Source organism: Manis javanica, chromosome 3 (assembly GCF_040802235.1).
Source record: "Manis javanica isolate MJ-LG chromosome 3, MJ_LKY, whole genome shotgun sequence".
Taxonomy (NCBI): Eukaryota; Metazoa; Chordata; class Mammalia; order Pholidota; family Manidae; genus Manis; species Manis javanica.
This window is the reverse complement of record NC_133158.1, coordinates 20,382,277-20,526,455: the sequence shown is the minus strand read 5'-3', so window position 1 is coordinate 20,526,455 and position 144,179 is coordinate 20,382,277.

The window sequence follows — 144,179 nt, the reverse complement described above, 5'->3', positions numbered from 1 at the left end:
TCACATATGCATATAATGGAAAAATGTGTATGCATGTACACATATACATGTGTATACATGTATAACTTATGCATCTATTCTCATATTTTTCTGGTTGAAACTTCTGACTGTTGTGTGGATTTGGTATTTATAATTCTCCTCTAGGAACTGGTAAAATTGTATCCAGGATAGCTAATGAAAAATACTGTAGCTGTGCCTGAGACCTTTATTATTTTCCCATACTGATCCTCTACCTTAACAATTATACCATGATGTCATCTGGAACTAGTGTTAGAATGACAGTTACCATATAATTTGTAAGAAACTTACCTCTGTTCAAACTTTAACTTGGCCCCTTGCATCTTAGAAATTCACCTGCTTTCTCCATACCTCAAGCTCCTCAGAGGTATTAATCGAGTACATATTTATCCCTACTCAAATTCAAAAGTTAAAGAATTTAGCAACATTTTGGGCTTTATAAATACATTCATTTCTATTTAATAACATTTTAGAAATTTGAGGTATGGGTCTGTTTTAATGCAAAATATTTTCTTGTTCTGTCTCTTTTACAAAATGGCCTTTTTTCCAGAGAAGGGAGAGGTTTATGTTTGACTTTACTTTCCAGTCTGCATTATTCTCATTCCATTTTTATTATTCTTGTCATATCTAATATCATCTATTTAAAGTATTATTAATTGTTCTTTTCTTCTAAATTGACAGTATTTTATGTAATTAAAAAGGGAACTTTATGATTTCTGTAAACTCACTGGGTAGTTTTATATATATATATATATTTTCTTTACCACATTGAGAAATAAAGTACAATATAAAAGCATTTTACAAAAATGGCCTCTAAACTCATATCATCCCACATACCAGTGGTGGTGCATGTACTTCCTTTTGGAAAACACTGGCATAGGGCTGTCACCTGAAAGAGCTGTCTGTGTGTATCCCCTAACTCTGTGCCTGGTGGGAAAGGGTTCTTCTGTTCTCTTGCTGGAATTGACTGTTGACTTCTTCAGTTGCACATGCAGCTTTGACCCCTGACATTGTATATGCAGCCTTGCTCATAGTCAGGAGCTAAGGGCAAAGCAGGCTCTTGGCAAAAGTGCACAATAAAAAATATGTATTCACCTTTAGCATCAGTCTATCTCTTCCTTATCGTTTTTTCTTAACCTCTGGAAGAATTCTAGCTGCTCCTGTCCTTCACATACCCACCCCTCACTGAAAGCAGATTTATGGCTTGTCCTTTAGAAGCAGAAGCCCCATCTGGAAGAGAGCATATTCTTCCATGTATATTCATGACCTCTATTCTGCCTCAAAACTATAGACCATAGCTTTCCTGGGTAACATTCTCAGTTTATGGTTGGTGACTCTCTGACCTAATGTGCTCATTCTCATTGAGTTTTCTGATTGATAATTGGCCAAATTTCTTAGTCTCTGCTAAAGAGGTATTTGAATTTTAAAGTGGGAGTGGCCTTGAATTTCTTTTTATTCTAAAATGATGAGTGCCTGAGAGAGAAGTGTAATACTATCAGTGGATTTTTTTTTGACTCTAATGTCATCCTTCAAATCATGCCAAATAGCTGTAAGTTCTAAATCTTTTGGAGCTGAAGTCTCATTAGTCTTTCTGTGAAAGAATCTGGAGTATTCAAATAAATAAACAAGAATAATTTTCTCTTAAAGAATTTAAATTTATTATAAATTTAAGTTATTAATTTTATCATATTAATATAATAAATTTATTGTAACTTTAACTTTCTCTTAAATAACAGAGAAAGTATCTGTTAGTGTTCTCATTTTGTAAGTTTTACAAGTGTAAAGTAGAAGCAGAAGAGTTAGGGTTAATTAGATTGCAACTTCCTAATCATTTTTATGAAAATTTAGCATCTGGCTCTTCTACATCAGTCTCAGTCTACCAGTAGTGATGGCTATAGGCTAGGAATGTCTGAAACACTTAACTGGGTCCTTACTACTTGTGATGAGTCCCCACAGACTTTATCTGACTGACTGGAGCCACTGTTGTAGCTCAACTGACCTAAGGGTTCTTACTCTGATTGCAGGATGCATGTGGGCAGCAGGCATCACGGAACTTTGAGGAACAAGATTACTACTCACAGGCCCTGTACATACCCAGCATGCATAAAGGCCATATAGTGAGTTGTGGAGAGAGAGGGAGTGCAGACTTAGGGTTTTGCAACTATTGTGAATCAAAGGTGGGGTGCCTAGGATTCATGAGTTCACAAGTTCACTCTTTATTGGTGAATTTGAAATGTAAGAGAGAGAATTAGGGTGTGACACAGGAAAATTAGGGTCACACCCATGGTCAGTTAGCTAGGTTACCTAGGGCTTTCTAAAACAGCAATTTCACAGTTTGGGTAGTCTTGTTCTGTGTCTATTTTTATTTTTGTTTTTAACTAATCTAATAGTCATTTCATACAGATGGCAGTACATTTGGCATAGATGCCTGGGCCTTACGTTATCATCAAACAGCTTACTGGCAGACAGTTACACCACACTGGTCCACACTTTTTGCATCTTACCCAACGCAGCCTGAGTCTAGTTGAGAAACACGAGTGCCATGTACAGAGGCCAACTTCCCGTGAAGCTGAGTAAGCTGCTTGCATGAATCCCTCACAAGGTTCTGGAAGGAGTTCCCTGAAGTGTTTAGGATGTGTTCATGACAATGTGTTTTGAAAAATTGGCAAAAATAAGACATTTGACTTCAGTGTCAAGTGACCACTGTTGCCCACCTCTGAAGACTTTTACCACATCTGCTTTCCTGTTGAGTGATGCCGTCTGTGATTGTATGTGGGATCTGCTAAAGGAGATTAAGTTGAGGGTGCACTTAGCTTGGGTATATGCAGCTTAAAGTTACTTCAGTGTATCTATGTTATGAAATTATGGGTAGCCATTCTGGCTTGGCAATGGCCCCATGGTATTTTTACTTAGAGTTTCCTGACATTTTGACTAAAAAGTGCAGGGTCAAATTTATACCAAATATTAATTAAATATTATGGGGCTTTATTTGGACTTTGTGCTTGTCAGCTTTTTAACATTTATAATTGGTTATGATTTCATTCCAAATAAGCATCACTCGAATACCAAATTTTGTATTAGTAATTTTTTTTTTGATTTACTGAGGAGCCCCAAATTGCATGTTCCTCAAACCTTACAATTCTGCCTTTGGCACTAGCTATAGCTTTTCCCACAATTGGGACTGGTGAGACCACATCAGCAGACTCTGTTCCTCATGAGATGTTTTATAACTGTATTTGGTTTCAGAAATCTCATTTCTGAAATACAAGTGGCATACTTATGATGTTGGTAATTAATGAGTGAAAATGCCCCATCTTATTCCCAGTTTCTACCACCACCTACTTCAGCAAGAATGTGTCTCATAATGATGACTATTTGTTTTCCAGTTTTTCTCCCCAAGAAGTTTTCATTTTGGTTTATTTTCTTCATCCGTAGGGCACTCTTCTTAAAGTAGTCCCCTTGATATTTGTTCTCTATCTTGCATGCCTTGGAACAATTTCCCAAAGATTTTATTAGCTCTTGCATCAATGAAGCAGTTCTTTGCTATGGTGCCTCTGTTTACAGAAAAGTCTTTTATATTTGGCTGCCTAGAGAATTTGCTGCTCCAAACCCGTTTCCTGATGCAGTTTATTATTTCTCAAGGTCAGAATGATGCATACCTATATTTTTGCTCCAAGCTGCCTTACCTCAAAATCTAAGACTCAGTGATGTATTTGGCTTATTCCACTTTTGTATTGGATTCATTATTGGAAAAACTACCCAAAAGACTCCACTTCATATTCAGCTTCCACTACTTTGTGGATTCTGCAGCTAAAGTATCCTTAAAGGAGTGAGGAATTCCTTCAAACTTTTTAGATTGTCCAAATGCAGTTATATAATATGCATTATACCAATTACTAATCAAAGTTTGTTCACATTTCACATTGCCAAAGTGTTATACTATTATTTTTTATAAAAAGTGCTTTATTCCATTATGTTGACTCACTTGTCTTTTTTCATGTCTCTTAAAATGTTTCTCTCATTTAATCACTCCAGTGATTATAAACAAATGCTAAGGAGGGCATAATCCAAATATGTTTTATATTTGCCTCTGAAAGAAATCTCAATAAATACTTATTTAACGATAATAGATTATTTAACTTGATTAATCTGAAATTTCTTTTAGTTTTAAGATTTACTGTTGAAAAAATATTTAAAAATATTTTTTCTATTTTCTTGATTTATCATAATATATTTGACATGATTTAATTAAATCTTAATTAGTGTTTGAGGATTTTATTGTGCTTGGGGTCATTATCCTGATCAATTCTAATTGTATAGCATTTACAGAGACTTTAAATGTCAATGAGACAGGGCTGAGGTTGATTGACTCCAGAATTGACTTGGAAAGTTAAAAGAAAGTAATAAGAAAATAAGTTCCTTATCTCAGGTTTTTTTTCCTAGTAAATTATATAGGTTTAACAAACAATACTTTACTCTAAATTATTTAAAGTGTAAGTCCCAGTTGGAACTTTTATTTTTATATACCAGTTTTCAGCATGCCATATTTTCTGTCTAAATTATTTGAGCCTGCTATAGATTTGAAATTGGCTTCTATTTGAACACACAGATGATAAATAGAGAAGGTGACTGAAAATGTTCTGGTTAATGTTCAACAGTCTGGCTGATACCTGGGCTTCTAGCTCTAAGTTGTCCTGTTTGCCCAAAAGCAACAGATATAAAATAGTGAAAATAGCACTGAACATTTAGGTGGCACTTCAGATTTATAAGAAGCAAATTTACATCTAGTGTTTGATTTTATTTTTACAGTGGCCCAGTAGAAGAAAGAGAGATGTTATACCCTCATGCCCAGAAGATAAAAAAAGATGCTTTGGAAATCTGATTGCTGCATAGGAATAATTATTTCCAAAGATAAATTCATTGTTTAAATGCGGTACATTGTACAGAATTCAAGATTCTAAAAAAGGTGTATGATGGAAAGTGAATTTCTTTCTCCTTTTCTTCACCCATGCAGTTTCTTTCTCCTAGAGGCAAGAGTTGGTGCGAAGTTCTTGTGCAGCCTTCCAGAGAAATGGAAGATGCCTTCCATGGGCTGCCTATCCCAAGGGTTGGCAAGCTGTGGCTGCCAGACCAAACTTGGCCTGCCTCCCATTTTGTAATAAAGTTTTTTTGGAACATAGCCACTCTCATCCATTTATGTGGCTACTTTTGTGCTACAATGTCAGAGTTGCAACAAAAACCACATCTGCCCCACAATGAGTAAAATATTGGTCATCTGCCCCTTTACAGAAAAACTTTACCTAAGCTAACTTGCAGATAGTAAATGTAAGGCACCCTTACTCCAAGGCTTTCCCACTAGTAGTGGGTAATCTATATGCTGTTTGATGGCATTGACAAAAATCAAAGAATGATGTTCACTTTGATTTAGAGCCCCTGTCCATGTCTAGGTGAATGTGTCCTGTGAGCAGGTTATTGACTTGCTTTGCTAGGCAGGTGGCTGAATATTTAAACATGCTCGATCAGTTGATTTTGGCCTTCTCAACATTAGACTCTGGATTTGTGATTCTCACACTGTTGGTCATTATCCTCTGGAGAGAGCCTCAAGAGTTCTGCAAGGGTCCATAGACCCTTTTGCCCACCAAGAGGGAAATCTGGTGTGGATATGGATCCTGTTGTGATAATTACATGGTATCAGTTGAAACTTCTCAGATGTTCAAGTTCTTAAAGTGAAAATTATGAATTGTGAATTGTTAAATTACTTCCGAAAATCTATTAAATTTCCCATAAAGTATACTGTACAGGTATATTGTTCCTCAGTATGCCCCAAACACTGAGTTTTTCCTCCAGCACTGTTTTGTTGGTGGCAGAATAGAAGATGTCTGTCGGTATGTAGCACATCTTGTACATAACTACTTAACCTTCTTCACTTAGAAGTTCAGGGTGATAAGATGCTTGCTCACACTATGAGAGGCCTGTGAGAACTGACACCAGGGAAAGAGCATCTTCATTTCTTCAATCTCATGTCACCAATTCTAACAGTTATTTTTCTCCTCTACTTTCTCATACTTTTAATTATTTAATTTGCATAAATAAACTGTGTATGATTCAACTTTACCGACAATTTTTATAATTTTTTCATATTTGAAAAATGTGCCATTATATGTTTCTGTAGTAAGTGCCAAAAGTTCACCTATTAATATTTAAGACTTCAACAAGAGAGGGTTTTCCACGCTGATAGTTACCTGTCATGAACTGTTTTGAAGGGCCTTTTTCAAATTATTCTCAGTGGAATTCTGCTTGTTTTCCAGCTTTCCCAAACCAGACAGGCAGAGTACTCTTTTAGGCATAAATAAAACACAGCACAGCATATCAAAATTCCCCATATCTCTAGTTTCTAAAGAATACAGATTTCAAATAATACATGAATGGAAGTAATTTTGAGGTCATTATATGACTGTAAATAATATTATCTTGAATTTGGTATTCAGCTTTTTTTTCCAGTTTCAGGTACTAGTCATTTTTTAAAACTTATTATTTTGTACTGAGTTACATACACGAATCTTAGTGTGCAGCTCGATGAATTTTGATATGTGTATACACTCATATAATCATCACTGAGATCAAGATATCAAACACTCTAATTTTTATTTTCCCCTTCACTTAATATCATCTGGTATTTGAAAATGAATATTTTTCAAAGGAAAACAATAGCTCTGGTGGTGCAGTTGGTTAGCATGTGGTGTTTATAAGGGCAAACAAGGATTGGTTATAGGGCACAATGTAATATTCTAGTGAAATTTCTGATAAAATTATTTCACAGTCATGAATCCTTGCAATAAGTTGGTTTAAGTGAATGATTACAATATCTTCTCCAGAGCCCATGATTGAGGTGTAGGTTATAATAAGCTCTCTTGTCCCCTAGTACGTATACGTAATAGGCTGTATTTCATCATAATGAGAAGGGGTTAACATATGAGAGCATTTGGAAGGATTTCAAAACTCCCTAGGCACTTATTTATTCATCAATATGAGCAGAGTGTGAGGAAATTTGTTTGCTTTACAAAAATAGTAATTTCCTTATAAAGTACTTGAGATATCAGTGATGAATAATAAGTCCAAATTACTACAAAATATGATGCCATCAGAATTAGTAACAGAACTAGAAAATATCATTCTACTTTGCATGGCATTAATTTTTAAAACTTTTAAAGCTGAAAACTTTTCCATTTTATATTTTATTATAATGTATTCTGCATGATCTATATTATCAAAGAAAAAAAGAAAATTTGATGGCCATGTTATTACTTTTATGCTATATTGTTAGTGTTTTAAAGAAACCTGCATTGTATACATGGAGAAAGCTTTTGGTGCAAGCTATTTCTTGTAGAACCTCAGAACAGAATTCATACTCAAGGAGAAAAAAATCACCTATGAGTATAACATACATACTCCTGCTAAACATACATACTCCTACTACTATGCATGTCTACTAAATCATGAAGTTTCAGGTAACCCAATTTCAGCTCTGAATTATTTGAAGTCTCTAAAATTAATTTCCTAGGTCAGTGTCAAGAAATTCAAACTCAGAATCTCAAGATTGAGAATGTTCTGATAATATCTGCCACCATGATTTTGTCAGAACACAGTTGAAAAAAGCCATAGCTAATTGTCTTGAACACAGTAAGTACACTTTGCAGGAGTAGTATGATCTGTGGAAAAATCTCTAGGCTAGTGCTCAGGAAATTGTTTGCCTGTTTTTGCTGTAATGTAGCAGAAGCAATGCTCATCAAACAGTCCTGGGCTCCCCTACATATTTCCCAGTCCTCCTTGTAGTTAGGCTGGAGTCACATGACTAATTCTGGCTGACAGACTACGGTCAGAAGAGTCAAGTGGCAAATGGGGGCCAAGACAGTTAAGAGGATTGCATCCTGCCTATCTTCCTTTCTCTATCTTTGCAGCCTCAGAAGCCACAGACAGGATAGCTACAAGATGGAAGAGGGCACCTATGTTGTATATGAAGTTGTTGCTAACAGGCTGATGTACAGCCTGGAATTCCATATCCTAGCTTCCTTTGCACCTTTCTCTATGACTAGTTCTTGTCAAAGGAAAGTCAGAGAAGGTATGACTTGTGGTATGATCCTTTAAGAAAGCAAATATACTTTCTTCAGTGTTTCTTTCTTGCTCATTGTCTAATTGCAGAGGAATCCTAAGCTGTAGGAATGGGTAGAACCAGAGATGAACAAAATCTGGATCTTTGAAGAAGGACAAGGACAAAGCTCATACTGAACTATTACTTAACAAATATTTACTCTTTTAAGGCATTGAAATTTTGAGATTAATGTATTACAGTAGGTAGTAATAACTCCCAATTAACATAATCAGAACTTTGCCCTAAAAAACTTAAAGCCTGTGAGAAAATAGCTAATGAAGCATGTTGCTTTATTATGGTTAGCTGGTGGGTGCACCTGACCAGGTCAAGCCCTTTGGGAATTTGATAATTCATGGCTATAATAGGGCAGCTTTTATTTCCTTTTTCCCACTCTATACCTTTATTTTCCTCTTGAGTAGAGAGAGATGAAAGTATAGATGCTTGTGTTACACTTTTGTTTCTGCTCCTACTACTCACCCACCTGTTGGTGAAACTCCAGGCCAATTTGAGAATTTGTCACCACACTGTAACAGAACTTTTTACCACTCTTTTTTGTTTATGTTCACTCTGCCATGCTGGTATGTTGTACACTGAAATTGGTTCAAGATTTAAATAAAAATTTAAATAGAGTGTAAACAGGGAGTCAAGATTTCTCTAGACTGTGAATATAAAAGGAAATCAAATGAACTTTCAATGACCAATTTAGAGTGACTCAATCCTGTCTTAAAATGACCCTTGGAAAATGTTTATGTTTTGGTTTTAACTGATAGAAAAAAAAATCCTCTAAAAATGTAAATGCCGTTTCTAAGAATGCCTGCCATGTGCCTCCAGTGAGCTAGAAATGCTTAGTATTGTTACAAATTCTCCTTATTGTAGCTTGGCAAAACATATCCTATAATTTGCCTCTGTAACTTTTATTAACAATCAGGTGGCTTATAAAACTAAGCATTTATTTCTAATGTGTCAGTGCAGTTAAGTTGATCCAAGCCAGGCTCAGCTGGGTGTATCTGCTAATGTTGGCTCACTCAGACTTGAGGGAGTTGGCAGAGGGTCAGGTGCTCCAGACTGGGCTTGAATGGGGACATTCACCTCTGCTCCACCTGTCTCTCATCCTTCCCCTGGGAGCACTGGGCCAGCCCAGGCACATCCTTCTCTTGGCAATAAAAGAATCATAAGAGTATAAACCCACTCTTGGAAATAATTTTCAACCTTCTGCTTATATCATGACTGATGACATCCTGTTCACCAAAGCAAATCATATGGTCAAATCCAAGTTCAAGATGTGGAACAATATACTTATCCTCTTGTTGGGAAGACCTGCACAGTTACAAAGCAAAGACATGTCCTGCTAAAATTTCCTTTTCCATTTTCCCCTTAGAAAAAATCAAGTATTGGTACCATTAAGGCAATTTACCATAATCATCCATCTTCCCATCAGAAGACAATAATTTCTCAGTTCAAGCTCTTTTAATAATTACATACATTTTCCATTTGAAGGTAAGATTAATTTTTATTAATTAAGAAAAAAACTTTATCCTTATCCAAAACAAGTTACAAAGGGGGCAGCAAAGCAGTATTTTAAAGGAATTTTGAGCATTAAAATTATAGCCAGTAGCAAAATTTATCTTTCAAAGAGCATGTGTTAAATATGTGTTCATAAATGTATTCATTCAACAAATATTTGTGGCACTAATAATTCACAGGAAGCCCAGATTCTTCAAGGGGCAAATATTAATCAGACAATGTCTCTGCCTTTTAAAATGAGTTGAAATTGGAAAAGAAGACCCCTACCAGGGCTACCACCAAAATAACTCATAACAGTGTCCAAGTCCAGTAAAGAAATGGACTTTTTCTATTTGTTTTGTGCCAACTAACACAGTTTTCATGATGAATTAAAATGAACCCTGTGTAGAAAACAATAACAACTATTCTGAGTCCACTGTCCTTAGAAGAGGCTACTTGCAATCCACTATGCTTAGAGGGGGCCACTGACCCTTGGCTGGCTGGCATCTGGGAAATGGGATTTTGAAAGGGTCCCCCCTACCATGCCTAGAACTGACAAGAATGTCTCACTGTGCCTAAGCTGTTATGCAAACAGTATGATGTAGCTGAATGCCTGCTTTCCTTGAAGGAGTCTGAAATGATGGTATATGCTAGGCAGGGGTATCTATGTGACCAGCCCCTAGTAAAAACCTTCAGGTGTGAGTCTGATGACCTTCTTTGATAGACAGAATGTCATATACGTTGTCACAACTTGCTGCTAGGGAATCACGCACATCCTGTGTGACTCTGCTAGGAGACAATTCTTGGAAGCTTGTGCCCATTTTCCTAAGGACTCCACCCCATCATTTCCCTTTGCTGATTGTGCTCTGTAACCTTTCACTATAATAAGTCATAACTGTAAGTACCAGTGTATACTGAGTCCCAACTCCTCCTAGAGAGTCAGTGATCCTGAGGGTAGTCTTGGGGACCAAGTATAGTTGACCCAACTATATATACCAAGTATGTATACCCAAAGTACATGTACTTGACCCAGGTGTAGTCTTTTGTTTCTTTGCTCCCAGCTTTCAAAGGTATCCCTGTCTGGCAAACTCATTCATTCTTTCACTGAAAATTTAGAGCACCTACTATGCAACAGACACTGTGTTAGAATCTGGGAATCAGTTTGTGACAAAGACCTACCTGGCATCTGACTTTACGGAGCTTAGATTCAACTGCAGTTGAAATAAGAGACTAAGAGAAAGACAAACTTACTTTTGAAATAAAGTGGAAAACATGCCAACCAATTATACAACAGTAAATAAAGCACCCTAAAGGACCCAACCTTTGAAAGAAAATTTCCACAATATTTAGTGCGTGGCTTTTCTGTTTACGCTGAACAAAAATTAATTATATTGAAAAGGGTAGCATATCATTTAAAAATTCAATGAGTATATAAAAGCAGCTGTTAAGTGTTGTCCAGCATGTCAGATGAGGCTATAATGTTTACTATATACTTTCTTAACCAAGTTTGCAAAGTACTCCAAGGATTCCACTTAGAAGAGAAAATAATAGATGTCATAAGTGTATTATAACTGGAAACTCTCCTGCTATAAATGCTGACAGCAAGTTCTAATAATGAATTTGTAAGTGGAAACAAAACATACTGGTTATTGTAATTGATATTTAAAGCGACTTCAATATCCTTGAAATAATTAGGTCATATTTAGGAATGAATTAGGAAATATTTGAAATAATTAGGAAATATTTGAAATGTGTGGTTTCAAAAGGAACCAAATGATGAAGTGAAAATGGTAGCATTATTGTGCCTTTGGAATTTAAAAAAATTGCAGTGATATATTGGAAATTTAAATTGCTTATCTACTTCTGTAGCTTTGTGAACAGTTTTTCTGGGTGCAAAGCAGCCTCCAGTTTTTATTTTAATATGATGTGCTTAGAACACATGAACCAGATTGTTAGCTCCCATCTGCACAAAAGTGGGAAAGTTTCATTGCCTTGAGTATTGACCAGCAAATATTTTCTCTTCTTAAATCAATTTCTGTTGGGAGACTGAAAAAAACTATAGGGAATAGGGGATTCAAGATGGCGGTATGAGAGGTGAGATGGAGAACTCCTCCCAAAACCACACATAGTATGCAAATATAGTTAATACAACTAACCCTAAAACAGCAACAAGAAAGAAGGGCTAAAACAGCAACAAGAAAGAAGGCTGAACCAGACTGCACACAGACCTCACAAACAGAGCAGACCTCACGAAACAGGGCAATGTATGAAAGCCTTAATCCGGTGGAACCCAAGTCCTTCCCCCACCCCAGCTCACCAGTGGGAGGAAGAGAAGTGGAGTGGGAAGGGGGTGGAATCTTGGGAATGCTGAACACCCAGCCCTGGAGATCTGCTTTGTGAACAGAAACCTATATTGTGTGGTGCTCTGGATGTTGGGGAGCTCGGACAGGGGGAGTGCTTGAGAGACTGAAATTCCAGGTGTTTGTGGAGAAGGGAATTCACATCCGACCACTCTGTGTCAGAGGAAAGGCAGGCAGTCTGAGAGGCTTCCTAGTAGCAAGAGGGCTGCTGAAGGGGTGGGGTTTGTGCAGAGCTTGCTGCACAGGAGAAGGGAGAGCTGCACAAGGATGACTGGGTGCGCTCTGCCCAACTGGTTGGGAACTTTGGGGAGCTTCATGCACTCCATCCCCCTAGCTGCCTACCCAGCCTTGAGGCTCCCCACTGTAATATGCAGCCTGCTGCACCTTCCTCCTAGCCTGCTGGCACCAGTTCGCAAACCGGCAGTCACTGTGCTGGAATCAGGGCAGCCAGAGGGAGGCCATGCCGACAATGACTAGAGATGCAAAGCACAGAGGCTTACACCTGTGTGCTTGGCCCACTGGCTCTGACTTGAGACAGTCACTGCAGATGGGAATCAGGAAACAGATTTTTCCTACCCCCAGGCACCAGCTCCACTCCCCTACGACCCCCAGCCTCACTCTAGTAGCTGAGCAGCCCCAGAGACTGGAGCTTCTGGGCACTAGTGAGCACCACACAGAAATATGACATGTCAGAAGAACATGGTTCACACCAAAATTTCACAAACCCCAGAAAAAGGGCCAAATTAAACAACTCACCAATCTTCCTGAGAGTTCAAAATAAAAATTATAAACATTCTTATGGAGGTACAGAAAAATATTCAAGAACTCAGGAATGAATTTAAGTCAGAGATTCAATCATTAAGAAATTCCATATCTGAAATGAAACATATAACGGAGGGATTTAAAAGCTGATTAGAAGCAGATTAGATGTAGTAGAAGAGACAGTAGAAATTAGAGAAGAGGAATACAAAGAAGCTGAGGCACAGAGAAAAAAAAATCTCTAAGAATGAAAGAATATTGAAGTGAACTGTGTGACCAATCTAAATGGAAAAATATTCACATTATAGGGGTACCAGAAGAAGAAGAGAGATAAAAAGGGATAGAAAGTGTCATTGAGGATGTAATTGCTGAAAACTTCCCCAATCTGGGGAAGGAGATAGTCTCTCAAGCCATGGAGGTACACAGATCTCCCAACACAAGAGACCCAAGGAAGACAACATCAAGACATATAATAACTAAAATGACAAAGATCAAGGATAAAGACAGACTTTAAAAAGCAGCTAGAGAGAGAAAAAAGATCACATACAAAGGAAAACCCATCAGTCTATCATCACACTTCTCAAAAGAAACCTTACAGGCCAGAAGGGAGTGACATGATCTACCCAGCAAGGTTATCATTTAAATTTGAAGGAGGGATTAAACAATTTTCAGATAAGCAAAACCTGAGAGAATTTACCTCCCACAAACCACCTCTACAGTGCATTTTGGAGGGACTTATATAGATGGAAGTATTCCTAAGGGTAAATAGATGTCACCCAAGGGATAGACAAAGAGTACAGAATATGATTCATAACATACAAAGAATGGAGGAAGAAGAAAAAACGAACCTTTAGGTTGTGTTAGATAGTGAGGGAATTACCCTTGAAACTTTGGTAACAACGAATCTAAAGCCTGCATGGCAATAAGTACATACCTATTGATAATCATCCAAAATGTAAATGGTCTGAATGCACCAATCAAAAGATATAGAGTTACTGAATGGATAAAAACAAGACTCATCTATATGCTGCCTACAAGAGACTCACTTCAAACCCAAAGACATACACAGACTGAAAGTAAAGGGATAGAAAAACATGTTTCATATAAACAGTAGGGAGAAAAAAGCAGGAGTTGCAGTACTTGTATCAGACAAAGTAGACTTCCAAACACAGAAAGTAACAAGAGACAAAGAAGGTCAGTCCATCAAGAGGATATAACTATTATAAATATTTATGCACCAAACACAGGATCACCTACATATATGAAACAAATACTAACAGAATTAAAGTGGGAAATAGAATGCAAAGCATTCATTTTAGGAGACTTCAACACACCACTCACTCCAAAGGACAGATCAACCAGACAGAAAATAAGTAAAGAGACAGAGGCACTGAACAACATACTAGAATAGATGGACCTAATGGACATCTACAGAACACTCAATCCAAAAACAACAGGACACACATTCTTCTCAAGTGCACATGGAACATTTTGAAGAATAGATCATATACTAGGCCACAAAAAGAGCCACTGTAAATTTAAAAAGATTGAAATTTTACCAACCAGCTTCTCAGATCACAAAGGTATGAAACTAGCAATAAATTACACAATGAAAATGAAAAAGCCCACAAACACATGGAGGTTTAACAACATGCTCCTACATAATTAATGGATCAATAATCAAATAAAAAAAAGAGAACAAGCAATATATGGAGACAAATAACAACAATAATTCAACAACACAAAATCTGTCGGGCGCCACGAAGGCCATGCTAAGAGGGAAATATATTGCAATACAGGCCTACCTCAGGAAAGAAGAACAATCGCAAATGAACAGTCTAAACTCACAATTAATGAAACTAGAAAAGGAAGTACAAATGAGGCCCAAAGTCAGTAGAAGGAGGGACATAATAAAGATTAAAGCAGAAATAAATAAAATTGAGAAGAATAAAATAGTAGAATCGATGAAAGCAGTAGCTGGTTCCTCAAGAAAGCAAAAAAAAAATAGATGAGCCTCTAGCCAGACTTATCAAGAATAAAAGAGAGTCTACACACATAAACAGAATCATAAAAGAGAAAGTAAAAATCACTATGGACACCACAGAAACACAAAGAATTATGAGAGAATACTATGAAAAATTATATGGTAACAAACTGGATAACCTAGAAGAAATGGACAACTTTCTAGAAAAATACAACCTTCGAAGGCTGACCCAAGAAGAAACAGAAAATCTGGATAAACCAATTACCAACAAAGAAATTGAACTGGTAATCAAAAACCTACCTGAGAACAAAACTCCTGGACCAGAAGGGTTCACTGCTGAAATTTATCAAACATTTAGTGAAGACCTAATACCCATCCTCCTTAAAGTTTTCCAAAAAGTAGAAGAGGAGGGAATACTCCCAAACTCATTCTACAAGGCTAACATCACTCCAATAACAAAACCAGGCAAAGCCACCACAATAAAAGAAAATTACAGACCAATATCCTTGATGAATATACATGCAAAAATACTCAACAAAATATTAGTAAACCAAATTTAAAAATACAACAGAAAAATCATACAACATGATCAAGTGGGATTCATCCCAGGGATGCAAGGATGGTACAACATTCGAAAACCATCAACATCATCCACTACATCAACAAAAAGGAGGACAAAAACCACTGACCATCTCCATAGATGCTGAAAAAGCACTCAACAAAATTCAACATCCATTCATGATAAAAACTCTCAACAAAATGGGTACAGAGGACAAGTACCTCAACATAATAAAGGCCATATATTACAAACCCACAGTCAACATCATACTTAACAGTGAGATGCTGAAAGCTTTTCCTTTAAGATCTGGAACAAGACAAGGATGCCCACTCTCCCCACTTTTATTCAACATAGTTCTGGAGGTCCTAGCCATGGCAATCAGACAACACAAAGAAATAAAAGGCATCCAGATTGGCAAGGAAGCCAAACTGTCCCTGTTTGCAGATGACATGATATTGTACATAAAAATTCCTAAATAATCCACTCAAAAACTGCTAGATCTAATATCTGAAATCAGCAAAGTTGTGGGAATACAAAGCTAATACACAGAAGTCTGTGGCATTCCTATACACTAACGATGAAGTAGCAGAAAGAGAAATCAGGAAAACAATTCCATTCACAATTGCATCAAAATGAATAAAATACCTAGGAATAAACCTAACCAAGGAAGTGAAAGACCTATACCCTGAAAACTACAGGACACTCTTAAGAGAAATTAAAGAGGACACTAATAAATGGAAATTCATCCCATGCTCTTGGCTTGTAAGAACTAAGATTGTCAAAATGGCCATCCTGCCTAAACCAATCTACAGATTCAATGCAATCTTTCTCAAAATACCTACAGCATTCTTCAATGAACCAGAATAGTTCTAAAATTCACATGGAATGACAAAAGACCCCAAATAGCCAAAGCCATCCTGAGAAGGAAGAATAAAGCAGGGGGAATTATGCTCCCTGACTTCAAGTTCCACTACAGAGCCACAGTAATCAAGACAATTTGGTACTGGCACAAGAACAGACCCATAGACCAGTGGAACAGAATAGAGAGCCCATATATAAACCAAACATATATGGTCAATTAATATATGACAAAGGAGCCATGGATATACAATGGGGAAATGACAGCCTCTTCAACAGCTGGTGTTGGCAAAACTGGAGAGCTACATGTAAGAGAATGAAATTGGATTATTGTCTAACCCCATACACAAAAGTAAACTCAAAATTGATCAAAGACCTGAATGTAAGTCATAAAACTATAAAAGTCTTAGAAAAAAATATAGGCAAAAATCTCTTGGACATAAACATGAACAGCTTCTTCATGAACATATCTCCCTGGGCAAGGGAAACAAAAGCAAAAATGAACAAGTGGGACTATATCAAACTGAAAACTTCTGTACAGCATAGGACACCATCAGTAGAACAAAAAGACATCCTACAGCATGGGAGAATATATTCATAAATGATATATCCAATTAGGGGTTGACATCTGTCTTATATAAAGAGCTCATGCACCTCAACAAACAAAAAACAATAAGCCAATTAAAAAATGGGCCGAGGAGCTGAACAGACACTTCTCCAAAGAAAAAGTTCAGATGGCAAACAAGCACATGAAAAGATGTTTCACATCACTAATCATCAGACAAACACAAATTAAAACCACAATGAGATATCACCTCACACCAGTCAAGATGGCCAACATCCAAAAGACAAACAACAACAAATGTTGGTGAGGATGCGGAGAAAGGGGAACCCTCCTACACTGCTGGTGGGAATGTTAACTATTTTAACCATTATGGAAAGCAGTATGGAGGCTCCTCAAAAAACTAAAAATAGAAATACCATTTGACCCAGGAATTCTACTCCAAGGAATTTACCCTAAGAATGCAGCAGCCCAGTTTGAAAAAGACATATGCACCCCTATGTTTATTGCAGCACTATTTACAATAGCCAAGAAATTGAAGCAACCTAAGTGTCCATCAGTAGATGAATGGATAAAGAAGATGTGGTACAAATACACAATGGAATATTATTCAGCCATTAGAAGAAAACAAATCCTACCATTTGCAGCAACATGGATGGAGCTAGAGGGTATTATGCTCAGTGAAATAAGCCAGGTGAAGAAAGACAAATACCAAATGATTTCACTCATTTGTTGAGTATAAGAACAAATCCAAAACTGAAGGGACAAAACAGCAGCAGACTCACAGAACCCAAGAATGGACTAACAGTTATGAGAGGGAAAGGGACTGGGGAGGATGGGTGGGAAGGGAGGGATAAGGTTGAAAAGGGCACATTACGATTAGCACACATAATGTAGCGGGAGGAGGGCACACAGGAAAGGCAGGATATACAGAGAAGACAAGTAATGATTCTATAGCATTTTACTATGCTGATGGCGGTGACTTTAATGGGGTATGTGGGGGGGACTTGATCATAGGGAGAGTCTAGTAGCCATAATGTTGTTCAAGTAATTGTACATTAACAATATCAAAATAAAAAAAAATAACCAGAGGCAATAGAAAGATACACCACCCTAATTTCTTTCAATTGCTTTGGATCTTACTAGAGCATATGCCGTGTATTTTATGGGCACCCATTCATCTCCTGTGCTTTGCTGCCTCTGTAATCTGATCATTAATAATACATGGGAAGAGTACTTCTTCAGATTTAGTCATGACCATGATTTTTTCATGCCTGCCAGCACACGGGGGTGGGCTGGCTTTCATTATGAATCATTTGTGTGCATGATTTAATATATGTTTGGGTCATAAGTCTGGCTTTGATTTTTGAACACTTGATAGGTTGTGTCAATCTCTCATGAATGTGAAGTAAAATGCAGTGTGCTCTCAATATTATCTCCCTAAGCATGGATTTTTCTGGCATGTAATCCTTTGAGGCCATGGGCTTTTATGAATTCACAATCATTTTGAATTAGAGTTTAACCTGTGCTTATTGCTCAAAATCTTGAACAATAAGAACTGTCAAGAGATTTTGAGAAAACATTGAATTAAGAAGCCTTAAAAACATTATATTTAGTGATGAAGAAATGAGTTTGGTATCAGAAGGATCTGGGTTCAAACTTATGGATTCTCTATGTTGTATATAGTGGGACAGGTTAATCCACCATCAGGAACTTATTTCTTTATTTGTAAAATGAGGCTAAAAATAGGGAACTGATTTCCAGAATATATGGCAAAAATCATTGAAAGGTGACAATTTCAAAGACTCAATAAATATTACCTATAACATAGAATATACATTTTTGTAGTTTAACATGTATAAAGAAAAGTGCATGAAACCTAGTTGTGGATAGCTCAGTAAAAATTTAAAGAGTGTAGATAGCACTGAGATCAAAAAGTAGTACATTATTACATGTTCCTTCCAGAACACCTAGGAGTCTTGATTAACCTCACCTCTTTAATAGACGAGTCTTGCTTATTTTTAAATTTCATTCATATTTTCTACAGATACTCTCACACTGTGAATAAATGTGTATTCTTCTTTTCTAACTCTGTCTTTTCTTTCCTCTATCATTTTTGCACTGGATAGGAGTTCCAATACAATGTTGCCTAGAAATGGTAACAGTTACTGTCTCATTTGCAAGCAGAAAACATTGAACAATTTGTCATTATGTATGATCTTTGCTGTGTTTTTAAAAAGTATTGTTGTATTAAGAAAATTCATAGCTATTCCACTTTGGCTAAAGGTATTTTTTAATTTTGTTTATTTCTAATAAGGAGTATAGAATTTCATCATGAGCTTTATCTGCAACCATATGATTGCCTCTCTTTTTCTGGTTAATGTGTTAACATTTTTTCCCTAAGGTTAATGAACTTTGCATTCACAGACCTCACTTAATGGTGGCATATTATTCCTACATATCCCTGGATTTGGTGTAATGTTTTATGAAGATTTCAGATCTATGTTGATGACAAAGATTTGCCTGCATTTTTCCTTTATGTAATGTCCTTACCAGGTTTATGTTGGTGTTATGCTGGTCTACTTAAACAAGGGAGAAGTGTTCCTTTTTTTCTGAAATTCCATTTTCTCCCTTAAATGGTTGGAAATGCTCACTGCTGAAACCATTTGGACTTTGAGTCTCTTGTCTCAGGTGTTGTAATCAGCGGTTTTCAAGAAATATATATTTTCATCTAAATTGTTAAATTTATCTTTTGTTCTTTATTATTTCCTTTCTTTACTCTCCTGGGATTAATCTGCACTTTTTATCCTATTCTCTTAAGATACCTATTTAGTTCATTGATTCCCAAGGCTTATTTTCTAATATATGTATTTTAAAGCTACAGCTATGCCACTAAATACTGTACCAGATTGTATCTAGAAGATGTGATAGATTGTACCCTCATTATCATTGAGTTCCAGAAATTTCTTGGTTTTCTTAATTCATTTCTTGACCCACAATTTATTTTAAAATGTATTGCTTAATTTCCAGGAAGCTGGGGGATATTCTAGTTGTTTTTTATTAGATCACTTAATAAATTACCATATGTTGCAGAAACATAATTTCAATGAATTAAATTTTATGCTATTTATTTAGGTTTATTTGATCACTTGTCATATACTCTGTTTTGTTGAATACTTTATTTTGTCAAATGTTCTCTGTTGATCACAAACAATGTATGCTCTTTAACTCTTTGGTGCAGAGTTGTATGAATGTCAGTTAGGTCTGTGAATGTCCAGTTAGGTTAGAAGTGTTCAGATGTTCTACCACCATTACTGATACTAATTGTTTGAGATGTGAATTCTGGTGTCCTGCCAATGATTGCACCCCTCTTTTTAGTGGAAGTCACTAATCTGTAGTGTATCTTATTAAATCTCCTAAATTTTGACAAAATCAAGATTTTAATTTTGACAAAAATTAAGTCTTCGTATGCAAATTGGTGGTTAAATCTTGACTCTTAGATCCATTAATGTTATTTAGAATTCATGTTTAGAACATTGCTTTATTAAGTTGAAAAACCATCTGAATTCTTATTTATTTCTCATTAATTTACTTGTTCTAGAAGACATAGTTGTCTTAAGTCATGACATATTTCCTTCTTGGATACCTAAAGGTTGTTGGAAATGAAATGCCAAATCTCATTTTATAGTTCAGTGAGTCAGGGGTAATATTAATGATGCCTAATTGTCCTGAAGTTGGCAAAGTTAAGCAGACCAGCTTATGCCATAATAATTAGGGCTTATTAACTCCAGGTAATGAGGCATCCAGCTTTCCCAAGTGGAACTCTCAGAGGATTTTGAAATGGTAAATGAGTGAGCTGTCAGCCCATGATCTCCAATTAATAATGGGTTTTCACATAAATAAGCTAAATATTTCAGGCCAAAATATTGAAACATGTATTGTTAATCAGGGAGCTATATTAGTAATAATCTAATAAGGCCAATATTCTAACCGTAAGGCTCTAGTTCAACTTCAAAATAAGTGATCGGATCTGTAGGTATCATTTATGAATGAGCCAATGGGACAAGTTTTCAATATCAGACCCTCAGTTATCATCTAAAAAATTGCTTTGCTGGTAAATTTGCTTTATCCATTCATATCTATGAGCAAATATAGGGGAGTAATACAATTGGCTTAGGGCTAGGAATTCATTTTTAACTTTGTAACACATGTACTTAAGTTTGGGCATTTAAAATTTGTTACTGTGTATTCTAAGACTCTCCATCTACTAAAAGATACAGGGTATGACAAATATTGCAATAGTTCTTTGCCAATCTCTTATTTTTTTTTCTAATTGCCTTGTCTTTGAAAGCTGAGTTAGAATGAATGCAATGTGTTTTTATCAGAGCATTCTAAATAATCCCTGATAAATATTGATTGTACCCAAAGCCAGTGGTTCAACACTTCAAAAAATAAGTGATTCATGTTTTTCTCTAATCCAAAAAGCAGCTATATTTTCACATTCTCAAAATGGTAAAATGAAAAATTTCACTTTTACTTTTAACTCATCTTCTGAGAGGTGAAAGTGATGCTATATAAGAACAGTTGGCTGTTGAACACAGCAATTATAATAAGGCAATGTGGGCAAGGACCTTTGTATACATATTCTAGTGAGTTGGTTTTTAATATTTGGAAACTTTATGTTAAGATTGGTGAACTCATATTGATTAGAGAGAATATTTAGAAATACCTAGAAATAAACCTTTTATGGAGGTGAAAGATCTATACTCTGAAAACTATGATACTCATGATAGAAATTAAAGAAGGCACAAATAAATGAAAATCTATTCCATGCTCATGGATAGGAAGAATTAATGTCATCAAAATGGCCATCCTTCCAAAAGCAATTTACACATTCAGTGCAATCCCTATCAAATACCAACAGCACTTTTCAGTGAACCAGAACAAATAGTTCTAAAATTCATATGGAACCATAAAAGACCCTGGAAAGCCAAAGCAATCCTAAGAAAGTACAAAACTGAGGGGATTATGCTCCCTAACTTCAAGCTCCACTACAAAGATACAATAATCAGAACAGTTTGGTACTGTCACAAAGGCAGACCCATAGATCAATGGAACAGAATGTATATCCCAGATATAAACCCATGCCAATTAATATATGATAAAGGAACCATGAATATAATGGAGAAAAGATAGCCTCTTCAACAACTGTTGTTGGCAATACTTAACAGCTACATGTAAGAGAATGAAACTGATTACTGGCTAACTCCATACACAAAAGTAAACCTGAAATAGATAAAAGACCTGAATGTAAGTCATGAAACCATAAAACTCTTAAAATATAGCAAAAATTTCTTGAATATAAGCGTGAGTAACTATGCCTTGGACACATCTTGGGCAAGAGAAACAAAATAAAAAATGAACAAGTGGGACTACGTCAAACTAAAAAGCTCTGTGCAGCAAAGGATATCATTGGAAGAACAAAAATGCATCCCTACAGTATGGGAGAATATATTCATAAATGACTCATCCGATAAGGAGTTAACATCCAAAATATATAAAGAACTTATATGCCTCAAAACCCAATAAACAAATAACCCAGTACCAAATTAAAAAATGGGCAGAGGACCTGAGCAGATAGTTCTCCAATGAAGAAATGCAAATGGTCAATAGGCACATGAAAAGATGTTGCCCATCACCAATCATCAGGGAAATGCAAATCACATGGTATATCACCTCACACCAGTTAGAATGGCCACTATCCAAAAGATAAAAAATAACAAATGTTGGCAAGTATGCAGAGAAAGGGGACCTCTCTTATACTGTTGATGGGAATGTAAATTCGTGTAACCACTGTGGAAAGCATTATGGAGGTTCATCAAAAAACTAAAAATAGAAATACAATTTGATCCAGTAAATCCAGTTTAGGAATTTATCCAAATAAAACAAAGTCCCTGATCCAAAAAGACACATGCACCACTGTTTTTCGCCACACTATTTGCAGCAGGCAAGATATGGAAGCAACCTAAGTGTCCATGAATACTGAATGGATAAAAAAGATAATGCTACATATACACAATGGAATTACTCAGCCATAAAAAAAAAAGAAACCCTGCCATTTGCAACAACATGGATGGATCTAGAGGGTATTATGCTCAGTGAAATAAGCCAGGCGGAGAAAGACAAGTACCATATGATTTCACTTATTTGTGGAGTATAAAAACAAAGCAAAACAGGAGGGACAAAACAGCAGACTCATAGACACTAAGAAGTGACTAGTGGTTACCAAGGGGGAGGAGTTGGGATGGGTTCTGGGCAAGGGTGAGGGAGATAGAGGGCACAATAATTTACAGTCACAATATATGTTGGTCTTGGGGACAGTAGTATCACATGGAGAATATAGTTAATGATTCTGTAACACCTTTCTACATTAATAGGTAGCCACACTAGAGGGGGTGAGAATTTAATAATATGGGTAACTGTTGAAACACTGTGTTGTACTTTTGAAAACAACATAAAATTGTGTATCAATGATACTTCAATTAAAAGCAAAAGGTATTTAGACTATTGGGAAAGTAGTATTTTGGGGATAGTCTTATTTTCGTTTTTCTGCATTTTGTATGAAACATCTTAGTTCATTTTTCTGTCCACTTTGAAAACATCCCACCCGTTTTCTCCTAAGACAAGGTGTGCTTTGATGTTCAGAGATAAACTACAACATTTAAAGGCACCAGATTTCAGTGACCATTTTCCTGATCTTAAAAGAAGTACTTTGAATACACATCATAGAACTGGCCACACTGTGCATTTTTAGTCTCTTTATTCTGGAAATCCTGACTGATACTCCACCTATGTATATTATGAAAAGTAAATTAAATAGAATGCTCTTTAGAATTCTTTATAATGTGATTCAAGCTTGTGTTTCAAGCATTAAACCACTTTGCTTTTCCTCATAAGGTAGAACTCATAAAGAAAAGAAAAACAGGCAAATCTTCTAAAAGTGGGAAAATCCAATATAGGTTATTTAATTTTATTTTCAAAAAAATTTTATATTAGATAAAAATTTTGATATTAAACATAATAATTGCTGTGTGGACTTCTTATCTAAGATTTTCATCTTACACATCATATACTCTAAATTGTGGCAGATGACAAGGACTATTGCAAAAAAAAATTATTTTAGATTGGAATACCTCAGTAGTAGTAGTAGTAGTAGATTTGTCCATTAGTTTTAACTATAGAATCTCTGACTTTTGATTCTTCATATTAAAAAATGCACAAAAATAGATACTATAATAATAAAATTAAACTGATACTCTTTTATAACAATCTTTTTAAAGAGTTCTAGATAACAAATTAATATATAATATTTAATTACATTTTGAATTGTTTTCATATTAATATATGATTATGTATTTAAATTATTAGCATTACTTAAAACTTATTTTAAATGAATTTTACAGTGAAGTAATGTATGGAATCCTTGTACTACATTTTTTTTTAAATTGTGATAAAATATATGTGATACAAATCTCTCCCATTTTAACCATTTTTTAAGTGCACAATTTAGTGGTCTTAATATATTCACAATGTTGTGCAGCCATCACTACTATCCATCTCCAGAACTTCTTCATCATACCGTATATTAACTTGACGTGTTAAACAGTAGCTCCACTTTTTCTCTTGCCTCAGTCCCCAGTGACTTCTATTCTACTTTCTGTCTCAATGAATTTGCCTTTTCTGGATACCTCATAGAAAGAAATCATACAATATTTTTCCTTTTATGTCTGACTTATTTCACTTAGCATATTTCTAAGACATATCCATGTTGCAGGATGTCTTCAAATTGCCTTCTTATTGAAGGCTGGTTAATATTCTATCTGTTGTGTGTATATATGGCTTTTTGTGTATCCATTCCTCTATTGATAGATATCTAGGTTACTTCCACCTTTTTGCTATTTGAACAATGCTGCTGTGGGGCATTGATAGAGACATAACTGAATCTCTGCTTTCAATTTTGGAGGGTAAATACCTAAAAGTGGAATTTTTGAATCATACAGTAATTCTGTTTAACTATTTGAAGAACCACAAAGCTGTTTTCATTTGCAGCTCCACCATGTTGTATTCCCACGGGCAACTTATAAAGGTTCCATTTCCTCTACATCATGTTATTTTCCAACATTTCTTATTTTCTGTCTTCTCTTTTATAATACCTATTCTAATGGATGTGAAGTGGTAGCTCATTGTGGACTTGCATTTCTCTAATGACTAGTGATATGAAGGATCTCTTCATGTGCTTGTTGGTCATTTATTTGTTTATCTTCTTTGGAGAAATGTCTGCTCAAGTCCTTTGCTCATTTCTGAATTTGATTTTTGTTGTTGAGTTGTAGAAGTTCTTTGTATATTCTGGATATTAATCCCTTGTCACATACATAGTGTGCATGTATTTTCTCTCATTCTGTGGTTTCTCTTTCACTCTCTATTTGATAGTTCCCTTTGATGGACAAAAGATCTTTTTAAATTTTGATGAAGTCAAATTTTTATTTATAATATAGATAATTAATTTTTTTATTGAACCATAGTTAATATACCATATGATATTGGTTTCAAGTATACAACACAGTGGTTCAGCAGTTAAATTATTAAATAATCACCACAACTAGTTCAGTTACTATTTGTCAATATAGGAAGATGTTACAGAACCATTGACTGTGTTCTTCATGCTGTACTTCTATCCCTGTGACCAACTTATATTATGATTGAGATTATTGTTCCCCTTTATCCCCCTCACCCACCCCACCCACTCACCCTAACCCCTCCCCCATGGTAACCACCAGTCACTTCTCAGTGTAAGTCTATGGATATTTTGTCCATTATGTTTTGTTTTGCTTCTAGATTCCTCATATAAGTGAAATCATATGGTATTTGTCTTTGTCTGTCTGGCTATTTCACATAAAAGTGTTTTGGTTTTTGCTCTTTTATTGCCTATGTTTCTGGTGTCATCCAAGCAATTATTGCCTAATTCAGTACCATGAAGATTTTTCCTTGCACACTCTTCCAAGGGTTTTATAGTTTTGGCTCTTGAGTTTAGGTCTTTAGTGCATTTAAAGTTATTTTTATATATGCTGTAAGGTAAGGGTCCATCTTCATTCTTTGGCAAGTGGATATTGTTTTTCCAGCAGTGTTTGTTAAAAATAGTGTGTTTCCCCAATAAATGTTCTTGTCACTGTTACTGAAAATCAGTTGACCATGTATATGAAAGTTTATTTCTGGGATCTTTCTGTTTCCCTGATCTGTATGTCTGTTCTTATGCCAGTACCAAACAGTTTTGATTACTGTAGCTTTGTAACAGGGTTTAAAATTAGAAGTGTGAGTCCTTCAAATTTGTTTTTTTTTTCAAGATCCTTTGGCTATTTGGTGCCGCTTAAGGTTCCATATGGATTTTGAAATGGGTTTTTCTATTTCTGCAAAAAATATCTCTGGGATTTTTATAGAGATTTCATTGAATTTATAGACTGTTTTGGGCTATATTTTCATCTTAACAGTGTTAAGTCTTCCAATTAATGAATATTAGGTATCTTTGCATTTATTTAGGTCTTAATTTCTCTCAATAATGTTTTATACTTTTCAGTGTAACAAGTCCTTTACCTCTGTAGTTAAATTTATCCCTAATTATTATTTTCAGTGCTCCTGTAAATGAAATTTTCCCGATTTATCTATTTATTTATTTTGCTTTGGTCATTGTTAGTATATAAAAGTGCAAATGATTTTTGTGTGTGGATTTTTTATCCTGCTATTTTACTGAACTTGTTTATAGGCTCTAATAGTTTGTGTCTAGCTGGTGTATGTCGGTGTGTGTGTGTGTGTGTGTGTGTGTGTGTGTGTGTGTGTGTGTGTGTGCACATGCACATGAGTATAATCTTTAGGGGTTTGTTTCTTCTTACAAGATTATGTCATCCATGAGCAGAGATAATTTTGCTTCTTGCTTTTCAATTTGGATGTCTTTTATTACTTTCTCCTGCCTAAAGGTTCTGGTTAAAATTTCCAATACTATGTTGATAGAAATGGTGAAAAATGGGTATCCTTGTCTTGTTCCTAACATTAGGAGAAAAGCGTTAATTTTCACCATTGTGTGTGATGTGGTTAGCTGTGGATTTTTTTTGACATGAAGTATGTTTTTAAGATACTACACTCACTACTTTACACAGCTTAAATAACTTGTATAATTCATTCATAAAATGAATTTGGAAATGTACATTCCCAAATACCATTTCTAGGATATCTTTAGATGTTTATAACTGAAAACCCAAGTAAATATTTTAACAAGATTTGGGGTTGTTTTTCTTTCACGTAGTGAGTCTAGAAGCTGAAGTCTGATCTAGAAGCTATAGAAAAAACATTCAAAGACAAGTGTCCTGGTCCTTGCTCTTCTGTATCTTTAGGATAGAGCTATCTTCTCTATATGTACAGAATGTAGGTAGAATACTGGACTAAGGAGCAAAGGCTCTTGCTCACTGAATTCCTTCTCTCTTTATGACTAATAACTACAATCATTTACTCTGCTTACTTCTCATACGCTAGAATCTATTTGCCTGGTCTCCCCTATGTGCAATGGAGGTAAGGTTATGCAATTTTTTAAATGGACGGGTTGCTAAATCAAGGAAGATGGATGAAATGGTCATTGCAGAAATAACAACTAATTCTACATCATTGTGCTTCACAGAAAAGTTAGTAAAGAAATATCAAGATCTTAAATACATGTGTGCATATGCCTAACTTAGAGTAAATATTTATACAAAAAAATGAATGAATGTATCTATGAAATTCTTGAAGTGAAAATATCAGGAAGTTGCTTTCAGACATACTTTCCTTTTTACTGTAAGAGCAATAGTAAAAATGACAGGATTCTTACATTCCTTACATTCTTCAAATATAAATACTGTATTTGCCTGATTTCAGTGAGTGGCAAAAATCAATAAACCTTCCAGCATGACTCTATGAGTCTATTAAAATTTCATTCAACATTAAGTAATTCTACTTAATAGTAAAAGAATTTTGGGGAGGTGGATTTAACTATTGAAAATCCTTATCATTGTATAAAACACATACAGGTGTTTATTGAAGGCATAAATATCTCTGAGATCTTTATCTTGTTGATCTACTCCAACTTACCCCAATTTATCATTTCACCTAACAGTTTCATTAATATACTCTAAGCCAACAAGATTCTTGGAAGCAGTGCCTTTCAAGAGCCAATCATATGTTTCACTTCAAAAATTAAAATGTTCTCATCATCTACATTTGCTCTCTTACAACACTAAACTATGTTTTCTACCTTTATCTTGCATCTACCTACCACTTCAGCATTTTATTAAAAATAATAATAATAATAATAATAAAGGGAGAAATGTGGGATTCACATATAAATCAATATAAAAATCAAACGAATATTCATATTTGACCTGATTGTTTATAGTTCATAATGAGCGATCAAAACCGAAAGTTTCTGTGATGAATGCCCTTGTACTGTTCACCATGTAAGAACTTAATTCACTATGTAAGAATTCGTTCACCATGTAAGAACTTGTTCGTTATGCTTCAGTAGATTGGAGACTGATGAGAATTAGGCTGGGGGTGGATGAATGATTGTGCACTGAACATTGACTCCCCTGTACAGAATCTTATTGTTTTTAACAACCATTTGATCAATAAATATGAGAGATGCCCTCTCAAAAAAAAAGTTAAAATGTTCTCTATTTATTATTCCTTTCTTGCATTCAATAAGGAATGTAAATTACACAAGTAGATATATTTTGTTGCTCAAAATGAAAATTCCATATGCCCAGTCTCAGCTCAAGAATGCCAGTTGGTAAAACCCAACTTTATAAGCTGCACTGCATACTGATTTGTTTTTTTTTTTAAGTCATTCCTAGCTGAAGGCTAACATATCACTCTTCCTGGTAAGTATTGTTTTCAGAGAGTGCTTTTCATTACTAAGAGTGGCGAGTGAAGGATTGAGATTAGATAGACAGATTGACTGAGTGTGAAAATGTTATTTACCACTGTTTTCCTTCTATATCACGAGTTAGATGAATTAAAATGAGAGATAAAGTAGAACAAGGGAAACAGTACTACTTTAAATGGACCGCTCAGCACAAAGCAGAAAATGTCTTTATGAATACATCACAGCTTTTTCAAATGCTATAGAATAACAAGGTTGAAAAGCTCTTTACTTTTCATCAAAATTATTCCTAAATTCTGTTGTAACAATAGATAACAGGCCCAAATATTTTGCAATTATATTGCAATGACTAACATTTATTGAACACACACTTTGGCTAGGCCCTCTGTTAAAAGGTTATCTTAACACATTTAGTCTTTACAAAAACTGCATATGATGTGTGATTTTTTTAAATCTCCATTTTATAAATTTATTTTCTAAGCTACAACATCACAAAGTTGTTAGATGGTGGGACCAAGATTGGAATGCAGATAATCTTCATTTACAGCTCATGATCTTAGCCATTAAGGTATACTTTTTACTGGAATACATATTGCATTAATTGAAATATACATGTATGTGTCTGCACATGTAGGGGTGTGTGTGTGTGTGTGTGTACTTATGCCAAACTAAGGAGCACTGTTCTTACAATATATTAAGAATCATCATTAATTAAAAGAGAAAGATTTACAATTGTTACTTATTGCCATTTTGGTCACATAAAATGGTGTATAAATTATGTCATTCAAGAGAGAGAGGTTGGTGCATTTATTGAAATATAACTTTCAGAGACCTGAAAGATACTAAGATTATTTTAACACAACTTGAATCTAAAAACATGTTTGCCTTTATTCCTTAGTAATACAGGAAATGTTGCCACAATTAAATGTAAGAGTAAAATTTAGCGAAGGCTAATTCTATGTAGGAATTCTAGATTCATATATATTTTAGGCAGAGAAAACCCCATGATTTAGTATTAATTGTGAGGCACTGTATTAAAAATAAAATTGTGTCTTGCTGTAGTACTCTTTATTAAAAAGTTAAGTCTATTTCAAGTAGTGCTTTATTACCTCAAGATCCATCTTATATCATAACTGATCTACCAATAGACATTTTCCTTCTAAAGCAGTGTCATAATTTTGGGTTCTAAATCCTGTTCTGCAGGGTAAGAAATGACATAATTTTGTAAGAAACATTAATACTTTCAGAAATTAGAATTCACTAACAGAACTTAAAAAAGTTTCCAAACAATGGGATACTTAATGGTCTCAAAGAATTAACTTGACAGGTTTTACATTTTCACATGTGAACTGTATTTTGTGGGCCTTATCTCATTGTATTCAAATTCTATATGTTTGCTTCTTACTGTTAACTAGATAATTTTTTAACTATAGTAAAGGAAACATTACTTAAGGCCACAGAAATCTGAAATTTCAGAGAAACTGTTTTGAGCTTAAGATATTATGTTAATGGACAGTTAAACTAAGAAGCAGTATGACCAAGAGCCACTCTCTGTGGATTGCAGGCTTCACCATGCGTAACACTGGACAGTCTAGAGGAAACCACCTCATAGTTCTGTGTCTCACATTCCCTGCCTACAAAATGAGGATAGCAATAGTCACCATTCTATGGGGCATAAATTAGGTAATGCATCATTTGTTTAGACAGTCCTTAAAGTATGTGCTTTGATTGTTATCTATAATTACTGTCTTTTTTTTACCTATAGTACAAATCTTTACAATCCCTATTTTCATTTACTTGTCTAAATTGTATTTAATTTGCCCTCAGAAACTTTACAACACAGTTGGGGTGGTTTCATTGTGTCCTAACACATCATGAGGGTAAAACATCAGGAGGCTTTAAAAATAATGTCATGTTGCATCTTTGATGAAAGTTCCTGATTATTTTCTCATTCATGCATTCATTTATTCAGTACATACCATTTGAATGCCAGTCACTGAAAACAATGGAAAGAAACTGTAGACAGTGATCACACATGTTCATAATTGGGATGCATTCTCCAAAAGGAAGAGGGAATAGTGAGAGATTCTAACAAAGAAATACAACTGAGATGGAAATGGATAGTTTCTGGGGAAGTGACATCTAAGATGCAACCTAAAGGATGAGTGAGAATCTTCCCAATAAGATTGTTTTTAGATGCAGGAACAGACTGCTCAGATGTTCTGAAGCAGGAAATGAAAGCAGAGCAGTGTGTATGAAGCCACATGAGCAGAGGTGAGACTGGGTTGGATTTGACTGGAGTATGGGTAAATCGAGTTAAAATACAAGACTCTCCTGTTCCCCATGATAAGCTGTTGAAAGAATATAAGCTGGAAAGGAATTGGATAGAGCTTATATTTTAAAAAGAAGTGTGTCTATCACATGGGGAATGGATTGCAGGGGTCAGAATGGAATCCAGCAGGAGGCTCTTTGCCAGACAAAAAAGTGACAAAATGACAGACTTGTGAGTGTTTAGCATGAGGTGTTGGCACCGCAGATGGAGCAGGGGGCAAAAAAGGGAATGTTTGGGGGCATAGTTAACAGAATTCATTAGTGGAACAATGCATGACATACCATTGTACAGAGCTCAGTAAGTGTGTTTCTTACCCAAATGTTCTATTTTCTTCCCTCCTTTCTTTCAAATGAATTGCCATCACATCGTCTTGTCTTTCTGTCCCACCAATAATAATTCCTAAACTTTTTGTTTCCTTGAAGAGATTTTAAATGCTGCCATTCCCATATAATGTGCTGTCAGTTGGAATGGGCTGAGCCCAGCATCTCAGTGTTAGTGTACCATTGCAGAGTGCTATCGTCACCTGTGTAGGAGCCTCCCTCCTCCTCCTGCCTGATTCCATAAGCATCTCAAATACCACAGCTGCATCTCGGTCACTCTGTGCAGCAGATTATATTGCTTACTATTCAGAAAATGTTCTGGCAATTGATTTTTGTTAAAAGATAAGAATAAGAACTTTCCAGACAGAAACCCAGAGTCCATATTTTGGAGGATGTCACGGATTTTTAAAATAGAAGCATTAAAACCAGTGCAGAGTACAGGGATTAGTATACATTTCATTGCTCTCTCTGGTTTACTTCTTACAAGTTTATCAGCCAGACTCTCCTAAAAAATCTCTTGAGGTACTGCTGATTTTAGTACTTAATCATGTCCCTCCACTGTTGTGATATAAACATAGTTGATTCTTTCACCTGTGTTAGCTCTGTGCCTACCATGAGGCTATAATATTTTTAATACTTTTTTAAAATAATACATTTTTCTTTGCATCTTCTAAGATGACTGTCCAGATTCCTAATGGTATTTTCTTTGTTTTCCAGGGCCACACTGTGTTCCCACAGTTTAAGGCATCCTTTTTGTACCCACATTACCTCCTCCTTTGGAGCCTACATCCTGGCTTGATTTTAAGTGTATGCATTCTCATCCTATGTCCATATACTGAGTCTCTTCATTCTGCCCGTACTCCTAAATCAAAAAGTGTCTGCTTAGTTGTTGCATATTCACCAATTTCTGTTGGAGCCATTCAATAGTTAACTTTGATATTGCAACCTTGCCACATACCCTGGAAGGTGAGTACATCTGCCTTTGGCTGTCCTCATGGGGATTTTACATCTTAACTATCTCATGAGTGATACAATTCTCAGCATATGCATGTAATTTTATGGCTCACTGACCTAGAAATAAAGATAATGGAGAAATATCAGCCAGTTGGTGGTAAATTCACATTTTCACCTAGGTTAATGTTTGTTGCAGAAAATGCTGGTTACCCCACGTATCTATTCTGTCCTTGTTTACTATTAGAGCTTCCAAATTGTCAGACACATGGCCACAGCTAGAAGACTGTATCTGCTCTTTCAAACAAATGTGGCCATACAAGGAAATGCTTCACATGCAATGGCATGTGAAGGGAAGTGCTATAATTTGGATATTTGTCTTCCCCTAAAATTCATATGTTGAAATCCTACCACTCAAAGATGATACTCTTAGGAGGTAAGCCTTTGAGAGGCACTTAGGTCATGAGGGTAGGGCCTTCAAGAATGGGATTAGTGCTCCCAGTAGGGATCCCTCGCCCCTTCCACTATTAAGGACAGGGAGAAGATGTTGACTATAAACTAGGAAGGGAGCCCCACCATTACTTAACTATGCTGGCACTCCGATCTTGGGCTTCCCACCCAGTCTCCGGAACTGTGAGAAGTAAATTGCCATTGTGTATAAGTCACTCAGCCTGTGGTAATTTGTTATGGTAACCTGAACCAACTAAAATAGGATATGTGTGACTTCTGGGTCATAAACTTCAAGCACAGGAATATGACCACTTCTAACTTGCTGGAAAAATAAACATGGCAGTAGGAGCTTGGGTAGCTATTCAGACCACAGAACAGAAGCCATCTCTTGAGAATGGCAGCACACAAAGCTAAAAGCCGATTGGATCTCCAGCGGTGTAAGAGAGTAAAGGCGTAGTTCTTAAGCCATTGCATTCATGGGAACTTCCTGTACTGTTACTGCTTCCTGTGATCCTACAATCATTTCAAAATAGAACCTTATTAGAAAAATGAAAAGACCTCAGTTTTTTAGAGATTATTTTTGTTTTAACTTGCCTAACGATTCCATTTGCATAGTGTTTTCTAATTTGTTATTACTCAGACAGACGTCATCTTACCCTCATAGCTCCCAGAGTTTTAAAAGAAGAAGTCATTGTTAGTCTTGCTACATATGTGAAAAGCCTTCAGCTGCCATAATAAGAACATATCAGAACAAAAATAAAGTATAATGTAAGAAGAGCTTATAAAATGTCCCCTGTGCCATGTCTTTATATAGGATATTATTCCTGGTGCCTCCCACTCCTGGCATCTAAAAGGAACTGTCATGGAGCAATAAATTTAGAAAGCAAAGGACCCAGTTATCTAGAGTCGTATGATGAAATGGAAGTTAAAATATTTCTTAATCACAGCAATAATAATCTAAAGACCAAAGAAAGTGGAATGCTTATGTCTCTGTTTTCTCCAAATACAGAGTAGAAAAAGAGTGGATCTTAAAAGTCTTCCAAAAATTTCTCAGTGAAGCACATGGTTACCAGCTATTGCCAATAATTAATTGGAATCAATTCAGATTCCTTCTTTCTTTAAAGATGTGGTATTTTCTCTAACATGGATCTTTTATATGAATTTTTATTTTTAAAAATACTGCATTAAAGCATTGTTTATCTTGGTTACTGATAATTTTGACATCTCCTGAAATGTTCTGCTTAAGGCAAATGCCACCCTGAGTGAGAGAACACATGACTCTTCCTGACATAACCAGAAAGGAAAGTTGTTTACCTACAAACGCCAGACATCATTTCACCTGCATTTCAACCCAAGCATTATGTCTGACCCTGTACATCAATATCAGAATAATTTTTTGTTTTATTAGAGAAAGTAAATCAGTTAATCTCTGGTTAAAAAACAGATCTTTCCAAAAAATGATTCAATGGTTTCTCTCAGGAATTTTACAAATAGGTTATTTGACCTGACAGTTTTCTTTGTGGAATAAGTGTGTCTGCACATAGTAGAACAGTAATTTCCATTATTTTCAAATTAATTTGTTTTCACCTTACATGCTTTGTAAGATCCTTGTTTTTTGTTTTTGTTTATTTTGTCTTTGATTTGCTTATTTATGTTTTCATTATTTTGTTGAACACCCGCTGAATCCTCAAAAAATATGCATTTAAGCTGATTGTTAGCTTTTAGGTTTATTACAGCTTAATGGAGAGCCAAATATATATAAAAATACATATTTGGCTTTTAAAAAATTCATCTAAATATATGCATTCTGTAATTTGACAAGAACATATCATTTGCCATGTAACTTAATGTTCAGAAGTTTTATTGTATATTTGCCTGTGTTGCCTGAGGGTTTCAGCCCTGGGTCAGTTCACTGTGGATTCAGTAAGACCAAGAAATGATAATGGAACATTCTTGGGATAAAAGGGTTTATATCCAGCTTTATTCTCCTGGCAGTAGGTCGAGCACTAAAATCATGTCTGCATCCAACAGCCTGCAAGTCTGTAATCCTCCTCCATCTCTGCCTCTGCACAGAGCACTGAACAGAGCTCTTTATATAGTGACTTTGTCATAGTAGCTTATTGCCTTTGGTGTTGAAGCATAGCCTAGCAGTAGGCCAGTTACATTATCAGTAGTTTAGGGTTAGGTGAGGATCCTGGCCATAGGAACTTATATTTTCCTCACAGGGAATTTAAAAAGTTCTCAGGAATGTTTGATGGGCACCACGATATGGGGCTGGCACAGTTATAAACCCTGTTATTTTCTGGGAAAATCTTAAATGAAAATGGCCTTTAGATACATAATGAGGAATTAAATTGAGTATGAGAATAAACTTATGTATTGAAAAGAATGGGTGTGTTGTAAACTTTTTTTTCTTTCCTAGAAAAGTTTTTAAAAATGTAGAATCACTTGCCAAAAGTAGCTTAAATTAGGTTCTACACCAAGACTAATCCATAGTTAGATATGTTGAGGTCATCTTTAGAACTTTGAATTTATAAAGGTAAGAATTTCAATCTGCAAGATATGTAAACTGAGATCTAGTTACAGCAATCTAAGAAAAGAAAGCCCTAAGCATCATTTTATTTAATAGTCTGCAATGATAAAATCAGGAAATAATATATCCCAAATAATGACTTTAATCCCACTAGGAAACAACTCTTTGTTTTTCATTTCATGATTTCAATTTTGAAATATATCCCTGACTCTAAATATAGTTCTAATTATATTTTCAAAACTTTGACAGGACAAAAAAGAAGAAGAAATCCCAGTAGAGAGTAGAGTTTTTTCTTTAGCATTGTTATGCTGGTTTCTTACTTGGAACATTTGAATATACCAGCCTACATTTAGATACTTAAAATTCTGTTCATGCACTGTCAATGGAGAAATTAATCACTATACCTTGTGGGCAAAAATTCTGTAAATGCTAAGAAAGGACACTAAAACCTGCCTGAGATTCAAAGGATCCAAAACTCCCAGAAGGGATTTGACAAAGTGATTCTTTATTAAGAATATTTTATTTTTCCCATTCTTACTAATCCCAAGGTTTTTTTTTAAATAAAAACAATTTAATATTGTATAATGACATACAGTATTATATTTCTGGCATACAACATAGTGATTTTCATTTATATGCATTATACCTGCTCTCATCATTGTGTCAAGTTACCATCTGTCACCAAAGTTATTACAATATTATTGACTATATTTTCTATGCTGTGCATTACATCCAGTGACTTATTATAACTGAAACTTTGTACCACTTAATCCCCTTTACCCATTTCACCCATCCCCTCTCCCTGCCCCTTTGGCACCCACCAGTCTGTTCTCTGTATTTTGGTTTTGTTTGTTCATTTGTTTTTTAGATTCCACATATTAGTGAAATCATATGGTATTTGTCTTTCTCTGTCTGACTTATTTCACTTAGCAAAATAGCCTCTATTTTCCATCCACATTGTACACATGGCAAGATTTCATTATTTTTAAAGGATGAGTAATACTCCATTGTATATATGTACTACATCTTCTTTATCCATTCATCTGTTGTTGGACAGTTAGGTTGCTTCTGTGTCCTAGCTATTGTAAATAATTCTGTAATGAACATAGGGATGTATATATCTTTTTGAACTAGTGTTCTTATTTTCTTTGGATAAGTATCCAGAAGTGAAATTGCTGGATCATGTGGTAGTTCTGTTTTAAATTTTTTGAGGGTCCTCCATACTGCTTTCCATACTGACTGCACCAATTTACATTCCCACCAACAGTGCACAAGGGTTACCTTCCCTCCACATTTCCCCCAACCCTTGTTATTTCTTGTCTTGTTGATAACAGCCATTCTGACAGGTGTGAATTGATATCTCATTGTGATTTTGATTTGCATGTCCCTGTTGATGAGTGATGTGAGGATGAGTGTCACTGTTGGAATGCCATTACAAAGTGCATTGAGATTCTGGTGCTGTGTATGTACTCATAGAGTTTGACAAGTTTTTCGTTGTTGTTACATTGCTGATCTAGATTTAAATTGAACTTTTCATGCTGGAGTGCATGTGTCCTGGTTCTGAATCTCTCCTGTTCTCGTTACTATAGTGACCAGCAGACATCTGAAATCAAGTGGAAAAGAGGAATCTTCATTTAAGCAATCCATCTGGCACCACTAAGCTGTGGTTCTATTCTCTTTCCCTTGAAGGGTTATGTAGCAATGGGAATTCTCCTATTTTGCAGTTTTAGATCTTATTCTCAAAACTTTGAAAAAATAGGTTTGTGTTTAATTCCAAATTATAGTAATGCCAGAATTTAAGAGTCAAGAAGAGACGAGATATTTATATTCGGGATTGTAGCTTTCACACTATCTTGAAAGATAATTCTCCCTACTTTCATTTTTTATTCTTAAGCAGTTGTTCCCAAACAGAAACAGTGTTGTGCTGCAGGGCACATTTGGCAATGTCTGAAATATTTTTAATTGTCACAAAAATGGAGGGATACTGCTGGCATCTCGTGAGTAGAAACTAGGGATACTAATAACCATACCACTGTGCACAAGAGAGTCCTCCATGGCACTGAATTATGTGGCTCAAAATGTTAATAATGCTAAGTTGTGTGATCCTACTTTTAAAAAACTACTGTTTGTTTTATAAAATGAAACCATACTGTGAATCTCCTGGGTTGACACATTGACAACTCAGAAAAAGGGCTGATATTCTAATTCTTGGTTTGGGGTGGGCAGAAGAAAGACAAAATATTTAGACATCTGTCTAATATATTACTCTGTAAATCCATAAATCATTGAAATAAAAAGTTTCCAAATAAAAATATTTAAGTGTTTAAAGTACTTTTCTTCAATCCTATTTATGTAACTCAGATTTAGAAACATTTTCCCTTGCTTATCTTCAGACACACTCACAATATTAGAAATAAGGTTTCAGTTTCAGTCATATGACTCCTTTCTTAGGCTCCACCCTGAATATCTGGAATTTAATATTTATGATAATAAAAAGCAGTTGTCTGTTGAGTTTTAGGAACCCACTTGGAAGTCCTGGTGTGCCCACCCCTGCTGTAGTGCATTTTAGAAGATAAGACTCTTGGCCCACAGAGAGTTGATTTTTTTTGTTCAAGTTACTTGAAAACCTTAAGTATAAGCATTTCATATCAACAAACAATGGATAAAGGAGATACATATAAAATATTAGCCCTTGGTCATGCTCCAAAAAATGGATTTCACAATTTAAAAACACACTCAAAAAAATAAAAGTTAGTGAATAAAGCTTATGGCAGTGTGTGTGACTGCCCCACCCTTCCTTGTCCCTGCTCTCTTCTTTATGGACTGTGGTACTTCCAGGAATCAAGGTTGAAAACAAGTCACTTTCTCTTTCCTAAAGTGGAGTTGATACAACATATATATGTGGTGAAAGTCTGTGCCATAGGATGCAAAGGTGAATAAACTGTTTATTCTGTAAGCCTACTTCTCCCGAGCTTCTCAAAGTTAATTGTTACCTCATGAATCCATTTTAAAGGCAAATAATGTAGGAACTCTTGTGAGTGTTATTTTTGCCTCCCCAGCAGTTATGCTCTCTCTTCTGACCCTTTGGAGATTTGCCATCTGCCTCATCTCAGTTTATGTAGTTTAAACAGAGTTGGCCTTATATTCAGCTTCATACGGTCCTAGGGCAGAGAACCTAGATACTGCCAAGAGGCATCTCCTTCACCAAGGAATCTGATTCAGTGGTGGACAACTGAAAACAAAACAACCAATGAGATGTATACTGGGAGTTCTTTGGACATAATGGCCCACTAAGCAGTGAAAACTCAACTCAAAATTAGACAGCGCAGAGGGGCCTAGCCTGGAGATAGAGGAAGACCAACTTTGGCAGAATCTGGGCTTCTGTATCCCACAGTGCCTGAATCCAGATATCCTAGGCATTTTAGTTTCACACAATAAATTGATCTTTTCTTTTTAAGTCAGTTTGACTTAATTTTCTACTGCTCCATAATGAAAAGTGCTAAAAATATAAAAAGGAAAAAAATTCAAATGTGAAATAGCTGAAAATCAGAAGATATTTCTGTCACAGAAAGTGATGCACTTATCTTTTTATTTTCCCTTTAATATGTAAACTTAATTTTGAAGAGCTGTTTCAACCAATTTAACCAATTTGTTTGTCATATGACACTCTGTTTTTCTCCTAATGGATGTGTTAATATTTTGGAAGATTGACTCTGGTTCTATGAATAGTTGATTTTCTTTGCTCTTAATATTACCAAAAGTCTTCCAGTGAGTAAAAGGAAACTTTCTTTCAGTGTTACCTACTGTATAGTGAAAATGATTGACTCAATAAACACCAACCATGACAGCAGACAATCTCATTAATTCAAGAAAATATCTCCTGCCATTGAGAAATCGTTTCAGCTCCTGAAGCTAACTTGCAAAACATTTGTAATAATTATGTCTAGCAATATCGAACATGGTTAAGATTCTTTGTCTCCCTTACTGAGTAATAATTTGAAAAATAGGAGAGAAGAAATAATTCAAAAGAAAATGTAACCTTGACCTATCAACAGCAGTAAAAAAAACAGAATTGTTAACATTTCTGGGTAGAGAAACTCAGCAGTCTTTTCTGTATTTCTCTGATGATTTGTCATGTATAAAACTATTGCAAATTGAAGTGAATGTCAACAGAATTTTCAAATTTAATACCATTAGAATTTGGAAATTTAAGCATTAATTATTTGTGATATGGATGATATTTTTAATATCTAAGTTATCAACCTAAGTGATAATCAGTGCTAAGTTTGGGGCACATTTCCATTTGAATGCAAATGGTATCTTTAAGGCACTGATCCTCAAACTGGTCTGAATATTGGAATCACTGAGGGATTTAAAAAATATACTGATGATTGAAATATATGACATTGAGTTACCAACTGCACATTGGGGTGTTTAAAAACCTCTCTAAGTGATTCTGATGTACAGATTTTGAGAATATTTGCTGCAAGATGCTACTTCTATAATTTCACTGTTCATGTAAATAACTTGGGTTCATATAAATAGTGTTAAAATCAGACTCTGATTTAGTAGGCCTGTAGTGCAGTCCAAGATTCTTGTGCTTCAAACTTTTCAGGTGATGCTAATGTTGGCATAAGCTCCAAGGGGATCTGGGGCCTAAGACATTGGTTATGTTTTTGGAGAAAATGTGAATAAGGGGATTTTCTGTTGTCACCCACTGCCTATCTCCAAGTAGGACTGTAAATCTCTCGTAATGTATATGTTTGTGGTAACCCAGTTTGACCTTTGACAGGCATTCTGTTTCAATAAGGACTTGTCGAGAGTGCTCTTCCTGCTGATGGCACCAAGGTGTTGGACAAAGCCCTGGCTGATGTTTCCACAGCCTCTGCCTCCATTCAAATGGTTAAACCTTGTGCAAAATGGCAAAGCCTGACTTGCTGCCCATCCACCCATTCTTTCAGAACTTCACCCCTCCTTCTTTGGTCCACTGGCCCAGCTCCCCACCTCCCTGCCATATGTCTGTCTCTACCTCTGAGGCCTTTGGTTTAATTAATGAAGAATACATTTCGTTTTCAAGGAGATTGGGTCTCAGCATCCTACTCTCTTCGGTTACAGCACAGCATGAGCCTTGTCATCAACCCCTGGTTGACAGGTTTCTTTGTGGATAATTTGGGAATGCTATGGTCTTCATTTTGAAAGTGGAAATAAATTCTCCTTGTTTTCACCTTCTGTTCAGTGCTCTACTGATGTTTCAACTCTTCCACCATAGTATCATTTTCTGAAATAAGGCATGAGTACCAAAACATCATAGTCCATGTCTACAGAACTAACTTCAGTCCCTTAATCTCAGAAAACATGTCAAATGCTACTTACTGTATTTAAAGAAAAGTCAACATAAAGTAATAACATGCAGAAAATTTTATTTTCTAGGCAGCAGAATTATCCTAAAGAAAGGACTTGGTTTTCTTGGGTGAACATTTTGATAATTTGGTTAACAGTGGAGCCTGTCAAGGGGTATGCCTGAGAAAAAATAGTAGTTTGTTCTAGAATTAAATAGGCAGCATTTGTTTTGCCAAGTAAGGTATAGAAATTGAAAACAAGCTGAGAACAGTAGGAAAGAATTTTGGCAGCTGTGTCAAGAAGACGGGGGAGAGACTGCTTTACTAGCAGAGAGTGATTTCTTTTAGGGTAAGTGGAGATCAGCCATCTGAACGGAATTGTAATGCATATCTTCCATTTGCTATGTGCCAGCACTCCTTTTCCTTGTTTCCTTATGGCACCTGTAGTACTCTCCATTTCTCATGAACATGTTGGGCTATTTTGGTATCTATTACAATTTTAAAGTGTGGGTTAGAGCATACCACCCCTACACTCAGAACTTTCTAGTAGCTTTCCATTGCACGTAGAGTAGAAACTAATAGCTTTACAATGATCTTAGAGAAGGTCCTACTCATCTCTTGCTCCTCCCTGACCTCATCTGTTCTTCTTCCCTTCCACACCATACCACACTGTTCTCAGCTCATGTGGCCCTGTGTACGTCCCTGTGGTCTTTGCCTTGGCTGTTCAACTCTCTAGAATCACCTTTCCTGAAATTACTGCACATCTCATTTCTTCCCCCGCTGCAAGCCTTTGCTCAGATGCCTTTTTCCCAGCAGCTAGAGGTGAAGCTGAACGCTTGCTCCCAATCTCCCAACCCACTTATCATATTGTTTCTTTTCTCCAGAGCACCTCTCTTAATATGCTGCACAATATACTTATACATTATTGTTCTTCTCCACTCCTAAATGTAAGCTCCATGAGTATAGGGGTTTATGTCTTTTTTCCAGTGATGGATTCTGCACCTAGAACATATTTGTTGAAGAAATGTATTTATAGAAATGCCCCACTAAGACTTCCAAGTTGCCTATAAGGCATCAATCACAACAAATTATTTGGACACTACTCATCATAGTGCTCTGGCCAGTAGCTAGTAAATTTCATAGACTGGAAATCTTTGAGTTATTCCCCCATGACCCTTCTACCTCAATTCTAAACTCTTTTTTTCCCTCTAACTGCTGCCCTTCCACCCCCATGACTGCCAGGCCTTCCCCCAAACCAAGGCACACTCCGCAGCTAGTGCCTTCTCTGCCAAGAATTGCTCCAAGCTCTTCTGTTCATCTCTTTGAATTTGCCTTGCACTTGATGTTGACAAAAATTCTTTGCTTGACCTAACTTTAGTCAAGTTCCTGAAACTTCTCTTAGCCCATCTTTGCACTTCCTTGTAAAATCTAGTTTTAGCAAGAACCCTGCTAAGTCACTTTACTCAGGAATCCCCACCTCTGATGTCTGGTGGGATTCTTCATACTCCACATTCATTCTCCACCCTCAGACACCAGCAGTGTCTCATCACCCTGGCCTGTCTTCAGCAGGACTCCTTTTAGGTTGGTTTAGCCAGAATCCTCCACCCGTTGGTGTTTTGTCTTGGTATTTTTCCATTCATTGACTTCTGCACTTGCTCCTTGGCTGTAAATCCCCACTTTCTCATGCTTTATTTAGCACTGAACCCTATCTCTCTCCCCTAGTGTAGAATCCCACTGCAATGGGCACTGTCCCTTTCATGATGGTCCTGAGTAAAGTCTGCCTTACCAATTATAACAAGTGTTATTGAATATTTTTTTTGTTAAGAGTCTGTCTCTCTTCTTGTATTTCTATATCCAGTTTTTTCTTATGCTCAGTTCCTTTGCCTATAGTTAAAAAGATCACAGGCTCAATCCAGGCTTTGTTATTATACAGCTGTGTAGTATTGGACATGTTCCTTAAATACTCTAAGCCTCAGTTTTCATATCTGTGAGATGGGTATATCATCTCAGTTCTCTCTTTCATGTAACATGGAAATGATGATTTTGACCTCATGGACAGCCTTGACCTCAGGGTGAGTATTAAATGAGATGATGCATTAACACTATTCTTAGCTAGGTGGCCCATAAATGTTTCTTCCCCCTTTCTTCTCCTTTCTTCTTTTATTAGCTTCTGTTAAAGCACAGAATTATAAAATCTTTATTTTGAAAAGTACATTAAGGCCATTTGGAGCAGCTATTCATCTACAAATCTATTCTTTATCATCTTTGCAAGTGATCATAATGCCTTCATTTGAAACTTTTATTTCCTGCCAAAGCAGCCTGTAATCTATTTGGTGTAGATATATTCCTAGTGTTTCTCATATATTGAGATTGAATCTCCCACCCTAAAACTTCCATTCTTAATCCTCACATGTAATAAGGGATATGCTATAGAAAAATGTAAACTAATTTTTACTGCATGATAGCCTTACAGAGAATTGAACATAGTTATCCAGCCTTTCCATTGTTTTTAATCATGCAGACTAATTTCCCAGAGTACTATTAATCACTCACAAAATGATTATTTGACTTCTCCTTATCCTGATCATTTCTTTGTGAAACTCGGTCTCATAGGACAGTAGAGCAGAGTGGTTAAAGGTGCAGCTAGGGTTTCAGTCTGGCTTCCACCCGACCTCAGGTTTCTTTCTGAACTCTTTGTCATTTATTAGCTGTGAACTTGGGATAAACCTCTCCAGCTGTCTGTGCCTTCATACGTAAATGGACAATGATGTTGAAAGGCATTTCATGCAGGTGGGTAGGACAATATCGTGAATGATGTGTTTGGCACACTTCGCACAGTGCCTGGCGCGCTTGCGCAGCTGGTACTCTGACGGTGTGAGGGGTAATGGTGGAGCCCTGCCTGCCAGATGCAGCCTTGGAGGTGCCTAGCCAAAACAGCTTTGTCTTCCTCTGTTCTGGGAACTGCAGGTTTACCGCGTAGCCTTAGATCGACTGGGGTTTTGTTAGCACCTGCAACAATCATCTCATACTCATTTCACTAAGGATTAAGCAACTTGTTTTCATTGTAACACTGCAACAGCCAAGACAATCACTAGAAAAGCCTATAAAAAGTTTAAGAGGATGAAATATAAAAATTTATTCTATTATGAGGGACATCACATGTTAAGAAAATAGTTTAGTGGGAAAGTAGAGTTCATTCATTTTGCAGGGAATATTTATTTCTCACCAGCTCTCTTCTAGGCACTGGGCTAGGAATCAGTACCTTCTCACTTCCTTTACTTCTTAGTGCTAAATCCAACAAAGAACTAAATTCAATTTTATTTCGTTTATTTGTCTCCATATACCTAGATGACAGAATAAAATATGATACATTTTATTTCTAATTTGGATTATGAAATTTAAAAGGATGCAAAATAAAAATATGAATGAAGTTGGATTGTATTTCTTAAAAAATGAAGCAATGTGGGTCAGAACTTTTTCAGATTCCTTAGGACTACAGAACGTCTTATGTTGAATGACCAGGTAAGCTGGAAGGCACAAGAACCAGCTAACATGTCAGTTTGACTTGGGTTATATGAGTATTGAATTGTGCAAGGACTTTAAAATTGGTCCTCTGCAAAAAAATATGACTCTTGCAATATGCAATTATCAATCCTATTACCTAAAGGGTTCTTAAAATAAGAGACTTATGACAGCAACAAAATCCTACAAAATATCAGTAAGGCATCAAAGATGATCCAGAACAAAGACTTTCAATCACATGCAATTGATGGCAAAGCAATATAGCAATAATGTCAACCTTGTGACAGCAAGGAGTTGCCAGCATGCCTCAGAATGGTTGTAACTATAAGAGTGATAGCGTTTTGCAAGCATTCGATGGACAAGAGAAAATAAATTCATAGGCACTTTCAGTTGAACCAATCTGGAATAACAAAAGGATGTTTAGGGATTTGTCTTTGTCTCTACTGTCTGAATACTGACTCAGCTACTCAGGAAATACTTTTCCATTTGAACTGAGTATTGTGACAGTGAGCATGTGGCAGGGAAAAGAATCTACCATGTGCACATGAAGAAACATATAATCAAAATATAAAATAAGCACAACATACTTACTAAATATTAAAAGAACTTGAACATGAGGACTGACAATTTCCATCCACTGGGATGGTAGCTCTTAATTTCCTAGAAGAAAACTGTTGGGTTCTAAACCAGTGAGAGGTTAAAGAAAGGGAAATCATTCCAAATGAGAAACTTTATTTCTAGAGTAGAAATTTTATGTACTCTGTGACTGAGGACCTAGTTGTTGCTTTCTGTGCCCCAAGTGTAATAGATATTCAGGATATCAAAGTCGTAAGTTTATTTCTTGTGATCTGCAAGGCAAAAGACACTCAATTGGCATGATTCAGAAAACATGAAGTTTCTTTAAGTGCAGCATAGGGTAGAAGGATGGCAGAGGGGTTTTACTTTTGTTTCTATTTTAACTTATTTGAATGGATGAAGAGACAACAAAGAATTATATATTACTTTATTTTTAATAAAACCCTCAAGGATATGGTTAGAGCTTCCCCTATAATAGGTATATTATTGAGTGGGTGTCCCAGCTATAAAATTGGGATAATAGTGTAGTACCTACCTTACAGGAAAGGTATAAGGCTTTTGTAAAGTTACATTGATACATGTATAGAGCTTAGAACAATGCTTGACAAAAATAAGCATTGAATAAATATCACCTATTATTATTACATTCAAAATAAAGTAGAATCAACTCACAATCTCTGAAAACACTCTTACCTTCCAATTTTTTTCTAAAAGTTGAAAGAGGAATAAATATATACTAAACTAGAATCCATTTCAAATAATCAAAATAACCTGGTTTTTTTTTGGATAAAGAAGGTAAAATGAACCCAGCAGCTTAAACTCTTTCTCTGATCATAAGTTCTGCACTCTGCACTACCCTAAGTTCTAAAAAATGAAAGAATAAAAAAAGAGCAATAGAAGGCAAGTAAGATGATTATAGTGTTTTCCCCAAATTTGATGGAATGTCTAAAAGTTAAAAGCTTCAAAGAAAAGCTGGTCCGTACCAAATAAACTATCTCCAGAAGGAAGAATATACAAGCACAGTATTGTAGAAACACTGTCAAAAGAGGCATAGAGGCCACTGCAGGTATGGTCCGTGGAAGAGTTGCTGGGGGACACGAGACATTGGGTGCTATCCAGTGTGGAAATGAGACAAGAGCTGGAAAGCCCAGCCTTTCCGTAGCACCAACAATGCTGCTTTCAATGAATTCACCAAAACAGGAAAAGAACTCCCTTGAGTTCAGAGAAGGAGCTTGCCTATGTTGCTGTCCTTGCCTCCCTTCAATAAACAGTAATTATTTCTCTTGCTGTTTCTGACTAGACCTGTTTTTCCTTTTCTTTCCAACAGAAACTACTCTTTCTCACCTTTCAGATCTCAGCATTTTTCCTGAAGCCTCTTATCTGCTCAGGCCAGCTCCCCTTGTAGCCCTCAAGGGAGAATATTTCATTTAAAAAATTGTTTCTGGAAATGTTTTATCTTGTGGCGAATGTCTTGAATAGACAGTACTCGCTCTAACTCAGTGAGACTTGGAGTGAGTGGTAGCACCCACACTAGTTTCTGGATGCAGGAGATGCTATGGAGCGAACACTCTAGATTGTGTGAAGACTCCAGATAGATGGGCAGCTACTGTATTTCTCCTTATTTCTGCAGTGATTTTCATGCTATTTATTTTCTTTCTCTTCTACTCCCACCTACCTAAGGAATGTTCTTCTATTTTTCTGAACAGAAGATCATTGCTAGCAGTGGCCATCCCCAGATCAGGTTTCAGAATATTTCTAACAGTCCTTTGAAAAGGAGGCAGTGTTACTGTTATTTCTTGTTAAATGTTGTTTTTCTTTGTTTATTTCAGCAGCCGTTAGTGGGTCTCTGGCTTTGGCCCTGTTTGAAATTCTTCACAACGGGATTCAAGCTTGGTTGAGGGTAGTGCTTAAAATGGGCAGCAGGTGATAGAGAGCTTAACTTTCCTGGGTCATCCTGTGCACCAGAATCAATTCTTCAGCCATGTAAATTTTAAACAATTTTATCAGCAGTTAGCTGTGATGGAGTTCAGGACATGCTACCCCAAAATATGTGACTTTGGCATATTGAATCTTGAACTGAAGGGCTTTGAGAAAAAGGCAGCAAAGAGAAGTTTGTTTTGACCATTCCCAATCCCCAAGTCCTTCCTGGAAGCAAGTCATAAACCTCCCATGTGAAAGACACCCTCCCTGGGCCAGAAGGAAAAAGGGTATTCTTATCAGCAGAGACGGGGATTTGGGGAATAAAAAATCCGTACCAACAACAGCAAGCCTTGTTAAAGTCACCTCTGACTTCCTGTTTTCCTCTTTACCGCTGTTGTCCTCTAGCCCAGGTTCCTTCATCTTGTCATTTCTTCACAAATGTATTGTTTGTTTACCTAAAAGGTATAAATGCTTCCCACTCTGGTCACTTCTTTGCATCTACATTCTCTTTTGATGGCTGTCATGTACAAATAAAAATACAGTAATTTTCTCCTGCTGTCAGTTTAATTCTCACACATAGTTAGGACCCAAAGAGGGTCAAGGTAAACTTTTTCCTATAGTGAAAAATTATGTGTGACATTATGATAGTAGGAAATTGCAGTCACACAATGTTTTTCTTAAGATCTTTGAGTGATAAAATCTTAATTAAAAAAAAAAAAAGCCTAAATGCACATGTAGCATACATAGTCACAGAACTTACTAATTTGAAGTCAGTTAAATCTGATAGGATACCTTTTTGCTCCAACATTTATTTGAACTTGAAAATAACAATAAAATGTGTCAAGTAAAAAAGGTAATCTTTTTCTCCCTCTGTTTTTTAACTAGTCATCCTGGTTTTAAAACATGAGATACAAGTCATCAATTTCAGTGTGATTTAGCAATTTATTTATACAGTTTTACTGCTTTGGACATAGCACAGCTGAGTTTTGAGCTTGATGAAATATTGTTATCCACATAATTCATTTTCTGCTGCTTCAACAAGGTGTTTGGATTTGTGGGAGCTCCCATTTGAGGTTGAAATTGAATTGAAAATTCATGTGAAAGCTATACAGATGAGTCAAGTCTGAATATCAGGGAAGTGTCAATTAAATTTACTCTCTAGTCTCTGGCATAAAAACCTGCTCCTAAGACCTTGAAAATAGCTCTCATTACCATATCGACTGGAGTCAACAAATATAACTCAAATCTAAGGTGAGCATAAGTTTATTCCTAGATATTTATAATAAATTCCCAGCATATTTTTATATATATTGTCACATTGAGATTAGTATAAGTTATTAATGGGTTTATTGGTTCTTATAGGCAATGCTCACTTTTTAAAGATGTTATTGATTGAGCTGAAATTAATAATTCCCTATTAATTCATAATTCATCTTTTAATGGTAGTCATAAAATAATACAAAAGCTCCATCAGTCATAACTTAATTTGGAAACAGATACAAAGGTAGAAATAAGACACCAACCACTGTTTACTCACAGGTTTCTAAGTAACTTCACAGTAGAAAAAGATTGTTCTCCTTTTACTTAAATACTGTGGTATACTACATCTAATTCAATGACTGTCTCATTTAGTAAGCCAGGGAAGGCTTACCTGAACAGTTCCCTTTTACTTAGAGAATTGGAAGACAATTTGGTAGAGTATGAAGAAAAACACTCTCATTATCTGTTAGAAAAAGCCCAGTATCATGTATCATGTTCTTTACATCTTTCCACTTAAAATAGTATTCCAACATTCCAATAGAAATATATATATATATTAAGGGAGTGCTATTGAATGAAGTGTCCCTAAAATAAATTTTTACAGCTCTCAATTGGAAAACTTTTTGTAGATTGCAACTCTGAATTCAAAATGCCTCTTTCTCACATCTTTAAGAATGGATGACTGAGGAGAGCTGGGGAGGGTTGTTTCCCCTAGAATCTGCTGAAAAATCACAGTTGACCAAAAACTGGAATTTTTTCTGCTTTGGGGTAGATGCTGCTCATTCGAGTTATTAAGTGCCCTATATACAGTTCCACATAACAAAGGTAAAGGTCTGGAAGAAAAGGGGTTAAGTTGGTTTAGGAATGATAGAGAAAGGAGACAGAAGGGTATATATGCTCCTGAAGAACACATACCCTTGGGTTTGCCTTCTCAGTGGAGGGATTGCAGCCGCAAGAGCAGTTTGGGGAGGTGATAATAAAAATATGCTTAAGAAAGCCTTCCCTGGCTTACCGAATGAGACAGTCATTGAATTAGATGTAGTATACCATAGTATTTAAAAACAAGGATTCCAGACTTCTGACCCAAACAGACTCTACTTCATCTCTGAGCTGTCTGATTTTGAGCAAGAGGCTTAATCTCTTTGTGCTTTAGTCACCTCATCCTTGGAGAAAATAAATAGTATCTCCCTCTTAGGGTAGGTTAAGTAAAGTGCTTCTAACACAGAAAATTTAAGTAATTTAAATTTTATAATTGTTATTTCTTTTAGGCAGAAGAACAGACAGGAGCAGAGTGGAGAGAGAATAAAGGCAGTAAAGCTCATTAAAAGGGACTCAGCATGTTAACCAGATAAAACCAGAGAGACAAAAAAGACTCACAGAATTAGTGAGTTAAGTAGTTGAAGTTCCAATGGCCAGGAGTGACTTAAAAGGTCCAGATATTCCCCAGTTAATAAAAGTGTCCAAGTGCAGTCCATGTCTTCATTGTATCAATTTAATTTTTATTTTTATTATTAGTGAATGGGTATGAGTTACCAACACAAGAAATCTGGGCTTTAATTCCCACTGTGATATTTAGGAGCTTTGACCTTAGGCAAGTTACTTAACAAAAATCTCCATTTACACAAACTTGAAAAAGTGAATAAATCTACCTTTTCAGGATTTTTATGATTATAAAGTGCTTTGATATATGTTAAGTGTGTGACCCTTAATAAGCACTGAAAATAGTTCCTCTCCTTTATGACAGGCAAAGTGAAAGAAAAAAAAGTCTATAAAGGTTCATAAAAGAAAATAAACAATTCAGTGACCTCTACATCAACTACAGTGTGAGTTATTCATGTTAAGTATGAGTATAGAAAATGAAAGTGGCTAATATAGGAAGGTAACTATTCCAAGTATTAGGTAAAAGAAAAGTATGAGTGAATGGGAGATTCCCATTCACAAGTGGAAGGTTCAAGTAAGGGGAGTTCTTTTGAATTGTTTATGGACAGATGCCCTTTCCTGAATGGTTAAACTGCTAATGCCTACCTTCCCCGTTAGTAATTTCAGTTCATTCTTGTCAACGTTCTGAGGTGATAATTTCATGCAAGTAGGCCATGTGTCACTATGCATACTAAGTAGTTAATAACATACATCTTCATGAGGTTTAAATGTCAAATATGTTGGTTTAAATGCGAAAACTTAACTTCAACTTCACTATAGTCCAAAAGCAAGGTTAATGAGAGAGTACAGTTTCAGGCATGGCTGTATCTAGGAGATCAAAGCATATCAGGACTCTGCTTCTCTTGGGTCAGAAGGTAAAGATTGATCGGAGATTCTTTTTTTATTACAAGAGAAAGAAATGTCATGAGGAAATCTTCTTTTCCTACCTGTTAGTAAAAGTGTCCTAGCTACAACCAAGTAAATAATGAAGATTCTGCATCCGTTTCTGAGACAGTCAGTGTACTCAGAGTGTCGGAACTAGACTGAATTATGGATTAAAGGTGTCTTGTTAAAGACTGATTCTGGAAAGACTGCAAGAACACTACCAACAAAGGCAAGGATTTCTTTGTCTTTATGCTGAAGTTTAAGTGACTTTTAACCTGGCACTTCCCACTCCAGGCATGAGCAATTTATTTTTTGATTGACCAGTTCAGTGTTTGACCTACATGGTACTCTAAAAATAATAAACCTTTTAGTTTGAGTTTCCTGTAGTTTTAAAAATAATTCATTTTAGTTCAACATTTAGATTGCTTCCAATGTTTGCTCTTGTAAATTGTCTTAAAGAGTATTTCATACCTAAGTAAGCTTTGAACATCTCTACTCTTTGGTGGGAGGAAACAAGATAAAATCTTACAACTGAAATAAATGGCTGGATAAAAAGGGCATAGACATTGTAGTGCTTTATACGCATTTCCTTTCAACAAACTGTGCCAATTTACAGCCCCTCCAGCCTATGACTGCCTACTTTTCATAAATGTTTGGCACTGAGTTGACATACTTTAATAAACACAAAAGAATTTCTTGGAATTTTAATAGCTATTTTTTTATTATTGTTAAGATTAAAACTCCTCTCAAGTAGTTGGTTGAATGAGGTTGGACCAGCTTGAGAAATTCATAGTTTTTAAAATTTCAGTTCTCCCTAGGCCACACATAAGGAGAAAGGTTTGCTTATTGGATTTAGCAATAAAAGAAACTCACACCTATGCTCCTATACTTATTCTTCCACCCTTAGTTTCCTGGACAAGATTTTCTCCTGGTGTTTGGCTTCCTTCTCCCAGTAATAGTTGTGACTGAGAATGAAACCCTATTGATGGCTTTTTATGCTATTGGATCTGTCAAGTTTCCTATTCAAGGAGAGTGAAAGGGAGCCTCTGTCTTCGAATACCATGCAACCAGTACAGGTTTTATGCCAGTTCCACCAGTTTCAGTCTGGGTCCACTCAGATCTTTACAGTCTTTACTCTTCCTGTCCCTCTCCATCAAAGCATGGCTAGCTTCGGATTGGAGCAACTTTCACAAGGTCTTTACATTAAACCTGGGACATATCTCTCATTGGTTTACTTTCCTAAACACATCCTGAGGAACACAGGTCTAATAACTATTGGCCCAACTGAATGAAAATAGAAAATCAGAAAAATTGAAACAGTTTTCTGTTCAAGTTACGCCAATTTGTATTCATGTGCCAGATTCTGGGTATATAAAGACAAGTGAGACCCAAAATGATATTCACCTGAATTGAATTTAAAATATAAGCTTATATATACAGCACTTAATATAGGCTCATGGCAGAACTAATACCAAAAAAAAAATCAATATATCACTTAGTCAGTATAACTTCTCTTTTTCCAAGGGAAGATAACCACAATCTGTGGAAAATTATTTAGTTTTGCTGACAATTTGCTCTCCATTTCTTCTCCCAGTATCTCAGAGAAAGATAGTTGTACAAAGAACTTCAAATTTCATCTAAATGTAAATAATGCATTCATCCAAAATGTCTACTGAGTGCCTAGACTATGAGATACTGTTTTAGGTGCTGGGAATATAGCAATGAACAAAAAGATTCTATGGTAGAGAGATAGAGACAATGAATGAATGAATGAAAGAATGATGCATGGGTGAATGAATGAGTACCATGAAGAAAAATAAAGCAGAGTAAGTGTGTGCTAAGGGATGAGGAGACTGCTATTTGATCTAGGATGGACATGAAAGATCTCTGATGTGGTGTCATTTGAGTCAGGAACCAAAGATGTGGAGAGAGAGCCATGATGGGGAAATAGCATTCCAGGCAGCAAGAGTAGGGAAAGTAGGAGCTCTGAAGAAGAAGCAGGCTTGGCGTGATGGAGATTACTATAAAAATCCATCTGATACCCTTGGAGCAGGGTGATAGTAGATTTGGTGAGAAGTGGTCACATTATGCATGTATTTGGATGACCAGCCTGTATGTGGATCAATATTATATGGTATGAAGGAGAGACAGGCATAACAGTGGCACCAGATTTGGCACCTAAACAACTGAAAGTGTGAATCTGCCATTTACTAAGATGGAGAAACCACACAGAAGTATTTGGTTTGTTTATGAGGTACATCATTTATAAAAAATATTCATCTCTAAATAGTAGAATCACAGTATTGTTAAACATTGGAAGAATACAGTCTCATTTCCCATCTCCCTTTCTTTTGGGGCATATACTGATGGAAAGGAACAGCAGGCAGAACTGTACACAGTATCTCCACCCTTGTTCTCTTAGTACATATGATAAATGTGTGAATGTAGCAACATCTACTCGAATAACACAATTGGAACTAGGAAAAAAATATAACATGTTGGACATGATGCACAGGATATACAACAAAATTTTTATGTGTTATTTCTTGTTTGATTGCATTTTATGCTTATAACCTTGTTTCATTTGGGAGTGGTATAAATATAAACCCCTGGACCATGTTGAACTTTACTGAGGCCCTGTGCTCCTGGAAAATAGCAGTAGTCAAGAAATCTCCCCACCTTTTTGTGTTATGGGAAATGGCTTACTGCAAAGAACCACACTTCCCCATATGACTTAAAGCTTTCAGGATGCCTACCACCCCATTTACAAAGCTAGACACAGACCCTCCAAATTCTCATTTTTTTGTCTCATTAACAATTAGCTGAACTCTTTCCCTTACTGTCCAATCTAGCCAAATACCCACTAACTTGACCATACTTTAGCCTCACTTCTTCTTCCCACAGACCCCAGGAAATTGGCCCACCCTTGAGCAAGCATTGGGAAGCAGGACAGCAGCTCCTTAAGGGTCCCTACTAGAACTGGCTGACCTCAGGGTAGAACATTCTTGATGAATTATCCAAGGTCACCACCCACTTACTCCCTGCCTTCGCACCCAGTTCTTTCTGACCTTGTTTACTCCTATGTATAAGAGGCTTTCTACTGTCCTTTGAGGTGCTTTCAGATCTTATTATTGGGATGTTCTCTACTGCAATAATCTCTTTCCCCACAGTTCAGTAGTAGTTTTGAATCAAGTATTTCCTTCACTAAGTCCAGATTTGTTTTCCCCTTGACAACCTTTACTAATTAGTAACTTAACTATTGTATGCCTATATATTCTTTCATTTTATATTTAACAACTATTTTTTTTGTTGTTGGAATAGGATTGAGATTTAATTGAATAGGTCAGATTAGTTAGAACTGATATCTTTAAATACTGCCCATGATATCTATTCTCTATTTTTTTAAGTCTTCTTTAAACTTCTCTTCATGTGGTTTTATAATTGATGTACAAATTCTTAAATATCTTCATTTTCCTAGATGTGTATGTTATTTCATACCCATACACAGCAGTATAACTCCTTTTGGGTTCCTGGAACTGATTCCAATGGGTGTGTGTGTTTGTGGAAAGGTGGGGTCTTCCCACAAACAACACCAAGCAATCCTCAAACACTAGCTGGGTGCCTGAGACTTCAACTCAACTCTGATGCTGTCTGCCTGGAGATAGCACCATATTCCCCAGGTTAAGGGCTCAGTCCTACAAGACTGCCCTCCATCCCCAATCCAGATACTTGTCGCAAGCTCCAGATAGTTATCTGTGCTTCTGACCAACCAGCCACAGACTGGAGGTTCCAATGAGGTTCCAATGACCTCCCTCCTAGGTTCCATTGATTTGCCAAAGGCTCACAGAACTCAGGAAAACACTTACCTTTGCCAGTTAATAAAAGATACTATGGATACAAATTAACAGCCAGATGAAGAGATACAGAGGGCAAAGTCCCAAATAAAGGAGGTTCTACCCTTGTGGAGCTTGGGGTCTGGCTCGTTGGCATGTGGAAGCTTTCTGGTTCTGCATGCATGGAGGTTGTCTCCAGCAGAGAAGCAGGGTCTGAGAGAGAAGGGGGATGCTCTTCTCTTCTCATGGCTTTTGTGAGGACTTCATTGCATAGTTGTGATTGACTAAATCATTGGCCATTGGCTGATTCAACCTCTAGCCTGCTAATGGTTGGTTGGGGTCCAGAAGTCTCATGAACGAGACAAAACACCCATTTCACCTTTAAGGCCCTTCAGTGTTTTCAGGAACTGTGAACATCTAAATGACCAACTATGTATTTCTTATAAGTCATATCACAGTGTATAATACAGTTTTTTAAAAAATTAAATATGAAATAATTTAATACTAAAATTTAAATTTTAAATTAACACTCAGTAAAGTGGACTTTCCTTCTTTTGGGGTACAATTCCACAGATTTTAAACACATGTACAGATTTGTAAAACTATCAGCTCAGTCAGGATACAGAATGGTTTCATCATCCAGAAAAACTTTTGCATGCTGTTTCTTTGTGGTCATTCCTCCCTCCACACACAGCCCCTGGTGACCACAGCTCTGCAACTATTGCCTTTTTGAGAATGTCACATAAATGGAGCCACACAGTATGTAACCTTTAGAGAATGCTTTTTTTTTTCCTCACTCAGAATAATAATGCTTTTGAGGCTTATCCAAGTTGTAGCACATATCAATAGTGTATTTTTTTTATTGCTGTGTAGCATCCCATGGGTGTACCACAATTTGATTATATGTTAACTTGTTGAAGGATATTTGTATCATTACCCCTTTTTGGTGATTTCATTTCATTAGGGCAAAAATTTAGGAGTAAGATTACTGGGTCATTTGGTAAATGTATGCTTAATTTTATGAGATGTATGCTTAATTGTATGAGATATGGTTGAACTAGTTTCTAGAGCTTGCTATACCATTTTGCATTCCATCCTCAATGTATAAGAGTTCTAATTGTTCTGCATACTCACTGTGATGTGAATGATTTTTAGCCCTTGTGATAGATCATAGTGGTATGTCAACTTAGTTTTAATTTGCATTTCCTTAATGACTAATAATGTATATGTTTTCAAGCATTTAATTTGCCTTTTGAATATCTCTGAAGAATGTCTGCTGAAACCTTTTGCCTCTTTTTCTAATTAAGCTGAGTTTTGAGGTTCTTTGTGTATTTGTATTTTGTATCTTTTACTCATTTTCTGTTTAGTTTTCTAAGAGAGCCGTGTTTAGGATGCCAACTACAACTGTAGATATATCTTTCACCTTTCAGGTCAAGCAACTATTTTTTAGGTCTGTCTGTCATGCATTCCTGGGGATAAAGCAGTGAACAAAATAGACAAAACCCTTTCCCTCTTGAACCTTACTTTGCAGTTTGGGGAGGCAGGATAAGTGAGTGGAATACTTAATAGGTCAGATGGTGCCTCATGCTATGGAGAAAATTAAATTCAACAAGAGAGAAATGGGTTGGGTTGGGAGAGTTATTTAAATAAGGTAGCAAGGGGTATGTTTAGGTTATTTTTACACTGGAAGAACTGAAGGAAAGTGGAGACTATAGGTATTTATATCCTGAACTCTATAAATGGTAGTTACAAAAGTTTCTCAACACAAGTAATGCTCAAAATAGAGAGGTCCCCTGTCCATTTGGAGAAATTTATTTGCATTTGATTTTGTTTCAAATCAAGATTATGGAAGCAAGGAGATTTAAGAAGATTTCCAAACTGGAGTTCTTTAGAATATAGGGTTGTTTGCCAGCTGGCACATTCAAGAGAAATTTCTGTTCCAAATGCTTAGGCCAGTATTGACCTAGCAATAAAAGTGGATGCTAAAAGACCTTTTTCATTTGGATCTTATAACTCCAAAAGAATACAGTGTCCATGTTGATTACTAAAAAATCCAAAATAAAGAGTAATTGTTGTTTTGGAAAGTTATATATTATAAAATTTTCTTTTAAGAGTCAGTGATTTGAAGTAAAGCATTTTGTAGTGTTTTGATAGTGTTTTGTAGCATTGTAACTTTAGTAAGTAAAACATTTCCCTTAAATGCTTTGTGTTATACATCTGTCAGACTCAGAGAAAGTTTAAATGTTTAAAAAAATGACAGGTGACTCAGTACAGGTTGAAAATTGTACTGAAATGGCTTAAGCAAAATGGCTGAAAATTCAAAGGCTCAGAGGACGTATTTATGAATTGAGATTGTTTATAATTAATATTTGTTATTTTGTGAACAGACCCAGTCATCTATAAGCAGACCACATAAATCAAATGAAGATATAAGGATTGATTATATCCAGTGTTCCCCCAGACTAAGATATCTAATACCAAGGCAACATGAACTATTTGATTATTTCTTTTATAAAGCACAAGAAAATAGACCAGGTGAAACCTAGGTATTTTTTTCCCATTATATCTGGCCCAACATATTCCATCAGTGTCTAATAAACTTCTCATAACCAGCTTTAAAACAACACTGCAGAGCTTTCGAATGGGTAGCTCTCAGAACAAAATGGATAAATTGGATAGCTTATATCAAATCTAGTAGGTTGATCTTCTTTGGTACAAATACTCAGAGATAAGGTACTTCAACTCCCCAGGTACTTTAAAGGTAGCTAGCTGGTATTTAAAGTTGCTCTAGCATTATATCCCAGATCACTCAAGAAGCACAATAGAATCACTAAGCTATTTTATCTTGCCTCCCAAATAATAGTAAATTGTGAACACTGCTGAAATTGCTCAATGTTGTCTAAGCTGTCCTTGAAAGATAGTGATGTCTGTAATGGCTGCCACTAAATGAGTATGATAACTCATGACTCTTGGAGTGCTTCTAACCAGTATGTAAAATACTTGGGCTTATCCTGGTCTGCTATGCTATTAATAATTGAGGGGTGAAGGTGGTGGTAGATACTAATCTTTTATTTTAAAAAGAGAGTTTGAAATTACTTGTTCAATTTTCCTATTTTATTCTCATCCAGATCATATTCTTCAGACATTGGGGTTTTTTGATTTCCTGTTCTGCTGTTCATATTAAATGTCTTCTCCTGTTTAGAAACACACATTAAATCATCAAAGCTTAGCTTCGTCTTAGTTCATTACCATTGTCTGAATCTCTATGGTTACTTAAGGTAAATGTTGGTGAATTGATTGCCAAGCAAATGAACAGATTTTAATTGGTTTATTTGATTCAGTCTTCAATTGACTTTAAAAATTCTAGAATATAACTTCAATTATTTCAATTATTCAGACAGTCAATGGGATTATCTTTTGGGCAATTGACCAACTGAACAGTTATCAACCTGGAAAACAATTTAAGCTTCAAGTAGTCAAATATTGATTATGTGACTAGAGCCTTTGTTAGAATATGACTAGAAATTTAAAATGGACTGAATTATTCACTGATTGATGGATTGCATAGAGATCTGAGCCATCCACATGGCTTCCCAAAGGGGAGGGTTTGAGAGAGGGTAGTATCACTCATATTCAATGATGCTAGAGATAATATGGTTGCAAAGATGTGATGTGTGACAGGATTTGAGCACAACTGGCTACATCTAAAGTCAACTGCTTTTCTGTATTTTTCAGAGGAAATGGATTGTATGAAAAGCAGATGCCTGGATTTCACCTTGTTTTTGCTAATTGCCGCAATTTTCTGTGGTTTCTCATTGGCATGGTTGTTGTTTACATTGCTGATGCAACCAGTCTGCCATTGGAAAATATGCCCTAGCAAATTAAATGCCTAGCAGCACAAACATTTATTTGTTCATTCATTCAAAAACAATTATTGGGGACCCATTCTGTGAGAAGACTGTGCTAGGTACTGGGGATAAAATTAAAAATAAGACTCAGTCCTAAAGGAACTTTCTGTTTAGTGTGACATGTAAATATGTAAATATTTACAATTGACTGTAATAACTGCTATGGTTAATACAAAGCCAGGATGTATGGGAGTTAATTACAGGGTCATCCCATCAATCTTGCTTAAGGAGGACTTCTCAGAAGAAGTGGTATCTAAGCTGAGCAGGGAAAATTAGTAGGAGTTAGTCAGGTAGGGGTGGGAACATGGAGAAGAGTGTTTTCTGTGGAGCAGGGCTACATGTACAAAGTTCTTTAACTGAGGACAAGCAGGGGATCATCTCAGAGAAGTTGCCCCTCATGTCAAGATTGCGGAGTTCTGGGCTGGAGAGGAGAACTAAAATCATGTGACAAAGGGCCTTGTCAGACATAAAAAGCATATGGAACCTTTTCCAAAGTTCAGACACAAAATACCACAAATGCCTCAAGTCCAGGTGCTCTCCTGTGCTTCGGACCTATCTGAGGTTCCCATGGCATACTCCTTGGATTTGATGAATTTGCTGGAGTGTCTCACAGAACTCAGGGAACCACTTAGGTTTACCAGTTTATTAAAGGATGCAGATGAATAGCTAGCTGAAGATACACATAGGTCTGGGGGGGGGTCCCAAATGCAGGAGTCTCAGTCCCTGTAGAGTTGGGGTGCATCACTGTCCTAGTTTGGGGATGTGTTCACTCACCTAGAAGCTCTCCAAACCCCGTATTTTGGGGAGTTTATGGAGGCTTCCTCCTGTAGGTTCCATAAATAAGCTTCATTTCCAGCCCTTCTTCCCTCTCTGCAGGACTGGGGGTGGGGCTGAAAGTTCCAAGCTTCTACTTGTGGCTTCGTCTTTCTGGTGACCAGCCCCAATCCAGGCACCAGCTGGGAGCCCACCCAGAGTCACCTCTAACAATCGATACTCATAGTTCTCTTATCACATAGGAGTTTACAAGGATTTCAGGAGCTTTGTGCCAGGAACCTCAGGCAGAGACCAGTATAGGTATGTTTTCTATTATCTCACAATGTTTTTGTTTTTGTTTTGCAATCCTACATAAAGAGGATCTAGGAATATTCCCATGGAGACTCTTACATTTCCTTTCCTCTTCTACTATTTTCTGTCTCATGCACTGTAAAGTTTCTCTTTTCACACATTTTTCAGAATTTCTCCCATTTATAATATCCAGTACTTTCTAGGTGGCTCCTATTGCTTCTCAATTCACTTTTTTATCCTATAGATTGACTTATCTGCCCTATAGCAGAAAGGGATAGCCACTCTTTAGGAAGGGTGAAGAAGGGAGAAGACGGTGTGCCAATGAGGCCCTCTGTGGAGGACTGGGGGAGGGTGGAAAGACTGTGAATGGTCCGCAATTGATTTGTGTCCCATTACATACAGAAATACTGCTATCTTGTCAGGTGGCCTAGGCTTCTTATTCCAAAGCACTAACTATGTATTTTCCATATATGTCAGTGAAATTTAAAAGTAAAATAAGTTTTGTCAAAATGAGAAACTAGTTCAGTGATTATTAGACAATTAAATCAGCTCCTTGAGCTTAAATTGTTTTCTAGTCAACTCTGGATTCATTGTTTGTACTTTCATTTCACTATCTGTGTGCTATTCTAAATCTCAGTGTAGCTCCTTTTCTTAGACAACAAAGCTAAGCTTTGAAATTACAGTTAATTATGTTTCTAATTGTCAAACAAAAGAATTCACCTATAAATTAAATCACAATAAAAATGTGATCACTCAGTAATATTCAGAGTTGGGAATTATACACAATATTCATTAAAAACTAAAGTGAGGAACAAAACTATCTCAATTCTATTTTTTGTTCTTGAGAAAAATCCAAGAATACCTCTTTCTAATTCTTTGTGAATTAAAAAGAGCTTTGACAGCTGATTGTGTTTGTATTTCATGGAAAATTTCAGGTTTATTGTTAGAAAATTATAATACTGTTAGCAATAAAGGCAAAGCCAAATGTTTACCATATAATTACCTTTCCTCTAGCAAATTTATGGCTAGGGAGAAAGAAAATTAGACAAAGAACCTCTCATAAAATTGTATGTGTCAAGGACTTTTGTCCCAAGGGAAAATATTAGCAGCATTTCAGATTAATCATTATACTTTTAAAAAGACATTACAACCTTTGGCTGCCTCAAAATTCTATTAAAGGTGGTTTTTAATTTGGGGGGACATTTTGGATTGAGACAGGTTAATTAATCAGTATAAAAATATCAAAGGATAGAAGTCACTATTCTAAGATTTAAAACAACTGCCCAAAATAGACATTAATTTCTTATCAGTTATTTCTGTCCATTCCAATTACCAATACCAAAGAAGAGATTTTTCTTATATTTTTGGATTATTGTAGTATTGTGGTCACCAAGCTCAACCTCTCCCCATCCAGCTTTTATTCTACTAGAAGATTAATTTTCTAAGTATTTCCTTTCATTATATGTAATAATGAACTTTATATACTCTGCTTGCTTCTTCAAATGTGTACCCATCATTCTCTTTGCTGAAATGAAACCTACCCCTTATTCAGGAGTGGCCATCTGGCAACAATTGGGAATATGCTTCTATACTCCATGAAAGGGTTTTGGACCAGGAGCCAGAAAGCCTAGCCTTAACGTTTCTTGCTTTGTGAACTTGAGTAGCTCACTCTGTTTAAGCCTCAGCTTCCTTGTGAAACAGGGATAATAATTCCTATACCAGAAAGTGATTCTGAAGAGCAGCAAATGTAAGAGGGAAACGGCACATCAAGAAATATTTCAATCAATACATTTCATTTAATGTATTGTACACCCTTTTGAAATACTTTCCGTGCTCCTCATTGTCTTCTGGAACCATAAAATTGAGGTTCCCAATCCTGAAATTTTAAACCCCTTATTATTTGGCAGTCATACTTATGTAACTTTTAAGTCATCATTAACAAGTGTCGATTCCATTTTATATGCTAGGTATTATGATAAGTCTTTTGAATCCATTTTCATTTAAATATCATAACCAATCTCTAAAGAAGTGCCATTTTCATACTTTTTTTTTTTTTTTTTTTTTAGTATGGATGGAGAAACAGGGCCTGGAGAAGTTAGGTAATTTGCCCAAGTTAAATGACTGTAGTGGGGACATAAATCTGTTTTTGAACCTTGGCTATTCAGTAACACAATGTGATGTCTTAGTCACTAAAATGTATACTGCAAAGAAATTTCTGTTTTGGCTGGGCTAATTGCTGCTGAACACACTACTCATATTTTTTCTGCCTTTTGTTATATATATTTATACCTCAAAGCCTACTCTTTTTCCTTTCTGTCTGAACCTTAAAATTCTGTTATGACTTTGTGCGTTTTTCATCCCTGCTGAATAAGCATACCCAAACCTAAACTGTCTCACTTTCACTGAGCCGCTTTGTATTGCACTGAACAGAACCACCCTGGATTGCATTACCTTGTCTTTTCTGTGATTCATTCATGTGTTTAAAAACTGCTATGCTGGACCTTCTTCATGTGTTCTACCTCCTTTGTAGAATTTGCATCCTAAATTGTGTAGAAAAAGCAATGGACAATAGACAGTACATAAATACATAAAAAGAATAATTGTTAAATTCTATAATAGACTTCTGAGGTTTTCAGTATTCATTGTTCTGGAGACTATACCTACTCAAGTTCTACCAATTTTTTAGAACCAGCCCTTTTCTTTGTAGAGTAAGTCCAGGTTATGGCAAATACATACTCCTCTTCTAAGCCAGGATTCTGCTGACTGCACTGTTTCCTCCAGTGGTAATATCTTCCGAAACTATAGAACAAGATCACAACATGGTTATCAGAATCAGTTCAATCAAGATACAGAACATTTCTTCTGCCATCGGGTTTTAGGACATAGGTCCTCAAATTAAGGCCCAGTATTGTGTTGCTTTCATGTCAGGTAAAACAGAGAAAGGCTTGAGTGGCCTAATCATTAGCTCCCCTCCCCAATCTACTCCTACAGATAAGGTCCCCTGACCTCACCATGGGCACCAACACAGTTCTGCTTATCCCTGAATAGCGAGATTCAGTTCCCTGGTAGCCTGTGGACTTACTCAAAATAAGCCAGTCACATCCTTCCACTGGAACCAAGAGTAACCCAATCCTCTTGATAATATAAAGCCTCCCTCAACAGCCTGTGATTGTTATTCTGTTCCTGAGTGCAGGACCATGTGGTCCTGTGTCATGCAGTGTCTTTCCACAGGCTGTGAGTATATGTGACTAATAAGCTATAGTCAGTCCTGTTTGTCTGGTGTGTTGGGTATTTGACTATCCAGATAACCCTAGGGTGGGAATCTTCCCTCACTAATGGGGTGATTAAATTCCTTACATAGCAACACCGCTTCCCATGCCCATCCACTTAATCCCAGCAGCCAGTGATCTATTTACCATTCCTATGTTTATTTTTTTTCATTTAAAGAATGTTAAATAGAACTGTACAGTGTATACTCTTTAGGGGTTGGCTTTTTTCACTCAGCTTAATTCTCTGGAAATTCATACAGATTGCCACATGTGTCAGTTCTTCATTCCTTTTTACTGCTAAGTAGAATCTCAAGGTTTAGATATACCACTGTTCTTTTAACCATTCACCATTGAAAGATTTTTTCCAGTTCTTGGTTATTATGAATAAAGCTGCTATACATATTCATGTAGAGAATTTGTGTGAACATATGTTTTAATTTCCCTGGGGTAAATGCTCGAGTTAATTATTGAGTCATATGGAAATTGCATGTCTGGTTTTTGTAAGAAATTGCCAAACTGTTTTCCATAGTGGCTGTACCACTCTACATATCTACCACAATTTATTAGTGATTCAGTTCTTCCTCAACCTCACCAGCCTTTGTTATTCTTACTACTATTTTAGCCTTTCTGATAGGTGTGTGGTTATATCTCACTGATTATTTCCTTAATGATTAATAATATTGAACACCATTCATGTGCTTATTTGTCATCTCTATATCCTCTTTGTTGAAATGTCTGTTCATATATTTTGCCTATTTTTGAATTGGATTCCTTTTACTGGTGAGTTTTGAGATTTCTTCATATATTCTAGGTACTGTTCCTTGATCAAATGGTTGGTTTGAAAATATTTTCTCCTACTTTGTGCATCAGATGACTTTTTGAGTCACCTTTTAAAATCTCTGTAGGAGTCTTCTGTGATTAGTGCATTGAAAAGGTATACCTTCAGTTTGAAGTTCTCCAGAAGGAAACTTAATCATCTTAAACTTGATGTCTGAAGTGTCTGTAGTGGTAACTCCTGTTTTTTTCTTAATATTTGAAATTTGGGTCTTATTTTTTTCATTACCTGTCTTGTTAGGTTTGCCACTTTTATTGATCTTTGAAAAGAACCAGTTCTTTGTTTCAGTGATTTTCTCTATTATTTTCCTGTTTCCAATTTCATTGACTTTTCTCTGTATTTTTTCCTTCCTGCTTGCTTTGGATTTATTGTGCTATTCTTTTCCTAGGTTTTTATGATAGGATCTTAGATTATTAATTTAAGACTTTTCCTCTTCTCTAATATATGCATTTAGAGCTGTAGATGTTCTTTTCAGCACTCGTTTACCTCTCTCTTATAAATGTAGTTATATTTTCAATGTTATTCAGTTCAGTGAATTTTTTTATTTCCTCCGAGACTTTCTCTTTCACTGATAGATTATTTAAAGTGTGTTGTATAGTTTCCAAACATTTAGAGATATTTTTTTCCTCTTACCCTTCTGTTATTTGTTTGATTTCATCATACTTAGGGAACATAGTACAGTTGAGATTTGTTTTATGGCCTAGATTATGGTCTTTGTTGGTATATGTCCATGGACACTTAAAAAGCAAATATAGTCTGATATTCATAAATGACATATCCAATAGGTATTAACATCTAAAATATAAAAAGTACTCACATGCCTCAACACCAAAACAGCAAATAACCTGACTAAAAAATAGGTGGAGCATCTAAACAGACATGTCTCCAAAGAAGAAATTCTCAAATGGCCAACAGGCACATGAAGAGATGCTCCACATAGGTAATCATCAGAGAAATGCAAATTAAAACCACAATGAACTATCACCTCACACCAGTTAGGATGGCCAGCATCCAAAAGACAAGCAACAACAAATGCTGGCTAGGATGTGGAGAAAGGGGAACCCTCCTACACTATTGGTGGGAATGTAAATTTGTTCAACTATAGTGCAAGCAATATGGAGGTTCTTCAAAAAACTAAAAATAGGTATACAGTTTGACCCAGGAATTCCACTCTTGGGAATTTTCCCAAAGAAAGCAAGATCTCTGATTCAAAAGACATGTGTACCCCTATGTTTATCACAGCACTATTTACAATAGCCAAGATATGGAAGCAACCTAAGTGTCCAGTAGATAAATGGATAAAGAAGATGTGGTACATATACACAATGGAATACTATTCAGCCATAAGAAGAAAACAAATCCAACCATCTGCACCAACATGAATGGAGCTAGAGGGTATTATGCTCAGTGAAATGAGTCAGGCAGAGAAAGACAAGTACCAAATGATTTCAGTCATTTGTGGAGTATAAGAACAAAGCAAAACTGAAGGAACAAAACAGCAGCAGACTCACAGACTTCAAGGAGGGACTAGCAGTTACCCAAGGGGTTGGGGAGGGTGGGCTGGGAGGGAGGGAGAAGGGGATTAAGGAGTATTATAATTAGCACCCATAATGTAGGTAAGGCATGGGGAAGGCAGTACAGCACAGAGAAGACAAGTAATAACTATAGCATCTTACTATGCTGATGGACTGCAATGGGGTGGAGGTGGGTGTGACTTGATAATATGGGTGAATGTTGAAACCACAATGTTGCTCATGTGAAACTTTCATGAGATTGTTTATCAATGATACCCGAATAAAAAAAAAGCGTGTATATTCTGCTCTTCTGTGGGGTGTTCTGTAAATTTCAATTAGTTCCTACTAGTTGATAATGATGGGCTCTTCTATATTTGCTGATATTTTGATTTGGTATTTTATCAACTGCTGAGATGAGATCATTGAAGTCTACAACTATATGAATTTGCTTACTTCTCCTTTTAGTTTTACTAGTGTGTACTTTTTTATTTTTTATTTTTGCATCTCTGTTGTTTGACGCATACCTATTTAGGATCTATACATCTTTTGGGACACTTGTAACATTATATACAATGTTTTCTCTGACTCCGGTAATACTCATTGCTCTGAACTGTATGTTATCTGATATTAATGTACTCACTCCTGCATTCTTTTGGCTTTTTATATTGTCTTACTTTCACTGCCTATGCTACTATTTTTGAAGTGTGTTTTTTTCTAGACAAGTTATGGTGGGTTATGTTTGTAAATCCATTCTGCCAATATTTTGTCTTTTGATAGGTGAATTCAAACCATTGACATTTAATGTAATTGATGTATTGGGACTTAAATCTGCAGCTTTTTTGTCTTTTCAGTTTTCTTTTTCATGTCTTCCTGTGCATGACTTGAATATTTGTAGAATTCTATTTTAATTTATTTCTAGTATTTTTTAGAGTCTTTATTTGCATAATTTTTAGTGATTACTGTAGATAGTACATAATATATGCATAACTTACTACAGTCTATCTGTGTTATCAATTCACTATTTAAAATAAACTGAAGACATTTTATTTCCTTTTAAGTTCCTTTACTCTTCTACATGTGTAATGTAATCATCTTGAATATTCCCTCTAAATGCATTCTGAATAACATCAGATGGTGTTACAATTTTTTTGTTGTAACTTCAAATAATTAAGAAAACTCAAGAAATAAGGGAAGTCTATTGTATTTTTCCACAGTTTTGCTACTCGTGTTCTTCCTTCCTGAGGTTTTAGGATCATTTCATTCTTAGTTTCATTTTAGCACCTGTTTAAAGAACTTCGTTTAGCCATTCTTTTAGGGTAAGTCTTCCGATGATAAATTCTTTGAGTTTTCCATCATCTGAGAACATCCTGATTTCCCCTTCATTTCTGAAAGTACATAGAATTCTGGGTTAATCGCTCTTTTCTCTCAGCACTTGAAACATGGGCCATTTTCTTCTGACCTCTATAGTTTCAGGTGAGAAATCTGCTGCCATTTGAATTGGTGTTTCCTCTAAGTGTAGCATTTATATGTTTTAGGTGCTTTCATGGTATTTTGTTTTGTTTTTTTGTCTCATATTCAGAACACAATATTAATTTGTATTTGTTTGGACTTTGGATTATCCTGTTTGAAGTTTTCTCAGTTTTTGGAGTGTTTAGGTTTGTGATTTTTGTGAAATTTGGGAAGTTTTCAGCCACTACTTCTTTTATGCTTCTTTCTTTAAGGGATTCCATGACAAGAGTATTAGATTCTTTGTTTTAGACCTACAGGTTATGAAGGCTCTGTTCATTTTTTTGTTTGCTTAATTTCTTTCTGTTGTCTGGTTAATTTCTATTGTACTATTTTCAAGTTCACTGATTCTTCACTCTGTCCCCTCCATCCTGTTGATAAATTCATCCAGTGAGCTTTAAAGAATTTTCCATTACTGAGTTTTCAGTTCTAAAATTTCTACATTGTTTTCTTTGTATCTCCCATATTTTTCATTTGTTTCAACTGTATACTCAGTCGCTCATTGAAGCATTTTTATGATGGCTGCTTTAAAACATTTTTCAGGTAATTCTAACATCTCTGTCATCGTGGGATTGGCTTTTGCGGGTTATTATATTCTTTTATTCAGTTTGAGATCTTCCTGGTCCTTTGTGTAATGAGTTGTGTGTTTTTAATTAAAACTTGGACATTTTAAGTATTATGTTTTTAGACTGGATCATATTTAAGCTTTTATGTTTTTGATGGCTTCCTTTTACACTGCAATTGTGGGGAAGGATGTTTGCTATTTTATTATTGCCAAATGAAGGTACAAGTCAAAGTTCTCCACTTAGTCTCTTTAACATCTAATGTAGAGGGTGGGCTCCTCATTGCTAAGTCAGGGTGGCTATTACAGATTTCAAATAGGCTCCACGGATCCAGTAGTTTCCTGGGTGGAAGGAGTGTCTCATTATGTATCTTCTACTCACATCATGATTGGGAGTGGGAGCTTATTATGGCAACTAGGTGGTGGTGGTTCGCTTTCTGACTCCAGCAGGCCTCCTCTGACACCGCCCCAGCGGTAACTGGGATTATAGCCTCATTACTGCCAGAGGGAAGAGGAAGTCCAAGCTCTGCCTGGTCTTCATTAGCATCACAGGGGAGGGAATGGTGGGTTTCTTACTGTCCTGTAGGGATGAATGTCCTAACTCCCTACTCTGAGTTCTCTGACATCAGGTGGGAGGGAGGGTTGGAGCACCCCACTACAGCCTGGAAAGAGTAGAAATGGAGGCTCCCACTTGTGACCCTTCAGTGGCATGGACGTACTTGGGTTCTACTGGGTATTTTTGTGATGGTGGCTAGAGGAGAGTGTTATTGTCTCCAACTGTTCTGTCTTGCTACACTGTCCTTTCCTGAAGCTTTGGCTGGAGATATCAGGGTTTTATTGGATCTTTTTTGCCTGTGCCCTTTGGCATTGTAGCTCTTATCGATAATATATATATATAGGAAACCCAGGGAACTCATCACCCTGTTGTTCCTTGGCTCCTAAGTTCCCAGCCAACTTCCAGAGTCATCTGTGTTTGCTTTATGTATAACTTCCAGGTTTTTGAGTTGTACTTGGTGGTGAAAGCACATCTAGTCCATCTGTCCAGAATTGAGTCCTCTGCTCTGTTTTGTTTTGTTGTTTAATTAGAGCTCTATGTACTTTAAATTAGTAGCATTCATGTCACTAAACAGTTTAGATTTTGATGAAAAAAATTAAAAAGACACCAGATTTGAGGTACTGAATTGCATTAATGATTAGAGCTAGTAGATGCTTCATGGAACATTATTTTTTTTCCTGAAAAAGTTAAACAAGATAAAACATGCAAATGCTAAATGTACTTTTGATGCACTGAACAAGCACTTAGTAAATGGATCTCACAGTTTTGTGTTTGTTTGACAGGATATTTTACTAGTTCAAGCTCTGGATTTAGTCAGGGATGGTTCTACCACTAAATTAGTATATGTGTTATTAGAAAATTACTTAGGTCCTATGATCCTCAGCTGTTGTGACTACTGCTATTATTCTGTTACCCTAAAACAGATACCAAAGTTGTAAATCCTAAGAGGTAGTTAGGGAGATACTGGAAGAAGAAATATCTTCTTTGTTTCTTAACTTGTCCATAGTAGAATGTAACTCACATCTGGTGAAGCTTGCACTGAGCATTGCCCTGGTTTATATGCCACTCAAAGGTGACAAAGGGGGGAATCTAGTCACATCTTTTAGCAATTAATATTCTCCTCATCCCTCTTGTTTTCATGATCTCTCAAATTCTAGTAAGCTTCTCTAAAATCTTTCTCTTCTTTCATTCAAAGTCCGTGAAACTCCCCTCTTGGTCTTCCTGGCAGCCTTTTTTCTCTGCTCTTTGGATTAGTTCTTTATTACACGGACCAACTCATCCTTGTTAATTCCCTTCTCATTTAACTTCCCTTTCCCTGGACTCTGCCCCTTCAGCTGTGGTCAGGAACTGCTCAAGTTTATAAGAATGATACGTTCTTGGAAGCAGTGGATGGTGATATTAACAATATTTATAATTTACTCTCTTTACTTTCATCAATGCCACATAAAATATCAAACGAACACTGGGCAGTTTCAAGAAACCCCAATTCTGTGACACAAGCAGATTTCAAACTACTCCCCCATTTAAAATTTCAAAGGAAACTTTTTTTCCCCAAATTGTCATGCTTATACACTCTGCACAAAAGTGCAGGACCATTGGCAAGAATTGGTATATTCATGTTTTGTTAAGATTTTTATTCATTTCCCACTTGATTTCTTATATTTACAAGCTGATTACTTTCCCTTCCAGGAATGCAGTTATTTCTTTATGAGGCTACTTTTGTTTCTTTCTACACCTGTACAATTACTACTACTTATAGCCCGGTGGTTATTAGATTATTAATTTAAAGACAACAGCACACCAAGTCCTGTGGATTTTTAAAGCAAGAGTTTTATTTCACAGAAAGTTGAATTCTTCTTTCTTTTCATGGAGTAAGTGAGGCAGAATTATATTTTACTTTTATTTGTCCCAGAACTATGATGACATAGGTAATCAAATTTACAAAAAAGCACATTTCATGTCAGCTGTTTTCCTCCCTATAAATAGATTAGTGCAACTGGGGAAATAATTTTATTGAAAATATTAAATTTGGTGCAAGTTGCTTTTTGATACCATTTTTATCTGTCATGTAGGACCTTCTCATCCATTGGTTTGCTAGGGAATGGGATACTTGTGAGTCAACAAATGCATATAGGGCGACCACAGAATCTATTTTTAATAAAGAATACACATAAGCATGAAATGCCGTCCCTACATGCACGGAGCATACTATGTGTTTGGAAACAAGGAATACATCCAAATGAAGTTGAATTAGAAAAAAAAAGGAATTAATAACAAGCTAAGACAAAGAAAAAGGATATCCACCATGCTCTGCATGAAAAAGAATCAAATAATGGGTAGATACTAACAATTATTGGAGGTAGAGAGATGCTGAAGGTTTATTAAGGATAAGAATTACCTTTTAATGAGAGTCTATTACCTGCCAGGCATTGTGCTAGGCATTTCATGTTCCAAGTTTTCATTTTAGGAAAGCCCAAAGATATGGCTATCTTTTAAATCTACTTTTCACATGAGGACAGTGTGTAGAGACTTAATAAATACTAGTAGGTCGCCTAGGAATTTGAACCCAGAACAATTAGGCTCTGAAGCCTGACTTCTGTTTGCTTCCCCATGATGTCAGACTATGCCAGGGTATGGGAAGTAAGATTTGATTATTGAAAAATAATAGGAGCTAGAAAGAGAGAGAATTAAAGAGGGAGAAAGAAGAAAAGCAAACATTTTGGGGTTATAAAAATAGCATAAGAATGGAAGCAAAATAAATATATAAAATGTATTTGGTGGGCAGTGATTATATAGATTTGTCTCTAGCAAATGTAAATAATGCCTACTAATGTTAAGAGCATAGCTCTGGATTTTGACATTGTGGTTTGAATTTGAGCTCACTGGTTTATAACTGACTTCCCTTAAGACAGATTACAACATCACACAGAATAGTTGTGATAATTAAGAGACTTAATGCTATTTGGGTGCAGGTTATATAGATGCATTTGATATATGGAGGTTCATGAAACTGTATAATTATTCACTCTTCTTTATATGTATTTCTATGTTAGTAAAATGATTTTTTTGGGTAAAGGAGCTAATGCTTGCAGCCCTGCTGGTATAAGTGGTGTTCACTAAATGTTTGTTAATTTATTGTTTTAAATGTATCCAGGCAGTGAAACACTAGAATAAGGTCTCAGCAGAATGTTGGAGTGGTTGTAAAGGGTTTCTGTGTCCTTAGGTGTCAAAGAAGGATTGCAAAGATAAACATATGTTCAGTGTTGTTTAGGAAGCTTGTTCTTTGGCAGCCTGGAGAAGGGATTTTGGAACAAGTGGTATAAATCAGTAACACCAGTTGTAAGATTTGTGACCAGTTGTCACATAGGCACTGGGTAAAGAAAAGAAAAGACCAAGAATACCATAAAGGAAAAATTGATAGGATTGGGAAAAAGAATGCATATGAAAAGAAAACAAAGATTCAGAAATAACATCTATAGTTTATGCAGAAAGAGTGGCTTGAAGCAAAAAAACAGATAGGGGTACAATGGCAAGGAGGTTGATGATAAATCAAATTCTAAGTGTGAGCATCCCATTGGCACCTGGTAATGGCAGTCAACAATAGAAGGCACCATTAGGAACAGTGGGACTTTACAAGACCCAATTTGTAACTACATGTAAGGTGCGAATAGCTTCTCGTGATTATTACACAAAGGAAAACCAAAAATCTGATAGTTAAAAGAGAATAATTTTAGTTATGATTATGTATTTTATATTTCTTACTTCTGGTCCCATAATTAAGCCATGTTGTCCTTTTCTTCCATCTAAAATTAAAGTATCCATTTCAGCCTATAGAAATGAATAAAATTCCTATGGCTAGTAATATTTTCATTAGGAGGAGTTAGATTTCTATAGCCATAGTAGATAGAGTTTAAATTATGTGAATGTCACATTCCTATTTAAGTAAAAGTATATTTTTTGAAGACTATGTGTTCTTCAAATAACATTTGTTCTCTTCTAAAATTACTTTTAGGACTTAGAGAAATAGGGGATTAATTATTTTGAATTTATGAGATTAGCTATGTATTTTCTTAAGGGCATCTTTATGTATCTGTGAAGTTCTCAATCAATCATAATACATTGAAAACCTATATACCCTACTCAAAATCTTCTAGAAATAGAACCTCACACAATACTGACTTAATTGTCATTTCTATTTCTCTGGGACTAAATAAGGTAAGAATCAGTGTTTAATTACAGTTTACAGGGAAAGTGCTTGTGTATGTGTGTATGTGTATCATATATATGCATGCATGTGTAAATAAAGAAATGGTAGGAAAATTGTAAAACGTGTTTACTCCAGTCCTTATCCAAGGGAAATTCATTTTATAATTATTTAGAAAAAATTAATCCTGTAGATGATTATGTTGAGAAGCAAGACACTATTATTTAACAATTGTGTTGCTCAAAACTTTACATTTTTAATGAAATCAAACATTAATATTTGATGCTAGAGTGTGCAAAGAAATGCCAATGACACACCAATTGTGCCATAAAACAAACAAAAAAACTTTTCAGCAGCACACTTTGGGGTACCCATCGAATGTAAGAAATGTGTCAAATCATCAAAGAACATGCCTTTGAAGTTAAGACTAGACTGATAGTATTGTTCACCAAACCTCCTTTCCCCTCCATCTGCCCCAGGCAGGCATTCACTGGTGATTGTATCAGTTCAGTTCCCTGGTTCTCCATTAGGTGCATAGTACTACTAAGTGTTATTATGTAAAATAAAAATCATTGTAAAATATGTTCCCTGCCCTCAAATAGCCCATTTGGATACATGAGACATAAACACTTAAAAAGGAAATATAATGATACAAAGCATTATATATAATCTGGTGTGCATAAGAACATGCAATATAAAGCAATTTTGACTTTAAAAGAAAAGGAAGCCAACACTTACACTCCACTGTGTATGAAGCATTATGTAACATGTTTTACTTGTTGAATTGGAATTGTTTCTCACTTCTGTACCCTCACATCTAAAAGAGTACCTTGGATTACTAGTCACTTAATAAATGTTTGTTGAGTAAAAGCAGGAATAATTCTATCATTCAAGCCTCACAGAGTCCCTTTTCAGTAGATATTAGTTTCCCATTTTACAGATATTAAAGCTGAAAAATTGATAGGTAAATAATAAGTCTCAAATCACTTATTGGCACAGTTAGGATTTAAGTCCAGGTCCACCTGCCACCAAAGATCTTAGTTATGCCACTGAAAGCTGGCAGAACTCATTGGACATTACGTAGTTCAGTGTTGAGTTGGACAAAATTATGCAGACTAAGCAAATTGGTCAGAATCTGCCACTACTTTGATTATTTCAAAATGAATATTGTAATTGATAAGATTAAGCATTGAAAGCATTTAAACTCAAATACATTTAATTTAAGCTAGTAGATTGCCAGCCTGTCATTACTTATTTTCAAAAGAACACAAGCATTATTTTTAAAGGAATTCTTGTATTTCCCTACAGTTAAAAATGAATAAACAGCAAAATGACCTTCAACTTTTTACAGCATTTTTACATCCAACAATAGAAAATGCCCCATGTACGATTCAGTTGACTAGACTGGTGACAAATGCAGCACCATTCTAACGACCAAAAGACACACTGACACAAAACAAGAAGACAGAAATTGTGATGTAAAGCCTTGTATAAAAGTTTGGTTGTGAAAGTGAGCTTTATATACAGTGCAAATCTTCACAGCTTGATTAAAATAATTTTCCCCTTCTGAAAATATTTACATAGCATTAGCAAATATTCTATCGTTAATTGCTATTGTGTGAGATTTAACAACATACTTAAAATCAGAGTCAACTAAATCAATTAAATACAAACTCATGAAAGGATAGGGGGAAAAAGATGGCAGTGTGAGAAGGGAAACGGAAATCTCCCAAAACCAATATATTATGAAAAAACAGCAAATACTACTCCTAAAAGAGTGACCAGATATAAGATTACACCAGCCAGTCTACATCTGAGAGAAGAAAACATCTCACAGAAAAGGGTAAAGTAAAAAAACTGTGACCCAGCGAGACCTGAGCACTCCTCCCACACCTGCTCACTGCAGGAGGAAGAGAATCAGAGCAGGGAGGGGGTAGAAGCACAGGACTGCTAAATACCCAGCCCTAGAAATTTACTTCGGGAGCATAAGCCCACATTGCATGGTGCTCTGGAGATAACAGGGAGTGAAAACCCAAATCAGAGACTGAGACTACAAACAGGTTCCACAACCAGCTGCCCTGGGACAAAAGAAAGACAGGCACTTTGAAAGAAAAGACTTCCCAACAGTGAGAGGGCTGCTAAAGGGGCAAAGGTTTAGGACAAGAAACAGGTGGACAAAATTGTCCCAGCAAACTCAGCCCAGCAGGTTGGGAACTTTCAGGAGCCCCAGGCGCTCCATCCCAGTAGCTGGCAACACAACTCCAAGGGCCCTCAGCACAAGGGTTTCTTCCTCCCCACCAGCACCTGCATGCAAACCTCCCAACCCCACCATTGCTCCAGACCAGCAGGACGGCAGCCCCGCATAAAGCAACTACACGGCTTAACACAGAGGCTTCTCCCGCTGCACAGCTAACCAGCCTTGACAGCAGAGGCAGGCACTGTGGCTGGAAAGAAGGAAAGGGCTTTGTCCTTCAGGCAAACCCCCAGGTTACTTGCCTGTGACCCCTGCTATCACCCTAGGCCATCCAGAGGGCCTCCCCACGCATAGCAATTTAGGGGATTAACCCAGAGGCTGGTCCCTGAATGCAGCTCAGTGGCTCTGCCAGTGGAAACAGGAACTGTGGCCGGCAATCAGGAAAGGGCTTGCTCTTTAGGGAAGGCACCATGCCACTTACCTACGACCACTACTATCACTCCAGGATAACGAAAAGGTGGAAGAACCCTGTTTCAATCCAAAATCCCTCAAACACCATAAGTAGGACTCAGTGAGACTGAAATCACCAATCTTCCTGTAAAAGAATTCAAAATAAAAGTTATCAGCATGCAAACAAAGCTACAAAAAAATGTTCAAGAGCTAAGGAACAAATTCAGGAAGGAGATAGGCACCTTAAAAAATACAGTACTGAAATGAAACAAATGATGGAGGAATTTAAAAGCAGATTAGATGAGGTAGAGGAGATGGTAAATGGAATAGAAATTAGAGAACAGGAATACAAATAAGACAAGGCAGGAGAGGAAAAAAGGATTTCTAGGAATGAAAGAATATTAAGAGAACTGTGTGACCAATACAAATGGAACAATATTCACATTATAGGAGTACCAGAAGAAGAGAGAGAAAAAGGAATAGAAAATGTCTTTGAAGAAGTAATTGCTAAAAGCTTCCCCAATCTGGGAAAGAAAATAGTCTCTTAGGCCATGGAAGTGCACAGATCTCCTGACACAAGGCACCCAAGGAAGACAACACCAAGATATATAATAATTAAAATGGCAAAGATCAAAAACAAGGACAAAACATTAAAGGCAACCAGAGAGAGAAAAAATATCACATACAAAGGAAAACCCATCAGGCTATAATCAGACTTCTCAGCAGAAACCTTACAGGCCAGAAGGGAGTGGCATGATATATTCAGTGCAATGAAACAGAAGGCCCTCAAACCAAGAATACCCTACCCAGCAAGGTTTTCATTTAAATTTGAAAGAGAGAATAAACAAATTTCAGATAAACCAAGTTGAGGGAATTCACCTCTCACAAACCCTCTCTACAGTGTATTTTAAAGGGATGGCTCTAGATGGATGTGCTCCTAAGGCTGAATAGCTGTCACCAGAGAAAATAAAATCACAATAAAGTAGAACAATTAAATAACTACAAAATGCAAAATTAAATCAGCTACCCACAAAGTCACTCAAAAGATATACAAAGAGTATAGAATATGACACCTAACATATAAAAAGTGGAGGAGGAAGAAAAAGAAGGGAGAAAAAGAAAAGAATCTTCAGATTGTGTTTATGATAGTGTAATAAGTGAGTGAAGGTAGACTCTTAGATAGTAAAGAAACTGCCACTGAACCTTTGGTAACCACAAATCCAAAGCCTGCCATGGCAATAAGTACATATCTATTGATAAGCACCCTAAATGTAAATGGGCTGAATGCACCAATCAAAAGACATAGAGTTACAGAATGGATAAAAAGCAAGACCCATCTATATCTGCCTACAACAGACTCACTTCATACCCAAAGATGTACACAGACTAAAAGTGAAGGAATGGAAAAAGATATTTCATGCAAATAATAGGGAGAAAAAAGCAGGAATTGAAATACTTGTACCAGATAAAATAGACCTCAAAACAAAGAAAATCACAAGAGATAAAGAAGGACATTATATAATGCTAAAGGGGTCAGTACAACAAGAGGATATAACCATTATAAATATCTAGGCACCCAACATAGAAGCACCCAAATACACAACAAATACTAACAGAATTAAACAGGGAAATAGAATCCAATGCATTCATTTTAGGAGACTTCCACACTCCACTCATCTCAAAGGACAGATCAACCATACAGAAAATAAGGAGACAGAGACACTGAACAATACATTAGAACAGATGGACCTAATCTACGTCTATAGAACACCACCCAAAAGCAACAGGATACACATTCTTCTCAAGTGCACACTGGACATTTTCCAGAATAGACCACATACTAGGCCACACAAAGAGCCTCAGTAAATTAAAAAAGATTGAAATTGTACCAACCAACTTCTCAGATCACAAAGGAATAAAACTAGAAATTAATTATAAAAAGAAAACAAAAAGGCTCACAAACACATGGAGGCTTAACAACATGCTCCTAAATAATCAATGGATCAATGACCAAATTGAAACAGAGATCAAGCAATATATGGATGGAGACAAATGAAAACAACAGCACAATGTCCCAACTTCTATAGGAAGCAGCAAAGGTAGATCTAAGAGGAAAGTATATAGCAATTCCACCCTATTTAAAGATGGAAGAACAATCCCAAATGAACAGTCTAAATTCACAGTTATTGAAACTGGAAAAAGAAGAACAAATGAGGCCCAAAGTCAGTAGAAGGAGGGACATAATAAAGATCAGAGAAAAAATAAATAAAATTGAGAAGAATAAAACAATAGAAAAACTTAATGAAACCAAGAGCCATTTTTTTGAGAAAATAAATAAAATAGATAAACCTCACCAGACTTAAATCAAGAAAAAATGAAAAATCTATACACATAAACAGAATCAGAAATAAGAAAGGAAAAGTCACTATAGACACCACTGAAATACAAAGAATTATTAGAGAATACTATGAAAAATTATATGCTATCAAACTGGATATCCTACAACTTTCTAGAAAAATACAACCTTCCAAGGCTGACCCAGGAAGAAACAGAAAATCTGAAAAGACCAATTACCAGCAATTAAATTGAATTGGTAATCAAAAACTACCTAAGAACAAAAACCCTGGACTAGATGGTTTCACTGTCGAATTTAATTAGACATTTAGAGAAGACCCTAATAACCATTCATGTTAAAGTTTTCCAAAAAATAGAAGAGGAGGGAATACTTCTAAACTCTTTCTATGAAGCCAGCGCCACTCTAATAGCAAAACACCACAAAAAAAAAAAGAAAACTACGGACCAATATCCCTGGTGAACAAAGATGCAGAAATACTTAACAAAATAGCAAACATAATTCAAAAATACATCAAGAGGATCATAACATCATGATCAAGTAGGATTCATCCCAGCGATGCAAGGATGGTACAACATTGAAATTCCATCAACATCATCCACTACCTAAATAAAAAGGACAAAAACTGCATGATTATCTCCATAGATGCTGAAAAAGCATTTGACAAAATTCAACACCCATTCATGATAAAAACTCTCAACAAAATGGTTATAGAGAGCAGGTACCTCAACATAATAAAGGCCATATACAACAAACCCACAGCCAACATTGTACTTAACAGCGAGAAGCTGTAAGCTTTTCCCTTTGAGATCGGAAACAGTTCAAGGATGCCCACTGTCCCCATTTTTATTCAGCATTGTACTAGAGGTCCTAGCCACAGTAATCAGATAACACAAAGAAAGAAAAGGCATCCAGATTGGTAAGGAAGAAGTTAAACTGTCACTGCAGATGACATGATATTGTACATAAAAAACCATAAAGAATCCACTCCAAAACTATTAGAACTAATATTTGAATTCAGCAAAGTTGCAGGATACAAAATTAATACAAAGAAATTTGTTGCATTCCCACACACTAACGATGAACTAGAAGAAAGAAAAATCAGGAAAACAATTCCATTCACATATGCATCAAAAAGAATAAAATACCTAGGAATAAACCTAACCAAGGAAGTGAAATATCTGTACCCTGAAAACTATAAGACACTCTTGAGAGAAATAAAAGAGGACACTAATAAATAGAAATTCATCCTCTCCTCTTGGGTAGGAAGAATTAATATTGTCAAAATGGCCATCCTGCCTAAAGCAAGCTACAGATTCAATGCAATCCCTATCAAAATACCAACAGCATTCTTCAATAAACTAGAACAAATAGTTCTAAAATTCATATGGAACCACAAAAGACCCCAAATAGCCAATGCAATTCTGAGAAGGAAGAATAAAGCAGAAGGGATTATGCTCCCCAACTTCTAGCTCTACTACAAAGCCACAGTGATCAAGATAATTTGGTATTGGAATAAGAACAGAGACATAGATCAATGGACTAGAATAGAGAGCCCAGATATAAATCCACACATATATGGTTATATATGATAAAGGAGCCATGGACATACAGTGGGGATATAACAGCCTCTTCAACAACTGGTGTTGGCAAAACTGGACAGCTATGTATAAGAGAATGAAATTGGATTACTGTCTAACTCCATACACAAAAGTAAAATAGAAATGGATCAAAGACCTGAATGTAAGTCATGAAACCATAAATCCCTTAGAGGATAACATATGCAAAACTCTCAAATATAAACATTAGCAACTTTTCTTGAACATATCTCCTCAGGCAAGGGAAACAAAAGCAGAAATGAACAAGTGGGACTGTATCAAACTAAAAAGCTTCTGCACAGCAAAGGACCCCATCAGTAGAACAAAAAGACATCCTATGGTATGGGAGAATATATTCATAAAAGACATATCTGATAAGGGGTTGACATCCAAAATATATAAAGAGCTCACATGCCTCAACCCCCCAAAAATCAAATAATCCAATTAAAAAATGGGCAGAGGATCTTAACAGACACTTCTCCAAAGAAGAAATTCAGGTGGCCAACAAGCACATGAAAAGATGCTCCACATCGTTAATCATCAGAGAAATGGAAATTAAAAACACAGTGAGATATCACCTCACTCCAGTTAGGATGGCCAACATCCAAAAGACAAGTAACAACAAATGCTGGTGAGGATGTGGAGAAAAGGGAACCCTTATGCACTCCTGTTGGGAATGTGAATTAGTTTAACCTCTGGAAAGCAGTATGGAGGTTCCCCAAAAAACTAAAAATAGAAATACCATTTGACCCAGGAATTTCACTCCTAGGAATTTACCCTAAGAAAACAGGATCACAGATTCAAAAAGACATATGCACCCCTATGTTTATTGCAGCACGATTTACAATAGCCAAGATATGGAAGCAACCTAAGTGTCCATCAGTAGATGAATGGATAAAGAAGATGTGGTACATATACACAATGGAATATTATTCAGCCATAAAAATAAAATAAATACTACCATTTGCAACAACATGGATGGAGCTAGAGGGTATTATGCTCAGCGAAATAAACCAGGTGGAAAAAGACAAATACCAAATGATTTCACTCATTTGTGGAGTATAACAACAAAGCAAAAACTGAAGGAACAAAACAGCAGGAAAGTCAGTCTCCAAGAATGGGCTAATGGTTACCAAAGGGAAAGGGACTGGGGAGGGTGTGAGAAGGGAGTGGCAAGGCTAATGATAGGTATTATCATTAGCACACATGGGGGGGGCACAGGGAAGGAAGTATAGCACGAGACAAAAAAGTAGTGACTCCATAGCATCTTACTATGCTGATGGACAGTGACTGTAATGGAATATGTGATGGGGACTTGATAATACGGGGCAGTGTAGTAACCACAATATCGCTCATGTGAAATCTGAGCATAAGATTGTATATCAATGATACCTTAATAAAAAAAAAAGTAAGCACTGTTGTATCAGAACAAAGTGAAATGAGATGTCTCATTTGTTTATGTAAAAAGTTACTTATCAGGATGTGTATTTAATACCATGCAGAACACTTCAGTGATACACTCGAGGAGAAACTGCTTCAGACACAATCTACTTATTTTCAACAGTATGAATTTTGAGACTCAGAGTTAATATGAATCTTGTCTAAAATAGTAAATTAGAACTTCAAACAATGATCAATACATATTTTTATCAAATTGAATCAAGGTTGGAAATCTAAAGACATAGGGCATTATATATAATTTATCTCTATGTAATAGCCTTATGTAAGAATATAAGGCAATATTATAACACATGACATCTCTGCATTCCCTTCTCATGTGCCTGCAGGTGCCCTCAGACCCACGCCACACCCAGTATCATTGCTCTCCATTGAAATGGTAGTAATAGCTTAACTGTACTGAGTAACATGCTCAGTGCTTTGCAAGCCTACTTTATATACATTGTCTTCTACAATTTACCCAACAGTCTTTTGACAACCACGCTAGTTTGTAAGTGAGTGTATTAAGGTTCTCTGAGAAATGGAAGCAGTAGGATATATTTATACCTATATCTGTGTCTGTTCTTCATTATCTATCCATTTACTTATTATGAAGAATTTACATGATAATGGAGGCTGAGAAGTCCCATAATTTGCTCACTGCAATTTGAAGACCCAGGAAAGCTAATGATATAATTCCAGCCCTAGTCCAAAGGCCTGACAACCAGGGGACGTACTGGTCCAGCCAAAGATAAATTCCAATCTGATTGCAGGAGACCAATGTCCCAGCTCAAAAACAGATTTAAGTAAGCAGAGAACTAATTCTCCACTACTTCTTTTTTTTTTCTATTCAGGCCTCCAGTGGGTAGGATGGGGCCCACCCCCAATGGAGAGGGAAATCTGCTTTACTCAGTCCCCTGATGCAGATGCTGAACTCACCCAGAAATACTCTCAAAGACCCAGAATGATGTCTACCTGATCATCTAGTCAAACTATGGCCCAGTCAAGTTGACACATAAAGTTAACCATCGCAGTAAGTAAACAGGATTAACAAGGAAGTCGTTTTATGGCACAGGCCCAGAGAGGGGCAGAGCAGGCCCTGTACCTGCCATCTTACTCAGAAAGCAGTGCTTCTCCCTCTGTGTGTGTTGCCTGTCTTGCTCAGACATGGCCTCATCACAGTGCTTGGGTGGAAACAACATGTGATCAGAGTTGGCATTCAGGAGCCTTGCCATCTATCCCTGAGCTTTCTCGATGACAATTCTCAATTTCAGAAAATAAAATGGTGTCTGTTGGGAAAATGGAAAAAAACAAGAGTGGTTGCTAAGGTGAGATCAGATTTAAAAAGACTATAAAAGAAAGTGTGTAAAACTCCTCTGTAAAAAGCAGAGGAGGTTGGGATTGGGACTGGGCACTGTAGAGAAGGTTGACTAGCATGTCCAGGTTTGCCTGGGAGTCTCCCAGTTTTAAAAATCAGAGTCCTGTGTCATGGGAACTTCCCAGTCTTGAGGGAGTGGAATGGTTGTTTACCTTACAGTAGGGAAGAGTTGCTAAAGTTATCTGCCACGAAAACCATTTTTGTTCCCTAATCCATCCCATATCCATACTTGTATAAAATGTAATAAAAATGAGTTACTAAAGAAATGGAATGAAAGAAGATATATGAAGTACAAGCTCAAACTTTCATTATTACACTCTGACCAAGTAGCTATAAAAGTTACAAAAATGCTTACTCTCAGTGTCTGTACTTAAAATGGGCTAGTTAGAAACTATCTGGAGATGGGCCCTAGTGTACAGACCACACAGAAGTGATGGACTGTTGGAACACTGAGAACGAAGAGAAAGTGTGAGCACTTTGACCTGGTAGATAGAATGGGAAAGGCTGGAGTCAGGAGACTAGATGGTGATATGGGGTAGGTGTTGAGGCTAGGCAGACAGCAGGGGAGCTTGTGTCTGGATGTTGAGATTGAAGAAACAGATACACAGATACCTTTGACTTCCTCACCGAAGGAAGCCTTTGGCCTTAAGAGCTAAAGAAATTGCCAGAATGTTTGAGAAATTATTTTTGGAAAATCAGGATGCAGAGTGGTTAAGATAATGGACTTTGGTTATAAATTGCCTGTGCTTAAATCCTAGCTGCTCTCATTACCAGTTAATTATACCACAGCAAGTTATTTAACCAGTCTCTATCTTAGTTCCCTCATCAGTAATATGGCACTCCCAATACCATCCCTCTCATTGGTTTGCTATGATATATGAAAGATTATCTACCTATAACTTAGTACTCTGTATTTGGTACAGAGCTAATGGTTATTGTTTGCTTACTGTAGGTATTTTTAAAAAGTATCTCAGCAATAATCCTGTCATATCATTTGAGAAATATTATTCTTGATTTACATAATAATTTATAATAAGCTGTAGAAAAGGGTGATCCCTTATTTATCAGGGGAAAATTATAGTATATTCTTTCATTAACTTTCAAGTTCTTCAACACTTGCCAACCTTATGTATGCTAATTTTATGCTTAATTTATCCCACAATTGTTTGACTATCTCCAAAGTACCATGCATTGTTACAAAGAGAGGGAGGCACATTTAGTAATGACCAATTTGCTTTTATTTGCCCTGTGTTTATTTGAAAGCCTTGTTGTGGCATAGCTACCCAAGTCATTGTTTTATTGCTCCTTGGTATTTCTGCATTTTCTCTTAGTTTCCTTTGCTTGATCTCTTTATGAATTTCACTTACTAACTAGACATTGCTTGTGCCTCCTTACGTTTCATGACTCTACTAATCTTGGTTGACTGTCCTGGTACAGTCGTTCCCCTGTAGTAAATATTACTTTGTCTTCCTATGCATATGGACCACAGAGGGACTAAAATTAATTGAGGCCCTGAGGTAGTAGGATGCCTGGCATGTGTAACAAAAAGTAAGAGGAGGATGTGGCCAGAAGAAGGAAGAGTAAATGGGGACAGTTGTGGGCGATGAGATCCAAGAGGAGAAGGGAGTCAAATTACAGGCCCTTTGGGTCAGGACAAGAATTTTGGATTTGCTTTAAATGAGATAGAGTCCATTGGAACATTTCAACAGAGAATGTGTGGATTATCACATAAAGAGTCATGCTGAAAGGTGTGTTAGTAGACTAGACTCTATGGACACAAAGGCTGAAGCCATATTACCTGGAAAGACTCAGTCTTTTAATACATAATAATCATTGTCTCTTGGTTGATGTTAGGTACTCTGGTTTTGCTCTATTTCTCTACAGACTGTTTGAACTTGGAAACCATGCAAATCCACAAAAAGGTCAGCAGGAGGAACAGAAGCAACAAGAGTAGTCAGGAAAGCCTTTGAATCCCCCAGAGTTACTGAAAGAATAATCTTGTTGACTCCTGACCCTGCTCCAGGTGCCATCCCTTATATTTTGTTGGGGAAAACAAAAACACAGATCCCTAGGCTTTGCTAATTTCTGTGATATAAATATTTCTTTGGCCGATTCCAAGCTGCCAACAGGATGTTACTAAAGATGGAGTTGGGAAGCAATATGCATGATCTCCCCTTCACTGGGGCTTCTTGCAAGCTGGCTCCAGCAAACCAGTGGTGCATGAGATAAGTGATTGTATCTAGTGAATTCCTGTTTTACTAGCCTCTTAGAGTGGGTGTCTATCTTAATCTTGGATGCTGGATAATCCAAGTCCCATTTCACTTCTTTTGACCCTTATTCTTCCCTTTAAAGAGTTTCCTCTATCTTTCTGGCCTTTCCTTGCTTCCCAATTATCAGAAACAGAAGTACCTACAGAGGATGTCTTTAAGTCCCAGGATATAATACTTCAAATACAACACATGGATTCACCCATGTTTTAGTGTTAATTTTTTTTTAAATGATCAGTTTTTTGTTCCTCACACTTTTTAATTGTTCCATTAAGCTCATGTATTCCTAAACTGATGCAGTTGTTAACAAAATGAAAAAACAGAATTCTGTTCACTACACTGACATTTATGGTATAAGCCAAATTACTTTTAATTAAAGCATTGGAAAAAAAAACACATTGTCTACAAGTAAGAAAGTTTCCTGGAACTGTTGACTTTGCAGCCACAAAAGTATTACATTTTAAGTGCTTTTCTGTTTCCAATTATTTCTTGGAAGTTGGTGGAGGATAGCAGATCTCTGGGTGAGCTTTAAAATTAACTTATCCCACCAACTGAAATTCTAATCTGTTAACAGGCAAACACATTCAGTGAATGAGACCTGAACAACAAAACTACCCATTATTCTTGAAAAACTAAATTATAGTTTCTACTCTTTACTTGGTTTCATAAGTTACAGGCAAAAGGAAAAAGGATAACCTAGGCTAGTACCTTAGCATCAGTAACACAGTCAAGTCACTAAGCCATTAGAAGCATTGGAAACTTAAGAGTTGTTTCAGACAAGTAACATTTTAAAGAGTCAGGGATATCACAACCCCTGGCATACAGGGTGGATATGAGGAAGTAAAGCAGTTACATTTATTTGCACACCTCAGACTGCCAGCACCTTAGATGTTGAGTGGTTATTAAGAACAAGTTCTTAATTTGCAAAAGACTCTCTGCTAATATACCTGCTAATTAAATTACTTATCATGTAATAACCCCTGATCTTACATTACCTAGAAAATAAAATGACAAGGTCATAATCATCTGAAGTGTTACTTTAAAAGACTTGGGGAGAAAAGCTAAGTAAGCTATGGCTGGTTGAAAATGCAAGATGATTTGAGGATATTCACGTGGGCATAGTTCATTAAACCACCTTCCTGATTCTTCAGAAAATTGTGTTCAATAGTGTCTAGCTCATTTAATACCTGGAGTGTACCATTCAGATGGTTAAACAAATGAGATTCATGCAAGCCTGGTCATCCTGTAATTCACATCTCATTTGCTCTTTCCTTTGTGCTAACATCTGCTACATCACTCTTACTATCTAGAGAACTCTTGTAAACTCCCCTGCTGAAAATGTGTGAGGCAGTGTTCTGATTCATGGACATGATATATTTTCTGCCATCTCTTTGAAATGGAATGTAGGCACCTTTAAAATGCTGTGTAGGCCTTGTACTTTAAGAAGCACCTTTGCATAAAAAAAAAATTAAACCTAAAGAGGACCAAACACTGCTTTCCTGAACCCAAAGTCATATTACTGAAATCTCATGTTACAGAAATCTAATTCAGCAAAATATGCTTTTACACGCACTGAACACTTTCACAGGAAGGAAGCATCTGGTATCTCTGATAACCCTGTATGCTCACTTTACAAACCCATACCAAGTCTCTAAATGAGATTGTATGAAAATACCATGCCTTCCCATTGTCCCAGGGAGTTGCTGGTGCTCAAATATAGCTCGTTTTCAGCCCTTCAGTTCCACCTGAGATGTTTGTGGGTATCTCCAATAAGCCACCATATTTTATAAACTAGTAATGCAGATACAGAATAGATCTCCTCTTGTAAATTTTATTTATTTCTTTATTTTCTGCAGCAGTTTTTTTAAGTCCAAGTATATGTTAAACTACATGGTAAAAAAGGAGGTAAAACATCCCTTCCAAGAGTGATTTTTATAGTTGTAGAAATTCTCCCAGGGCCCTTAAGATAGTCAGATTTGGATGTTTCTGGATTCTCTAGAATTGATTAGAATTTTCATCTATAAGGTCATTTTATGGAGAATGTATTTTTCTAATCTCAGATTAAAATAATTTCCTAAAAAATTGGCCTCAAGACTAATCTCAGATGCCAATTAAATGTTTTAGATAATTTGCAAGTCATGGTCATCTCATTTAGTTGAATACTGTCCACTTTTGTCCAAAATGTTGAGGGCCTATTTCAAAGAATGAAGACACAAAGATGATTAGTAAGACATTGTCCCCAACTTTAAGGAACTTGCAACCTATTTGAGGAGGCAGATGCAAAACCACATTTTACTGTTATACAGTAAATTCTGTGATGTTTCAGTGAGAATGAGGCCATCCATTTTATTCTCCACAGGGTTCCCAAATGTTGTTATGATGAACATGCATATAGGAATCACTCTGTTACTATTTGTTGAAGGAAGGAAGGATGAAAACATGAATGTGTGTTGATGGAATAAAAGGATACACATTTTATCTGAGCTGAATTCAAATACTGCTTCCTAGAAGGGATTATATACCTAAATTAAGTTTTAAGTTTAGGAAACTTAAGTTTTAAGTTTAAGTTTAGGAATAGGGCAAAATAAAATAAAAAAATGGGACAGACTTTCTAGGCAAAGGAAATGATGCAAGTATGTTGCATATTATGTTGAGGCACAAGGAGCAGTTTTGGTTTTGTGATGAAGTACAGAATGAGAAGAGCCAGAAGGGGAAAGTGCATGAGAGTGGAGAGGTCAGAGAAGCCCTTGTGTGTCTTGCATTATAGCAGAGCCATGGAGAGGATTTGGAGAAGGCAGTGGCAAAGTCAGCTTGCCTTTGTGATAGCTCATTCTGGCTCTGAGGGTAATGGATCAGAAGAAGATGGGAGGAAGGGGACCTGGAGACCAGTTACAAAGCTATGCTAAGAATCTAAGTGAGGAGATTGGATTAAAGATGGCGGCGTGAGAGGAGAGACAGAGGCTTCCTCCTAAAACTGGATACAATTAGAAAATTTAATTGATGCAACTAATCCTGAGAGAGCAACAGGAAAGAGGACGCATCAGACTGCATACACCTGGAGAAACGAGCAGACCTCAGAGAACCGGGTAACGTACCAGAGCTGTGGCTCCGCGGGACCCGAGCCCCTCCCCAACCCCAGCTCACCGGTGGGAGGAAGACAAACGGAGCAGGGAGGGAGTGGAAGGCCTGGGACTGCTGAATACCTAGCTCCGGAAATCTGCTCTGGGAGCACAAACCTACATTTCATGGTGCTTTCATGAGACTCGCATGACTACCGGGTTGGAAAGTTAATACAGGCAGAGTTCCTGGGGAGACTGGGATTCTGGCTGCTTGTGGAAAGCAGGGATCCATATCTGCCTGCTCTGGGACAAAAACTTATACCTGTGTGCCTGGCCCACTGGCTCAGGCAGTGGAGACAGACACAGGAGCCAGGAGGAGGGGAACAGCTCTTTCCTACCACCAGGCACCAGTCCCGCTCTCCTGCGACCCCGACATTGCTTCAGAGGCTCAGCATCTTCAGAATAGAGCTTCTGGACACTAGAGGGCGCCATATACAAACACGAAATGGCAAAGGAACCTTGTCCAGAGTAAAATTGTTAATACAACTCCTGAGAAAGATTTAAATGATATGGATCTAGTGACTCTTCCTGAAAGGGAGTTCAAAATAAAAATAATCAACATCCTAATGGAGGTACAGAAAGACATCCAAAAACTAAGGAATGAATTCAGGTCAGAGATCCAATCATTAAAGAACATGATGGAGGGTATTAAAAGCAGGGTGGATATGGTGGAGGAGACAGTAAATGAAATATAAACTAGAGAAGAGGAATACAAAGAAGCTGAGGCACAGAGAGGAAAAAAGGCTCTCTAAAAATGAAAGAATATTGAGAGAGCTGTGTGACCAACCCAAGCAGAACAATATTCACATTATAGGGATACCAGAAGAAGAAGAGAGAGAAAAAGGGATAGAAAGTGTCTTTGAGGAGGTAGTTGCTGAAAACTTCCCCAATCTGGGGAAGGAGATAGTCTCTCAGGCCATGGAGATCCACAGATCCCCCTACACAAGGGATGCAAGGAAGACAACACCAAGACACATAGTAATTAAAATGGGAAAGATCAAGGATAAGGACAGACTGTTAAAAGCAGCCAGAGGCAGAAATAAGATCACATACAAAGGAAAGCCCATCAGACTAACAACAGACTTCTCAGCAGAAACCTTACAGGCCAGAAGGGAGTGGCATGATGTATTTAATGCCATGAGGCAGAAGGGCCTGGAACCAAGATTACTTTATCCGGCAAGATTATCATTTAAATTTGAAGGAGGCATTAAACAATTTCCAGATAAGCAAAAGCTGAGAGAGTTTACCTCCAACAAACCATCTCTGCAGTCGATTTGGAGGGTCTGCTATAGATGGAAGTGTTCCTATGGTTGGATAGCTGTCACCAGAGGTAGTAAAATCATAGTAGGGAGGGTGGAGCAGCTGATTGTGAGGCAAATGCAAAATTAAATTGACTATCCCCAAAGCCAATCAAGGGATAGAGAAAAAGTATAGAATCTGATACCTAATATATAAAGAATGAAGGAGGAAGAAAAAGGAGAAATAGAAAAGAACCTTTAGATTGTGTTTGTAACAGCATTCTAAGTGAGTTAAGTTAGACTCTTAGATAGTAAGGAAAGTAACCTGGAACCTTTGGTAACCACGAACCTAAGCCTGAAATGGCAATAAGTACATACCTATCAATAATCATCCTAAATGTAAATGGACTGAATGCACCAATCAAAAGACATAGAGTCAGTGAATGGATAAAAAAACAAGACCCATCTATATGCTGCTCACAAGAGACTCACCTCAAACCCAAAGACATGCACAGACTAAAAGTAAAGGGATGGAAAAAGATATTTCATGCAAACAACAAGGAGAACAAGGCAGGAGTTGCAGTACTAGTATCAGAAAAAATAGACTTCAAAACAAAGAAAGTAACAAGAGATAAAGAAGGACATTACATAATGATAAACGGCTCAGTCCAACAAGAGGATATAACCATTCTAAATATATATGCACCCAACACAGGAGCACCAGCATATGTGAAACAAATACTAACAGAACTAAAGAGCAATGCATTCATTTTAGGAGACTTCAACACACCATTCACTACAAAGGACAGAGCCACAAGACAGAAAATAAGTAAGGACACAGAGGCACTGAACAACACACTAGAACAGATGGACCTAACAGACATCTACAGAACTCTACATCCAAAAGCAACAGGATACACATTCTTCTCAAGTGCACATGGAACATTCTCCAGAATAGACCACATACTAGGCCACAAAAAGAGCCTCAGTAAATTCAAAAAGATTGAAATCCTACCAACCAACTTTTCAGACCATAAAGGTATAAAACTAGAAATAAATTGTACCAAGAAAGCAAAAAGGCTCACAAACACATGGAGGCTTAACAACACACTTCTAAATAGTCAATGGATCAACAACCAAATTAAAATGGAGATCCAGTAATATATGGAAATAAATGACAACAACAACACAAAGCCCCAACTTCTGTGGGATGCAGCAAAAGCAGTCTTAAGAGGAAAGTATATAGCAATCCAGGCATATTTAAAGAAGGAAGAACAATCCCAAATGAATAGTCTAATGTCACAGTTATCAAAATTGGAAAAAGAAGAACAAATGGGGCACAAATTCAGCAGAAGGAGGGACATAATAAAGATCACAGAAGAAATAAACAAAATTGAGAAGAATAAAACAATAGAAAAAATCAGTGAAACCAAGAGCTGGTTCTTTGAGAAAATAAACAAAATAGATAAGCCTCTAGCCAGACTTATTAGGAGAAAAAGAGAATCAACACACATTAACAGAATCAGAAATGAGAATGGAAACATCATGACGGACCCAACAGAAATACAAAGAATTATCAGAGGCTACTATGAAAACCTATATGCTAAGAAGCTGGAAAACCTAGAAGAAATGGACAACTTCCTAGAAAAATACAACCTTCCAAGACTGACCAAGGAAGAAACACAAAAACTAAACAAACTAATTACCAGAAAAGAAATTGAAGCGGTAATCAAAAAACTACCCAAGAAAAAAAACCCTGGGCCAGATGGATTTACTTTGGAATTTTATCAGACATACAGAGAGGATATAATACCCATTCTCTTTAAAATTTTCCAAAAAATAGAAGAGGAGGGAATACTCCCAAACTCATTCTATGAAACCAACATCACCCTAATACCAAAACCAGGCAAAGACCCCATCAAGAAAGAAAATTACAGACCAATATCCCTGATGAACGTAGATGCAAAAATACTCAATAAAATATTAGCAAACAGAATTCAAAAATATATCAAAAGGATCATACACCACGACCAAGTGGGATTCATCCCAGGGATGCAAGGATGGTACAACATTTGAAAATCCATCAACATCATCCACCACATCAACAAAAAGAAAGACAAAAACCACATGATCATCTCCATAGATGCTGAAAAAGCATTCTACAAAATTCAACATCCATTCTTGATGAAAACTCTCAGCAAAATGGGTATAGAGGGCAAGTACCTCAACATAATAAAGGCCATATATGATAAACCCACAGCCAACATCATACTGAACAGCGAGAAGCTGAAAGCCTTTCCTCTGAGATCGGGAACAAGACAGGGATGCCCACTCTCCCCACTGTTATTCAACATACTACTGGAGGTCCTAGCCACGGCAATTAGACAAAACAAAGAAATACAAGGAAACCAGATTGGTAAAGAAGAAGTTAAATTGTCACTATTCGCAGATGACATGATATTATACATAAAAAACCCTAAAGACTCCACTCCAAAACTTCTAGAACTAATCATCGGAATTCAGAAAAGTTGCAGGATACAAAATTAACACACAGAAATCTGTGGCTTTCCTATACACTAACAATGAACCAATAGAAATAGAAATCAGGAAAACAATTCCTTTCACAATAGCATCAAAAAGAATAAAATACCTAGGAATAAACCTAACCAAAGAAGTGAAAGACCTATACCCTGAAAACTCTAAGACACCCTTAAGAGAAATTAAAGAGGACACTAACAAATGGAAACTCATCCCATGCTCTTGGCTAGGAAGAATTAATATCGTCAAAATGGCCATCCTGCCCAAAGCAATATACAGATTTGATGCAATCCCTATCAAATTACCAACAACATTCTTCAATGAACTGGAACAAATAGTTCAAAAATTCATATGGAAACACCAACAATCCCGAATAGCCAGAACAATCCTGAGAAAGAAGAATAAAGTAGGGGGGATCTGACTCCCCAACTTCAAGCTCTACTACAAAGCTGTAGTAATCAAGACAATTTGGTACTGGCAGAAGAACAGAGCCACAGACCAGTGGAACAGATTAGAGACTCCAGACATTAACCCAAACATATATGGTCAATTAATATTCGATAAAGGAGCCATGGACATACAATGGGGAAATGATAGTCTCTTCAACAGATGGTGCTGGCAGAACTGGACAGCTACATGTAAGAGAATGAAGCTGGATCAATGTCTAACCCTATACACAAAAGTAAATTCAAAATGGATCAAAGACCTGAATGTAAGTCATGAAACATAAAACTCTTAGAAGAAAACATAGGCAAAAATCTCTTGGATGTGAACATTAGTAACTTCTTCATGAATATATCTCCCCGGGCAAGGAAAACAAAAGCAAAAATGAACCAGTGGGACTATATCAAGCTGAAAAGCTTCTGTACAGCAAAGGACACCATCAATAGAACAAAAAGGTACCCTACAGTATGGGAGAATATTTTTGTAAATGACAGATCCGATAAAGGCTTGACATGCAAAATATATAAAGAGCTCACGCTCCTCAACAAACAAAAAGCAAATAATCCAATTAAAAAATGGGCAGAGTTGCTGAACAGGCACTTCTCCAAAGAAGAAATTCAGATGGCCAACAGGCACATGAAAAGATGCTCCACATTGCTAATCATCAGAGGAATGCAAATTAAAACCACAATGAGATATCACCTAACACCAGTAAGGATGGTCACCATCCAAAAGACAAACAACAATAAATGTTGGTGAGGTTGTGGAGAAAGGAGAACCCTCCTACACTGCTGGTGAGAATGTAAATTAGTTCAACCATTGTGGAAATCAATATGGGGGTTCCTCAAAATGCTCAAAATAGACTTACCATTTGACCCAGGAATTCCACTTTTAGGAATTTACCCTAAGGATTCAGCACTGCAGTTTGAAAAAGACAGATACATCCCTATGTTGATTGCAGCACTATTTACAATAGCCAAGAAATGGAAGCAACCTAAGTGTCCATCAGTAGATGAATGGATAAAGAAGATGTGGTTCATATACACAATGGAATATTATTCAGCCATAAGAAGAAAACAAATCCTACCATTTGCAACAACATGGATGGAGCTAGAGGGTATTATGCTCAGTGAAATAAGCCAAGCAGAGAAAAACAAATACCAAATGATTTCACTCATCTGTGGAGTATAAGAACAAAAGAAAAACTGAAGGAACAAAACAGCCTCAGAATCACAGAACCCAAGAATGGACTAACAGTTACCAAAGGGAAAGAGACTGGGGAGAGGGTAGGGAGGGATAAGGGCGGGGAAGAAGAAAGGGAGTATTATGATTAGCATGTATAATGTGGGGGATGGGAGAAAGGGGAGGGCTTTGCAACACAGAGAAGACAAGTAGTGATTCTACAACATCTTACTATGCTGATGGACAGTGACTGTAATGGGGTTTATGGGTGGGACTTGGGGTAGGGGAGAGCCTAGTAAACATAATGTTCTTTAAAAAATAAAATAAATAAAAAATAAAAAATAAAAAAAAAATCTAAGTGAGACACATGGTGATGGCAAGAATGAGGGTAGTGGTGGTTGGTCTAGAGGGTAGCAAAAGAAGAGATATTTAGGTGGTAGAATCAGGAAGACTTGGTAATGAATGGAAAATAGGTGGGAAGCAGTAGACAAAAATGTTTCTGATGTGCTCACCACCATCTGAGTTAGAGAATGCAGAAAGGTGGATTGATGGGGAAAGGTGATGCATCAAGTTTGATCATGTCGAATTTGTGGACTATCCATGTGGATATAGCCCATAGACAGTTGGATATGTGTTTTCATCTTTTGGGGAGAGGTCAGAGTTGGAGATATTCTTTTGGGATTCATCAGCATATCAGCCTAATTTAAACCATGTCAGTGGACAATATCGCTCAAGGACATTATGTAGAGTAGAAAGAGATAAGCCCTGAGATCACCACTATTTAAGGGCGAGCATAAGAAGAGTTCCATGGGAAAGACAAAGAGCTAGGAGGAAGGCCATGGAGGCAGGACAGTCTCTTTAACTCTTACCTAGTCCATCAGGATAATCCAGAAAGGTTGTTAGAAGGTGGGGGCTTCGTTTTAACTGGTTCCCCAAATTATGCTCATCTATACTCAAATTTGAGAATCTTTTGTGGAGTTTAAAAGGAAAAGAATGGTCTGATGCCAGTTGCTACAGAGAAATCCATTGAAGAGAGAGAATTGAATTCAGCCCTTTTGGAGGATGCTTTGGCTGTATCTGAAAGTTTTGTTCTTTGGACCCATTAATTCCATTTCCAGAAATTTATCTCAGAAAAATACTCTTTGCATGTTCACAGAAAGAATCTTCAAGCATCTTCATAGTAGCAGTGTGTTTTTATGGCCAAAGATAGTAAATGATCTAAATGTCTGAAAGTACAGGAATTCTTAAACTATATTTTGGATCTCATTTGCATAATATCAGTGGAGGAGTAATGGAGGGCAGATCCAGATGAAAGGGGCAGAAGAGACAGTGGACAAGTGGAGACGGTAAGTATAGATAGTTCTCTCAAGAGGTTTGTTTAAGAAGGAAGGTACAGAAAAGAGCAGTAACTGAGGACATAGGCTCTCATTTGAGTTGGAAGGGGTTTGAGCATTATAGACTGGGTGGAAAGGGGAAAGAAAGAAAGATGAAAAGATAGAGAATGCTCAAGCATTCTTCCCCATCTTCATCTATATTCCAAGATAACACTTGAAATGGATTTAGTATTATTCCAGGTGGCCGTTTATGTTTCACCATATGCTACTTTTTATAAATGACCTCATTCTCACATTGTACTTCACAGAGCCCCCATGTTAAATATTTTTTATTAATGGCCCAATAAGGAAAAAATAAGACATCTGTGTTCTTTCTTCAAGGTTTCAAGGTGAAAACTTGTTTTTATTTTCTTTTTTGTTTTTTGCTTTTGTTTTGCATGTTCATGACAGTATCTACACTGAGCAATTATGTAACATATGTTAACAGATGATGGAATAATAGTTAAAAAAAAGAATCCTCTATCCAGTAGTCAGTTGCCCGGTGTTCTGATATGGTTGTTTCTAAACTCATCAATTCTTTTAAGACAGTGAGATCCTATGCTTCATTGCAATGCATTCCTGGGAAATGTCTAGTTTATGACTCACAGTTGTAGACCAGATCTTATTTATCATAAAATTATTATATACTTATAAATTACTTTTCTGATGATAAAATGATGTCACAAGAGGAAATGTATAAAACTACTTTTCTCTATAGGCACTCAAATTAATAAAATTGTTTGGGCCCTATAAAATCACAACCACATTATGACTTCTATGGGCTCTAGCCATGTCTGCCTTTGTGGGCCCCTTCCTCCACAAAATATATAAAAAATTATATGTTAAAATATTCCATTTGATGTAAAATTTCTTTAACTTCAAAAAAAATTAAAATGCTTTTGGGGCCTCTTAAAGTATTGGGGATCCTCAGCATCATATTTGCTATGGCTGACAGAGAAGTTGACCCTGTAAAAAATGATTTCAGTTTCATAAATAAACTGTACTCTGCATCAATATATATAGTATGTGAAAATGGAACCACATCTAAATTTTAGTTGCTAGTGTAGAAAATATAGTTAAATATTTTATCAATTTCTTTGCCTTCTTAGATTATGTATTTTTTCTATTTGTTTTTCATTGTGTAAATCAAATAGTCCACATCTCTTAGGATCTTAGAAAGGTTAAACTAGTAATTCCTTATTTCTTCCCTTACTTGAGAAAAAGGAATTTATTGACTATAATCCCTTCATATATCTTCATTTATTCGCTGTCTTCTTCTGTGTCTGCTAGTCTCTTAACTTCATTGGCACCTTCTAGAAGAAAAGAAATCATAAGAGGATAGATGCAAATTAAGAGAGAAAAGGGTGCCATTAAACAATCTATAATTTGGCAAAAATTTTCAATTGTGTTAATATTGGAAGTATGGAGGGATCTGAAATCCTTACTCAGTGTGGAGGGAGAGGAGTTGCCATTTAATAGAGACCCATTGGCAGTGCTGAATCTAGCCAAGCATATGAATCCCATTAGATCCAGGAATCAATGTCTCTCTCCCAGATGCATAAGACACACATCCTAGAAGAGTCATGCTACACTGCTGTGGATAGCAGCAGCTGGTGATGACTTTGGTTTCATTATTAAGAAAAAGGATGAACAGTTGTGTTATATACATGCAACAGAATCTCTTCAACCATCATAAGTCATGAACTTTGTTTACACATGGTCACATGGATCTCAAAAACAGCATTGTACAAAAAAGAAGACGGAATGAATGTGTTATACCACCATTCATGCAACTTGAACAGCATACAGAAGAGCACTATACATTTTAAAGAATCCATAGGTCTAAGTAAGTGTTTTCATGAATCAAATGGACATTTTTTTAAATACAGGTGAGGAGATGCCAGTGGTAAGGGGAAGGAATGGATGCATATACATACATTGAATAAAAATAAAGAGAAGACAGAATAATGGTAATTGTTGCATCATGAGTTGACAAATGTAAATAGCTTAATTCTATGTACCTTAAGGCCAAAGGATTAAAATAGACTCAATTTTAAAAAGGGGATATCCTGACTTATGTGTAGAAAGTAGGGTTTGCAGACTTAATGCTAATGAGGACTGTGGAAAATCGATGAATGCGCTCTCCCTCCAAATGAGCACCTGCAGCTCAGCTAGCATTGGTCCCATTAAGACATGTCCACCTGCAATTGTCAGAATTTCTCATTTTCAAGGGAGGATTTTGGATTTTATTTAGGGTTATTATTTTCTCATTTTAAAACACTGGTTATGTTAAAGTATGCTTCTAAAAAGAGAGTATTACCATGACTCTGATACAAATATGAAGTGAACACATACCAAATATTTTACTTTAATGTTTTAAATTAATTAATTAGTGAGGAAATCAGTAGGAGGATACCAGTAGTTCAGAGGAAAATCCAAAGAGCAGACACTTTGCAGGCGATCGGGATGGCTGCAGTGAATTTGCTTACTTCATGTAAAATTTTGTCAGTACCCACAGGGCAACAATAATCAATGCTTTCTCCTCTGGGACATTGTGCATTTATATGGACAAAGATCATTTGTGTTGTTATCAATATTCTACAGCTTACACAGTTGTAAAACAGCTCAAAGACAATGAAAAATGCACAGAGACCTCATGGAGTCAGATAACCCAGAAAATGCCTGGTTTTCTGTTGGAAGAAAAAGAAAAAAAAAGCAGTAATTTTTTTAGTCAACTTCTAAGTAATTTTACTTTTTCCCCATCTGATGAAGTAAATTAAAAAAAGATAAAAACCACTGTACAGCACAAATACAAACTGGTGTGCAATTGGCTGTTAAGCCCCCTGTATATTTCTTGCATAATGTGGAGAAAGATTAGGTGATACTTGGAGGTTCTACAAGAGCTTGTTAATAAGCCTCTTTCCCCCTCCTTTTTAGCCCTTCTTTTTTCCTCTTTTGTCATCTACATATATAGACCAACCCTGCCTTACAGCTTCAGAAATTACTGGATAAATGATTAAAGAAAATACAGGTGTTAATCACCCTGTGTTAAAAAGAATGGTGAATACATAGAAACACAAAACTGCATGCATCTTAAGGAAATGAATTTTTTTAACTGAAACAAAGCCGTACTATTACTACTCAAGCCATTCTTTGCTAGAGAGAAAGGTCATCACAAATTATAGGAGCCGTGGCAAGAAAAGCCAAGTAGAGGAGCCAAGTTGAGAAAGCAGTAGAGTACCTCTGAAAAGCACACTTATGAAAGTTTTGCCAGTCTCTAAGCTGTGGCTTTCCAGGTTTTTTCTGTCTCTTTTGTTTGTTTGTTTTTTAATAACAAGCAGAAACTGCCTGCTTCATATTTTGTTTAAAAATCACTCGATCTTTTGTAGACATACAATTTTGCAATTATGTCACTGAATCATCTTTCCAGAATTAAACTAGATTCGTGTTATTTGCTCCCTTTTGATTATAGCTTAAAGAAGAGTGCTTTGTCTTTTCAAGATAACTGCCCATACAGCAGAGTATTAATAGAGTCTGCAGTCTAATCTCAGCTTTTCTAGAACTCTGCGTTGGTATAAATCCTGAAACATTAACTTGAGCTAAGTTAATTGCAGTCTTGAATTTAAAATACCTACTTTATAAGCTTTATCTCTATGGGGCAATAATTCCTGTGGACTCTAAACCATTTTGTCATGAAGTTAGGCAGTATAGGTAGATATATGATCCAAGGTCCTGTTTCCAGAAAATATTTGCCTTGCTGTTGCAATAATTTAATACTTGCATGTTTGTGTTAATTCGGTTGGCATGACCTGTGGCAGCAGACATATTTAACCAGCAGTACAGAATTTGCTATGTAAAGAAAAAATTTGTTCTGACTTAATGTTTGTTGTCAAATGCATGCTATCAATTTCCCCAAGTGTTTTTGTTTAAATCAGATTCATCTCTATTTTGGAGAAGGAATGATGTACACATAGCTCTGATGTGCTGTTTCAACAATGTTTTCATTCAACTTAAAAACAAGGACCTTTTCTGACTTGTTTTCCCACTCACATTAGTATTTTGGAGCTTACCCATGGACCTATCTTTAGTCACTGTAGGGAATTTTTAGAAGCCACCTGATCTGGCTTTTAGCCTAGAACTGACTTTGCTCATGCCCTCTTTTGGAGTAGCTATAAAGCTGACCATGGCATAAATTGTCTTTTCCAAGGAGCATCTTCACCTGGAAGACTCTGGATACCTCCCAGGATTCCAGATTAGAAGGCCTCTTCTGGGCCTTGTGTTCTAATTAGCAAAGTGAAGAGATCCTATCCTTTGATTTCAGAGGACAACATCAGCTCTTGTATGAAGAACTCTTCTGTTCCCGGAGGAACAGGAATTAACTGATTCTAAAGATTTGGAGTTATTTGCAAATTGCAGCTCCTTCCGAATCTTATTCATAAAGAGTCTGAATGAACAAATACAGAAGGCTAGGCAATGATTTTTAAAAAAACATTTAGTTATTTACTATGTTAAGGAAAAAATCTTTAACACCATTGACACTTTGGACTGTTTATGTTCTGGATTTCCTGGGCCCTATAGGACGTTTTGTGGCATCCCTGGCCTCCACCCATTAGATACCAGGAGCACAGTGACAACACTCTTTCGACCACCAGATGTGACAAATTGTGTCTTCAGAAGTTCAAATGTCCTGCCACCCCCTATTAATAACCACTGATTTAAAGTCAGATGGAATGGTAAACAACTAAGGTTGTCAACTTTTACTTCTTCAAATTTGGTGAATAATTGGGAACACACCATTCTGAGGAAAGGCAGAGGGAATAATAATATTGTCCATGAGAAATCATTCTATTTTAGTATCAGTTTTACACAATGTGAATTTAATAATAATTCACAACAGATAATCGTGCAGGTGCTACAGTTTGCTTCTGGGCTACTGTCTTACTTGTTTACTTGGTATGGTAGATGTGTCTACATAGATTCCTCTCTCAGATTGGATAATTTGATTCTAAGCACAAAATTTTTAAGTCAGTTCCATGGTGGACAGCAGCCCTTTTGAGAACAATGGCAAATTGATTTTGTCTGCATTTTTTTTCTGTTGCTCTCTTATAAAACTGAATAGAACTCTCCTAAGAAAGGCCACAGTGTGCAGTCTGTGTCAAATAATGAATTTGAGGTATTTGTATAAACTAATCAGCCCTCCTATTAGATTTACCAATTAGTCTAAATTCTTCCTCATTATGGAAGATTTCAAGAGTATAAACATTTTCCTCCATTTAAAACTCCAAACAATGTCAAACTAAGCATTTACGATGCCTTTTTGTAAACTAGGTGTCTCTGGTGACAGCATAAATAGTTTTCATACCACTCGCTTCTTCAGAATATAGAATTTGTTTAAAAATTATATTTAACTTCTAGGCACAGGAATAAGCCAAAAATTATTAAGAAAATTAATCAGATTTTACAATTTCCGTAAGTAGGCAGCTTTTTGTCCTGAGAGAACCTTGATTTAATGGCGTTTTTATCTTCCTAAATTACATTCAATTTTTTAAGAAAAAATAAAGATAGTAAATTTGTAGAAGTAAGATCCAAGGACTTAGCCACAATAGGGCTCTAGGCTTTTCTCGCAACCATCTCCTTAGTCTGCAAGGAAAAAGGAGAGCAGTAGCATCCCTATCTAGTTACCCACACGTCAGATGCCAGAAATGGTAACTCCATGTTGTTTTTACCCCCACTGAGCCCTTAAGTTTTAAAACCACTGTCTCCTCATTCCCAGCTGAAAGGAGCATCTGCTAGATTAGTGAGGGCTTATGAGAAGGAATGTTGTGATTGTTAATGGTGAAATGTACTCCTGTTTCAGGCAATTTCAACCTTCTCAATCAGCAGTCTTTTCTTACCTAATTACATGATTCCAAGAAAATCTAATGAAGTGCTATCAGATTTACATTGGAATAATTTAAAAGTTATCACAGTAGCCATGGTGATGATATATAAATCTACAAAATGCCAAAGATTCTGGAGAAATGTCACAATTACACCCACAGTCACTCATAGGCATTAAGTCAGCATATTTTAAGCTTTAGGTCCTCAAGAAAATGAGTCTTCAATGGGTAAAAAGAATTGAGGTAAAATGGGAACAGTTTAAATCACACTATCAAATTGATCTTTCTTTCTTTTTATTAATGCTTCAACAGGGCAAAACAGGATTCAGAGCTCTTTCCTCATTGGTTTTCAGTTCTTCGAGTATTGCTATTTGACTTTTTAAAGGACTTGTAGATGGGCTTCCTTATGAAAATGTAACTATTTTAATCCTTGAATTGTGTCTTCTATGGTCCCAGGGGAGCCGAAATAGGTTGTTACATCCATTTTACTTTAAAAAATCTAGAAACAACATGATTACAATACTCCTTGTTTCCAGTTACCAATGAGGGAATCACTTACGAACAGGCTAAATTTCACTTCCACAAGGATTCGCTCTGCTAAGTAGCCAAAGAACTATATGCTTGCTTTGCACCAGTGATAGGAAAGTTAATGCACAAAGAAACCCATTTGGAATTTTCTACCTCCTCAAACATGCTGAGAAATGATTATTTTCATCTGCCCTCATATTTATGACACAGAAGCAGGGCAGAGCATGAACTATTTCCCATTTCTGTGCAGAAACATCTTGTGGCTCAACCTGTCTTTTATAATGGTGATCCAGAGTAGATTTAGCAAATACATGGTGTGTGTGTGTGTGTGTGTGTGTGTGTGTGTGTGTGTGTGTGTGTGTGTGTGTGTAAAATCACTCCACCATCCAGGAACAATAGCAGACATTGCTATTGATCTTTGCACAGCCTTGGCTCATATTTCTCTACAACCTACTTTCAACAAAAACTCTATAGATGTTTCAAATTTGGCATGTAAAAAGAAACCAATCTACCAACCCAGAAGTAGAAGATAATGGCCCCTGTTTAAAAATGCATCAATTTTCTATCTTAAAACACCCTCATAGACAAAATTAAATCATTGCTTTTGTTAAATAATCTCAGGTTAGATGCACTGCTTTCTCTGATGACAGCTGTTCATATCATGATCTATGTTAACTGTTCCCTCTGGAATTGTGCAATATATAACTTGTGTGGCTCTTCGGCCATACAGTTATCAATGATGATGAAAATGGAATGCAAGTAATTAGAGAGCAGGCTCTTATTCCACCCAGTCACAGAATTTTAGATACAATTCTAGAAATTTGATTACCAACTTACCAAAATTCAGATGTTCAGAAATGCCAGAGGAGGTTCTATTGCAAAGAGGACAGACTGATAACAGGCAGCCTCATATCTAAGTAAATGATAGAAAATCCATTGAGTGGATGCAAGATCTCAACTTATTATGAGAAATTAAGACCTGTAATCCTTATATACCTAAGATCATCCTTGATAACTAGTCACAGTTCATAAAGGTATCCTGCATTTATCAAGAAAAATTTCAGTTATATATGTTTTTTGTCAAGTGTTTTAAGATAAACAAAATATCTTGAGATTTTTATCTAAATCTAATCTGCCCTAATTATGACTTCTTCACTCTCTCCGTCTCTCATTCTGTTGTGCCTACTAAGCATTCCTAGTCCTCACTGGACCCTTCCTCTTGTCTCAGTTTATAGATGAACTGCTGACTTCACTTTCCCTTGCTCTCCAATCAGAAGCAAATCTGGAGAAAGATCAGATTTAAAGGTAACACCACTGTCCAACATTGCAGAGAGTTAATAGAACACTAATGTAAGGTAACCAAGATTCCCAGGGTACCTCTCCCATTTATTAGTTGTGTGACTTTGGACATATTATTTAATGTCCTTCTTTTCCATTTGTCCTGAGTGTAAAAAGGAGGAACAATAAGAATACACACATCAGAACTGCTGTTAGAATTAAATATATTTATGCCACTTGGAACAGTGCCAGGACCCATACCAACTGCCTAAGAGGTATTAGCCATTGTTATTATTTAGGGCCGCTATTTTGTTGTTGATGAAATCATCAACAACACATAGTTCCTCTGAGACAAGGTACTATAATCTTTGGATTAGAAATTCCATGAAGAGAAGGTCCATGTTTTTCTTGTTTGACATTAGACTGGTAGTTATGAATACAGCAAATACGAAGAACTACAAAGAAAAGGTATGTATGAGAGTGACATGTGGAAAGGTACCCAGGATGAACTTACCTACTTGAGAACTTTTTCTTTTGGTCCAGCTTCAACTCCTAACCATGGAAGCATTTTATGTAGGCTTATGTTCATAACAATTATCCAATCATATTTTATTTGTACTTGTTTAAATGTAAGTCTTTTCTTCCTGGAAAGTATATTCAAGGGCAGGGAATATGTTGGGTATTTCCTAGAATGGCTAATTCATTGTTTGAACAAGAGAAAGAATAAGTACACATGGACAGTTCCATTGGAAATTGTTTATTAATTTCAGTTTCACAATTTTTATTTTCATGTATAACATCTAAATTTTGAGCCTTCCTATATTTGCCCTTTTTGTCTCTGAGATCTGTCCACATTGGGTCAGAAAGAATTGCAGAAAGCAAGAAAGTATGTAGAATACATGATTCCTTGTTACCTGTGCTAGAATTCTGCAATATGCTTGTCATTAAAAGGGTGGCCATCAAGTTATGTACTGGGAATTAAACAAGGTCATATGAACAAGGATACCTATAAAATGAGTTCAAGTAATTACACTAGGCAAAGAGTTTGATTACTCTATCTGATCCATTTACCTTTCTCGTAATTCAGAGATATGCCTGAGAGGGCAGAACTGACATCAACCCCAGTCATTGATTCCAGAGTAGCAAATGACAAATATAATATGGGACATGGCCCCATAATAAACCTGATGGGAATAGAACTTGAAATCCTATTTCCTAATAGTGTCATGAGGCCCTTCATTTATTTGTCCTAGTGACTTTTTCCTTCATCAGGTTGATTACTGATAAGGATTCACATACTATAGCAAACATTATCCATCATGAGGCCACCACTGCTTACTAATGACATCTAAATCAATATCTGAACTTGTTATTTTCCTGCTACAAAGAGAGGTATCTTATGAGAAGATGATATAACTTGAGTGTATTCATAGAAACAGGCAGCCAAAAAGTTAGACAACGACCATGAAGCTCGTGTGTGTGTGTGTGTGTGTGTGTGTGTGTGTGTGTGTGTGTGTGTGTGGCGGGAGGGGGTGGGGGAGGGTAGGGATGGGGATTTTGTGAAAAGCACAGATATGAATGGAATAGAAAGCCTTATATGTCACTGGGAAGATTATAACTACCACCAGCCAGGAGAAAATCTTCTAATGGTAAGATGAAAGCTCTTTTAAAAAAGTTTACGCAAATAAAGGTAACCAAGCAGGAGTCTCTCCAATGGAATCTTAATAATTCCTAAGGTAAATACTGACTCATCCTTTGGTTCCTCCACACAGTGCATATATATATCTATCCACACAACAGACTATTTTTGGGGGAATGAGAGCTCTGTTCTAGAATTGCTTGCTCAAAATCACACAACTGGGAGCACCTTTCCAAAGCACCATTTTTACCAGATCCCAGGAGGTTTTCCCTGACTTTCTGTCAGAGTTGAACAATTTTTGTGGTCTTGGTGTATTTGATTGGACTTCCAGAAGGGATTTTCCAAAGTGGCCCACATGCTTTTTTCAGCAAGAGAAAACTACTACAGGAACTGTATGGTTGTGGTTGATTGGTCTTGTTGGTGGAATGTTTTTTCAAAATTCTCCTATGAAATGCAATGAAGTACATGTAGGCCTGTTATCTGATAGGATACCTAGGCCCTTTGAAATTTTGATGTGATTGGCTTCATCTTCATGCTTGTCCCATGAGAGTGTAAAGCCCTCTCCAATATTTCAGTGGATTCCTGGGGCTTACTGTCTTCTGGTCAGGTCTTCTGAACCAGGCATAAAGTTCAGTCCCTTGTCAACTGATGCTGAAAAATAAAAAGTGAGTGAATAGCATTCCTACTGTGCTCTTGTGAGTGTAGTGTTTGGTTTTACTAAAGATGTGGAAATGAGTTGGGAGAGTAGTTTCAGCACAGGTAGACAGTTTAAAAGCGATCATTCGATATCCATATTCTTAAAATGTCCAGTGATTATGATCTGACCGGGACATTTCCCACATCCTTCACCGCACATGGGTACCAGCCTCACTCTATCTTACTCACCTTTCACTCTTTTCCCCCTTTCCTTCTGAGAAGCAACATTTCTCTTCCCCTCTCAGATATTTAGCTTTTCTCCTGGATGCATTGCCTTATGATAAACAAAATGTGATATATACATTTATACACACAATGGATTAATATTGAGCCTTAGAAAAATGAAATTCTGACACATGCTACAATATGGATGAACCTTAAAAACATTGTGCTAATGAATAAGCCACTCACAAAAGAACAAATAATGCACGATTCCACTTTTATGAGGTACCTACAGTAAACAAATTCATAGAGATGGAAAGGAGAGGTTACTAGGGGCTGGAGGAAGGGAGAAATAATAAGCTATTTCATGGGTACAGAGTTTACGTTGGGAATGGTGAGAAAGTTCTAGGGTTGGATAGCAATGATGTTTGCATCTTGTTGAAGGGTAGCAGAACATGCAACCCTAAAATATGCCACTTGGATCACATTGAAGGAAGGAGCTGGGTTTGCTATTTCAGCATTTAAGGAGATGGATATTTTTGTGTGGCTAAAACCTCATAATCAGGAGCAGGAATAAGTTCTGATCACATGGTTGGAAAGTGGAATTGATCTTTTAGTATACGTGAAAGTGTTCGTTATAATACGTGCACATGCGTGAGAATGCACACCCACACAGAGGCAAACTTTTACAAACTAGTATCCTGTTTCTATTAAAATGTTCCCAAACTGTTCATCTGTTTTAGAGCCACAGGTTTAAAATCTGACCCATTACTTCAAGACCTGACCCTTTCATTTACTGTCTCTGGGTGGAGCTAAAAGGAGGACACACACAAATACAAAATAACCTTTCCACTCCTGTTTAATAGCCTTGTTTAACAGATTATTTTCACCAAGTACTTGGAGATGTGGAGCTTAAAATTGAGGAATTTGAAATTAGAACAAGAAAATTGACAGAAGTGCCTTCAAGCCCTTATTAATATTGTATGCTATTTCAACACATTTTTTCATCATTCCGCAATGATACATTATGCAGATTTATGTCCAATTGCTTCAGAATTTAGTAGTGCCCTGAACCGTCTGTTGTTAGTAGCATTATGGAAGTATCAACTGCCCTATTATAGTACCCTTACAAGGATTTTATAAATTTAATTTAATATAATATATTTTACATGATCACAAAGATTTCATTCATTTGGTTCTTGAGAAGTTTGTGCATATCTGTATTTCATAATCATCAAGCTTCTCAGGTAAGAGTGGAAAAACCTTTCCAAAATGTTGATTTTTGTCTCTCATATCAGATTGAAGTGGTGGGAAGAATACTTATTAAAAAAAAAAAACCTGACTCAGCCAATTCTGCTAAAATAAAAATAAGGTTGTTAAAGAATAGTTTTTTAATGCAGGTCAAATATTCGACCCAAACCCCGTAAGTAATTAGAAATAAATGTAAAGAATTTTGCTTCTGTCTGTTGATGGAATGGACACTGTATAAAGGGTCTTTCACTCATTCTAACTGCAATCCCACGTATTAGTACATTCTAGACTCAGCAATGCATAGTCAAAAGTCCCTTTCTGCCCTAGCAGAACTTAACTCTTTTAGTTAGAGAAAGAGAAATAAACAGCCAAGTAATTATATAATACTAGGTGGTGGTAATTACTACAGAGAAAAGTAAAATATGTACGGGTAGATGGAGTGGCAGGAGAGGGTTGCTATTTTATATTAGATGGTCAAGAAATGTTCCTTTTATTCTCAGTATTTATTGTCACTAATAGATTTTCTGCCTCTGTTCTGGTTATCTAATGCTGTATAAAAAATCATCCTAAAATTCAGTGTCTTCAAATGATGACAGTATTTATTCTGTTCATGAGTCTACAGTTTATGCAGTGTCCTGCAAGGACAGCTCCTCTCTCCTCTATTCCTTGTCAAGTGGGACAGTTTGAAGGTTGGCACAGGGGTCATGCAAAGTTTGCTCATGCAGGTACCTGTTACCTGAGCTGGGAAGTGTCTGAAACAGCTGGGGTTCCTTAGGCATCTCTCTGTCTTTATGGGGTCCCTCTGCATGGTCTCTTCAGCATGATGGCTTCAGGTAATCAAATATCTTCATAATGTGACCTAGTCCAGGAAAACTGGCAGTATCAATTCTGGTGAACACTATTGACCACACAGTCATGCACATGCCCAGGTTCAAAGGGAGAGGAAATAAACAATATAAGAAGGTTCTGGAAAACAGCATGCAGAACAGAAATATTGCTATGGCTGTTGTTTTAAAAATGCCACAGTAACTGTCTTTTTACTTAATACAGACAATTGGGAAGATGGCTTTACTGGGCACTGATGTCTAGATGTCTTATTCAAGGTCAGAAGTGAAGCTGATTCAACTACAAGGTGTCAGTTCTGCCTCCAAACGTGTAGGCTACACCATTTTTAAACAGCAGTGGCTGCTCATATGCTGGCATTTCACAGAATTCTTTCATAATGCATTCCGTTTAACCATGCTTTTGAGAAAAATGATCAGGAGTAGATGTGTGCAGCCCTCACAAGAAATGTAATAGACAGGGTTGTAGTGACTCATATCATTTACACTTACACACCAGCTCTTTCACACTGGTGAAGCACCTCAGTAAGAGATTATAAAAAGGAGGTATGAAGTTGTAGCAGCACAATACTCAAGAACACTAAGTACAAATGTCAGCCAGACTGTGATTCCAGAAAAATGAATGTTTGCCAGACACCTTTCCAGTGAGATCTCCGGTTCATTCAGAGAGGATGGCTGCAACATAGGCTACCCTCCCCTCTCAGAAGTTGGAATCCTCTACCTTTACTTTCCAGGCCCCTTATCCTTTTCTTGTTCAGTTGTATAAATGAAGAGTGAAAGATCTCTGGTAGGCAGTCCCATCTTCCTGTATCTCCATTCTCAAGAAATACTCAGCAAAAGTCAGCAGTCACCCCCAAAGACAGCCTTTACCAAAAGCTATCAATAAGAAGTCAATATTTTACTGAAGACCAAATGTGCATATGGGGAAGAGGGCCGATATGTGACACTATATAGCATAAAGGTAATGCAAACCTTCTCAACTATCATCTTTCCTTCCCCTTCTACAACCACTTAACCCCTTTAAAAATCCCTCTGTTCCTTTCATACTTGAGATGTCCCTCTGTTTACCAACCCCCTTACAGTCCAGCAGGAGCGTAGGAGATGCCCAACACTGAATATAGCATTGCTTGATCAGGACCTAGGAGAGTCCCATTTACAGTGACTCAGTTCAGGCTGAGTCCCTGGGTCTCGTTCCCCAACATAGTGATTCTCAAGCCTGCTGTACATTAGCTCCTCTGAGATGCTCAGGCCCCTCCCCAGACAAGCTGAATCTGAAGTTCAGTGGAGTAGAGCCCAGGCTTCTGACAAAGGGAGGAAATTCAAGAACTTCTACCTTAGCAGGGACATGCATTTCTTTACAGTGCTTCTGCCACAGCTTCTTTCTCGTGTTGCTTTTACCTGATGCCACTTCCCTGTGCCTTCATTCTTATGGTCTCTCTATTCCAGGAAGCAGCCAGAGTCTAGCCTTGGCTAGACTTTTGAGATACAGAGTTTGAAAAACATTTCTTTCAGTAGTGGTCCAAATATTCCTACAATTAGCATGACTAATAAATCTGAGCATGTTTCACGTGCAAAATTAGGAAAGCAATACAAAGAAATGTGATGAGTGAGTCAATCACATTGGATGTACCTTTTTACTATTGCTGTTACAAACAGAAACTGGCGTATCTATCATTCTTCCAGTATAATAGGATATTTGCATATCTACATATCTTTGTATTCTTGTGTATATTTTCAAGCATAAGGTTATTTACTGCATTAAAAATACTGAATTTGCATACCTCATGAATTGTGTACTTCTTGCTCTACTGCAGATTTCAGGCTTTGATTCTGGCATCTCGTTCCAGAAACTTTCTTGGCTTTGATATTGGCCATTATCTCCTCACTCTGCTAACCTGCTGTTTAATTGGCACAGCCTCAATCTCAGCAAAATTTCCTGATGAAGCCAGGAAGCAGAGTTGATTGCTACCAAGAAAACCTTGCCCTCTTTGTCCATTCCTGTAATCAGGTTGGAAGGCGGTACTGGAACTTTTATCCAGCTCACAGAGTTAAGATATTCAAAGTGCATCCGAAGTACTGTTCACTTGAAGACATTTGAGAATCCAGTCATACTCACTGGTGTTTCCTTGGATCTTAGTAATACTTGTCCATCATTGCCCTCTAGTGTTTGTGGGTATGTTTCTAATGATGCTTTGCATCTCCTAATTGGAGCATTCAGAATGAAGTTAATCACTTAGAGAAAGATGCCTTCCCATTGTTTTGCAGCAAGCAGAGAAAAAGTCAAGACCTAGACAACATAAGAAATCTTATGAGGGCTTCTCACTTGGATGACTAAGAGTAAAAATATATATATTTTGGGGGATATTATATTTTCATTCATTTTATCCATTATAGCAGATGAGATTTGTCTTTATTTTTGACCTGCCTGAGAAGAAATTCAGTGTAGTACAGCAGGTTATTTGAATGAGACAATTTAGGACACATTTGTGTGTGTGTGTGGTATGTGTGTGCTAGTATTAGATGTCTGGCTCCTTTTGCTCTGCAGACTTGTCTTTAAGTGTATTTTCTATTTTCTAGGCACATAATTAGGCCAGCTGCATTGCTGGGGTATGCTAAAGAATTTCTTTCAGGATCATGTAAAAAAAATTTTGGATGTTTTCATTTAGGATGGGAGATTTTATTCATTTTAGAAATATCTGAGCTGTATGACTTAATCTTTCCCTTTCTTTTAAAAAAAAATGAAAGAAAAAGAGAGACCCAAACAACCTATGTGTTTTATTTTGAACATTGTTCTTTGGCTGTGCAGGTAAGCTCCCTGCACAGCATGGTCACCAAAGGTCACAGACAGTGTCTGCTATCTCATCTATTCAGATGACAAGAAAAGTGCCTTCTGCATTCTGGTCTGAAAAGCCAAAATGCAAGTGTAAGACCTTCCTGATCTCCGGAGCTGTTTTTTGGAGACAGCTTTTGTGCTTCTAATTGGGTTAGAAGTGCAGCTATGGCTTCTGCTTTGCTGAAAAGCAAGGATACAGTGGAATTTTCCAGGCTGGTTTGACCAGCCATCAATGCTACCTGGAGTCACATCTCTGGGGACTATACCAGATGATACAAAGAATGATCACGTTCTGTAAGTAGAATTCCCCAGATATTAATGACTAGTAGTTAAATTAACAAGTATAACAGAATCTAAATTTTTTCTTCCTTTCTCTGATTTTAAAATTATAATCTAAAGGAAACAATAAAACTATAAGGATACAAACCAACATGTATTTTTAAATGAAGAAATTATCAGTAATGTGTATTTCCCTTTATACTTTTCTTCATATTCTACTAAATTTTATTTTTTTAATGTTTTACAGTTTTATTTATATATAAATTTTGTAAAATAAAATTAACTATTTTAAGATAAAAGAATGTTTTAAAATAAATTTACGAAATTATACCATCATTCCCCAATCTATTTTAGAACACTATCACCTACAAAAGAAATCTTGTGCATATTTATAGTTCCAGTTCCTATCCCTAACTCCTTGGAACCAGTGATTTACCTTCTGTCTCTATTTGCCTTTTTTTGGGCAGTTCAGATAGATGGAACCACACAGTATGTCTTCTTTCATTCAGCATAGTGTTTTCAAGATATACCCATGTTGTAGCATGTATCAGTAATTCTTTCCTTTTAGTGGCTGAATAATATTTCTTTGTATAAATACCCTCCCCTATTTTGTGTTAACAGTTCATAAATTGAGGGACTCTTGGGTATTTTACACTTTTTGTCTGTTACTGAGTAATGCTGCCATGAATATATGTTTTCATTTTTCTTGGATAGGTAACCAAGAGTAGAATAGAATCACTAAGTCAGATTGTAAATTTATGGTTAGTATTGTTAGAAACCATTAAACTGTTTTCTACAGAGGCTTTACTCTTTTACATTCCTACCAGCAGTATATGAATGATCCAGTTTCTCCATATACTTACCAGCACTGGTATTGTCATTATTTTGTATTTTGACTTTCCTGATACGTGTATAGTGACAGCTAATTTTGGTTTTAATTTGCATTTTCCTAATGACTAATGACGTTGAACTTTTTTTCTTGTTTTAAGCCATTGATAAAACTTCTCTGGTGAAATGTTTATTGAAGTATTTGTCCATTAAAAAAAATAAGCTGTCATCTTGGAATAATTTTAGATTTACATTAAAAATTATAAAAATAGCACACAGAGTTTCTGTATACCCCTATTCAGGTCACCACATTATTAACACTTTAATTAACATTTATTACAAGTGAGAAATGACACTGACACATTACTATTAACTACTGTCTAGACTTTACTGATATTTTACTAATTTCCCTATTAAATTCCCCTTCCTATTTAGGATTTAATCTTGACTACCACACTGCATTGAATTGTCATGTGTACTTAGTCTCCTCTGGTCTATAATAGTTACTTGTTCTTTAATTATTTTTCATAACCTGACAGTCTTATGGAATTCTGGCCACGTATCCTATAGAGTGTCTTCCAGTGTGAGTGTGTCTGATATTTTTTTCCCTATGATTAGAATAAGATTATGAGTTTTTAGAAAGACTATCACAAAGATGAAATTTTACCCACTTACTTTTTTATGATTAATGAGTTATAAATATTCTTTATACTTTTGCACAAAAATTATCAGATAAATGATTTGCAAATGTTTTAAAGTATATTTTAGTAATATAATTAATATAAATACCATAGCCCACTAAAACAGAAAGCATGTGCAGAAAGTATGTTCTCGGTGGTTCAACAGAGTGATGTACAAGGTAGTGAAAGTGTTCATTCTATAGTCAGCCTGCAATACACCCATCACCCTGGTGAATATTGTTCTTGAAGAAACTTTTAGTCAGTCAAATATACCATCTCCTGGTAAATTCGATCCAGCCAGATTTCTCAGCAGCTTTGGAACTGTCTTTCTTTCCTTGATGGAGTATCAAATGAAGTTGAGTTGCCTCTGGGAGCCATTTTGTACCAAAATACCTACTATATGTGACATAATATTTGCACCAGTAAGCTGGGGAATCAGGAATTTTATGACCATGAGGTGAGCATGCTTCAACTCTCAAACTCTATTCATTGACTCTCTTTGTATCTCCTTTCAATTACATACATATATCAAATCTATCCAAGTTAAATTCTCCATATAATGTGAGGCTGTGTGAGACTTGTTTGTACTTCAGAAAGTGCTGCCTACAAACCAAGAAATGTTTTTGATATTGGTTACTATTTTCTGAAGGTCCTCTTTCCTGGAAGGGGCAGGGGAAGGATGAACAGAACAGAATCCCTGGGGACATGGACTTGACCCATTTTGCCAAATTCAGTATTCATTGAACTGATGGGTGGTCTTATCTGGACAGTAGCAGGAGGGATGGCTTGGAAACATCCTGGTGCTCTCAGTGAAAGTTCTTTCACCCCTCTTTAGTCACAATGGTCTCTTCCTGCCTCCTTGCCCTTTTCTTAAGCCCTCTGTGTTTTTTGTTGTTGTTGTTGTTTTTTTTGGATTTTTTTTGAGAGGGCATCTCTCATATTTATTGATCAAATGGTTGTTAACAACAATAAAATTCTGTATAGGGGAGTCAATGCTCAATGCACAATCATTAATCCACCCCAAGCCTAATTCTCATCAATCTCCAATCTTCTGAAGCATAACGAACAAGTTCTTACATGGTAAACAAATTCTTACATAGTGTATAAGTTCTTACATGGTGAACAGTACAAGGGCAGTCATCACAGAAACTTTCAGTTTTGATCATGCATTATGAACTATAAACAGTCAGGTCAAATATGAATATTCGTTTGATTTTTATACTTGATTTATATGTGGATCCCACATTTCTCCCTTTATTATTATTATTATTTTTATTTTTAATAAAATGCTGAAGTGGTAGGTAGATGCAAGATAAAGGTAGAAAACATAGTTTAGTGTTGTAAGAGAGCAAATGTAGATGATCAGGTGTGTGCCTGTAGACTATGTGTTAATCCAAGCTAGACAAGGGCATTAAAACATCCACAGATGCAGAAGATTTCTCTCAAAACAGGGGGGGTGAGGTTCTAAGCCTCACCACTGTTGATCCCCAATTTCTCACCTTATGGCCCCCCCTGCGACTGTGCCTGTCTTAGGTTGTTCCTCCCTTGAGGAATCTTACCCATCTCTGGCTAACCAGTCATATTCCGGGTTAAGCCCTCTGTTTTTTAAACTCTTATCTCCAAGTACATATTAGAATCTTCTGTACCACAGTTAGTCACTCCCATCATTCTCTGGGGAGAATCATGTGGTACTGGGAGAGGAAAGAGGAAGGTAAGGGTGGTCCTTACAGAGTAATTGAAAGATTTAGCAGTTATTGGGGAGGAGAATGAGAACACATACCAATACTTAAAAATACTGTATTACTACATTCTAATTAAAAATGCTATTTTGCTGCATTCTTATATATGTGATTCTTTGATAGCTCAAATCCATGAAAACTGCTGCAGAATTACACACATACATCTATATTGTTAATTTGCCTTTTAGTTCCAATCCTTTGTTAATTTTATAACAAGTTACTACTACCAGCTAATGTAAATATTGAAACAAAAGGCACTTAGAGTATTTGATACTGAATGTCAAAAACACTCTTAACAAGTTTCAGTTGTCCTACGTAAGAGTCTCTAGCACTATACCAATGAACCAAACCAACTTGAAATAGACAAGTTTGAAAGTCCACCTTGCTGTAAGAAAATCCCAATGAGTATATGCAAAAGAAAAAGAAAAAAAAAATTAGATTTTGAAAAAAAAGAGACTCTAAAACAGGGCTGGTGACATGGTGACAGATTCTTCTAAATATTGAACACACTAAAATATTTAACTGTTCAATATTAAATTCTCACCTACCTTTTCAGGAACAGGCCTATTCTATAAGTCTAGAATCACCTAAGTTGGCAATATTTTATTTTAATGATTCAACAGAAGATATATTAAGCTAACTTTAGGGAAAATACTACCATGCTGGGTCTTTGGGATTTGGTGTAACAAAGATAATTATCAGACAATTTTTCTCCTATTGTAGTTCATTAGACTCAGACTCATTATGAAGAGAGGACGAACCAGTAAGGAGAGTTAACTGGTAATACAGAGGATGCTAAAGAAGTGCTAGCCAACAAGGTAGCATAGAAAAAACAGGGACTTGAAATCTAAAAGTCTGGGGTTGATATTCTAGTTCCATTATTTTAAACAAAGTTATTGAGATATAATTCACATACCATATAATTTGCCCATTTAAAACATACAATTCAGTAGTGTTTAGAATATTCACAGAGTTATACATCAGTTTTAGACTGTTTTTCATCCCATCCCACCCAGAGCCCCCATACTCATTAGCAGTTAACCCCCAGTTCCCTCCAACCTGCCCTCCCCCTTCATAGCCTAAGGTAACCACCATTTTACTGTCTATATTTATAGATTTGCTTATTCTGGAAATTTCATCTGAGTTCATTCATATAAATATGTATTCTTTTCTGACCGGCTTCTATCACTTAGATGTAGCATGTATCAATGTTTCATTCCTTTTTTATTGCTCAATAATATTCTAATGTATATATATACCACTTTTGTTTATCCATTCTCAGTTGGTGGACATTTGGGGTGTTCTTTAATACTATTTTTATCTGTTTCTGTAATACTATTGTAGTTTATTTTTATCTGTGTGATCCTGGACAAATAATTATAGTGATTCAGAGCCAAGTTCTTTATGCACCTGCTTGCCTTCAAAACCTGATGCTCCTGCTTATTAAGTGTATATCCTTGGGCATGTTTCTTGAGCTCCCTGTGCCTCAGTTTTCTCATTTGTGCAATTGCAATAATAGTAGTAGTAGTAATACCTCATGGGTTTGTCTGAGAATTTCACAAATTAATATATGACAAGCACAGCCTTTTGTTCATGGTATATCCTCAATAAATGGTAATGGTTATGATTGTGGTCCTCAATATGATGGCCATTTCTGATTTTCTTAACTCCTCATCTTAAAACTAATAATCCTTAAGTGGGCTGTTCCATGATTAAATAGATGGGGATATTTTGAATCCTTTGACTCAGTAGCTGACACAAGTAAGAATAATGTAGGGGAAGGCCCCCAGCTGAGTGTTCTTGATTGAGTAACCTAATATAGGAAGCCTATTTTCTTCTGTAAAATGGTGCAATACTACTACCTACCTTATGGGGTTGTTAGGAGGTAGGGCAAGTATGAAGTGCTCTGTGTTATTTAACATTATGAGACATTGAAGTGGAAAGGTCCAAAGATAAAGTTTCCAGATTTTAGAGAATTACCTCCTTCGTTCCACTTTCTTCTACTTTTCCTTAATATTTTCATAGGGTTAGAAAGGAATTTTTTTTTGAGAGGGCAACTCTCATATTTGTTGATCAAATGGTTGTTAACAGTTAACAACTATAAAATTCTGTACAGGGGACTCGATGCACAATCATTAATCCACCCAAGCCTAATTCTCATCAGTCTCCGATCTTCTGAAGCATAACGAACAAGTTCTTACATGGTGAATAAATTCTTACATAGTGAATAAGTTCTTACATGGTGAACAGTACAAGGGCAGTCATCACAGAAACTTTCGGTTTTGATCACGCATTATGACCTATAAACAATCAGGTCAAATATGAATATTCATTTGATTTTTATACTTGATTTATATGTGAATCCCACATTTCTCCCTTATTATTATTATTATTTTTTTTGATAAAATGCTGAAGTGGTAGGTAGATGCAAAATAAAGGTAGAAAACATAGTTTAGTGCTGTAAGAAAGCAAATGTAGATGATCAGGTGTGTGCCTATAGGCTAAGTATTAATCCAAGCTAGACAAGGGCAGCAAAACATCCACGGATGCAGATGATTTCTCTCAAAACAGGGGGGGTGAGGTTCTAAGCCTCACCTCTGTTGCTGCCCAATTTCTCACCTGATGGCCCCCCTGCGACTGTGCCTGTCTTAGGTTGTTCCTCCCTTGAGGAATCTTACCCGTCTCTGGCTAACCAGTCATCTTCCGGGGCCATACAGGGAAATGTAAAGTTGGTAAGTGAGAGAGAAGCAATATTGTTTGAAAAGGTTGGCTTTTTACTTCTTTGCAGATTTATGCCCTGTGGGTTTTATGCCCAACATTTGTCTGGAGGTATCTTTACCACTTGGAAGAATTATGATACTCGGTAAATTCGATATGAGGCACGAATTCTATTTAAGGGTTGTAATTAGGAAGGAAGAAGAAAAGCTATAGAAGTAGCAGATGGAAGAAAACATGGGAAGATTGGTTATTTCTTTGACATATCTTCTTGTAGAGTAATTTAAGCATGTATAGGTTTTAAACTACTAATTAAATTGTGCACACACATTAACATAATAGGAATACAGTTACATAACCAAAGCAGACCTACAATTACCAGCCATCTCCAGTGAAACCAAGAAAACCAGTTAGGCACCCTAAGCATTTGGGAAAGGAATTTTTTAAAAAATATTCTTAAAAATGTTTTGGTTTATTTGTCATCAATTGAATGATGTTGTTATATATTAGTGTAAGTTGTATTTTTAAATCACACCTGAATTTTCAGGGTGAATCACACTTAGCCAAGCTGTCATTCTTTTACTTTTAACCTGCTATTCAATTTTATTTGTTAATATTTTCCTTAAGTTATTTATATTGTATTAATATTCAAAGTTGAGATTAGTTGATAACATTTTTCTGTTTTTTGGTAGTAGTGGGTTAGTGAGCCAATAATGACTCCCCAGAAAAATGCCAAGTTTTTAGAACCTGGTGAATGTGTGACCCTACATGGCAGAAGAGACTTTGCATGTATAGCTGATGTTATTTGTCTTAAAATGAAGAGATTATCTGGGATTATGTGAGTGGGCCTGATCTAATCACACACCAGCCAGGGCATGCACGCAGCTCTAGAAACTGGGAACAGCCCTCAGCTGACAGCAGGGAGGAGCTGAGAGCCTCCGTTCTACAACTGCAAGAAATTGAACTCAGCCAGCAAACAAAACGAATGAGGAAATGAATTTCCTCCTGAAATCTCCAGAAAGGAGCAAAGCCCTGCCAGATACCTTTATTAGGACCTGATGAGACCTTTGCTGGATTTCTGGGCTATAGAAATGTGAGATAATAAATTTATGTTGTTTCAAGCCACTGAATCTGTGGCAATTTGATAACGGCAGTAATTGAAACCTAACGCAAGAAGCTATCTTTTTAGTTTTTGAAATAATCAGGGCATGGTAAGAAGAATTCGGAAGTTTTCCTTCTTTTATTATGCTCTGAAACAGTTTAAAAAGGCAAGCAGATTTAGCTTTTGTGAAATTCAAAAATATATATAGTGGGGTATTGTCTGGGACTCTGAAATGAGCTCTTTGTGTTTTCTGATTTATTTTTCTCTTTGCTATACGTTCGGGATCCCTATTGTTACCTCATGTGTATGCCCCATAATTAAATAACTTCATTCAGGTTTTCAAGTGTACTTGATTAGAGTTCTGAAAAATTATTCCTTTACTTCTTTTAATTTCATCTTTTCCTGTGATCATTTCTACCTTTCTTTTTGATTTGTCCTCATTTCTAGAAATTGATCTTAATATTTTTTTGGTATGAAAATAACAAGGCTCTCATGTTTTAAATCAATGTTTTGTTGCTTTTTTATTTCAATATTTTCTGCTTTCATCCCCTTTTCCTGCCATCTTTTTTAAGGCTTATTTTTTTCTCTCTCTTGAGTTAAATGTTTAATTCACTTATTTTCATATTTCTTTGAATATTTCCATGTTTGATGCTATAAATTTTCTTCTGATTTCAACTTTAGTTATATGCCCTGTTTGATATGATGTATTTGTATCATACATTTTTTAAAGACTTGAAATTTTCAACCTTGAATTATTCTTTAGTTTAACTGTTGGTTCTTTTGAAATCCACGGGCTGATTTTTTCTGGTTAACTTTTCTTCCACTATTATTTTATTTATTTCTATTGTTATCAAAGAATGAAGTCTTTCCTTTTTTTTTTAACCTTCCTGCACTTGAGATGTTTTTGGTGGTTATATTATATAGGCATTAAATGGAGATACATGCTATATTAAAAGGATTTGAATATATATATACATATAAAACATTAAATATACATGTGGCTGGTATATTAATATATACATTAATAAGTATAGGTTAATTATTTTATATTTATTAATGATATTACTCAAATCATCTGAAACATGCTAGGTTTAGTATGTTAGTTATTTGTCATGGGCTCTCAGAATTGAGTTAGTTTTTCTAATATTAGTGTGTTTCTTTTTTTTTTCCCCCTTCCATTTCCTTTAGTGTATAGTTTGATTTATCTCACTGTTCTATTTGATGCATAAAATAGGGGCAGAATTTCAGGAGCTGTGGAATGAAGAGCCCCATGGGCTCTCTCTCCACAGGAACATAACAGATGAAAATTATTAAAATTTATTTTTAAAAAGCCATTTAAAATTTCTGTAAATTCTTCTAAGGGCATATAGCAAATGAAACAGGAAAATCTAAATAAAGTAACAGTAATCAGAACAGTGTGGTACTGGCATAATGACACACATGGAGATCAATGGGGCACAACTGAGAGTGTGGAAACAAAACCTCACGTTTACGTTCTTCAGTGATTTTTACAGGTGCCAAGACAATTCAGTGGGGAAACAACAATCTCTTAACAAATGGTACTGGAACGACTGGATATCCACTTGCAAAAGAATGAAGTCGGACCCCTTCCTCATTCCTTGAACAAAAATTAACTCAGAATAAATCATAAGCCTAAGTGTAAAAGTTAAAATCATAAAAATCTTAGAAGAAATATAGGAGTAAATCTTCATGATCTTGGGTTAGGCAAAGCCTTTTTAGATGTGATATGAACATTATGAGCTACAGAAAGAGATAAATTGCATTAAAATTTAAAACCTTTGTGTATCAAGTGTACACCATGAAGAAAGTGAAACATTACCAACAGAATGGGAGAAAATATTTGCAAATCATACTGTTTGGTGCTCTTGTCCTCTTCAGAGTAAAATTTCATGGTTTCTAAAAGCCATTTTATAGCTGTCAGGAACTCTCATAATAAATCATGCGGTTCTCTAACCTTATCGCCTTAATTTTCTCTGCCCTGATATTATGAGGTAAATGAAGTACTTCCCCACTAGTCTACTAGGTTCTTTTCCCTCTTGCACTTTCCCAACCCCATCACTGGGACCAGGATTCTCCGTGGCTCCTGTGGCCTGCCACCTCTACGGCTCGTGGCTGTGCTCTAGGGACTCTGCAGTTGGATTCTTTCACCCACCTTCATGGAGGAAATTAAGGGAACCTCATGATCTGAAAAGGAAGTCTTTTATGTTTAAAGAAAAATGAGACATAAAAGAGAAAGACACATGGGAGAAGGGAGGAGAAAAGAGGAGGCAACTGGCTCATCTTACATCTTCAAGCCACAAATGTCAAGCAAACATTGACTAGAAAAACTGTATTTCTTGTTTATTCAGGAAGAACATGTAATGCAAAGCAAGGGACTTACTGAGAAATCTGCACTTTCATAGGTGGAACTTGGAACCTGGCAAAAGAGTTGTTCATGAATTTCATTTAGCGTTTTGGTAGGGATTGTGGAACCAATTCAGCTTTCCCTTGCCTAGGCAAAACTACCACCCCAAGGAACAGCAGAACTAGCCTGTCTGAAGCTACCATTCAGGCCCAGCCCCCCTCCAACCTGTGTTTCTCCCCTTCATGCCACTGCCCAAAAGGGAACAACAAACCATTTCAAGCACTAAGAATTATTTGTAAGCAATCTCACCCACTAGTCAGAGGAAGACCTCCCACACTGCTGCTGCCTGAAACAATAATTAACATGAAAAAAATTACCTAGAAAGTCGTTTCTTGTATAACAAGCATTAAAAGGCAAGAATGTTCATGACTTGGATTCAGTGGTATTTATTAATCTCTCATTCATTTGAAGAGTTGTCTCTGAAAGAATTATCTTTCAAAATAACATTACAAGAGGCCAGGTTAATGGATAAAGTGCAGAAGTTCAAATGAAAGGAAATGGTGATTTTTTATAACAATCAAAAAGATGAACTCTTTTTGCTCCTCAAGGGTAAACAAGGATTAATTAGTACTAGCATAGGACCACTTTGCTCCAAGGGTCAAAATATTTCCAATTTTACCCCAGCTCATAAATGTTTACTTACACCTCTTTGTTCTCTCAGGATATTTTGCCAAAAGAAGATCATACCCAGGGTTTGGTTTCCTTTTTTCAATAATGAACCATTAAAATGCATCATTGGTCCCTTCCTCCTGTCTGAGAATGTTAAGAGGTGGCTTGTAAAGTGAAAAAAAGCATTAAAGAAAAGCATACATAGACTAGGTAAACTTTTTTATTTCTCCTTATCTTTTTCTTCTCTGTTTCTCACCTTCCTCCTTTCTATCTTCCTTCTTTTTTCTTCCCTTCCTTGAATAACTGTAGTAATCCAGTCGGTAGCTAATCCTTGAGCCAAGTGCTATATCCAGACACTTTAAAAACACTTTCTTTGTTATTGGCCCATAACAAGTCCCAGGGTATCATATCATCTCCATCTTTAGCTCACAGAACAGGCTCAGAGTTTAGGTAACTTGCCCAAGTCGCTCTGTCAGAACTGATATCTGCAGTCTGTCTGATACGCTCCACAGTTACTCCATATCACTACATGCAACACTTCCTGGACTCTCCGCACCTCATACCATATTGTAAACTAAAGAAATAATGCATGAGGATATTTCTTATATAGGACCTTAACTAAATATGCTATTGATACATTGTGTGTGTGAAGGCCTTCCTTCCTTAACTGTGTGATACATCCCTTGAGGCTAGAAAATGTGCCAGTTCTGGAGACGAATTGTGTCTCCCCATAATTCACGTGGCCCATACCCCCAAAGGGACAGTAATTGGAGATAGGACCTGTGTGAGGAGGTTATAATGAGTCATAGTGTCGGGCCTCAACAATAGGGTCAGTGCCCTTATAAGAAGAGAAAGAACCACAGGAGTTCTCTCTCACCGCTCGCTACCTGAGGATGTAACAAGAAGGCAGCTGTGTGGAAAACAGGAAAAAGAGCTCTCACCAGAAACTGAATTGGCCAACACTGTGATTTGGACATCAAAACTGCCAGTAAATCTCTGTGGTCTAAAGCCGCCCTGTCTGTGGTATTTTGTTATGGCGGCCTGAGCAGACTAAGACAGTGCCTTACACTTGATTATCATACCTTACACAGTTCTTTGCACATAGGAGACGTATTTAAAAAAAAGCTGTTTTTTCATCAGGTTAAGATATTGGATATGAAAATAGACAATCATTTTATATCCTCCTAACAAGCTACTAAAATTTCAGTAAATCATTTAAATAAAAAACAAATACACACGTGTAGAAAAACAGAAGTTGAAAATCAAAATAAAATATTAAATTTTAAAAGATGTGAAGCAGATGGATAAGAAGTGACTAATTTAGCACACAAGTGAAAGGTGAATTCCAAGCTGTCAGAGAGCTGAGAACCACTCCAATTCATACCACACACTCCTTAAATGGCAAAGGAACCAGCATGTTCTCTGAAACTACGGATGAAAGGGAGTGGCAGGGAGATGGATGATGAGTAAAGTGAGGAAGCATTGGTGAAATGGTTTGAGAAGGTCTGAATACCTTCCCTCTTTCTTGCCCTCATGCCCCATCATCACTTCCCCTATAGCAGAATACCAGAGATTCATTATCCTGAGATGCTGAAACGAAGAAGAAATTCAACCAAGAGTTGAAGGATTCAGCCGAAACAGGAGGATAGCATCCGCACACTAAAATGCTCAGTATGGAGAACCCCAAACTTTCTCCTCCCTGAGCTCTAGGATAAGTAGCAACCATAAGCCTACAGCTCATAGACTGTGAATCTGAATGCCCCAAGAAGAAATACCTAGAGATTCTTACATTGGGAGTTATTCCAGAATGACCTACCCACCTTGCCAGATGACATGGCTCCAAGTCGAAATGTCCCACTCATACTGCTCAAAGCCTTTAGTCAGCTTTCTAAAACAAATGCCATCCATTTCAGATACAAATTGATACTAGACACCTGAAGGAAAAGAAATGAGAATAAAGCAGCCCAAAGGAAACAAACCACAAGAAAGAAGAACATTAAATAGAAATATTAAGGAAAAAAGAGAATATTGCATCCATGAAATAAGAGCAAGATAATTTTAAAAAGGAACATTCTGAAAGCAAAAAGCACATGAACAGATGATTCCTGAATCATTTCTTCTAGACATTCCAGTTCTTGACCAGTCCTGTTGGGTGGCTCAGTCTGGGTGAACGTTACATGTCCTAGAACTCCTGACAGGCTCTGCTCTGAGCTCTTCTGAACTCAGAAAAACTGAAATCAGACTCTTAATAAAAACTCTCTTCACTTTATATTCTCCACCCATCCTTTATCTAATAGTGGCTTTCCCTGAGAGCCTAAATATTACCTTTCCCTGAACAGGAGCAGGTTTATATTTTCTGCTCAGCTTAACGAAATGAAACAAATAATATTTAGGTATGCCTATGTAAGTGGTAAAACCATCTGGTGAGCCCAACTCAGGTAGTACTTTACCCAAATTGGTAGTGAAAGATATACATCTGGTGGCATCTTTTTTATTATTCTTCAAACTACAAAAAGGTTCTGTGTATTCTATGTATGACAAACTTCACAATTTAAGTAGTAAAGAAACAGAAAAGGCACTCCAGTTAGAAAAATCATGTCCTTAAAATTGCAGTTTTGTGACTTCAAATAGCTATCAATCTAAGTCTCCATTCTCTGCTTTTCGAAGCTATTGTGATAATAGTTAACTCAGACCACATAGCTTAGTAGGTTCTCAGTAGGTGCTACCTGAGTTTACTTTCAAACAGTTTTCCCCCCCGCTAATTACCATTTGTTCAGTCTAAAGGCATTGTCCATTTTTGTTCTTATAGTTTGTTTTTCTTCATTTGTTGGTTTAAAATAAGAGGTGTAGACACACAATATCTTCAACATTTTCATTATTTTATATGTTTGGATTTGTTCGTTTACCAGTGTTCTATTTAAAGCACCTAGGAGATTACTTAGATTACATTATATTGTCAAAAAATTTTCCTGAATAAATGAACTAATTAATATTCAGTGTCTAAAACTTTAGTACATGTTTCATATTGAAATAAGGCTAATGTTCTTGGTTTAGAAACCAAAACACTTCACCTTTTAATGCATACTTTGAGTACTTAAAAAAATAAAGTAAGCCAAAATATTTTCCTTTTAAAAAATGATGGGAAATTAAAATCATAACCCTGAAAACAGTATTACATACTTTATGAAATATATCTACATTTGGATATTTACTATAGATACATTGTCTAATATGGATTTTATGATTACATGTTAAAATCAGTGGTTTATGTCTAATCTTGAAATTTATGATACCATATACTGTATAATTTACATACATAGCTCCAGGATTCTGATGAAATCATTATTTTCCAGGATTAGAATGTTTCACTCATTGAAAACTAAAAAACCTGTAGTACCTTAATCTGGAAAAACTGAATATGTATGAACAAATGTAAACAAATAATCAATCTTAATTACCCTACAATTTAGATGTTTGTAAATAAACTTGATGAGACTGCTTATATAGTGTTATAATTGATAATAACCAAGACATTTTGTTTTACTGAGCATCAGTCTTCCTTGTTGGTTTGTCTCTCAGACCAACCGAAATCGTAGACTTCTATAAAGAATGAAGCTGGTTCTCTAAGGATGGTGAAGAACCCCCAGCCAAAATATTTGGATATGCATATGAAGAGTTGTTTACTGTCAGCTGACCTAAAAGTGAGCTTTTTCAAAAATTTTATGTACAGAGCTTTGTGTTACCTGGATCTAATCACCAAGGAATCAGAGACTGCAAAAGCCATCAGAATCTGGTGCAGATACATGAGAAAAATTGGCAGAATGAGTAGGAAGACGTGCTTCTGTTTCCAAGAGGTTCTGACCTATGAGCATTTCATTATCAGCTCATGTCTGCTACTGTTAAGATGTTAAGAGGGAGATTATCATTTGCAAACTGAAAGCTTTCTGTGAAGCCTCACAATAATTGATTTTTTTTCCATTAAAATTCTCAATACCTGGCACTCCAGAAAAGTTGAAGAGGTCTTTGTAGAGCTCTATTAGCAGATAACATATACCCAAAGAAAAGAAACAATGCAAACCTCCCATATGTATGTACAATGACAACAATTCCAAAGAGCGTGGCCCTCTAAGTATGACTAAGAGATGCCACTACATTTAAGCAGCATTTCTAAGCTGTACAAGGGTACTCATTAAAAGAAGCAGCTCATTAGAAGCATTTCAAATTACGTAAAAAGAAGAAAATAAGCAAGCTAAGTTCAAGGAAACCAGCTCCATTTTGCATGATAATCTATAAATCAACCTCTGAAACTCTATATGTGTATTACACATATCAGAATGTTTTTGATTTTAGACTTCATACTCAAAAAATTGCCATCTTTTTAAAAATGTGTTTGGGTTCAAATTTTGATATTTGTCCTTCTTCAACTCCATACACTGAAGATGTATAGACCTAATTTAAGCAATGTCACAGAACTTTTTACACATGAGAACTTAGATATTGGTATGATTGAGTTATTGGTATGATCTCAGGAGTATAATAAACCATGTTTGAGAGCTGAGATTTGATAAAAAGAAAAGTAAAAAATGTTTTAAAAATTAGCAAAAAGGCATCCTACAGTATGGGACAATATATTTGTAAATGACATATCCAACCAGGGGTTAACATCCAAAATATATAAAGAACTTACACACCTCAACACCCAAAAAGCAAATAACCCAATTAACAAATGGGCAGAGGATATCAAGAGAGAGTTCTCCAAAGAAGAAATTCACATGGCCAACAGACACATGAAAAGATGCTCCATGTCGCTAATTATCAGGGAAATGCAAATTAAAAGCACAATGAGATATCACCTCACACCAGTTAGGATGGCCAACATCCAAAAGACAAACAACAAATGCTGGTGAGGATGTGGAGAAAGGGGAACCCTCCTACACTGCTGGTGGGAATGTAAGCTAGTTCAACCATTATGGAAAGCAATATGGAGGTTCCTCAAAAAAACTAAAAATAGAAATACCATTTGACCCAGGAATCCCACTCCTTGGAATATACCCAAAGAATACAACTTCTCAGATTCAAAAAGACATATGCACCCCTATGTTTATTGCAGCACTTTTTACAATAGCCAAGATATGGAAGCAACCTAAGTGTCCATCTGTAGATGAATGGATAAAGAAGATGTGGTACATATACACAATGGAATACTACTCAGCCATGAGAAAAGGGCAAATCCTACCATTTGCAGCAACATGGATGGAGCTGGAGGGTATTATGCTCAGTGAAACAAGCCAAGCGGAGAAAGAGAAATACCAAATGATTTCACTCATCTGTGGAGTATAAGAACAAAGGAAAAACTGAAGGAACAAAATAGCAGCAGAATCACAGAACTCAAGAATGGACTAACAGGTACCAAAGGAAAAGGGACTGGAGAGGATGGGTGGGTAGGGAGGGATAAGGGAGGGAGAGAAAAAGGCAGGTATTAAGATTAGCATGCATGGGGGGGTGGGAGAAAGGGGAGGGCTGTACAACACAGAGAAGACAAGTAGTGATTCTACAACATTTTGCTACGCTGATGGACAGTGACTGTAAAGGGGCATATAGGGGGGACCTGGTATAGGGGAGAGCCTAGTAAACAAAATATTCGTCATGTAAGTGTAGATTAATGATAAAAAAAAAAAGCAGTTCCTGTGTGATGACCTCCAACGAGTTCTACACAATGATATAAAGGGCATATAAAAGTGTAGGCATAGGGTCTGTTTGTGTTTATACAGAGGATCAAAGCCTAATTTGGCTACCCCGAAAATGAACTAAGATACGATATGAAAAAGAACTTCCAACATCAGCACTCTCGGGATGACTCATGCCAGAAGATGACCATCAAAAAACCCCAACAAAGATCCATGCACTGCTACAGGTGTAGATGCACTCATCCCACCAGTTCCTGGACTTGCCATGGGAATGAAGAAGGAGATATCTAAGCTGGCCTGTGCATACAGCAAAACAACAAATTTGACTGGATCTAAACTGTTGGAACTCAACCAAGAATTAGGAGAAGTGCAAATTGTAGCGCTCCAAAATCTTACAACTACAGACTATTTACTGTTAAAAGAACATATGGGATGTGAACAGTCCCCAGGAATGAGTTGTTTTAATTTGTCTGATTTCTCTCAGACTGTTCAAGTTCAGTTGGACAATATTCACCATACAATAGATAAGTTTTCACAAATGCCTAAGGTGCCTAACTGGTTTTCTTGGCTTCACTGGAGATGGCTGGTAATTACAGGTATGCTTTGGTTACATAACTGTACTCCTATTATGTTAATGTGTGTGTGCAATTTAATTAGTAGTTTAAAACCTATACATGCTGAAGTTACTCTACAAGAAGGTATGTCAAAGATAATCAATCTTCCCAGGTTTTCTTCCACCTGCTACTTCTATAGCTTTTCTTCTTCCTTCCTAATTACAACCCTTAAGTAGAATTCGTGCCTCATATCGAATTTACCGAGTATCATAATTCTTCCAAGTGGTAAAGACACCTCAAGACAAATGCTGGTCATAGAAGCCACAGGGCATAAAATATGCAAAGAAGTAAAAAGCTAACATTTTCAAACAATAAGGCTTCTCTCTCACTTACCAACTTAACATTTCCCTGTATGGCCCCGGGAGATGAATGGTTAGCCAGAGATGGGTAAGATTCCTCAAGGGAGGAACAACCTAAGACAGGCACAGTCACAGGGGGGCCATCAGGTGAGAAAATGGGGATCAACAGAGGTGAGGCTTAGAACCTCCCCCCCCTATTCTGAGAGAAATCTTCTGCATACGTGGATGTTTTATTGCCCTTGTCTAGCTTGGATTAACACATAGTCTACAGGCACACACCTGATCATCTACATTTGCTCTCTTACAACACTAAACTATGTTTTCTACCTTTATCTTGTATCTACCTACCACTTCAGCATTTTATTAAAAATAATAATAATAAAGAGAGAAATGTGGTATCCACATATAAATCAAGTATAAAAATCAAATGAATATTCATATTTGAACTGACTTTATAGTTCATAATGCGTGATCAAAACCAAAAGCCTCTGTGATGACTGCCCTTGTAATGTTCACCATGTAACTTATTCACTATGTAAGAATTTGTTCTCCATGTAAGAATTTGTTCGTTATGCTTCAGAAGATTGGAGACTGATGAAAATTAGGCTTGGGGTGGATTAATGATTGTGCATTGAGCATTAACCCCCCTATACAGAATTTTATTGTGGTTAACAACCATTTGATCAATAAATATGAGAGATGCCCTCACAAAAAAAAAAAGTACATACTTCCAATTGTAAAATAAATAAGTAACCAGCATGTAATGTATAGCATAAGGAATATAGTGAAAATATTGTAACAACTTGGTACGGTGATAGCTGGTACCTAGAATTATCATGTATATAAATGTTAAATCACTGTGTTGTACACCTGAAACTAATGTAATACTGTGTGTCAACTACCCTTCAATAAAAAAAAAAAAAAGAAGGAAAGAAACAAATCCTACCATTTGCAAAAACATGGATGGAGCTGGAGGACATTATTCTCAGTGAAATAAGCCAGGCAGAGAAAGACAAATGGCAAATAATTTTCCTCATTTGTGGAGTATAACAATGAAGGAAAATTGAAGGAACAAAATGGCAGCAGACTCATAGACTTCAAGAATGAACTAGTGGTTACCAAAGGGGAGGGGTGTGGGAGGGCGGGTGGGGAGGGAGAGAGAAGGGGACTGAGGGGTATTATGCTTAGTACACATGGTGTGGGGCGTCACGGGGAGAACAGTGTAGCACAGAGAAGGCACATAGTGGATCTGTGGCAACTTGATGCACTGATGGACAATGACTGCATTGGGGTATGGGTGGGGACTTGATAATAATGGTAAATGTGCTAACCACATTGTTTTTTCATGTGAAACCTTCATAAGAGGGTATATCAATCATACCTTAATAAAAAATTTTTAAAAAAATTAGCACTGGGCTGCAAATGTTCTTAATCTGTTGGGGAAGAAGAGAACAGGAAAATTAAGACACATGCAAAGAGTTTTCTTAATTTCAAGGATTTTTTTCCTCCCATAAAGTTTACTTCATTTGTTTGCATTTGCCTGCTTTAATTGCAGCAAATGAATATTGGCAGGAGAATCTGAAACTGGTGGACTTAATTATACAGCAGTGATTTCATTTTTAAGGAAATGTTTATCATTATGTGTTTTTTACATTTTGTTTCTTAGCATGAATATTTAATTAAACTGAACTTCCCTAATAAGTACTATGAACTTAGCCAAATCATATAAGTTTGTACTAACTACATTCGTGATATAATTACATGTAATGATATTTATTATGCTCTTAAGGGAACACTTCCAGGTGGTTCAACATGTGAACAACTTTAGGAACCATTGAACTACAAAAATACCATTTCATCACATTGTCTTTTAGCCCAACTGAAAAGCAAAGATTGTTGGAAATAAGTATTGCTCCCATTGCCAGTCATTTACAACTGAATTAATTTACAAATTATCTTTCTATTATTCTCAAGCATCCTGTTTATTTTATAATAACTTTTATCACAAACTTCAATCAGTTGTTACTAAAATTTGTCTTCTTACCTTTCTGCCACATAAGACAGTTACTGTTCTCAATTGTATCTCTAGACCCACAAAGACACAATTTGGAAGCTCAGTAAATATTTGTTGATCGATTAAATTCTTTGACAGAAAGAAATCTGTATACCAACTTCTAATCTGTCTGTTTGGTTTTTTTCACAATGAATTGACCATTCCTTGACAAATTAAGTAGCTATAGGAGGAAATAAATCCAGTATGGGGATTCTTGAGTTTGAACATCAGAAACATACTGATTATGAAGGATGCAGCTGTAAACCAGAGACAACTCCCTAAATCCAAGGCAGATATGCACAAAAATGATAAATATACTTGGAAATCCATGGCCATTCAAATGTCAAGAGATAAAGCTGACTATAAAACACATCAAAGAAAAGAGCCAGAGATGGACAGTAGTTAAAGTGGTAAAGACAGACTTTATTCAGGACTATTGCAGTAGGGGAAAAGAGGCCTCAGTTTGGAACTATGCCCAACTCTGAATACAGCATGGGCAAGTTTGAATTTACAGCCAAGGAGCAGGATGGGGATCAGTGAGTAGAAAGCTACTAAGAGGAAACTTCAGTGGTAAAGGGGTGCATTCTGGCCAAACTGACCTAACTGGAGTCTTGGTGAAGACCGGCCAGGCAATCAGACGTCACCTTGGGGCTGCTGGAGGGTGAGGAACCTGATCAGATGCTGAGACTCACCCAGTATATTAATGGTGGGGAGGTGTTGACTCAGTAGGGTTCTTGCTAAAACTGAATTTTACAGGGGAATGCACATAGAGGCCTAAAAGGTGGTTTAGGAGCCAGACTAAAGTTGGTCAAACAAAGAATTGTTGAAAAGGCAAAGTAGTAACCCTAGCTCATGATAATTGCAGTTTTGTCTTCTAATAAATTCTGTAGTACAAAAGAAGCCTTTAAAAAGATAATTTTATTTTTCTTTTTAATTGCTTTTCAATGATACCAATATTTTGTAGATTACAGAAATAGTATAAATCCTCTCATAAATATATTGGAATTAATTCCTTTCATTTCACTCTACTATATTACATCTCAGATCAATTTTTGAGAGTATTTATTTCCATGCCTTTGCTTTAAAAAACTTAGATCATAGGAAGCCATTAAGTGCAGCTCTGTACTGTGTGAAGGCATCATGGAGAGTCCTTTGACATTTTCCTATCTCTGTCCCCTAGACTCTCCACTTTGGCTAACCCCACTCCGACAGAGTTGTTTTCTTCCTCCCCCCTTTGGATACCAGGTATAAAGCCTTCTGATTTTTGACAAGAGCTGCTTGCTGGCCCCCACGAAAATCCATATGACATATTTTTTTTGTTCATTTTTTATCAAGATGACTGGTGTGGGCAGGCATTGTCTCCACTCTCTCTCTCTCTGAGCACACTGGGAAGTCCACCAGCTGCCCCAGACTCGTAGTTGCATTAAAATCACCCTCCAGACCAGTGCCCTTAAGAACTTTGTGAGCTACCTGTTGTCAAGTATAGGGTTTTTCCAAGGCACCCCTCTACCCATAAACATTGAAAGTAGAAAATGCAATCAGATTTTGATAAAACAGGGAATGAATCATTCCCAAACAAGTGTAGTTTCAATTCTTCGTCATGAAAACCTCACTCAGCAGCAGGTTGGCCACCACCCACACATTTGAGCTCCTTCATTTACAATGCTGCTCTTTCCTCTGTTGCTGGTCACAATCATATCTTGAGCTCTTTAAATTTTTCCTCATCTTCACCTTCTAAATAGATTTTGTCTGAGGCTATTTGCTACATAGAGCATATCCCTTTGTTTTCTGTTTTGCTGTGTTCCTTTTCCTTCTCATTTTAGACTCTTCCAAATTGTCAGCTTTTTGCAGAGCCCATTATTGGAGTTCACCTTTCCTGCTCCCTTTCACAGTTTCTATCTTTTATATCCACATGCACTTTCAACCACGTTCAGCCTGAGAAATCGAGAGTATCTCTCTTCTGTTCCTGTGAGGTCCTTTGGTTAAATGCACTGGGCTGGAGATGCTACTGGCAGAAGGCATTTATTTACCCTCGCTCACCCAACATGTGTTCCTTCTCCAGGAAGCCACACTTACCCCATGCTCACCCATATGTTTTGGATGAGGTTAATTACATGCAGTCATGTACTGGTAAATGTTGAACAAATGCTTTTGGGTATAGGGAAAGTATAAAAGACCCAGTTTATAATGTTTGCTGACATCCATGTTGTAAATAATCTCATGGCCAATTTAAAACTAGAAGAAGTCACTGAATGTAGGGTTGGGAAGAAATATGCACTCACATACCATTTTGTAATATTTCCAGCATGCACACACACTAGACATAAATATTTTCAAAAATATCAAGAGTTAACAAACTTACTCTGTAAAAAGCCAGGTAGCAAATACCTTAGGTTTGTGAGCCATAAGGTCTCAATCACAACTATTCAACTCTGTCAGTGTAGTATGAAAGCTGCCTTAGATAATTATAAATGAATGGGTATGGCTGGGTTCCCATAGAATTTTTTATTTACAAAAATAGGCAGCAGCTAGATTTGGCATAAAGACTGTAATTAACTGGCTTATAGCATAGGTGATAGTAACATGTAGTAAAAAAAAAATTGAGGAGTAACATTTTGATTATTACCTTTAGTGTTATTTATTTGTGAGTTTATGTCCCTTAATATTTAACAATGTCTGTTGAACAACCAGCTTGCAAAATTCCTAGTAACTTAACAATTGGCCCTCGTGAGCTAGTACAAACCTGCTCCAGCTCACCACTAAATCTACCCTGCTCCAGTTGCGGTCACTTACTGACTGAGGCTAAAAACATATATTCAAAATCTTTGAAGGTTTTTATTGGTTCACGACATAAGGAAGTGACCCAGTGCAGGTGAAGAGATTCAGGAAGATGTTTATGTGCAGTGGAGCTTCTGGAATATGAGGTTGTCTGTATTCCCCAAAACAACCAAAAGAAAGCATCACCCTTTGGTTGGTTAAGGAAGGAGTGTGAACATGATGTCTGGAACTGTGGCAGCCATTTCCTACCCTGAGGGGACAGCCTGAATATTTCTGCAGGGAATTAACCGTGTGGAAACTGAGGATTGAATTTCTGCCGAGGAGAAAGGTAAGAAGGCAGAAAAGTGTACCCTTAGTAACATCTGAGCAACTGGATCAGGTGTTGCCTGAAACAAGGACCACCTTCCAATTCTGATTCAATTAACACCTTTGATTTCTTTTAAGCCATTTTGATAGGACTCAAAATTACTTGCAACCAAAAGATTTGTCATTGAGGCATCCATCCACATTCTTCATTCCACAATTTTCTTTCTAAATGACTTCAGGTTACACACAGATAATATTACCATTAAAGGAGGACTCTTGAAGTAGTTCAAATTTAAGTGCCTTATTTATTTCCCATCTGTTTTCCATTTATTAGCTTTTGGTTTTGTGGGCACCTTACTTCCCTCTTGATTGGTGTGGCCTGGTGATGCAGTCCTCTTGATCAATTTTCTATTCATAAATCAATAGTTCTCTTAAACCTAGTGATGCATTCAAGTCATCAGATGCTAGATGCTTTACAGAACTACAGAGACATTGAGTCCTTACCTGTAGGGATTCTTTTAGAGTAGGTCCAATGTAGGGCTTAAACATCTAAATCCTGGATTGTATCAGCTGGTTAATCTAATGTGCCTTTAAATTTGCGAGTCCCTGTCATTGTGCATATATTTCACTGCTGGTTTTAAAACACCCAGCGCATACAGAGAGGAAATAATTCATCGGAAAAAGTGAGTCTTGTGGCATCTATCTAAAGTTAGCCTTAGTATGTGGAAAAGTTGCTAATTGAATTTATGCATACTTCTGTTCAGTCATTCTTACCACAATTATTACTTGATCTCTACCATTTGCCAGGCAAATGGAAAAAAGGTAATTTCTGAATATTGGGAGTACAGACAGATAAGACAAAGACAGAAGAGGTCCCTGTCCTCATGGATTTTGTAGCCCAGTAGGGAAAGAAAACAATAAACAAGTAAATACATAAATAGACAGTTACAGAGTGATAAGTGCTGTGATGGAAATAAATATGGTCATGGGAGGGGCATTGCTGGCTCTGCCTGGCCACAGGTGAGGCGGGTGAAGCCCCATGGCCTGGCACAAGCCTGAGAGTTCAAGCCTGCATTGGGGGAGCTAGCCATTCAAAAGACTGTTGGAAAAAATGGCTAAGTACTCACTCATCTGTTCAGCAAATAGTCATGGCCCAGTAAGTGCTGTACGGGATGTGGTGAAGTGGTAAGTTCCTTTATAAAAGACCAGAGCTTTTTGACTATAGAAGTAGAACCAATAGGATAGGTTTAATTTACTCTCTGAATAGGTCATAAAGGCACAAGGTACAACATTCAAAAGGTACAAGAGATCAACAGAGAGAAGATTTTTATTGGTTCACAGTTTTTATTGCTTTTCCTGTCCCCCAGCAACTCAGTTAGCTCCTGTAAATTCATCCACTGTTACTGGTTTCTTGTGTGTTCCTTGGGAGAGGTTATAGACGTATGCAAGTGTGTGCACTTACCCAAAGGCTGGCATACGTTACATGCTCTCCTGTAGCTCGCTTTTATGTGAGTAATGTATTTTGGACATTTCTCCACATCAGACATGCATGAGTGGATCTTTTTAAAGGTGTTATAATAATGTTACAACAGTCTTTTATATGGCTCTACCATAATACATTCAGTGAGTTCCATATTGAAAAATGGATGGGTTGTTTCCAATCTTTTGCTGTTATGACTTCTGGAAAGAATTTTCTTACATAGTCATCTTTTAACACATCTGGAAAATAAATTTGAAGTGGAATTATCTTTGAAGTAGAATTATTACATCAAAGAATATAAACATTTGCAATCTTGAAAGATATCCCTAAATGGTCCTCAGTATAGGTTGTGTTAATTTATGCCCCTACCAAAACTTCAGAAAACCCTCTCTGTCCACACAACTCACCTGCAGTGAGTTTTATTTAGGTACTGTATCTTTGCCCTTTTAATAGGTAAAAGTGACAGCACTTCGATTTTTATTCATATTTTTCTTATGAGTGAAGTTGGGCTTTTAAAAATAAGTTTAAATGCCACTTTTACCTTGTCTACAAGTTATTTCTTCATGTCTCTTGGAAATTTTTTTCTGTTGGTTTGGTAGCCTTTTCCTTTTTGATTTCTAATTGTTATTTCTGTGTGAAGAAAAATCAGACACATTGTTTAATGATTTCTGATGCAAATATTGTTTACCAAAAATTGCCTTTTGATTTCCTTTGTAATTTTCCCCACATAGAATATTGCTATTATTTTGAAGTCAAATAACCATGAATCATTTGGTATTAACTATTCCTCCATGTTTTATTCTAGAAAATGTTTATGTCTTTTATGTCTGATTTGTTATCTTTTTTGGGATTTTTTTTGTTAGAGGCAATAAATCAGAGATACAGCTGTTATTTCTAAGAAGGATACATATTTCCCCTCACTGACATGCTATCCTCGCTTTATCAAGTACTAATATCAGTTCACCTTATGTATTTGGGTCTCTTGTCTGTGGCTTCTGTTCCATTGACCATTGTAATTTTTGACTGAGGGAGTGAGGAGTTAAAAAGATCAAGGAAAGAAAACTCACAGCAGAGCCCAATGCAATCAGTAGTAAGGCTTGGGTATTACTTAGTGAGATTGCTAAGAACTAAAGGGTGGTGAACTACTGAAAGAAAAGAAAAATACACCAAAATGGAAATCAGGTGTCAGGTGATCTGCTAACCATCTTTTACCACACAGTTTTCCCTAAGGCCAGTTGCAAGCTTTTGTTTTTGCTCAGATTGAGATTGTTATGTAGGCCCAAGTAACGCAAAGACATTAACGCCTGCTAACTACAGCTGTGGTCACATCAACATCCATCATGATGTCACCAGATCTCAGCCCCTCCTGTTTTGACTGGAGGATCTCAGGCTTCCCATGCAGTTCCCTTCTGGTCCCTGTGTCCGTTGACCTTATTCACGGAGGCCCACTGACTGGCTGTCTTCCTCAGAAAGTGCACTCACGCTCTTCCGTCCAGAGCAAGCTGTCTGGCTTTCCGTGTTTGGGAGGCAGCTGGTACTGGTGAGCTGAACACATGCTGCTTTCCTGTGCCTCTGCCTGGCCCAGGGGGTTCGGGGGCTGCTCTCCCACTTCTCCAGTGTCCACTGGGGCTGCTGCAGGCACTCACAGAGAAATATGTGAATACCCTTTTCCACTCTTTGTGGACCTTGATAACCTGTATCCTGAAATAACCCTTCTGGTTTTTAGAATCTCACAAAGGTTTTCATGAACTGGGTTCTTGGAGCTTCTGGCCATAATCCTTTTTCCAGCAGAGCTTATGTTATGTACATTAGGAGGGCAAGGGGCCAGGAGCCAACCAGTTTACAATACTTTTCTTATTAGTATTTCTGTCTTCCCCAGGAGTGAGCGCCTGCACTGAGAAACAAACAAAATTCAAACAAACGAGACAGAAATAAAAAACATTTTCTGTCTGCTGCCTACTCCAAAACACCTGACAGAAACAGCAGAACTGGCGCTGCAGCCCATTGCCATACGGCAAGTGGTTGGGGGCAGGGCAGGGCTGGGGGCTAGGCACTAATCAGATCCGTAATCCAGGCATGTGGAAATGAGGCCTAATGATGTCAGTAGGAGCAGGGTGACAAACGTGACTGTGGCATTGTCCGTGAAGTCCCATTTTTTAAGTTTTTCACAGCTGGAATGATAATTTTAAGATGCTGCAATTTATGCCTCCAAGCAGTCAAAATCAATGATCGAACTGTAGAGAGCATCCAAATACTTCTTTAGATTTCCTCTCTCAAATAGGAATATAATTTGTCTGGTGTTCTTTCCCTAGGAATGGCACATATAAAGGATTTTTTTTTAATCACCAACTTTATAAACAATAATAAAGCCTAAATAAGCAACAGGATCAATAATATTTGCCATGAAATGGCAGTGCTCCTGCCCTAATTCCTATCTTTTCTTTCAGAATGCAGCCATTAATGCTCTATCAGAATTAACAGGTAAAGGCTGTTGGTCCCCTCTTTTGAAAGGATCCATTCTATTTCCTTTACTTTTGCCATGAGACAAATAGCCACAAAATAATTCACAAGCAATTCAGCAATAGACAAAAAATAGGGGCACAAATAAAAGCAAAGGAGACTTTTACTCTTTCTCTTTCTCTCATTCATTTATTCCATCCCCAACCCACACATTCCATTCATAGCGCTGTTTATTGAGGAAACTGGGGAAAGATAGAAAAATGCTTATCTACCCAAACAAAGAAACTATTGAGAATAAATAAAGCATTGAATTTCCAAAACAGTCCAGTGAGTTCTCTTCATATTATTTATTTTGGCATCCCTGCAGCATTCCTTCCTCTGGCTATAAATCCTTACACTAAGTTAGGGCTTCTGGTGTCTGGGGTGTGTGTGTCCTGTCAGCTTAAGACAAGAAAGAAAAAAATCACCTACCAGTCAAGAGTATAAGGAAAAATGATGCCATGAACAGGAAAAAAGAACAGTTATAGGACACAAAAGAACCTATAGGCCCTTATCTAAAGTAGGTGTATAGAAAAGCCAGTGATTTGGCAAAAAACTCTGTTCAAAAGTAGGTTTTGTTACATCACAGTGACTGTCTAGATATACTTATGAGTGTATTAGAGAAGGAAGCCACTTAGATGTCACACTCTGTTCTTCTTGGGTTCCTTGGATTACTGAGGAGTCTCACTTATATTCCTCCAGAGTCAGTGATATTTTTGTGAGGATAGACTTAGGTAGAACCTAGAGCTATATGGTGTCAGAAATCCAGAATTTTGGTGTCCTCTAGTAGCAACTCAGTTTATGCCTATTAGAGGTGGTAGTGAGTGACAGAATCTTAGAAAGTCAAAATATATAGACATCGTGGCTGAAGTCTGACGGGAGGCCAGTTTTGACTTTATTGTCTACAAATATCTTTCCTCCACCTCTTGAGTTTTTGCCGCCTAATTATATCTGGTCCTAAATACTTCGAGCTCATTACCTGGTCATTTCTGGTTTTTCAACTAAGATCTGCCAACCCTGATCTTACTGTTACCTGCCTTGTTCTTGCGGTATTTTTTAGAGTAGGTGCTCAGAAGAAGGAAAAGCATTGGTCCATGTCTCTCTCATGCCTTGTCATGAGCGAAACTAGATGAGGCTGCGTCTAACTCTGTTCTCACCCTCTACCCCATTAACTGTGGCAAGTTTGTGGACATGATTGAAAACATGGCCATTTCAGCAGTTGGGGAATGTGTCTTTACATGGGTATCAGACTAGCTATGTCTTTGACAACCCTAGAACCACCTGCCCATCTCTTCAGTTACATGTAAGAATTCCTTTCCAAAATTACATTTTAAGTATTCCTCATGAGTTCATGGGCTACATGTGAGTCATTTTTGCATGTTTCATGGAGTTAATTATCCTAATTTGGGTGTGAGTGGGTTAAAGCACTATGGTTGGGGTCGAAATGAGAGAAGAGGAGAAATAAGGAAGAAAGGAAGTGAAAAAAGGAAAGTGATTAATTTTATATACAAGATTGAAGAAGCCTAATTAGGAGGCTTCATTCATTCCATTTTTGATATAATGAGGGTTTTGATACAGAGTTTGCAGGAAAGAGCTTTAAGGTAACAAGCATGAATGCTGAGACCAGGAGCCAGGGAACAGCAGTAAGGCACTGATGTCAGGTTGAGCTGAAGTGGAAAGGTACTGTTATGTGTATACTGAGCCCTAGGAGAAGTTAAGCATTAGTCCTTGTGTCAGTTGGCCAGACTGCCATAGCAAAACATCTCACTGGGTGGATTAAGCAACAGAAATTTATTTTCTCACAGCTCTTAGGATTAGAAGTCCAAGATCAAGGTGTTGGCAGGATTGATCCCTTCTGAAGACTGTAAGGGAAAGGTCTGTTCTAAGTCTCTCTCCTTGGCTTATTGATAACCATCTTTTTTCCTTGTGTCTTCACATGTCTGTGTCCAAATTTCCTCCTCTTATAAGGACACCAACCAAATTGGATTAGGGTCCACAAATAAGACCAAATTTTCATTTAATTACCTCTGTAAAGACCCTATCTCCAAATAAGGTCACACTCTAAGGTTAGGACTTCAGCCTATCAATTTTTGGGGGGACACAATTCAGCCCAAGGCAGCACTCACATCTAATCCCTAGGCATCAGGCCTTCTCCCTTCTGTAAATCATTTTCAACACCACCACTGGTGTATAATCTTTTGTCTTCTTTGAGGTCATAGAAAACATACCACTCTATGTTTCAAAAACAAGGATTGGGAGCCTTTCTGAGGCCTGACCAGTTTGACCCCAGGCCGCCTTTCCAGCTCTCTACCAAACTCCCCAACCCCTTATGTCCTGCTCCTCTGAACAAATTATCTTGAAACAACATATCTTTCTCTGCCTATTTAAGTGTATTCAATGACTTTAACAGTTTTTGCCTTCTCCCTGAGGTCTTCTCAGTACCATAAGAGAGGCAAAGCTGTTGTCTCACAGAAATATGATAGACTTTGGGGTCAACGACTTGTGTTCTTATCCTAGTATTGTCACTTACAATCCATAGGCTTTTGAACAAGTCAGTTGACCACTCTCAGCCTCACAGTGGCTGTAAAAAAGTAGAAGGTAATACTCATCACTATGGTTATACCAGAGGTTAAATAAAATCATTTAGGTTACAGTTCCAACACAGGGTCTAGAATATAGTAGGTGCTCTGTAACCATTAGCTTCCTGTTTCTCCGTGCCACTCCCTTCGTCTCCTTTCTTTTCCTGTAGTTGCTGTTGTTGGGTCTCTTGTAGTACTTAGCACTTTGTTTTGCTTTATTGTTATTCATGTTTGTGTAGAGGTGGTGGTCAAGGCAACAGCCATGATTTACTCTGGCTTCCAGCCTGACTTCTAAGATGCTGCCAAGCCAAGAACCTAGCATAGAACAGAATGTGTGTGCCAAGTGGAAATTGAAGAAAAGATGTGGAGTTTCATCTTATTCTCACTATCCTATCTACATTCTCATAAATTGCCAGTGTGTCTGAGAAGTGTAAAACCCAATTAAATCTATGAAAGGATAAATCCCTTGAAGACCTGGGTCATCCTCAGCCCAGATAATTTATTTCCAAATAATTGAAAACTGATATGGTTTGATTGCTTTTTCTAGATAGTTAGACTGAGTATTTTAAGTGTTTGAAATATAGAACACTTATGTCATGTTGAACTAAAGTGGAAAGGTACTGTTTGGTATGTATTGAAACCTAAGAGAAGTTAGGCATCAGTCTTTCTGTTAGTTTGCCAGAACTACCATAGCAAAATATCTGAGACTGGATGGATTAAGCAATAGAAATTTATTTTCTCACAGCTCTTAGAACTGGAAGTCCAAGATCAAGGTGTTGGCGGACTGATCCCTTTTGCAGGCCATGAGGGAAGGGCTGAATGGATAACCAGGTAACACTACTTTTATCACCAGACTTCAGCCATTGCATGACTATTTTCAGCCCATCCACACTTCTCCCTACAACCGCAAAGAAAAGCACTCCACTCTGTATTGCACAGCTATCTCTTATACTTAGACCAATTGCTAAGGCTCTATAAACACTGACTAATTAGTTTATCAGTAATACTTAGGGGGCTTCCTTTCCCCACCACAGCCTCTGCTGTGACTTCATTTTGTGCTTTTTATTAGGCAGGGTTTTCTGCCCCCTCCACTACTGCATCAAGTCTGTTCATGGTAGTCATGAGGCAGAGAAGGCAAGGGATTTACTCAGAGTCCCAGAAGCAATTAATACAGCCTTTTAGCTGTTAGACTGACTAATGTGCCAGGAACAGCATCTTAGTGAGATGGACTTGCAGGCATGTGTTAAGGTTTAGATTCATCTTGAGGCTCAATTTTTTTTTTTCCAGTGAGAACTTGAGGGTACTTCTAAATCCAACACTGCCATATGCCAGTGGAAGAAAAACATATAGAAAAGTTTTAAAGCAAGCCAGATAACCTTCACTGCACTATTTGCCTAAATTAAAAATAATTCATCATTTCATGTTAACAGGACTTCCAGACTATATTCTTTTTGTTCCCTTGGTCAAGTTGTTAACTCTCTAGTTTTCCAAACCCAGTCACATTTGTGCACTTTTTAAGAGAACAGTTCTTCAGAGTGGTTGAGAGATCATAGTCTGCAGTCAATGAGACCATGGTTCAAAGTGGGACTCCCAACACTTGGTAGTTATATAAGCTAAGGCAATTTATGAATGTCTGCAATGCTATGAAAAGAAGCATGATATTATCTAACTTATAGAATTGTGTTGTGAGGATTACATCTGATAGCTTGAAATTTGAATCAATGAATGATGCATATGTAATATACTGAGCATAATTCCCAAAACATGGTAAATATCCAGTAAATGTTGGCTATTACTTTCCCAGAGATAGCTTTCACATTTGCTTAGTCATCAGGTTACTCTGAAACACCCAATACAAATGGGAGGACTGGGACAAGAAGAGAATTAAAAACTCAAGTTGAAGGGAACATAATTATTATGGTCCCTTATAGGACCCCAGATCTTCAGGATACTTCGGCTTTGCCAGTTGGATTAGTAGTTCACAGTCACATCCATTATAGCCTCTCTTTTTCTCTTTTTATTAATTTTAATTTATTAAATTTATAGTAAACATTTGATGAAATGAAAGGGAAAAGGAGTTTCTCCATTATCAAGTTGATATGACTTGGGCTTTGTATCTTGAAAAAGGGTAAGCCAAGTTTAGAATTTGGCTGTGTACGTCTTTTTTTCAGTGTTTTCCAGGAGTGGTGATGAGTGAGTATGACCCATCTGAAAGGATGAAGTGTAAATCTTTTAGTTATTGGATCAAGTAGAGATCCTGGAAGAGGTTGTTCCTGATTTCCTGATCTTGAGGGGGTCTCAGGGGAGTGGACTGGAGGAGGACCACTTGAGGATTCTGTAGCAATGGCATTTTAATTTTGATACCAATATGGCCCTGCTACAGTGTACCAGCTGATTGTCAGCCCTGCATGTTTCCATGTGTTTGGTTGGTTATGATCTCCATCCTCCAATTCCTTGGAGTCCCATTGCTCTCAGTACAGATTGAAGTGATGAATGAAAGTTGGTATCTTTAAAGCTCTATGAAGAAGCAATGTAGGGTATTTATTAAGAATTTGAGTTCTGGAATTATGGTGACCTGGATTTGAGTCCTGCCACTGTCACTTAAGACCTGCATGGCCTTTGGTGAATCACCTATGTTTCCTGAAGGTTACTCATTCACTTATACATGAGTTTAATCAATAGATATTTATCATGCACCCAAACTTAATGTCCCAAGTGAATGAATAGAGAATGAGGAATAACACTGAGGTATCTGACGTAGAGATGACATCCAAACCAGCCAGATATAACATAAAAATAAATAATTTAACAAGGTGATTTTGCATGGTGATACCTACTCTTAAGGGGAAAAAAATAAAAGAAAGAACTAGATGGGAAGGAGTCATTGAAAGGTGGTTAGAAAAGTATTCTCCATGTGGGTGCCATTTGAGCTGGGACATGAATAATAAGTAGCAGCTAATTACAAGAAAGTGTCCAATGAGCACCGCACGCAGTGGGAATAGACAGAGAAAAGGCTGTGATCAGGGATGCACCTAGTGCATTCAAGGACTAGAATAAGGGAATTGTATGAGGAATTGCAAATTGTAAGATAACATGAGATGGGTAGGCAGGGGCCAGATCATACAGGACCTTACCAGGCACTGTAAGAAGTTGAGTTTTTATTTCAAACACACTGGGTGGCTATTGTTGTTTCCTAGCAGGGAGACTGCATAATCTGTTTCTTTATCCATAAATGGGATGCTGTCCATAGGGGTGGGAGGTTAAATGAGATAATGCATGTAGAGTGCTCGGCAGTCGCTGGAATACATTGGGCCCTCAAAAACTAGTAGAATAAAAGTTGTGGCCACTATTGTTTAGCCAGGAGACATCCTTGCCTCTCCTGTGTGACAGAAAACAGAACAAAAGGTTAAACCAAATGGCCCTTGGCAAAGAAGCCCCAAACATTTCTGGCCTCCCCAGCGCACAGAGGCCTGAGTTAGGTAGCCATTGACCATAACTCAGCATAACAAATGTCTTTTCATTTTATGGAGCTGTGGCGTGCTGGGACTATCTTGTTTATGAGCTTGATGAATCAGACGAAAGGCTTTCCCACTGTTTCTGATACTAATTATCCTTTAATGAAACCTTCTTAATTGCTGGAAAAATACCCTGAAGTCTGTTTTCCAGGCAACAAGCCAGCACCACACACAGTCAGCACCAGCAGTGTCACTGGTGTGTTACCATTGCCCAAGGTTCCTGGCTTATCTTTCCTGAAATAGATTTCAGGGTCCACATTCTCATTTCTATGATATGCCCTTTGATAAACATTTTCTTTGGAAATGGTTTACACTACCTTGGGGATTAAAGTGGGAAAAAAGTACTAAGCCATTCTCTCCTTTTCTGAGACCAAAGGCCTTCTAATGATACCTGCTTCCAATATATTTGTTCTCATCTTTCAACAATAACTGTGTTTTGAAAAGGGCCATCACTAAGCTTGAGTTTACAGTTATCTGTTATTTTCTTTAAGAGACAAATCCCCTCCTGCTCCAGTTTCTCCTTGAGTGACCCTCTGTGTGGGAAAATATTCCCTTTTACAAGGATTCATAAAAAAGCCAAGGACATCACAACTGAATGTGTCTTCCAATGCCCTTAGTTGCCTTGAAACCATTTTTGGATGTATTCAAGCTGTCAGACCCTCTGCCTTAAGATCCAGTCCAGCCATTGTCTGACCAGACAACGTGGCCCTTGTGTGAATGTACAGAGATTGAAAACACTTAGTCACAGGCCAATGAGAAGAAATCCACATGGGCTGGCAGGCAAGATGGAGCTAGTGAAGAAGGCCTGAACCGCTCTAATGTCCAGAGACAATAAACAGATTGTCCCGGCAGCTGCCAGAGCAGCCACTGATGCAGCTCTCTTCTTGTTGCTATGACCACAAGCTCTAGAAAGTAATTTTGTGTTAACCTTTCCACCTTAGTCCCTCAAGTGTCATTGAGACCTTTAAAAATCAGTAGAGGATGATAAGAGCTTCTGTCTGGTATTGGTCTTCAGTGAATGATGGGGTCTAAAAGTAGCAACTGGCCCTGACTTTCTACTTGGAGGTTTCAGAGTCTAGCTCCTGTCAGTTACCAGGAGTAGTCCTGCTCACTGCAGCACAGAGGCCTGAGGTAGGCCAGTTTATTAATGCAGTCAAAGATACGATGTCACATAAAACTGTCCCTGTATTTACGTGATTATTTCACTCCTTTATCACTCCTTTATGATATAGGAAGCAGACTCATTATCAGAAAAAAACCTAGTTGAGTCACTGTAAAGTGATAAGAAATATTGAAAAGTCCAAATCACCTTCACTTTCTCTGCTCATAAGAAGACTGCTTCATTGCAGTTTCTCTGGCTATAAGCAATAGAAATCAACCCTGATTAGCTTATGTTAAAAAATGAATTTAATGAAAGCGTATGGGGAAATACCGAAGAGCTGCACTTCAGAAAGGACCAAAACCAGAGCAGCTGTGGAAATCAGATCTCAGGCTGATTGTTGGCCTGTCGGGGTACCATGGTCTTAATGAATCCTCTCCAATAGTTTTCCTTTCCTTAAGTGCTCCATGCAAAATTCAACTTGCTGACAGAGAAAGTGTTCCATGCCTTGGATCAAAAGCCCACACCTTGGTCAGGGAAGGGCAGAGAAGCTTGATGATCTGCAAATACAGCATGCTTTAGAGGTGGGTACTAGACTCTAGATATATTTTAAAGGAATGATTGCACTTAAAGGAAACCAAAAATAGTTTGATGAGAGTGGAAACAGACCAAGAGTATATTTCTGCATGGGTGTGTGTAAATCATGCTCTTTGGTTTTGTATTTTTGATGCTTTGGCATCTTGGGGCCTTGTTGACTATGGAGACCTGCACCTCGCAGGTTAGCCAATTTCTGGAGAGAATAAAGGACGTACCTGGGAGCCTGACTTTCATGTGAAAACCAACAAGTCTGCCTCCTTTATTGGGCTGTCATTCTGGGCTATTGTCCATCTGCCCTAACCACCCCAGGACCCAATACCAGACAACTCAGGACAGCCCTTACACCCCAAGCCCACTGAAATGATCCCGACTAGCCAGTCCTAAGCCTGTTAACCTTCTCACCTGTTCCATCCCACAGAAACCCCAGTAAAGGCCCGTGCCCACATTTCCCCCAGGTCCCTCTGCCTCCTGACTGACCCTGGTGCTCCCCCTCACTGCCCTGCCATTTTTGGGAACTGTGAGTTAATTTCTTCCTCCAATGTTTCTGTGTCTGCATGTAGTACTGCAAATCATAGCTAGCTACCTTTAATACATATGTATATATACACACACACATATATATTCTGTTTCAGAGATGGTAGGTGGATCTCTGCTGTGGCATCTTCCTGCGAAGTCTTCCTGAGTAATTTTGACCCGGCACTATCTGGCCTTCCCCTGCTGACTTGACAACTTGATCCTGTCGTAAGATAGGGCCCAGCTACTCTTCCTGCTCCCTCACGTCATGATCTGCAGCGGATCTCCATTCCAAAAGCAAGTCTTCCCTTTCGGCCCCTTGAGGAAAGGGACTTTCTCATAAAGTAAACAATTTTAGAAGAAAAATAATAAGCTGCATCTCCAGTGTCACTAGATTAACACACAGAAACCTTAAATACTCCTGTGACCTTCTGAAATCTCAGTGCTTCCAACAAATAGTGGCATCTGATTGAGCTGACGCAGCAGCAAGAAGGTCAGTGTCCCGGCTGCAGCAGTTAGTGTGGTTTCCAGAGGTCCTCGTCTGGATCCCTGGGACTAGTTAAACAGCTAATAGTTCCTTTTTCAGTTGGTTCCATTTCTAATGCTTTTAAAGAGACAGAAGCTTCATATGTGTGTGCAGTGGCTGCCATTTAGAGATTCTTTTACTTTAAACAATTGCTGCTGAACATTTTAGGGAACGTGGTCATGTTTGGTGCCAAAAATGACATATGAGGCTGAGGGGAATCTGAACATTCTGAAGTTTGAGATTTTTAAAATTCCTCCTAAAGGTGATTGTGAAGCAGAAGAAAGAGTTAATTAAAACAAAAAAGACCTTGGATTTTATGAAGGTGTTTCATACCTCATACTGGGGGTGGGGGTGGTGGTGATATGCACCAGCTATCTCTCTCTCTGTCTTTCTCAAAATTTGCAGTTGAGTGTTACATTGCATATATTGCAACTCCCTATTTGTGTGTAGATGATAGAGGAGGCAGAGAAGCAGCAATAAAAGTCACAAAAATGACCAAAATTCAGAGTATTATGGATACTCAGTATTGACACTGCTGGGTGAGTTCTTCTACCACAAAGACACTAAAAAGATAGAGAAAGAGGTTTGTATCCCTCAAGGGTTATTTATTACTAGGAGTTTTTCCACTTTCAGTTCGTTGTGCTGTCTACAGAATTCTGCAGTTAAAATTGTTACATAAAAGCTTTCTAAGCACTTCAGGTGAGTGAACAGGAAGTCCTCAGCCCTCCCTCCAGACACCAACACTTCAAAGGAACCTTCCATCAGCTATCAGTACTAACACCATCCCTTTCTAGAGGCTACCCTGAGATCTGACATGCAGAATGTTCCTAGAGCTGTTAGTCTTTTGGCAAGTAGCTGTACATCTAAAAGTTACATTTGACAACTAAGCTTTTTTCAAAACCTGGAACAATCCCTCAGCCATTTTCAAAATATAATTAATACCTGTGATCATAGCAGAAACCTATGAAAAGGAAGTTTCTGAAAATATTGGGAGGAAGGAGGAAGGTGTAAAGACCTTTTGAGTAAAAGCTGAGTTTGTGCATTTATTCAGTACACAGTTTATTGAGTAGAAATTAAACATAAATATCATGAAAGGCACTAGAAA